The sequence below is a fragment of the Bufo bufo genome, chromosome 8 (genome assembly GCF_905171765.1).
Source record: "Bufo bufo chromosome 8, aBufBuf1.1, whole genome shotgun sequence".
NCBI lineage: Eukaryota > Metazoa > Chordata > Amphibia > Anura > Bufonidae > Bufo > Bufo bufo.
The window spans coordinates 4428893-4548810 of NC_053396.1; the positions used below are offsets into that span (position 1 = coordinate 4428893).

General features: G+C 46.6%; 1 protein-coding gene and 2 long non-coding RNA genes across 3 annotated transcripts; 1 reads left to right on the plus strand and 2 right to left on the minus strand.

Annotated features, from left to right (window-relative positions):
- Positions 1-1664: 1664 nt before the first annotated feature.
- ASS1 (argininosuccinate synthase 1) lies at positions 1665-80216 on the plus strand. Its single transcript, XM_040404863.1, has 16 exons — positions 1665-1714; positions 30189-30253; positions 30659-30774; positions 32766-32834; positions 35375-35563; positions 41337-41393; positions 42508-42582; positions 49703-49773; positions 50470-50500; positions 55775-55865; positions 58695-58779; positions 59941-60005; positions 70772-70903; positions 74186-74342; positions 76781-76846; positions 79887-80216. The coding sequence occupies exons 3-16, from the start codon at positions 30667-30669 to the stop codon at positions 79930-79932; spliced, it is 1242 nt and encodes a 413-aa protein (XP_040260797.1). The 5' UTR covers positions 1665-1714; positions 30189-30253; positions 30659-30666; the 3' UTR covers positions 79933-80216.
- LOC120977098 lies at positions 51788-52825 on the minus strand. Its single transcript, XR_005773821.1, has 2 exons — positions 51900-52825; positions 51788-51819 (listed from the first exon to the last, which is right to left on the minus strand). It is a non-coding gene; the product is annotated as an uncharacterized LOC120977098 (long non-coding RNA).
- Positions 61552-62623, minus strand: LOC120977099. The gene is made up of 2 exons (XR_005773822.1): positions 62383-62623; positions 61552-62266 (listed from the first exon to the last, which is right to left on the minus strand). It is a non-coding gene; the product is annotated as an uncharacterized LOC120977099 (long non-coding RNA).
- Positions 80217-119918: the final 39702 nt, after the last annotated feature.

Here is a 119918-nt window from a genome sequence, read left to right on the forward strand (position 1 = left end):
TATGGGGGATCTGTGGATGGCACTGTTATAGGGGATCTGTGGATGACACTGTTATAGGGGATCTGTGGATGACACACTGTTATTTCCGGGGATCTGTGGATGACACTGTTATAGGGGATCTGTGGATGACACACTGTTATTACCGGGGATCTGTGGATGACACTGTTATGGGGGATCTGTGGATGACACTGTTATGGGGGATCTGTGGATGACACTGTTATGGGGGATCTGTAATGACACTGTTATGGGGGATCTGTGGATGACACTGTTATGGGGGATCTGTGGATGACACACTGTTATGGGGGATCTGTGGATGACACACTGTTATGGGGGATCTGTGGATGACACTGTTATAGGGGATCTGTGGATGACACTGTTATGGGGATCTGTGGATGACACTGTTATAGGGGCAAACTGAAAAGAATGGCGTGGCATTAAACAAGCAGGAAATGCTCAAACCCACATGCAGTTGTGCATATATATAGGGGAGCAAATCCTGCACTTGTGGCCCGTTGCTAATGACGATCCCCAGCAAAAATGCATACAGTGGAGGATGCCCGCAGCGAACCACAAGTACCACAATAGACATCCTACACAAGATAGCAATTATGTGGATGTGATAATATAACAATATAACAAAATAATAGCAAAGACAAGTGCACTCTGCAGTCTTACTAAACCCTCAAACTGATGTTAAAATTGAGAGATTAGCCAACATATCCTACGGTGTAGGACATGTCTGAGTCAGAGCACCGCGCCTGCTTTCCATCTACAGGCTACATTTAGGTGCACCTGTGAGGCCTGGGCCATATCAGCCAGTCTTGGGTGGGACTCGCAGACTCCTCCCCCCTCCCATTGCTAGCATGGTTACATGCTGGAGGTAACTGGTGAGTTGTTTGTGAGTCGGCCTCGTGCTCCTGTAATTTGCCCACTGGCTCCTGGTATTGCCCATACGGCACAGGTGGGTGAGTGTTAGGTCCCCGAGCTACTTGAGAAACCTTGGCGCGGTGCTCGGGCTCAGACATGTCCCACTGTTATAGGGGATCTGTGGATGACACGCTGTTATGGGGGATCTGTGGAGGACACGCTGTTATGGGGGATCTGTGGATGACACGCTGTTATGGGGGATCTGTGGATGACACGCTGTTATGGGGATCTGTGGATGACACGCTGTTATGGGGGATCTGTGGATGACACGCTGTTATGGGGGATCTGTGGATGACACGCTGTTATGGGGGATCTGTGGAGGACACGCTGTTATGGGGGATCTGTGGAGGACACGCTGTTATGGGGGATCTGTGGATGACACGCTGTTATGGGGGATCTGTGGATGACACGCTGTTATGGGGGATCTGTGGATGACACGCTGTTATGGGGGATCTGTGGATGACACGCTGTTATGGGGGATCTGTGGATGACACGCTGTTATGGGGGATCTGTGGATGACACGCTGTTATGGGGGATCTGTGGATGACACGCTGTTATGGCGGATCTGTGGATGATGAATGATACCAGGCAGCATGGGGTTTATATAATGGGGACTATTTCTAACACTGTCAGGGGTTGGAGCAGCAGAGTTTTGCCCCTCAATCGGATAACAGAGAGAACAGGTAGAGGGGCAGGTACTGGGCAGATGATGTCACAGCCCCGCCCCTCCCCTGCTATGTAAGGATCTGGAGGAGGCAGCAGCACAGGATCCAGCAGAAGCAGCTCTGTGAGTACCATGCACCCTGTCTGCTGCCTCCTCTATGGCCTCCTCTGCTCCTGCCTGATGCCTCTGCTCCTGCCTGATGCCCCTGCCTCCTCTGCTCCTGCCTGATGCCTCTGCTCCTTCCTGATGCCTCTGCTCCTACCTCTTCTTCTGTCTCCTCTGCTCCTGCCTGATGCCCCTGCCTCCTCTGCTCCTGCCTGATGCCCCTGCCTCCTCTGCTCCTGCCTGATGCCCCTGCCTCCTCTGCTCCTTCCTGATGCCCCTGCCTCCTCTGCTCCTACCTCTTCTTCTGCCTCCCCTGCTCCTTCCTGATGCCCCTGCTCCTTTCTGATGCCCCTGCTCCTTCCTGAAGCCCCTGCTCCTTCCTGATGCCCCTGCCTCCTCTGCTCCTTCCTGATGGCCCTGCCTCCTCTGCTACTGCCTGATGCCTCTGCCTCCTCTGCTCCTTTCTGATGCCCTGCCTGATGCCCCTGCCTCCTATGCCCCTGCCTCCTCTGCTCCTTTCTGATGCCCTGCCTGATGCCCCTGCCTCCTATGCCCCTGCCTCCTCTGCTCCTGCCCCTTCTTCCTGTCTAGTAATAGCCTGAGCTACTGTCATGCAGGGGTAAGCAGGCAGGGAGTGGGGGCCACTATTCAGAGCCTCAGCTCCTATCTGTTTGCTTCAGGCTTTGGTGTAGCTGTGTGGCTCTCCAGCATCAGTTATAGAACTACGACTCCTTTTATGTCTTAGGCATGTTTCTGTATCTTGTAGATATCACACAGAACTCCAGGCGGCTCAGGAGTCTAGTATTAGATAAATGGACACTAATAGAAAGCATTGTGGGAAGTCAAGGAATTGTTATATATGCAATTGTCCTATATTGTATTAAGCAACTGTTCACACTAAAAAGTTATCATCTGTATTGTGTATGTGTCGCTGCAGAAGTTGTGTTAAAGGTTATTATAGCTCCTAGTTATTCTGTCTGGTTACAAGGGAATACTGGATAACAGCTGTAATATAGGAACACAGTATACACTGAGCTCCCTCTAGTGGTGGCTGTATAATCTGTATGTAGTGAGCTCCCTCTAGTGGTGGCTGTATACTCTGTATGTAGTGAGCTCCCTCTAGTGGTGGCTGTATAATCTGTATGTAGTGAGCTCCCTCTAGTGGTGGCTGTATAATCTGTATGTAGTGAGCTCCCTCTAGTGGTGGCTGTATAATCTGTATGTAGTGAGCTCCCTCTAGTGGTGGCTGTATAATCTGTATGTAGTAAGCTCCCTCTAGTGGTAGCTGTATAATCTGTATGTAGTGAACTCCCTCTAGTGGTGGCTGTATAATCTGTATGTAGTGAGCTCCCTCTAGTGGTGACTGTATAATCTGTATGTAGAGAGCTCCCTCTAGCGGTGACTGTATAATCTGTATGTAGAGAGCTCCCTCTAGCGGTGACTGTATAATCTGTATGTAGTGAGCTCCCTCTAGTGGTGGCTGTATAATCTGTATGTAGTGAGCTCCCTCTAGTGGTGGCTGTATACTCTGTATGTAGTGAGCTCCCTCTAGTGGTGGCTGTATAATCTGTATGTAGTGAGCTCCCTCTAGTGGTGACTGTATATATCCGTATGCAGTAATCTCCTGAGCTCCCTCTAGTGGTGACTGTATAATCTGTATGTAGAGAGCTCCCTCTAGCGGTGACTGTATAATCTGTATGTAGTGAGCTCCCTCTAGTGGTGGCTGTATAATCTGTATGTAGTGAGCTCCCTCTAGTGGTGGCTGTATACTCTGTATGTAGTGAGCTCCCTCTAGTGGTGGCTGTATAATCTGTATGTAGTGAGCTCCCTCTAGTGGTGACTGTATATATCCGTATGCAGTAATCTCCTGAGCTCCCTCTAGTGGTGACTGTATAATCTGTATGTAGTGAGCTCCCTCTAGTGGTGGCTGTATATATCTGTATGCAGTAATCTCCTTAGCTCCCTCTAGTGGTGGCTGTATATATCTGTATGTAGTAATCTCCTGAGCTCCCTCTAGTGGTGGCTGTATATATCTGTATGTAGTAATCTCCTGAGCTCCCTCTAGTGGTGGCTGTATATATCTGTATGTAGTGATCTCCTGAGCTCCCTCTAGTGGTGGCTGTATATATCTGTATACAGTAATCTCCTGAGCTCCCTCTAGTGTTGGCTGTATATATCTGTATGTAGTAATCTCCTGAGCTCCCTCTAGTGGTGACTGTATATATCTGTATGTAGTAATCTCCTGAGCTCCCTCTAGTGGTGGCTGTATATATCTGTATGCAGTAATCTCCTGAGCTCCCTCTAGTGGTGGCTGTATATATCTGTATGTAGTAATCTCCTGAGCTCCCTCTAGTGTTGGCTGTATATATCTGTATGTAGTAATCTCCTGAGCTCCCTCTAGTGGTGACTGTATATATCTGTATGTAGTAATCTCCTGAGCTCCCTCTAGTGGTGGCTGTATATATCTGTATGCAGTAATCTCCTGAGCTCCCTCTAGTGGTGGCTGTATATATCTGTATGTAGTAATCTCCTGAGCTCCCTCTAGTGGTGGCTGTATATATCTGTATGCAGTAATCTCCTGAGCTCCCTCTAGTGGTGGCTGTATATATCTGTATGTAGTAATCTCCTGAGCTCCCTCTAGTGGTGGCTGTATATATCTGTCTATTTTTGTGCAGTACAACATGTGACTCCTGTATGGGGCACTCACTATCAGTACAGCAGTGCAGTGTGTAATATATAAATTTATATTAGTCATTATGTAAACCTGTTTGTTCCAGGCCTCCTTCTAACACCCCTAGTAGTCCTTCAATCGCCCTCTTCCTTAACGCTGCTTCTTAGTTATAATTCCTTCTTGGAGATCTTGGTGACAACGATAGAAGGCTTTATATTTACTTTGTATTTTTTTTATTTTGGAGGAACCTGTCCATTTAGGATTAGTGCACTCGGGGGATGCATGTGATTCATAAGATCTAATGTTCTGCTAATAAAGGGGTGCTCTGACTTCAGCCAATCACATTTATCCTCTAGATGCAGTTAGTACCAGGCACTTACTAATGTATTGTGACTGCCTCCTTTGCTGCGTCGTTCATTTTTCCATCACATTATACACGGCTTGCTTTTTCCTATAGTGTACAAGCGCGACCACTGCTGCTGGATTGCAGGGTGGTCGTAATCTTGGATATGAGCAGTGTATAATGTGATGGAAAAATGAACCCAGCCAGCAAAGGAGGCAATATGGAGACTCACAATACATTAATAAGTGCCGGGCATTAACTGCTTCTACATGATAAATGCCGCTTGCTGAAGTGAGAGGGGCCCCTTTAATTCCAGACAAGTTGTTTTGTGTCTTGCACTTTCACATTCAACACTAATGATTGCTGACAAGTGCACACACCCTGCGCTCACAGGCAGTCTTCCCTCTAAGCCGTGGGGTCTGCTTAGAGGTGGGCGATAGGACAATCAAACAAGAGATCATCGCCGACATGTTGGCCAAACACTAAATCTAGCATACTAGTTACTCTGCTTACCATGGGAAGTAAAACTGTTTATTTTTCTCATGTCATAAAATGTCAATCATCTGCCAATTTCCTTTTGGAAGTATATCATGTAGGCAACACCATACAACCAAGATATAGCATCTGAAAAGAACATGCTTGCAACTCAGCCAATCCTATTAACTTCTTCCCTTCAACCTTGGAGAAGTAAACCTAGTGGAAGACAAGAGGTACATATGTGATGCAAACTAGTGGAGTCGAACAATACAGTAAAGCTCTGACTGTACTTACCAATACATGTGAAGTAACAAACTGTTCAAACATCGCAACGTCTATCTTTTGCTGTGACCCATTTGGAAAAGACTTTGTCTAGGTGAAGCCTTTGTCCAGAATTCAGGAAGAACTTGATCCTCATGAGAATTTCCCAGAGTGGCACTTCCAAACGATTGCGACTTTTTGTCTTGATCATATTCATTAGAGTGAATTTTACAGAGGCGTAGCTAACGGCTCATGGGCCCTGGTGCAAGAGTTCACCTTGGGCCCCCCTTCCCTCAGTGCTTTGTGTGTCTTCTTATGTAGCACAATGGTCTTTGGGCCCCTCAGGCTCCTGGGCCCGGTAGTGACTGCTACCTCTGCACCCCCTATAGCTACGCCCATGGAGTGAAACCACGTTCACAGTCACAACTGGAGGCAAGGAAAGCTCCACCGATATCTGCTAGGGCTGCAACATCTTTAAATTGCACAAGATCTTGAAAGGACTGAATCAAGCCACATTTTGTTTTCTTGGCTATAACAACTCTTAAATCCTGGTATTGTTCTGTTACTGTCGTCACTAGATCTTGGTCATCATCTTTGTATGGCAAACAATCTCCAGAGTATCTTGAAACAAGTGTTGCAATTTCCTGACAACCTTTTTGATAATGTAATGTACCACTGAATGTAGACCTATCGAAAATTCTCCACTCCATCTGCTTATTTTCTAGAAAACTACATTCCAAATGTAGACATAAGCGCTCCACAAACCTAATAATCGGAGCCATATTGACTTCATTATCTTCCATTATTTTACACACTTGCTCACTCCAATGTCTCACCCAAGAACTGTGAACGTAGCATCGAGAGTAGTAAGATAGTAACTCTGCTAGCTGGCTGACAACGTCGGGGAAAAAACATACAGAGCAGCAGAAAACTGTGGGTCCAACATATTCTTCTGACAGTATTTAGCAATTGGATCGTTGTGTTTCTCTACTTGTTTGTTGCAATACGCAAGTAACACTTCAAGATTTCTCATTACTGCCCGTAATGTGTCATGGGACTGGTGCAAGGATTGGTGCAAGGATTTTTGCCACCCTAGGCAAAAGCTAATTTTGCCGCCCCTTGACTCCGCCCATTGACCCGCCCCTTTTTTTGTCACCCACCTATTTATACAGACTTTACCCTTCATTGTGGTAAGGTCATGTTTTCCCACAGATCCCCACGAGTGTCACCCACCACAGATCCCCACAAGTGTCACCCACCACAGATCCCCCACGAGTGTCACCCACCACAGATCCCCCACGAGTGTCACCCACCACAGATCCCCCACGAGTGTCACCCACCACAGATCCCCCACGAGTGTCACCCACCACAGATCCCCCACGAGTGTCACCCACCACAGATCCCCCACGAGTGTCACCCACCACAGATCCCCTCCCCGGCCCGCGCCGCCACCTCCTAGCTAATTTATTCAGTTCACTTGCCTCTGTGTAATCTCGCACTGGCAGAGGCATCATCGAACGAGGTGCGCTGGAAGACGGCGCATGTGCACTTTGCTCAACGATGCCTCTGCCTGTGCGAGATTACACAGAGGCAAGTGAACTGAATAAATTAGCTAGGAGGTGGCGGCGCGGGCCGGCGCCTCCAGCAAGAGTGCGCTCTACGCGGTGGCGTACCCTGCTTATGGGTGGCGCCGGCCCTGTGTCTAGATAACCAATGAACTTCACATTCCAGAACTTCTGAGTTCTTTTAACTCTTTCTTGACAGATGACCTACTAAACATAGTATAAACTGTTCTAAGAAACATCTCAATCTCGCCCATAAGTGACACTTTCTTACATGCATCCTCAATTCCTAAATCCTCTCGATGAGCTACACAATGTTGTTCAAGCAAATGAGGGATGTCGTTACGAAGTCGAGCAGCAACACCATTTTGCTTTCCAAGCATAACAGAGGCTCCGATGTGAACATCACCATTTTCTGCAAATCCAAGTGACTATCAGAATAAAACTGCTTAATGGCATCTGTCACTGAACTGCTATCGCAGCTGGTTCATTTTGTAATGCCGGAAAAATTGTGTTAAAAGGACATTTTGCCCTCATCAACTACAAGTGTGTGAAAAGTGGCCCTGCGTAATTCAGCCATCATTTCAGCTTGAACTGTCTCATTAATACAGTCTACAAATTCAAATGCATAGTTTTTCGCACGCCAGGACTGTGGAATTGCTGGATACTTTGCCACGTGATCATGTATGTCTTGGACAGAATGCATCCATATTAATAGCCAATAAAACATTATCAATCAATATTTTTATTTGTTTGCGACTGACAGCTTTGCGAAGTGCTATTTCTGCATTTTTTGGGTCTTTCCTCTGCAGTTTGAGCCAACATCTGTAATAAACCTCCCGAATTCTGTCGTCTAAGTTTTGCAACTGCCTCAACGTGGATTTTCTGCTTTATATGCCTCTTCAAGTAATCGAGCTTCCAACTGTCCTCCCACCGTTTTCCTGCAGTAAAGTCACCATTTATACCTGCTTTCAAGCACATATTGCAAATAACCGCATTTTTGCTGTCCCGAAATGGAATAACTTCACCTAATTTCACCTTCTGTTTTACGGCAGTTTGGCATTTCAGTTTCTATGACCTCACATGGCCATTCTTTTTTAAAATGACTGCTGGACTTTTTTTGCAGTTAAAGCCCTAGATTGAGGGGGTGTATTGACTAAAGATTATTATTTTCCCTTTTTTTTTTTTTTTTTTTTTGGTCTGCAGTGTGGAATTTCAATCTGTATCACCAAATATCATCTATATGGAAGGCGGGGGCTTGAGAAAGATGTATATCTGTTCTACAATCTGGAGATGTATATTTAGGACCAAGGGTAGGATCCTACAAGATCTCTCAAAGGGTGGGATTCATCATCAAAGGCAGTTTTTCTTCAGTAAGAGCAGCTCTGTAGTATCGAGCTCCCTCTACTACAATGTTGATGGTATATTTGCTTAGTTGCTCAATGTGCAGCCGATCTATTATAAATCTAGCCAGTGTGTGATATGGTGTAATGTATCAGGCAGTCCTACAGTGATCGCACTTGTGCTTCTTACCAGGCTCCTGGTGGGCAGTGCTTAGCGGTCAGTCTAGCATGCATGTGATGTGTCCTGGATGTTTGAATACTGCTTGGGAAATTTCAGGTTCGTATGCAGGACATCTGGCGTTGCTGTACTTTCATCCATACAGAATATAATCCAGTGGTCTGAATAAAAACAAATACCGTTGCAACGTGCCAGTCCGCAGGGGTAGAACACGTGAGGTTCACGGTGGGCCGGAATGTACACACAGTTCATCGGTTACTCACGGTTTAGCAGACGCCTCCCTGGGCCGGCGGTCCAGTGAAGGGGAGAACAGCACTGGATTCTCGGGGGCACACTCTGTTACAGGGGACACCGGCCAGGTGGTGATCGAGGTGCCCTTGATGGTGGATGGGTGCTGAGTGCTTGTGCGGCTGGGCCCCTGGTTTAAGTAATGTCGTGACGCCAGCACCTTGGTGGTGAAAAATGTTGAGAGTCGTAGTGATGTGGAGTTAGAAGAATGAGGCAGGTTTAAATCCAGCGGTGACCTTTACTATAACCAGGCTCTCGAGAACAGTTTACATCCATATAATAAAACGGTCTCTGATACACATGCAGGTTGGATGTGAGGAATCCCAGTAACAGGCGGTGCTGGTGATACTGTGTCAGGCTAGGGCGGTAAGTTATGGACTCGCTGATATTCAGCTCCTTAATCTGGTTCTGTTTCTCCAACTCTTTAATGGTGAGGCTGCCGGAAGCGAGTAAGTCCTTCACCTTGAATCCAAAGGTCCTTGAAGCCTGAATAAATGGCTGTTGTCCTTTGTGTTTATCTCCACTCCGTTTCTCTTAAATTGCCTTGCATCTAACACGTCCTCAGCTGCGCTCTCACTCCTTCACTCCCCAACTAGACCTGAACTGCACTATTTATACTGTGGTGCTACCCCCATCTAGTGGTGGATCTATGTAGTGCACCTGACAGCCTGGTAAAAAGGAATATCACAGGATGACACAATACAGCATGATATTACAGATGATAACAAAAAGCTTTTGCAGTTCCCGCATAACCTAGTGGGACGCTGCATACCCCCTTTGTTTATTTGTGTCGACCTCGACACCTTCTGGATGAAGTCTCCTGAAAGATACAAAAGGGGCAAGCATGCAAACAAGCATACAGGTATAAATAACGAATAACATAAAAATGCACATTATGAAAATACACTTTAGTATAATCTTGGTGACAAGGGGCAGTCGTTCTCTTCCAACACTGGTGAACTGGGGCGCTGACCTGGCACAGTGAATAATGAAAACCAGGATAGTCCATAATAAAATCAACAATAATCCTTACAGGAGGCTCACAGGGCAGGAGTCCGTTCCCTGAGCAAAATGTCAATAGAGGAAAACAACGGAGGCTCAGGTACGTTAAAGTCTATCTCCGGGCACAGGGCTTAAACGTTGCAACAAACAAGTAGAAGCAGTTTGTAGAGAGTCCTTTGGGTAAGGCAAAACAATCAAAGTAATAAGTCTCTCACCCGGCTCTGTGGCTTCAAATTGTAGGAAAGGGTACTACTGTGGAACAGGCAGGGCTGGAAGTCGTCTTCTCGGCCTCGGCTGCAGAAAGTCTCTGTAACGAGCAGGCGGTTGGTTGTCCCTTTAGTAGTCCGGTCGGATTTCCAAAGTGGTAGTGACTCCATAGACGTTGGTTCAAGAGGATTTCCGAGGATCCTTCATGAGGTAGTTCTTCTGGCTGGGGGGGATCTGTATTCACCTTTGCGGGTACAGGAATGTTAAGCCACGGCATAAGGAACCACTGTAGAGGATCTGATTCCAGTAACAACTTCTCAATGGCCTGCATTGGTCCTTCTGGTTCAGCTGGTTTTTCAGGCACTTGCACTGTGGATGGAGTTTCCTCTTGAACAGCTCTTTTTTTAGACACAACTTGCGACAGTTGCGATGCACTATTTGTGGTGCTCCGTTTTCCTTAGTGATTTCATATACATCATTCTCACCATTAGGAATAGCTGTGATGAGGTAGGGTTCTCTTTCCCATTTACTATCCAGCTTACTAGTGCGATGGTTATTTCTCAGCCACATATGGTTACCAATTTCTAAAGGTTCTGCTTTAGCAGACTGGTTATAGTCGTTCTGGTGTTTGTTGCGTGCATTTGCCATGCAGAGTTGGACAATCTCCTGGGCATCGGCTAGGCATTTCTGATGTTCACTCACCCAATCAGTTTAGGGTAGAGGATTAATTGAATCTGGAACTTGCACATCCAGGGTGTGATCTGCAGGCAACTTTCCTTGGTGGCCAAACATAAGATAATATGGAGTATATCCAGTAGAACAATGGATGGAATTGTTGTAAGTATACATCAATTGAGGTAGTAAAGTTGGCCACTCGGTTCTCTCAGCAGGTGGTACAGCCCTCAACATTTCAATTACGGTTTGATTCATTTTTTCACAAAGTCCGTTACCTTGAGGATGATAATCTGTTGTTCTTATCTTCTGACAATTGTGAAGTGAACACAGTTCATGGAACAATTGGGAATCGAAAGCGGATCCTTGATCCGTAAGAATCTTTTCAGGCCATCCATAGGGCAACAGGAAGTTTTTCCAGAAAACATTGGCGGTGGTTTTGGCCATCAAGTCTTTAACGGGTACGGCTACTACAAATTTGGTGTAGTGATCAATTATTGTCATGGCGTAGGTAAACCCTGAGCGACTTGGTTCTAACTTCACATGGTCAATGGCCACGATTTCTAGAGGAGTTTTGCTCACGATGGAATGTAATGGCGCTCTTTGGTCATGTCTTTCATTTCTTCCAGTGGCACAAGTAGAACATTCTCAACACCAACTCTCTATCTCCCCTCATTCCAATCCAATAAAATCTGCGGCAGATAGTAGCCTCAGTTTTTTTTTTTGTACCCCAAAGTGTCCTTTGTTACATTTCGAGAACGATTCTGGCATCTCGGCGTGGTATTAGGATTTGGTACAGCTGATCATTGGTAATTGGATCTAGAGTTCTTCTTAACATCAAGCCCTTTTGCATAAAAAGTTGTTTTCAATGTCTCCATAGTTTGAGTAACTCTGGATCTGCATTTCTCCGGCGGATTCGTTCCGGGGTTCTTCCATTGGTGAAGAAGTCTTGAAGTTCACCTAAGACTCTGCTTTCTGATTGCAACTTGATCCAACCTTCTTTTTCAACTTGGGATTTTGGATCTGTCTGGTGTTGGAATTGGAAAACTTCTTTACCTTTTTGGTAGTGATGACCTCTTGGGCAAAATGTCGGTAAAAAGCAGGCATCTCCACTTCTTCCCATACATCTATCTGTTCAGTAGGATCTTCTTTGATAGGCAGGCGAGATTTTCATTTGACTTGCCTGTTCTGTACTTGACAGTGAAGTCATAGTTGGCAAGACGTGAGGCCCATCTTTGTTCTAAGGCTCCTAACTTGGCTGTGTTACGGTGCGCCAGTGGGTTGTTATCAGTATAGGCCACAAATGGGGTTGCTGCGAGATAGTCTTTACATTTTTCAGTGACGGCCCAGACAAGTGCTAGGAACTCTAACTTGAAGGAACTGTAACTCTGGTCATTTTTCTCAGCACCTCTAAGAGATCTGCTAGCATAAGCAATTACTCTTTCTTTACCTTCTTGCACTTGAGACAGGACATCTCCCAGGCCTCTCTGACTGGCAGCAGTGTAGAGATGGAAGGGCTGTTGATAATCTGGATCGCCCAAGAAAGGTGGTTCTGTCAACTTCTTCTTCACGAGTTGGAAAGCGATTTCCCTTTCTTCATTCCATTCAAACGATATCTGGGACTTCTGGTACTTTTTAGGATGTCCTCTCAAGAGCTCTTGTATCGGTTCAGCAATCTGAGCGAAGTGAGTGATGAAACATCGGTAGTATCCTGCAAAACTAAAAACTTCTCACCTCTTTTACTGTAGTAGGAGTAGGCAAATTCCGGACTGCCGCTATCTTTTCAGGATCTGGCTTGACACCTTCAGAACCGACATGTCCCAGGTACTTAACTTCTGACTTTAATAGATAGCACTTAGATGGTTTGATCTTGAGTCCATGCTTGATGAGGACTTGGAAGACTTCTGCAAGATGTTTCAAGTGGTCCTCATAGGATTTTGAATAGATGATTACGTCATCCAGGTATAGAAGGACAGTTTCAAAGTTTTTGTGGTCTTAGCATCTCTCCATTAGTCTTTGGAAAGTTCCAGGGGCATTGCAAAGTCCAAAGGGCATGTAGTTAAATTCAAATAGGCCCATAGGGGTAGTAAATGCTGTTTTTTCACTGTCTTCAGGGGCCATGGGTACCTGCCAGTACCCACTGGTAGAGAAGTAAGCTGAGGATCCTAATGCTGTCAGGGACTCCTAGATTCTAGGTAAAGGATAGGCATCCTTGTGGGTGATTTGGTTAAGTTTTCTGTAGTCCACGCAGAATCGCATGTTACCATCTTTCTTTCGGACAAGGACTAAAGGTGCAGCCCATGGACTATGGCTGTCTTGGATGATGTTTGAATCTTTCATTTCTTGGATCATCTGCTTCACGGATTGGTACATTGTTGGTGGTATAGGCCGGTACCTTTCCTTGATTGGAGGATGTGAACCGGTAGAGATGGTGTCCTTGATTACACTGACTTCACCATAATCCGTAGGGTGTTTACTGAAGGCATGATGATGGTCTTGCACAACTTTTAAGACTCCTTCCTTTTGGTCCTCAGGGGTAGAGATATCCCTCACATTGAGTTCTTTCCACCATAATGTATCTGAAGGGTATTTTTGTGGATTTAGCTTCTGGGCAGATTGTTCAGTGATAGCTGCAGGCCTGCTAATAACATCTTGGAAAGTGACTTGTAGTCAGTGGCGTCTCTAGCTTTCAATTTTTTTTGGGGGGGGGGCACACTGGGGGCCAGGACTAAAGTAGGGGGAGCAGCTATAACAACGATACATTTACACAAGTACGCTTATAAATGCTGCGATACTTTACCCAATACCTAAAACCGCAACAGGGAAGAAAAGTCCTGCTGTCTGTGGTTTAAAAAAAATATATAAAATCACTCAGATTTCAACATGTCCTAGTTGACTGTGGATGAATTTTTTTTTTTTTTAGGGAGGGGGATCTGTGGATGACACTGCTATGGGGGGGATCTGTGGATGACACATACCGTATATAGCATCTTATGCTATATGTGTCATCCACAGATCCCCCCCCATGACAGTGTCATCCCCATTTCCCCCTCCCTATAACAGTGTCATCCACAGATCCCCCTCCCTATAACAGTGTCATCCACAGATCCCCCTCCCTATAACAGTGTCATCCACAGATCCCCCTCCCTATAACAGTGTCATCCCCATTTCCCCCTCCATAACAGTGTCATCCACAGATCCCCCTCCCCGCCGCTCACAGGGGTGTACATTTGACATTTCTAAACTGTAATCCATATCCTGCAGTAACTTTAACTTTAAATCAGGATTAAGCGGCCGCACATCTCTACTAGTACCTTAACCTTCGGCTAGCTTCAGTAACAGGGCCAGGCTACAGCCTAACGGTCCTGCCTGTTAGTTGTTACCAAGCGAGCGCTGATTTCTGCAGGTCAGAGGATACGGATTACAGTTTAGAAGAAATGTACACTCCTGTGAGCGGTCCAGACCAGTGGTGGATCCAGAGCCTGGTCTCGGGAGGGGCACTTCCAGATTAGTTTCTGTCCGCCACCACAACACAAGGATGCTTATAGAACAGACTCCACAGTGTAGAGGTATACTGTATATTGTGGGGCACAGTGTAGCGGTATACTGTATATTGTGTGGCGGTATATTGTGTGGCACAGTGTAGAGGTATACTGTATATTGTGTGGCATAGTGTAGAGGTATACTGTATATTGTGTGGTACAGTGTAGAGGTATACTGTATATTGTGGGGCACAGTGTAGCGGTATATTGTGTGGCACAGTGGAGGTATACTGTATATTGTGTGGCACAGTGTAGAGGTATACTGTATATTGTGGGGCACAGTGTAGCGGTATACTGTATATTGTGTGGCGGTATATTGTGTGGCACAGTGTAGAGGTATACTGTATATTGTGTGGCATAGTGTAGAGGTATATTGTGTGGTACAGTGTAGAGGTATACTGTATATTGTGTGGCACAGTGTAGAGGTATACTGTATATTGTGTGGCACAGTGTAGAGGTATACTGTATATTGTGTGGCATAGTGTAGAGGTATATTGTGTGGTACAGTGTAGAGGTATACTGTATATTGTGTGGCACAGTGTAGAGGTATACTGTATATTGTGGGGCACAGTGTAGCGGTATATTGTGTGGCACAGTGTAGAGGTATACTGTATATTGTGTGGCACAGTGTAGAGGTATACTGTATATTGTGTGGCACAGTGTAGAGGTATACTGTATATTGTGTGGCACAGTGTAGCGGTATATTGTGTGGCACAGTGTAGAGGTATACTGTATATTGTGTGGCGGTATACTGTATATTGTGGGGCACAGTGTAGAGGTATACTGTATATTGTGGGGCACAGTGTAGCGGTATACTGTATATTGTGTGGCGGTATACTGTATATTGTGTGGCGGTATACTGTATATTGTGTGGCGGTATATTGTGTGGCACAGTGTGGAGGTATACTGTATATTGTGTGGCACAGTGTGGAGGTATACTGTATATTGTGTGGCACAGTGTGGAGGTATATTGTGTGGCACAGTGTAGAGGTATACTGTATATTGTGGGGCACAGTGTAGAGGTATACTGTATATTGTGGGGCACAGTGTGGCGGTATACTGTATATTGTGTGGCGGTATACTGTATATTGTGTGGCGGTATACTGTATATTGTGTGGCGGTATATTGTGTGGCACAGTGTGGAGGTATACTGTATATTGTGTGGCACAGTGTGGAGGTATACTGTATATTGTGTGGCACAGTGTGGAGGTATACTGTATATTGTGTGGCACAGTGTAGAGGTATACTGTATATTGTGTGGCGGTATACTGTATATTGTGTGGCGGTATACTGTATATTGTGTGGCGGTATATTGTGTGGCACAGTGTGGAGGTATACTGTATATTGTGTGGCACAGTGTGGAGGTATACTGTATATTGTGTGGAGGTATACTGTATATTGTGTGGAGGTATACTGTATATTGTGTGGAGGTATACTGTATATTGTGTGGCACAGTGTAGAGGTATACTGTATATTGTGTGGCGGTATACTGTATATTGTGTGGCGGTATACTGTATATTGTGTGGCGGTATATTGTGTGGCACAGTGTGGAGGTATACTGTATATAGTGTGGCACAGTGTAGAGGTATACTGTATATTGTGGGGCACAGTGTAGAGGTATATTGTGGGGCACAGTGTGGCGGTATACTGTATATTGTGTGGCGGTATATTGTGTGGCACAGTGTGGAGGTATACTGTATATTGTGTGGCACAGTGTGGAGGTATACTGTATATTGTGTGGCGGTATACTGTATATTGTGTGGCGGTATATTGTGTGGCACAGTGTGGAGGTATACTGTATATAGTGTGGCACAGTGTAGAGGTATACTGTATATTGTGGGGCACAGTGTAGAGGTATACTGTATATTGTGGGGCACAGTGTGGCGGTATACTGTATATTGTGTGGCGGTATATTGTGTGGCACAGTGTGGAGGTATACTGTATATTGTGTGGCACAGTGTGGAGGTATACTGTATATTGTGTGGCACAGTGTGGAGGTATACTGTATATTGTGTGGCACAGTGTAGAGGTATATTGTGTGGCGGTATACTGTATATTGTGTGGCGGTATACTGTATATTGTGTGGCGGTATATTGTGTGGCACAGTGTGGAGGTATACTGTATATTGTGTGGCACAGTGTGGAGGTATACTGTATATTGTGTGGCACAGTGTAGAGGTATACTGTATATTGTGTGGCGGTATACTGTATATTGTGTGGCGGTATATTGTGTGGCGGTATACTGTATATTGTGTGGCACAGTGTAGAGGTATACTGTATATTGTGTGGCACAGTGTAGCGGTATACTGTATTGTGTGGCACAGTGTAGCGGTATACTGTATTGTGTGGCACAGTGTAGCGGTATACTGTATATTGTGTGGCCCAGTGTAGAGGTATACTGTATATTGTGTGGCACAGTGTAGAGGTATACTGTATATTGTGTGGCGGTATACTGTATATAGTGTGGCACAGTGTAGAGGTATACTGTATATTGTGGGGCACAGTGTAGAGGTATACTGTATATTGTGGGGCACAGTGTGGCGGTATACTGTATATTGTGTGGCGGTATACTGTATGGCGGTATATTGTGTGGCACAGTGTGGAGGTATACTGTATATTGTGTGGCACAGTGTGGAGGTATACTGTATATTGTGTGGCACAGTGTGGAGGTATACTGTATATTGTGTGGCACAGTGTAGAGGTATACTGTATATTGTGTGGCGGTATACTGTATATTGTGTGGCGGTATACTGTATATTGTGTGGCGGTATACTGTATATTGTGTGGCGGTATATTGTGTGGCACAGTGTGGAGGTATACTGTATATTGTGTGGCACAGTGTAGAGGTATATTGTGTGGCGGTATACTGTATATTGTGTGGCGGTATACTGTATATTGTGTGGCGGTATATTGTGTGGCACAGTGTGGAGGTATACTGTATATTGTGTGGCACAGTGTGGAGGTATACTGTATATTGTGTGGCACAGTGTGGAGGTATACTGTATATTGTGGGGCACAGTGTGGCGGTATACTGTATATTGTGTGGCGGTATACTGTATATTGTGTGGCGGTATACTGTATATTGTGTGGCGGTATATTGTGTGGCACAGTGTGGAGGTATACTGTATATTGTGTGGCACAGTGTGGAGGTATACTGTATATTGTGTGGCACAGTGTGGAGGTATACTGTGTATTGTGTGGCACAGTGTGGAGGTATATTGTGTGGCACAGTGTAGAGGTATACTGTATATTGTGTGGCGGTATACTGTATATTGTGTGGCGGTATACTGTATATTGTGTGGCGGTATACTGTATATTGTGTGGCACAGTGTGGAGGTATACTGTATATAGTGTGGCACAGTGTAGAGGTATACTGTATATTGTGGGGCACAGTGTAGAGGTATATTGTGGGGCACAGTGTGGCGGTATACTGTATATTGTGTGGCGGTATACTGTATATTGTGTGGCGGTATATTGTGTGGCACAGTGTGGAGGTATACTGTATATTGTGTGGCACAGTGTGGAGGTATACTGTATATTGTGTGGCACAGTGTAGAGGTATACTGTATATTGTGTGGCGGTATACTGTATATTGTGTGGCGGTATACTGTATATTGTGGGCCACAGTGTAGAGGTATACTGTATATTGTGTGGCACCGTGTAGCGGTATACTGTATATTGTGTGGCACCGTGTAGCGGTATACTGTATTGTGTGGCACAGTGTAGCGGTATACTGTATATTGTGTGGCCCAGTGTAGAGGTATACTGTATATTGTGTGGCACAGTGTAGCGGTATACTGTATATTGTGTGGCACAGTGTAGCGGTATATTGTGGGGCACAGTGTAGAGGTATACTGTATATTGTGTGGCGGTATACTGTATATTGTGTGGCGGTATACTGTATATAGTGTGGCACAGTGTAGAGGTATACTGTATATTGTGGGGCACAGTGTAGAGGTATACTGTATATTGTGGGGCACAGTGTGGCGGTATACTGTATATTGTGTGGCGGTATACTGTATATTGTGTGGCGGTATACTGTATATTGTGTGGCACAGTGTGGAGGTATACTGTATATTGTGGGGCACAGTGTAGAGGTATACTGTATATTGTGGGGCACAGTGTAGCGGTATACTGTATATTGTGTGGCGGTATACTGTATATTGTGTGGCGGTATATTGTGTGGCGGTATACTGTATATTGTGGGGCACAGTGTAGAGGTATATTGTGTGGCCCAGTGTAGAGGTATATTGTGTGGCGGTATACTGTATATTGTGGGGCACAGTGTAGAGGTATACTGTATATTGTGTGGCGGTATACTGTATATTGTGTGGCGGTATATTGTGTGGCGGTATACTGTATATTGTGGGGCACAGTGTAGAGGTATACTGTATATTGTGTGGCGGTATACTGTACAGTGTAGAGGTATAATACGTATGAAGCAGGTGAGGCTAGGCGGCACTGCCTTTACCGAAATAGCCTTAAGTGATAGGAAACCGCTACTGTGGTTGACGCTCCGTAGCGTGGTGCTCAGCGAAGTAGAGGTTAGATAAATGATTCATAATCTGGAGAGAAGTAATAAAGAAGATCGCGACACTCACCGGAGGAGATACGATGTTGCTACTTTATTCAAATGCTTCATGAGAAGTAGTGCATATGGAATCCAGGGGCGGACACACTGTGGCAAGCGGCAACGGCCGTTTCGCGCGGAGGATCACGCTTCTTCTGGCCGCTATGCACGTCATTGCGCAGACCTGCGCTTTATAGGGGCGGACTCAGAGCGGCCGGCACCATCAGCCACAGCTGTGCGCCCATGGATCTATGACGTGAATTAAAAACATGGGACCAGCATGGACAGGTACAAACAGGGGGAAGGTATTCATGAAATCCATTTCGTATAGCGATGCCTATTAAGTATAGGCGCACAGTGGCAAACTCATGTACATATAGCAAAAAGGACCAATTGTAGCAGTGCACATTCCTATGCAATTATTAATGCCGCAATCTATCAAGGGATTACATAGGAGACAAGTTCATACATAGTGTGAGTGAGGGAAACTAGGTGTAACTATTCGTCCCCTAAGATGAATGCATCCCGTTTACAAAAACACGGACATGTCATTTTTATCATTTAACCCTGCCGCTCCCATCGCTCCAGTTTGCATAATCCACCTTGCCTCCCTCTGCAGGAGTAGGCAGTGCCGATCACCCCCCCCCTGGGGATAGGTCGGACATGTTCCACCCCCGCAAAGGATAGACAACACGGATAAGCATCGTGGGCGGTGCGGATATGGTCAATAAGACGTGGGCTGCCTCTCCCCGACTGTATAGAACCGACATGTTCACGGATGCGTTCAAATAGGGGGCGAATCGTTTTACCTATGTAAAGGCGTTTACAAGGGCAAAAGACCACATACACCACATGAGATGTGCGACAGTTGATAAAATCACGTACAACGTGTTTTATTCCCCCAATCCGTAAATCCTTACTACAGACATTGAGTGCGCAGAACGAGCAATGGCCACATTTGTAATTCCCTCTGGGTTTCTTAAGCCAGGTCTGGTCTGGGGGCGTATTCAATACGCTTCGGACCAGCTTATCCTTAATTGTAGGGCACCTTCTAAATGTGACCAGAGGTCGTTCATTGGCAAGGCTGCTGAGAGAGGGGTCCCCCTTCAATAAGTCCCAATTTTGGTTGATGGTCTGCCTAATTATATCTGCGGCAGGACTGTATTGAAAGGAAAAAGCGAAGCGCAAGGGTGTGGCATCCTTTTTTTCTCTCCATGAGCAAAGCATTACGGTCCAGTTTTGAAGCCCTATGTAGGGCCGCTGAGACACTTCTCGATGGATAACCCCTATCCAGAAGCCTATCACCAAGTTCCCTGGCCTGTCTGTGGAAACCCGCATCGGTATCATTTATCCTACGTAAACGGACAAACAGCCCGTTTGACCGATGGCGGGTGAAAACTGGTCTGGTGGAGGAGCGAGCTGGTCGCCGTGGGCTTACGATAGCCACTAGTGTGCACAACTCCCTCTTTCACAGTAACATGCACGTCCAGAAAATCAAGAGATCCACCACCAAAGTTGATGGTGAACTTCATATTCATCCGGTTACGTGCATTGAGGTGATCGAACGCGTTACAGGACGCCTCGCTCCCCGACCAGACCAGAAAAACGTCGTCCACATATCTTAAAAACAAGTGAATATGCCGTAGGAAGGGGTTATCCACCGAGAAGATATCTCTTCAAATACCGCCAGGTACAGGTTAGCAAATGTGCACGAGACAGGTGTGCCCGTTGCGGTACCACGGACCATGAAACTGAAAAACATCATTAGTAAGGACAAAGTCTAATGCTTCATGGATGAAGTTTTTGAGCGCCACATCCTTGTCGCTTCTGTTAAGGACTTGGCTAATTGCCCAAAGTCATAAATCATGGGGGATTCTAGTGTATAAGCTTTCGACGTCCAAGGACACCAGGTTAAACCCGCTCTGCCACTCAAGGGACCTGAGTGCCCGGAGAAAGTCACCTGTGTCCTTTAGGTACGTCGGGTGTAGAGGTATATTGTGTGGCACAGTGTAGCGGTATATTGTGTGGCACAGTGTAGCGGTATACTGTATATTGTGGGGCACAGTGTAGCGGTATACTGTATATTGTGGGGCACAGTGTAGCGGTATACTGTATATTGTGGGGCACAGTGTAGCGGTATACTGTATATTGTGGGGCACAGTGTAGCGGTATACTGTATATTGTGGGGCACAGTGTAGCGGTATACTGTATATTGTGGGGCACAGTGTAGCGGTATACTGTATATTGTGGGGCACAGTGTAGCGGTATATTGTGGGGCACAGTGTTTGCTATATGTGCATAACATAAACATATTTCACATGAAAACTTAGTTACTTGGCTTGACCCTTGGGGATCTCTGACACCACTTCCACACTTTGGAAGTGGTGCCAGTAATAAGCCCCCCCATCACGTGCCAGTAATAAGAGCCCCACAATAAGCCAGTAATGAGCCCCCCCATCACGTGCCAGTAATAAGCCCCCCCATCACGTGCCAGTAATAAGAGCCCCACAATAAGCCAGTAATGAGCCCCCCCATCACGTGCCAGTAATGAGCCCCCCATCACGTGCCAGTAATGAGCCCCCCCATCACGTGCCAGTAATGAGCCCCCCCCATCACGTGCCAGTAATGAGCCCCCCCATCACGTGCCAGTAATGAGCCCCCCCCATCACGTGCCAGTAATGAGCCCCCCCATCACGTGCCAGTAATGAGCCCCCCCATCACGTGCCAGTAATGAGCCCCCCCATCACGTGCCAGTAATGAGCCCCCCCATCACGTGCCAGTAATGAGCCCCCCCATCACGTGCCAGTAATGAGCCCCCCCATCACGTGCCAGTAATGAGCCCCCCCATCACGTGCCAGTAATGAGCCCCCCCATCACGTGCCAGTAATGAGCCCCCCCATCACGTGCCAGTAATGAGCCCCCCCATCACGTGCCAGTAATGAGCCCCCCCATCACGTGCCAGTAATGAGCCCCCCCCCATCACGTGCCAGTAATGAGCCCCCCCCCATCACGTGCCAGTAATGAGCCCCCCCCCATCACGTGCCAGTAATGAGCCCCCCCCCATCACGTGCCAGTAATGAGCCCCCCCCCACCACGTGCCAGTAATGAGCCCCCCCCCATCACGTGCCAGTAATGAGCCCCCCCCCCATCACGTGCCAGTAATGAGCCCCCCCCCATCACGTGCCAGTAATGAGCCCCCCCCCATCACGTGCCAGTAATGAGCCCCCCCCCATCACGTGCCAGTAATGAGCCCCCCCCCATCACGTGCCAGTAATGAGCCCCCCCCCATCACGTGCCAGTAATGAGCCCCCCCCCATCACGTGCCAGTAATGAGCCCCCCCCCATCACGTGCCAGTAATGAGCCCCCCCCCATCACGTGCCAGTAATGAGCCCCCCCCCATCACGTGCCAGTAATGAGCCCCCCCCCATCACGTGCCAGTAATGAGCCCCCCCCCATCACGTGCCAGTAATGAGCCCCCCCCCATCACGTGCCAGTAATGAGCCCCCCCCCATCACGTGCCAGTAATGAGCCCCCCCCCATCACGTGCCAGTAATGAGCCCCCCCCCATCACGTGCCAGTAATGAGCCCCCCCCCATCACGTGCCAGTAATGAGCCCCCCCCCACCACGTGCCAGTAATGAGCCCCCCCCCATCACGTGCCAGTAATGAGCCCCCCCCCATCACGTGCCAGTAATGAGCCCCCCCCCCATCACGTGCCAGTAATGAGCCCCCCCCCATCACGTGCCAGTAATGAGCCCCCCCCCATCACGTGCCAGTAATGAGCCCCCCCCCATCACGTGCCAGTAATGAGCCCCCCCCCCCCACGTGCCAGTAATGAGCCCCCCCCCCCATCACGTGCCAGTAATGAGCCCCCCCCCCATCACGTGCCAGTAATGAGCCCCCCCCCCATCACGTGCCAGTAATGAGCCCCCCCCCATCACGTGCCAGTAATGAGCCCCCCCCCATCACGTGCCAGTAATGAGCCCCCCCCCATCACGTGCCAGTAATGAGCCCCCCCCCATCACGTGCCAGTAATGAGCCCCCCCCCATCACGTGCCAGTAATGAGCCCCCCCCCATCACGTGCCAGTAATGAGCCCCCCCCCCATCACGTGCCAGTAATGAGCCCCCCCCCATCACGTGCCAGTAATGAGCCCCCCCCCATCACGTGCCAGTAATGAGCCCCCCCCCATCACGTGCCAGTAATGCGCCCCCCCCCACCCCGTGCCAGTAATGAGCCCCCCCCACCCCGTGCCAGTAATGAGCCCCCCCCCCATCACGTGCCAGTAATGAGCCCCCCCCATCACGTGCCAGTAATGAGCCCCCCCCCATCACGTGCCAGTAATGAGCCCCCCCCCATCACGTGCCAGTAATGAGCCCCCCCCCATCACGTGCCAGTAATGAGCCCCCCCCATCACGTGCCAGTAAAACTATTGTAAAATAATAATATAAACACTTATACTTACCTCTGTCAGTGATGCGATGCAGGCCTCTACCGGCCTGTGTCCCGTGCTGTATGGCTCAGGCGGCGCGATGACGTCATCGCGCCGACTGCGCTGGCCTCTGATAGGCTGCCGGCCTAGTGCCTGTAGCCTATCAGAGGAAGGGGAAGGGACACGCCTCTCCCTCCCCTGCCGCAGCACAGCACAGGCAGATTACTATGGAGATGAGCGCAATGGAAGCGCTCGTCTCCCTGTGCCCGACTGCAGCGGCTCAGTTGGGGGGGCACAGCGTGATGCCACTGGTAGTAGTTGAGCCACAGGGTAATGCTTGGTCAAAGTTATACTGTGATCGCTTAAATTCAGAAGACAAATAGGCCCTCTGCCTTGAGATACAGTCACTAGGCTCCTCGCAGCTCGGACTAAAGGATGGTCTTCTAGAGTGATGGGTTCTACCAGGGCCTGGTAGTCTTGGCCTTGGATCCCAAGAGCAGCTCGGCACCAAAGGAGTGTTTCAGTATTTGGTTTAAGGATTACTGGTTGTTACCTCGGATGTGGGCACAGCAAATCTCTCCTTTCTCATTGACAAATTTCTGTTGCGCACTTAACACACGGATAGTCTGTTGTATCGCCTTTTTGGAGGCAGGTGCGGCGGTAGGCATAGATTCGTGCAACGCTTCAAGCATTTCAACATAACAATTCCTAAGGACGTTCATGCCTAGGACTACCGGAGGGTTGTTGTCCTCCCTGACCTGTACAACAATGATACCTTGTTGGGGTAATGTAGTTCCTCCTACTAGGAGAGTTGGCTCCCAGTAACCATGCACTGGCACGGGTTTGCCGTTGCTGGCTATAAGACTCAGCCAGGATTCTGGTGGTTGTCTCAACTGGTTCTGATCCCAGTATCTTTTAAATGCCGACTGTTGAATAGTTGTGACTTGAGAACCGGTGTCTAATAAAGCAACAAAGAGAACCCCATTTATTAGAAGAACCACTTCTGCACGAGATCCTACATATCTAGGCATCCAGAGGGGGTCTTTTGGACCTACTGGTTCAACTCCCGAGGGATGGTCCTCGACCTCGAGGGTTGACCTTTTAACTGCCAGCACATCATTTCGGTATGGCCTATCTTGTGACAGTATGTGTAAGTGGGTCGTCTCCGAGCACTGGAGCGGTCAGGAGGACGTCCTCCCGAATTTCTGGGATATGTCTCTTTATAATCCGGAGGGAAGAGTCTCCTGGATACCAGCGTCTCATCCTCCAGCAGCAAGGGCTTTTCCCACTCTTCTAGTTTTTTGCACACTTTCTCCAGACTTTTGGTCAGAAAGTTGACTTGCGCTGTCAAGGCGGCAACTGCATCAGGAGCCGGGGCTGGAGTTGCTTGACTGGCTATGGAACAACATTTTGGAGATACAACTGGCGTATCCATAGGTATTTCGCCAGGCCTAGTAGGCTTTGATGGTGTGTTTGTCCCCACAATACTGATGGCTAACTCTTTGAAGTCTAGGAAAGTGGAACTTGGATGCTAAACCGCTAACATCATTAAATGACTTTTTAAGGCTTCTGTGCTAACACCTTCAATAAATTGCTCTCGCGTATCTTTGGGCGTGCGTACGCACGTCACGCTCTCCTCTTGCGCGCAGCTCCTCCTTCCAGTGTGTCTGACTGACAGAAGAGGCGGCACACAATTGTGCATACAGGGCCGGCCATCCCGGATTACTACGATGAAGGTATAGTGGGCCGTTTTGCAGAGTTATGGCGCCAAAAATCAGAGGGCGGCCATTTTAGGTTCAAGGTTGACGTCAATTCAATCGCAGCAAGATTTTCTCAATTTTAACTGTGTGATTTCAAGCAGTTTAAACAGTTCTTTAGCCCAATAAAAACAGTCAAACAATTGGGGCTCATTCACATAAGGCACAGAGGATATTGATCCTGTTCGTGACGCCAGTTATGTAACGTGCCAGTCCGCAGGGGTAGAACACGTGAGGTGCACGGTGGGCCGGAATGTACACACAGTTCATCGGTTACTCACGGTTTAGCAGACGCCTCCCTGGGCCGGCGGTCCAGTGAAGGGGAGAACAGCACTGGATTCTCGGGGGCACACTCTGTTACAGGGGACACCGGCCAGGTGGTGATCGAGGTGCCCTTGATGGTGGATGGGTGCTGAGTGCTTGTGCGGCTGGGCCCCTGGTTTAAGTAATGTCGTGACGCCAGCACCTTGGTGGTGAAAAATGTTGAGAGTCGTAGTGATGTGGAGATAGAAGAATGAGGCAGGTTTAAATCCAACGGTGACCTTTACTATAACCAGGCTCTTGAGAGCAGTTTACATCCAGCAATAAAACGGTCTCTGATACAGATGCAGGTTGGATGTGAGGAATCCCAGTAACAGGCGGTGCTGGTGATACTGTGTCAGGCTAGGGCGGTAAGTTATGGACTCGCTGATATCCAGTTCCTTATTCTGGTTCTGTTTGATGGTGAGGCTGCCCGAAGCGAGTAAGTCGTTCACCTTGAATCCAAAGGCCCTTGAAGCCTGAATAAATGGCTGTTGTCCTTTTGGGTTTATCTCCACTCCGTTTCTCTTGAATTGCCTTGCATCTAACACGTCCTCAGCTTCGCTCTCACTCCTTCACTCCCCAACTAGACCTGAACTGCACTATTTATACTGTGGTGCTACCCCCATCTAGTGGTGGATGTATGCAGTGCACCGGACAGCCTGGTAAAAAGGAATATCACAGGATGACACAATACAGCATGATATTACAGATGATAACAAAAAGCTTTTGCAGTTCCCACATAAGCCAGTGGGACGCTGCACAGTTTCCTTAGAGGTAATGTGATTTGGAATATTCAATTTTTTGCTCAGTTCCAGTCTATATAGCAATATACACAAAAAAACTAACATTTTGGTGTTTACGCCTCTCCTTTCTAATATGCTAATTTCCAAATTCCACTGTCACTCCATACCACAACAATGAACATGATTTGAATAGAAGAGCCACTTACCTGCACTAGTACTGTGATATCTTCAATTTGATGTTCATGCAGGAAGCTCTATTTTGGAAGGACCTTTAAAAAAAGAGAATGTAAGAATAAATCTACCAGGTTATGAGCAGCACAGTATCCCAACAGTGACCCCTCAGAACTTACCTTTGTAGCACTCTCTTACCTCTGCCCCAGGCGCTTCCATCCGGCCTGGTGGGAACGGAAGTGGAGAACGAACAACTGCAAAAGGGGACGGACGGTGTGACAGAACCGCGCACAAAATGTCTCCTGCGGAGGGAAGGAAGACCTTGCTAAGTGCTGCTAACCCAACACTGGCTAGGACGTCTGACGATTGACGACTAACTTATACATCTTCTTGTATATAGTGATAAGGGCCATGCTGGTATAACCTGGGCATCTCCTGTATATAATTATATATGTACAGCTGGTATAACCTGGGTATCTCCTGTATATAATTATATATGTACAGTACAGACCAAAAGTTTGGACACACCTTCTCATTCAAAGAGTTATTATTATTTTCATGACTATGAAGGCATCAAAACTATGAATTAAGACAAGTGGAATTATATACATAACAAACAAGTGTGAAACAACTGAAAATATGTCATATTCTAGGTTCTTCAAAGTAGCCACCTTTTTGCTTTGATTACTGCTTTGCACACTCTTGGCATTCTCTTGATGAGCTTCAAGAGGTAGCCCCCTGAAATGGTCTTCCAACAGTCTTAAAGGAGTTCCCAGAGATGCTTAGCACTTGTTGGCCCTTTTGCCTTCACTCTGCCGTCCAGCTCACCCCAAACCATCTCCATTGGGTTCAGGTCCGGTGACTGTGGAGGCCAGGTCATCTGGCGCAGCACCCCATCACTCTCCTTCATGGTCAAATAGCCCTTACTTTCAAAGTTTTCCCAATTTTTCGGCTGACTGACTGACCTTCATTTCTTAAAGTAATGATGGCCACTCGTTTTTCTTTACTTAGCTGCTTTTTTCTTGCCATAATACAAATTCTAACAGTTTATTCAGTAGGACTATCAGCTGTGTATCCACCTGACTTCTCCTCAACGCAACTGATGGTCCCAACCCCATTTATAAGGCATGAAATCCCACTTATTAAACCTGACAGGGCACACCTGTGAAGTGAAGACCATTTCAGGGGACTACGTCTTGAAGCTCATCAAGAGAATGCCAAGAGTGTGCAAAGCAGTAATCAAAGCAAAAGGTGGCTACTTTGAAGAACCTAGAATATGACATATTTTCAGTTGTTTCACACTTGTTTGTTATGTATATAATTCCACATGTGTTAATTCATAGTTTTGATGCCTTCAGTGTGAATCTACAATTTTCATAGTCATGAAAATAAAAAACTCTTTGAATGAGAAGGTGTGTCCAAACTTTTGGTCTGTACTGTACAGCTGGTATAAGTTATACATCTTCTTGTATACAGTGATACGGACCATGCTGCTATAACCTGGGTATCTCCTGCATATAATTATATATGTACAGCTGGTATAACCTGGGCATCTCCTGTATATAGTTATATATGTTTCCCCCCCATTTTCCTTGGCTGAGAACAGCAACATTGCCAATGAAAAACCTGAAGGGAGAGCTCTTCCAGAGAGACTCACTCACTCTCGCCTCTAAGATGGCGCCGCCAACCAGCATTCCCTTCAGGTTTGCATTGGCGAGTCTGCTGTGATAAAACCTCCCATAGAGCACATGCTGTGTTCATGGCTTTCCTAGGTAACGCTCCTCCTGCTGTCCACATGCAGGACTTATCACTATCGGGCTCGGCCGGAGAGACTCGCTTCCCTCACTCTAAGCTATAGGATTAAAAATAACTAAGATTGTTTTGTGTTCTCCAGTGATGCCCACCACTGACAGTCTGGTGCCACTCTTGTCCCCGCTGTTCTCCACTTCTTGTCACGAGTTGAAATACCAGTAGAGACCAGTTCGGCAGTCACCAATCTCAGTGACCGTTTCCTGGGATTTTACTCATTGTTATCTAATTGTAGCCAGTAAGAGAGATTAACTCACTCTTGCCTGAGCCTCTGGCCTGGCTCTAAGATGGCGCCGCCGCCACTACCGCGCCCTGCTGCGCAGTCCTACTCTTCCTGCAAAAAGAAGGAGGAGGCAGCAGTAGCGCGGCAATATGTGGCAGGCGGCGCACCGCTGCGCTTAGCCGCAAAGGATTACGAGGAGGACGTCGGCGTGAGAGGCGCGCTGTGGCTGAGCGGGGATTATAAAGTTGTGAGCGGGGCCACAATAATTGCTGAGTGGCTGCCCACCCGCGCAGCTTAGAGGGAACACTGCTCACAGGATTACACCTTTATACAAGCACAGACACAGCCCAAGGCAGACAAATCCCTCTCCTAATGTGAAGAATCCAGTGTAGCCTCGTCTCTCTAATAAGAGGTGACACATACGATCTGTGCAGACTATACACATGACTGAACCCGTATACTGGCCGTCCTGACACCACAAATCTACCTCGTCTGGATATCACAGGGCAGAGTCAGATGTGAAAAGTACAAAGACAATTCTATATAATTATAATACTGCTCCTATGTACAAGAATATAACTACTATAATACTGCTCCTATGTACAAGAATATAACTACTATAATACTGCTCCTATGTACAAGAATATAACTACTATAATACTGCTCCTATGTACAAGAATATAACTACTATAATACTGCTCCTATGTACAAGAATATAACTACTATAATACTGCCTCCTATGTACAAGAATATAACTACTATAATACTGCCTCCTATGTACAAGAATATAACTACTATAATACTGCCTCCTATGTACAAGAATATAACTACTATAATACTGCCTCCTATGTACAAGAATATAACTACTATAATACTGCCTCCTATGTACAAGAATATAACTACTATAATACTGCTCCTATGTACAAGAATATAACTACTATAATACTGCTCCTATGTACTAGAATATAACTACTATAATACTGCTCCCATGTACTAGAATATAACTACTATAATACTGCCTCCTATGTACAAGAATATAACTACTATAATACTGCTTCCTATGTACAAGAATATAACTACTATAATACTGCCTCCTATGTACAAGAATATAACTACTATAATACTGCCTCCTATGTACTAGAATATAACTACTATAATACTGCTCCCATGTACAAGAATATAACTACTATAATACTGCTCCTATGTACTAGAATATAACTACTATAATACTGCCTCCTATGTACTAGAATATAACTACTATAATACTGCTCCCATGTACAAGAATATAACTACTATAATACTGCTCCTATGTACTAGAATATAACTACTATAATACTGCCTCCTATGTACAAGAATATAACTACTATAATACTGCTTCCTATGTACAAGAATATAACTACTATAATACTGCTCCTATGTACAAGAATATAACTACTATAATACTGCCCCTATGTACAGGAATATAACTACTATAATACTGCCTCCTATGTAGAAGAATACGTGCTGTTTCGGTCAGAGCTGTAGTTTCAGGCATATGATCACTGGACTGTATGGCTGTACCTGTGTGGCCCCTTGCGTCCTGTGGATCGGGGGTCCTGGGGCTTCATTTAGTATGATAGTGTAGCATTGTGGCGTCTCTTCTCTCTCCGGTTTTCTTTCTGATGTATCATCTGGTAATATTATTAGTCATTGTTGCCATTTCTGGTGAATGTTTCGGAAGCTCCGCCCCCTGCACTGTTCATTATAAAGTGTCACATGATTAGAGCTTTTCTTCCTCCAAACCATGTGATTTGTGCTTTTGGCGAGTTTTTTTAGAAACCCCTTTGGCGGCCATCTCACAACAGATAAAACTGAGGAACTGCTATGAAACCGCCGCTGATCTCCTCACCGCCACCTGGTCCTGGAGAGCAGCGGTGACAGCCATGTTTCTCTGTTCACAGGTGGTCAGGATATCTGTCCGGGATCAGCGACAGACACTGAATCATCTCCCATCATAACGACCTAGGTAAATGAAGGCGGTGGAGCACCAGAGGATCCTGCGGGGCCCGGGCTCTGACACCATAGGGGCCCCAGAGGTCCAGGAGAACAATATCACTTGGAGTCAATAACTTGCAACCAGAGTCTTTCTTTGAATCAAAATCTTTATTATTGATGATATGGGGGTTGGGCCCCTAAAATAATTCCCTCTGGTAATCTGATGGGCCCAAAGAACCCCAGTCGGACAATAGAGGGATAGATATGAGATACAGTTTCATGCTATATACTCAGTGTTGGGGTAACCGGGGGGTGTGGACGGGTCTTGTTTCCCCCCCTCCCCTGCTGTGATTTCTCTCTGGTCTGTGCAGCCAGCGCCCCCTTGTGTCCACATTTTCATAAACCATCACATTAGTTTTTCCTTCTGTCTCTGCAGCAGGCGACATGTCCCAAACGAAAGACACGGTGGTCCTGGCATACAGCGGGGGTCTCGACACCTCCTGCATCCTGCTGTGGCTGAAGGAGAAGGGCTATGACGTCATTGCTTACCTGGTGAGCTGTGCTCCATGTTGTGATGTCACCTGACCGCCCTCCTGCATATCTCCATGGTCCCAACGTGGAAGGGGCTATCCTAATTGGGGACATGCTCGTGACAATTTGGCTTGCCACATTCCAAAAACAAAGGGGACTTGACTCTTTTCAGAGCCCCCAAGTCCTCCTTTTGGCAATAGTATGAAGGTGGACTTCCCCTTTAAATCTGGTTATCATATGTAGAACCTTAGGGGTGCTCCCCCCAGCAGCACTGTGTGGGGGAGGGACCGTGACTACTGCAGGGTTCCACAATATGGTGCTGGGAGCGGCTGTCATTTTGTGGTGGGCGGGGGAGGGGTGGCTGTACAATCGGGAAGCTGAGTCATTTCTCCAAAGCAGGGAGTGGCAGATGCCAGGGAGGGGCAGATTCATTTTCTTCAGGATGTCTCTGTGCCCGGATGCGCTGAAAAAACACGAAGCAGAGTTAACGACATGGGGCCTCCGGCTGCAGCTTTCGGGCCCCTGATGTGATCCCTAGACTGTCCTGCAACTTTCTAATCTTACTTTGAGATTCAATTCCTAACAATTTTTAAGATCTCTGTTTGCTGTCACTGAACAAAAACCTTCTTCTTCTTCTTCTTCCCAAAAATCAATCCTGAGCCAATACTTCTCACATCTGAGGTTTCGTTACAATCGAGTCTAGACAATCCTCTGTGATGTAAACACACCCACAGGACAAATCTCTAACTTGTTACAATGTATCGAGTCTACTGAAGTTTTAATGGATTAGATGAAACTGTAACAAATCCTCAGCCATCAGAAGTCTGTAAATTTTGTTGGTCTCTGAAAGTAAATAAGAGTTCTCTTTTAGTGATGGTCAGTTCGCAGTGTTCGCCAACAAACACAGGTAAGCCCTTGTCTGTACCTGTGCGCGAGCCGGTCGGAAATCAAATGCAGTCACCGGGAGCAGGCAGCTCCGAGGGGGTCTTCATCGGGCTGTTCTCGGAACTGCCTGCTCCCGGTGACCACATTTGATTTCAGACCGCCACAGGTAAGGGCTTAGGCTACTTTCACACTAGCGTTCGGGTGTCCGCTCGTGCGCACCGTTTGAAGGGGCTCACGAGCGGCCCCGAACGCATCCGTCTGGGCCCCAATGCATTCTCAGTGGAGGCGAATCCACTGAGAATGCATCCGCCTGCCAGCGTTCAGCCTCCGCTCCGCTCAGTGAGCGGACACCTGAACGCTGCTTGCAGCGTTCGGGTGTCCGCCTGGCCGTGCGGAGGCAAACTGATCCGTCCAGACTTATAATGTAAGTCAATGGGGACTGATCCGTTTGAAGATGACACAGTATGGCTCAAACTTCAAGCGGATCCGTTCCCCATTGACTTTCAATGTAAAGTCTGAACGGATCCGCTCAGACAACTTCACACTTAGAAAATTTTCTAAGTTTTAATGCAGACGCATCCGTTCTGAACGGATGCGAACGTCTGCATTATCGGAGCGGATCCGTCTGATGAAACATCAGACGGATCCGCTCCGAACGCTAGTGTGAAAGTAGCCTTACCTGTGCATCGCCGGACGGGTGAGTCAAGATGGCAGCCCGCATGCGTTTGTTGGCGAACACTGCGAACTGACCATCACTGTTCTCTTTGACAGCAAGCAGAGATCATGAAAACAAAAAGGAATAGAAACCCAAAGTCTATTACAAAGTCCTTTAATCCTGCATCGATAGGACCCTACAGGTGTCTTATGTGTGGTCACCGAGCTTTCACCGGTCCCTGAATGGCTGCAGTGATTCACCATCTGCTCATATAGTGAACTGTGTGGTCAGACACCAGGAAAGCTGGGTGACCTGTATTATCCCCTTTATGAAGGAGTTTGCAGTTTATTTTTGGGGACACAGCATAACATGGGGAGGGGGATCTGGACCCCAATAATTAAAAAAAAAATAAAGGTTACATGTGGTTCTGGACGTCCAATATGATCATTTATAATTCTCCACTCCTATATAGGCAAACATTGGGCAGAATGAAGACTTCGAGGAGGCGCGGAAGAAAGCGATAAACCTGGGAGCAAAGAAGGTAACAGCAAGATGATTACTTATTGTCCTACAGTCATCCTCTCTCCTGAAATGGCTGATAACAGGGGTCAATAGACTGTATTCTCCTGTCCTACAGTCATCCTCTCCCCTGAAATGGCTGATAACAGGGGGCAATAGATTGTATTCTCCTGTCCTACAGTCATCCTCTCCCCTGAAATGTCTGATAACAGGGAGCAATAGACTGTATTCTCCTGTCCTACAGTCATCCTCTCCCCTGACATGGCTGATAACAGGAGGCAATAGACTGTATTCTCCTGTCCTACAGTCATCCTCTCCCCTGAAATGTCTGATAACAGGGAGCAATAGACTGTATTCTCCTGTCCTACAGTCATCCTCTCCCCTGAAATGGCTGATAACAGGGAGCAATAGACTGTATTCTCCTGTCCTACAGTCATCCTCTCCCCTGAAATGGCTGATAACAGGGGGCAATAGACTGTATTCTCCTGTCCTACAGTCATCCTCTCCCCTGAAATGGCTGATAACAGGGAGCAATAGACTGTATTCTCCTGTCCTACAGTCATCCTCTCCCCTGAAATGGCTGATAACAGGAGGCAATAGACTGTATTCTCCTGTCCTACAGTCATCCTCTCCCCTGAAATGGCTGATAACAGGGAGCAATAGACTGTATTCTCCTGTCCTACAGTCATCCTCTCCCCTGAAATGACTGATAACAGAGGGCAATAGACTGTATTCTCCTGTCCTACAGTCATCCTCTCCCCTGAAATGGCTGATAACAGGAGGCAATAGACTGTATTCTCCTGTCCTACAGTCATCCTCTCCCCTGAAATGGCTGATAACAGGGAGCAATAGACTGTATTCTCCTGTCCTACAGTCATCCTCTCCCCTGAAATGGCTGATAACAGGGAGCAATAGACTGTATTCTCCTGTCCTACAGTCATCCTCTCCCCTGAAATGGCTGATAACAGGGGGCAATAGACTGTATTCTCCTGTCCTACAGTCATCCTCTCCCCTGAAATGGCTGATAACAGGGGGCAATAGACTGTATTCTCCTGTCCTACAGTCATCCTCTCCCCTGAAATGGCTGATAACAGGGGGCAATAGACTGTATTCTCCTGTCCTACAGTCATCCTCTCCACTGAAATGGCTGATAACAGGGGGCAATAGACTGTATTCTCCTGTCCTACAGTCGTCCTCTCTCCTGAAATGGCTGATAACAGGGGGCAATAGACTGTATTCTCCTGTCCTACAGTCATCCTCTCCCCTGAAATGGCTGATAACAGGGAGCAATAGACTGTATTCTCCTGTCCTACAGTCATCCTCCCCCCTGAAATGGCTGATAACAGGGGTCAATAGACTGTATTCTCCTGTCCTACAGTCATCCTCTCCCCTGAAATGGCTGATAACAGGGGACAATAGACTGTATTCTCCTGTCCTACAGTCATCCTCTCCCCTGAAATGGCTGATAACAGGGGTCAATAGATTGTATTCTCCTGTCCTACAGTCATCCTCTCCTCTGAAATGGCTGATAACAGGGGGCAATAGACTGTATTCTCCTGTCCTACAGTCATCCTCTCCTCTGAAATGGCTGATAACAGGGGGCAATAGATTGTATTCTCCTGTCCTACAGTCATCCTCTCCCCTGAAATGGCTGATAACAGGGGGCAATAGACTGTATTCTCCTGTCCTACAGTCATCCTCTCCTCTGAAATGGCTGATAACAGGGGGCAATAGACTGTATTCTCCTGTCCTACAGTCATCCTCTCCCCTGAAATGGCTGATAACAGGGGGCAATAGACTGTATTCTCCTGTCCTACAGTCATCCTCTCCCCTGAAATGGCTGATAACAGGGAGCAATAGACTGTATTCTCCTGTCCTACAGTCATCCTCTCCCCTGAAATGGCTGATAACTGGGAGCAATAGAGTTATAGGTTACTGTTCCCTTAAAGGGAACCCGTCATCAACTTTATGCTGATCTCACTGAGGGCAGCATAAAATAGTGACAGAAATGCTGATTTCAGCGCTGTGTCACTCTGAGCTAAAAGTGGTTACCGAGAACCAGTATGATAATCCTTGCAGCCCAGGTCTGGAAAAAGAGTCCCATCTACCTGAGAAGAGTCCTGGATATTATAATCTCCTGCTCTCCGTCCATCTGCTGATGATTGGCAGTTCTCTCCTAGAGAGAGAGAGAGAGAGAAAACTAGGTAGGAGACTGTCAGTCATCAGCAGGAGATCATGAATAACCAGGACTCTTCTCAGGAGGCCGTGACTCTTTTCTAGGCCCAGTCTACAATGATTGTGATGTTGGTTTTCGGCAGTCACTTACTTTTAATTCTTAAATGACAGACCGCTGAAATCATCTCACCTGTCTCTACTGTATTCTGGCGTTGGTATGGGCAGCATAAAGTTGATGACAGGTTCCATTTAAGAATTCGTAGTTTCTCTGTGTCCCTTCCGTTGTCTGCCGTGTATCTGGGGTGTTTCCTCTAGACCCGCCCCGTTATTCTTACTGTGGCCCCCCGTGGTAGAGGACTTTGGAGATGTGACCACTCTTTCCTTTAGGTCTTCATTGAGGACGTACGGAAGGAGTTTGTGGAAGATTTCATCTGGCCGGCTGTCCAGGCCAACGCCATCTACGAGGATCGCTACCTGCTGGGCACCTCGCTGGCTCGTCCTTGTATAGCCAAGAAACAAGTTGAGATCGCCAAAAGAGAGGGCGCCAAGTACGTCTCCCACGGGGCTACCGGGAAGGTGAGTGTCCTTTTAATGTTCAGATCTGGGGGGCTTATAAGTGTAAATCCCCCCCCCCCGCCCTCCCATTCTGTGCCCTTTCCCTATAACTGCCCTTCCTGAAGGATTCTGCTTCTTCGATAAGAAAGGAAACACCGTGAGATCAGGATGGAAATGAAAGAGTAAAGCAAACATGACCCAAAACGCGTGATGTAAAAGCAATAAAAAAAAATGCGCAGAAATCTCAGCAACTGTTTATAAAGCACAGCGATCCGCCCTGCACCCGCCATCCGTACCAACAATGAAGGGAGAAATCCCAACATAAAGTCCAGGAGCAGGAACCTCATTCTACATTGTAATGTCTACGAATGGCCACCAGATGGTGATGCAGGCCAACATTTGGTTTCTGAAGAGACCCAGTGGACTATCTACATAGAGAGACGTGTGTCTCAGGACATGCTGGGAGTTGTAGCTCCTCAAGCACAGGTTGCAAGTTATACAGCTAGTTATATATAAATGTACATATACAGTAGCATGCAAGAGTTTGTGCACTCCTGGTCACAATTCCTGTCACTGTGAATAGTTAAGAAAGTTGAAGATGACATGATCTCCAAAAGGCATAAAGTTACAGCTGACACATTCTCTTTGTATTTTAAGCAAAAACTATTTTTTATTTTCATCTTTCAAGTTTTCAGAATAACAAAAAAGTAAAAGGGCCCCAAGCAAAACTTTAGGCCCCCTTTGGCAAGTTTCACAGCTTGTACATGCTTTATATAGCAGCCAAGAGTCTTTCAGTTCTTGTTTGAGGGATTTTCGTCCATTCCTCCTTGTAGGCGTCTTCCAGTTCTGTGAGATTCCTGGGCCGTCTTGCATGCTCTGCTCTTTTGAGGTCTATCCACAGATTTTCAGAGATCAGGGGACTGTGAGGACCATGGTAAAAGCTTCAGCAGATCAGGGGACTTTGAGGACCATGGTAAAACCTTCAGCAGATCAGGGGACTGTGAGGGCCATGGTAAAACCTTCAGCAGATCAGGGGACTGTGAGGGCCATGGTAAAACCTTCAGCAGATCAGGGGACTGTGAGGGCCATGGTAAAACCTTCAGCAGATCAGGGGACTGTGAGGGCCATGGTAAAACCTTCAGCAGATCAGGGGACTGTGAGGGCCATGGTAAAACCTTCAGCAGATCAGGGGACTGTGAGGGCCATGGTAAAACCTTCAGCAGATCAGGGGACTGTGAGGGCCATGGTAAATCCTTCAGCAGATCAGGGGACTGTGAGGGCCATGGTAAAACCTTCAGCAGATCAGGGGACTGTGAGGGCCATGGTAAAACCTTCAGCAGATCAGGGGACTGTGAGGGCCATGGTAAAACCTTCAGCAGATCAGGGGACTGTGAGGGCCATGGTAAAACCTTCAGCAGATCAGGGGACTGTGAGGGCCATGGTAAAACCTTCAGCAGATCAGGGGACTGTGAGGGCCATGGTAAAACCTTCAGCAGATCAGGGGACTGTGAGGGCCATGGTAAAACCTTCAGCAGATCAGGGGACTGTGAGGGCCATGGTAAATCCTTCAGCAGATCAGGGGACTGTAAGGGCCATGGTGAAACCTTCAGCAGATCAGGGGACTGTGAGGGCCATGGTGAAACCTTCAGCAGATCAGGGGACTGTGAGGGCCATGGTGAAACCTTCAGCAGATCAAAGGACAGTGAGGGCCATGGTAAAACCTTCACCTTGCACCTTTTGAGATCTATTGTGTGTTTAGGATCATTATCCATTTGTAAAAGCCATCCTCTTCAGTTTCAGATTTTACAGTTGGTCTTATGTTTGCTTCCAGAATTTTCTGGAATTTCATTGAATCCATTCATCCCTCTACCCATGAAATGTTCTCCATGCTATTTGCTGCAACACAACCCCAAAGCAGGATTGTTCCGCCCCTATGATTAATGGTTGGAGAGGTGTTCTTCTCATGAAATTCTGAGCCCCTTTTTCTCCAAACATACCTTTTGCTCATTGTGGCCAAATAGTTTTGTTTTATACTCATCGGTCCACAGGACTTGTTTTCAAAATTTATCAGGCTCGTGTAGATGTTCTTCTACAAACTTCTGACGTTGAATTTTGTGGTGAGGACTCAGGAGAGGTTTTTTTTCTGATGACTCTTCCATGAAGGCCAAATTTGTGAAGGTGTCGCTGAACAGTAGAACAATGTTCCACAACTCCATAGTCTGCTAAATCTTCCTAAAGGTCTTTTGCAGTCAAGCTGGGTTTCTGATTTGCCTTTGTAGCAATCCTATGAGCAGCTGTCTCTGAAATTTTTCTTGGTCTTCCACGCCTTCTCTTGACCTCCACTTGTTAACTGCCATTTCTTAATTGCATTTCAAACTGAGAAAGTGGCAACCTGAAACAAAAGATGCAGGCTGAAGTTTTTACTATGGCTCTCACTGTCCCCTGATCTGAACTTCAGTGAAAATCTGTGGAAGAAGTCTGCAAGGAAGAATGGAGGAAAATCCCTCAAACAACAAGTGAAAGACTCCTGGCTGACTAGAAAAAGCATTTACAAGCTGTGATACTTGCCAGAGGGGGTGCTACTTGGTACTAACCATGCAGGGTGCCCAAGGTTTTTTAATTTTTAAAATGTAAATAATTTAAAGTAAAAATATAGTTTTTCCTTAAAATACAAAGTGAATCTGTCATCTTTAAAGGGGTTTCCCGCCATTTTTATATTGATGACCTATCCTTTGGATAGGTCAACAGTATCTGATTGGTGGGGGTCCGACACCCGGGACCCCCACCGATCAGCCCTAACTGCAGCCATCTCTCTGCTTTTCTTAGACCAGTGACGTTGTAGTATATGGGCTGAGTGCGATACTAAGCACGACCACTATACAATGTGTGGCGCTGTGCTTGGTGAGCGGGGAGAAGGACCTGGGTGAAGTTGGCACCCCATGTTCTTAAATGTCAAAAAGAAATACACCATTCGTTTGTGCTGCAAAAATGAACGTTTGCGCCGCTTTGGTTTCCGTGATATTGCGCGCTTGATTTTCTGAAACCCCGCCCACTTTCCACCCCATGTTTTTACATTTCAAAAAGAAATGCACCATTCCTTTGTGCTGGTTTGTGCCACAAAAATGAACGTTTGCGCCGCTTTGGTTTCCGAGATATTGCGCGCTTGATTTTCTGAAACCCCGCCCACTTTCCACCCCATGTTTTTAACCCTGACCCTAGACCCCCCCCAGGTGTGCTGCAGCTTGCCCCCTCCCTCCCCACAACTTTTTTTTGGGCGCAAGCATTTTATTTTTTTGCGTACGCTGACTGTGGCCGGCACTCTTAGCGTCCGGCCACTGTTAGCGCATCGCACACCCCACCGCGGATCAACTTCGGACGGTTAATCAGCGAGTTAGAATTTTTTTTAAAATTGTTTTTCACATTTTTTGGCCATTTATTTTATTTATTTATTTTTGTCTGTTTTAGGGTAAGTTCGCGAACACCCGTCCCCCCCCCCCCCCACACACACTCTCACACCAAATAAAGTTTATCACGCACACACACACTCCCCTACGGCCCGCCGGATGTTCTCGGCCGAGGAGGCATATACCCAGCTTGCCTCTGAGTCCGAGAGCCCCAGTGAGGACGAGGATGACCCCACTTTTCTTTTGTCATCCACGTCCTCATCATCTAGTGAGGAGGATGAGCCCCCAAGGCGGCGGTGACAGGGGACCGCCATGCTAGGGACCCTGTGGCCCACACTAGTACGAGCAGCTCTGGGGCTCATACTAGTTTTCCGGCCCACCGGAGCCCCCTACCGGTGACCTTGTCTGGTATACCCCAGAGCGTTTTGAGCCCGTGATTCCTGATTTTGTAGGCCGACCAGGAATCCTTCCACAGTGGGCTTCACTGAATACGACTACTTTTAGTCTTTTTTTTCAGTGACCACTTTGTGAATCTGATGGTGGAGCAGACGAACCTGTACGCCCAACAGTTCATTGCACAGCACCCGGGCTCCATTTTGGCTAGGCCCGGTGGCTGGACTCCGGTCTGTGCAGCCGAGATGAGGACGTTTTGGGGCCTCGTGCTGCACATGGGCCTAGTCAAGAAACCTAGTGTCAGGCATTACTGGAGTGGGGACGTCCTCTACCAGACCCACTGCTGGATAAGGGTTACCACCTGTACGTGGATAACTTTTATACTAGTATCCCCTTGTTCCAGTCTCTCGCCGCCAGATCCACGTCCGCTTGTGGGACTGTGCGGAAAAATCAACGCAGCCTCCCTACCCACCCGCTCCAGGTACCTATCCCCAGGGGTGCGACCCGTGCCCTTACCAGTGGAAACCTGTTGCTGGTCAGATATAGGAGGGATGTCCTTGTACTGTCCACAATTCACGGTAACGGCATCACCCCTGTCCCTGTGCGAGGTACCGTGACAACAATCCTCAAGCCCGATTGCAGGCGGAGCAAGCCGAGAACATCCGGCGGGCCATAGGGGAGTGTGTGTGTGCGTGATAAACTTTATTTGGCGTGCGTGTGTGTGGGGGCACGGGTGTTCGCGAACTTACCCTAAAACGGACAAAAAAATAATAATAAATAAATAAAAAAAAGGCCAAAAAATTTGAGGGGGGGGGGTCTAGGGTCAGGGTTAAAAACATGGGGTGGAAAGTGGACGGGGTTTCAGAAAATCGAGCGCGCAATATCTCGGAAACCAAAACGGCGCAAACGTTCATTTTTGCGGCACAAACGAATGGTGTATTTCTTTTTGACATTTAGGAACATGTGGTGCCAACTTCACCCAGGTGGGAGAAGGCCAAGACACTCACAGGAACGCCAGTGCCTTCTCAAACAGCTGATTGTCAGGGGTCCCAGCTGTTGGACCCCCACTGATCAGATACTGGTGACCAGTATAAAAATCATGAAAAACCCTTTTTAACTTTATGCTTCAACTTTCTTAACTGTTCACAGTAACAGTAATTGTGACCAGGGGCCTAAACGTCTGCATGCCGCTGTATGTACCCTCATACAGGGTCGATGGTTTTCAGCACTGCTAGGCGGACAGTTCCCAAACCACCCAGGGCAAAGTACCATACACAGGGGAACTGCACGAACAACAACTCCCAAAAAGGACTATATGCTCCTCACTGCCTCCCTGCATTCTGTCTATGGGTGGGCAGATGAGCCGACCTCGCTGCTCCCTACAGCTCAGTCCCTCCTACATCTACATGGAATTAATGAGTGCAATGACCAGACTGTGTTATATCAAGATGTGGCCACAAGAGGGAGACACAGATCACTCCCCAGACCATCCTCAAGAAATGTCATGTAAGGGGTTAACCCCTCTCCCGAAATAATCCATAGATCCCTCATCATCCTCTGTATCCGTTCCTGCACTGAAATCATATAGGAACATTTTGTAAACCAATGTAGCAGAGCTAAATTTCTTAATGTGTTTCTATGTGTTAATGTAGTAGATGTCACCTGCAGTCCTATGTAACACCACAGATAACACAGTGATAGCTCTCTGAGTACAGATAATGTAGTAGATGTCACCTGCAGTCCTATGTAACACCACAGATAACACAGTGATAGCTCTCTGAGTGCAGGTAATGTAGTAGATGTCCCCTGCAGTCCTATGTAACACCACAGATAACACAGTGATAACTCTCTGAGTACAGATAATGTAGTAGATGTCACCTGCAGTCCTATGTAACACCACAGATAACCTCTTGATATCACTTTGGGTGGTGCCACGTGACAGACTCGGCTCTGCTGCCTTAGTACAGTGATCGCTCACCACTTGCTCTCTCTTTCAGGGTAATGATCAGATCCGCTTTGAACTGACCTGTTATTCTCTGTATCCGGAGGTGAAGGTAAATCTCATGTTCTCTGCATCCACCTGTGACCAATGGAAAACCTTCTCATGGGGGCGTTAATACTACTGCAAATGTACTATTATACCTCTCCACTCAGTGCTGTATACATATACAGTACAGACCAAAAGTTTGGACACACCTCCTCATTCAAAGAGTTTTCTTTATTTTCATGACTATTAAGGCATCAAAACTATGAATTAACACATGTGGAATTATATACATAACAAACAAGTGTGAAACAACTGAAAATATGTCATATTCTAGGTTCTTCAAAGTAGCCACCTTTTGCTTTGATTACTGCTTTGCACACTCTTGGCATTCTCTTGATGAGCTCCAAGAGGTAGTCCCCTGAAATGGTCTTCCAACAGTCTTGAAGGAGTTCCCAGAGATGCTTAGCACTTGTTGGCCCTTTTGCCTTCACTCTGCGGTCCAGCTCACCCCAAACATCTCGATTGGGTTCAGGTCCGGTGACTGTGGAGGCCAGGTCATCTGGCGCAGCGCCCCATCACTCTCCTTCATGGTCAAATAGCCCTTACTTTCAAAGATTTCCCAATTTTTCGGCTGACTGACTGACCTTCATTCCTTAAAGTAATGATGGCCACTCGTTTTTCTTTACTTAGCTGCTTTTTTCTTGCCATAATACAAATTCTAACAGTCTATTCAGTAGGACTATCAGCTGTGTATCCACCTGACTTCTCCTCAACGCCACTGATGGTCCCAACCCCATTTATAAGGCAAGAAATCCCACTTATTAAACCTGACAGGGCACACCTGTGAAGTGAAGACCATTTCAGGGGACTACCTCTTGGAGCTCATCAAGAGAATGCCAAGAGTGTGCAAAGCAGTAATTAAAGCAAAAGGTGGCTACTTTGAAGAACCTAGAATATGACATATTTTCAGTTGTTTCACACTTGTTTGTTATGTATATAATTCCACATGTGTTAATCCATAGTTTTGATGCCTTCATAGTCATAAAAATAAAGAAAACTTTGAATGAGAAGGTGTGTCCAAACTTTTGGTCTGTACTGTACATGTATCCGTGCACCCCAAATACAATGCATAGAGTAGAACCGGGTGACATTAGTTACTGACATTTTCCTTCTCTCTGCAGATCATCGCTCCATGGAGGATGCCGGAATTTTACAACCGTTTCAGGGGACGCACTGACCTAATGGACTATGCCAAGGTACAAAACCTATATAATATAATATAATATGTTCATGTCAATAGGAGCAGTATTATAGTAGTTATATTCTTGTACATAGGAGCAGTATTATAGTAGTTATATTCTTGTACATAGGAGGCAGTATTATAGTAGTTATATTCTTGTACATAGGAGGCAGTATTATAGTAGTTATATTCTTGTACATAGGAGCAGTATTATAGTAGTTATATTCTTGTACATAGGAGGCAGTATTATAGTAGTTATATTCTTGTACATAGGAGCAGTATTATAGTAGTTATATTCTTGTACATAGGAGCAGTATTATAGTAGTTATATTCTTGTACGTAGGAGGCAGTATTATAGTAGTTATATTCTTGTACATAGGAGCAGTATTATAGTAGTTATATTCTTGTACATAGGAGCAGTATTATAGTAGTTATATTCTTGTACATAGGAGCGGTATTATAGTAGTTATATTCTTGTACATAGGAGGCAGTATTATAGTAGTTATATTCTTGTACATAGGTGCAGTATTATAGTAGTTATATTCGTGTACATAGGAGCAGTATTATAGTAGTTATATTCTTGTACATAGGAGCAGTATTATAGTAGTTATATTCTTGTACATAGGAGGCAGTATTATAGTAGTTATACTCTTGTACATGGGAGCAGTATTATAGTAGTTATATTCTTGTACATAGGAGCAGTATTATAGTAGTTATATTCTTGTACATAGGAGCAGTATTATAGTAGTTATATTCTTGTACATAGGGGGCAGTATTATAGCAGTTATATTCTTGTACATATGAGCAGTATTATAGTAGTTATATTCTTGTACATAGGAGGCAGTATTATAGTAGTTATATTCTTGTACATAGGAGCAGTATTATAGTAGTTATAGTCTTGTACATAGGAGCAGTATTATAGTAGTTATATTCCTGTACATAGGAGCAGTATTATAGTAGTTATATCCTTGTACATAGGAGCAGTATTATAGTAGTTATATCCTTGTACATAGGAGCAGTATTATAGTAGTTATATTCCTGTACATAGGAGCAGTATTATAGTAGTTATATTCCTGTACATAGGAGCAGTATTATAGTAGTTATATCCTTGTACATAGCAGTATTATAGTAGTTATATCCTTGTACATAGGAGCAGTATTATAGCAGTTATATTCTTGTACATAGGAGCAGTATTATAGTAGTTATATTCCTGTACATAGGAGCAGTATTATAGCAGTTATATTCTTGTACATAGGAGCAGTATTATAGTAGTTATATTCTTGTACATAGGAGCAGTATTATAGTAGTTATATTCCTGTACATAGGAGGCAGTATTATAGTAGTTATATCCTTGTACATAGGAGCAGTATTATAGTAGTTATATCCTTGTACATAGGAGCAGTATTATAGTAGTTATATTCCTGTACATAGGAGCAGTATTATAGTAGTTATATTCTTGTACATAGGAGCAGTATTATAGTAGTTATATTCTTGTACATAGGAGCAGTATTATAGTAGTTATATTCTTGTACATAGGAGCAGTATTATAGTAGTTATATTCTTGTACATAGGAGCAGTATTATAGTAGTTATATTCTTGTACATAGGAGCAGTATTATAGTAGTTATATTCTTGTACATAGGAGGCAGTATTATAGTAGTTATATTCTTGTACATAGGAGGCAGTATTATAGTAGTTATATTCCTGTACATAGGAGCGGTATTATAGTAGTTATATTCTTGTACATAGGAGCAGTATTATAGTAGTTATATTCTTGTACATAGGAGCAGTATTATAGTAGTACATTTTCTGATAGGAGGGAGACTCCTATACATTTCCCAGGCCATATAACTCAATGAGACAGATAATTCGCTGGTTCTGGAGGACTTATTGCCTGTGATGAATTCAATATTCCTTATTAGTCAGGATTGCAGTTGTCACTGATTCTTCTCCTCTCCTCTGGTCCCAGTCCTGTGATCAGTGACTTTGCTTCTACATAGAAGGGGGTAATTATCTCTTACACCGGTCCTGGGTGCAGGTTGTGTCTGTGTGTGGGATTGTGATGAGCAGGGGTCGGGTGTGACAGATTTGCCCCCTGGCACAGCCCGAGCTGCTGATTATTACCCATTCAGAATAAACAAAGAGCGTCATTAATTGACTAACAAGCTCTTGAAAATGAATGAGATGCTGGGAGCAGTGGAGCCGCTGGAGCGCGACGCTTCTCCCGATGTTACAAGGACAGTACAATGTGCTGCTCTGTCCCATCTGGGGCCCATACTGCCGGCCCAGCTGTGACGCAGGGAGCACGGTCCAGAACATCCCCTGTGATACAATACATTCATGCCTATGACTGCCTCTGTTCCTGGGAAAGCTGTGTGTGCAGCCATGCCGATTATAGGAATAGAATTATTCTCTGCCACCACAAGAGCTTACAATCTAATAGCTCTGTGTTACACACCAGAGAGTCAGTATTATACAAAATCAGATCGATTAAGTGAAATTGTCTAATACTTTCAAACTTGAGTTTTACTTTGTGTATTTTGCTACAAGCCCTAGGACTTGGCAGTATTATATGGGCACTATAAGGCAGGGTTGGGTATTGTATTGCGGTATTATTGGAGTGTATGACTATTAGGCAGTGTATGGTATTGTTTTATCCTGAGTATCATTTGGAACTCTATGGAAACCTTCTTTGGGGACTGTGGCAGTATTAGTTGGGGACTGAATGGCAATGTTGTTTTGGCATGTAGTACAGTGACACTATACTAATGCTTTATTTGGACTCTGTATGGCGGTATCATTCAGTCACTACATGGCAGCATGATTTGGGCACTGCAGAGCAGTATTAGTCCGGAGTATTATTTGGGTATTGCACTGGTGGTATTATTTCACAAAGTAAAGAAGCATTATTTGGGCACTGTATGGCAGTATTAATTGGAGCACTGAATGCCAGTGTTCTTTTAATACTGTATAATGGTATAGTTTAGGCACCATGTGACAATATCATTTAGGTTTTGCAATGTGGTACTCTGACACTGTATATAGCCGTAACTTGAGAACACCATGGCGGTATTATTTCACACTGTATATAGCCGTCACTTGAGAACACCATGGCGGTATTATTTCACACTGTGCATAGGCATAACTTTGAGCTTAGTATGGCAGTATTATTTTTACTCTGTATATAGGCAAACTTGGGCACTGTATGGTGGTATTTTACGGGGTATATAGGAATAACTTGGGCACTGTATGGTGGTATTTTACGGGGTATATAGGAATAACTTGGGCACTGTATGGTGGTATTTTGCGGGGTATATAGGAATAACTTGGGCATATTATGGAGCTTTCTTTCCCGCTGTGTAGATCTATAACTTGGGCACAGCTTGGCGGTATCACTTGGCCGTTGCATGCTGCTGGTTTCGGTGCTGTATGGACTTTTTGAAGGCTCCATCATTGTAGATGTAGTTTTCCTTACTTCAAAAAATATATGGGCCCCAGACAATGCCCTGTCTAGGGGCCCACACATGGTTTGATTTGGCCCCGGGGCGATCTCCAGACAATAGTTGTATTGGAATTTCTCATGTGAGGTAAAGGCATCTCTCCTTCGTGTCCTCCATCGCCCCGAGCCGCCTCTTATCAGACATCTGAAGGAGCTGTGTCAGTGAGATCGCTATCAGGGAGACCCTCACTCCCTCTCCCACCTGTGCCCCCCTATAATGGTGGCATTCAGACCCTGGGGCAGCGGATGGATAAGTTAAAGCCTGGCTACTGATTAACTGTCCACGCTCACACCGACATGGGGCCGTCACTGCATTCTGAGGGGCTTCATTCACTGCAGGGACAATTCATTCCAGGACCATGAAAGCAGACAAATTGGAGTATTGTTAGTGCAGGTTATAAAAACCTCAGAGGACAAAGAGAGCAAAGGAAATAATGTTACAGGGTATCGCAAGGTATCCGAGCACTGGACATTGGGTTAGAGTATACCAAAGGGTATCCGAGCACTGGACATAAGGATACATTATATTACAGGGTATCTAAGCACTCGACGTAGGGATACGTTATATTACAGGGTATCCGAGCACTGGACATAGGGATACATTATATTACAGGGTATCCGAGCACTGGACATAGGGATGCATTATATTACAGGGTATCTAAGCACTCAAAGTAGGGATATATTATATTACAAGGTATCCGAGCACTGGACATAGGGATACATTATATTACAGGGTATCTAAGCACTCAAAGTAGGGATATATTATATTACAAGGTATCCGAGCACTGGACATAGGGATACATTATATTACAGGGTATCTAAGCACTGGACATAGGGATACATTATTTTACAGGGTATCTAAGCACTCGACGTAGGGATACATTATATTACAAGGTATCTAAGCACTGGACATAGGGATACATTATATCTCAGGGTATCCGAGCACTGGACATAGGGATGCATTATATCTCAGGGTATCCGAGCACTGGACATAGGGATACGTTATATTACAGGGTATCTAAGCACTCGACGTAGGGATACATTATATTACAAGGTATCTAAGCACTGGACATAGGGATATGTTATATTACAGGGTATCCGAGCACTGGACATAGGGATGCATTATATCACAGGGTATCCGAGCACTGGACATAGGGATACCTTATATTACAGGGTATCCGAGCACTGGACATAGGGATACATTATATTACAGGGTATCCGAGCACTGGACATAGGGATACATTATATTACAGGGTATCCGAGCACTGGACATAGGGATACATTATATTACAGGGTATCCGAGCACTGGACATAGGGATACATTATATTACAGGGTATCCGAGCACTGGACATAGGGATACATTATATTACAGGGTATCCGAGCACTGGACATAGGGATACATTATATCACAGGGTATCCGAGCACTGGACATAGGGATACCTTATATTACAGGGTATCCGAGCACTGGACATAGGGATACATTATATTACAGGGTATCCGAGCACTGGACATAGGGATACATTATATTACAGGGTATCCGAGCACTGGACATAGGGATACATTATATTACAGGGTATCCGAGCACTGGACATAGGGATACATTATATTACAGGGTATCCGAGCACTGGACATAGGGATACATTATATTACAGGGTATCCGAGCACTGGACATAGGGATACATTATATTACAGGGTATCCGAGCACTGGACATAGGGATACATTATATCACAGGGTATCCGAGCACTGGACATAGGGATACCTTATATTACAGGGTATCCGAGCACTGGACATAGGGATACATTATATTACAGGGTATCCGAGCACTGGACATAGGGATACATTATATTACAGGGTATCCGAGCACTGGACATAGGGATACATTATATTACAGGGTATCCGAGCACTGGACATAGGGATACATTATATTACAGGGTATCCGAGCACTGGACATAGGGATACATTATATTACAGGGTATCCGAGCACTGGACATAGGGATACATTATATTACAGGGTATCCGAGCACTGGACATAGGGATACATTATATTACAGGGTATCCGAGCACTGGACATAGGGATACGTGATACTGCAGGGCATTATAGTGAACAATATTCACCATCCATATACAGTCAGCAGTTGTTGTGGCTCGGTGGTTAAGAGCACCAATGACTTCCAGGTACTTGGCTGAAGGAAGGGGACGTGATGCGCCGTTTGCACGGTTTCCCTGGGGTTCGGTGACCCCGCTCGCCCTTGTTTTTCCTGTATTGTGGGTGTGTTTTTTTACCCACTGAGCCCCGGGAGACACACAGACAGCGTCTTGCTGCGATGTGCAGACAATGGCGTGTCCCGCAGCTCAGACATCATTATTATGTCAGGTACTCTGCATACAGTATGAACAGGGGCCGATGTGGGTGGCATGGCCTCTGACGGTGGGCAGGGGCTCGGCGGCTTCATTGTTGTGTTTATCATGGGTGCATTGCTTACCCTTCATCGCCTAGCCCAATCAGGGGGACGCATCCGCAGAGAGCCTGCTGACCACCTAAGGGGGTCCACCTAGGTCCCAGTTGGGAACCTCTTCTTCCCGTGATGGGTTTGTTAACATATTAGGGTCCCCACTGAGACGGAAGCGGCTCTGAGTTATTCGGAGTAGTTGGTCTTCACAGAGAAAATGGAGATTTTTCATGTTTTTTATTCTTGGAAGGGAGGAATACATTTTCTTGGTGATTCCGTGAAGTGTGAGGGTTTTGCGCAAGGGGCCCGGCTGGTGTTTAGAATGCATAGAATCTGTCTGCTCACTCGCTCGGACATGAAGTGCGTCCCCTCGCTGGAGCTGCCGCGCTTTATCTGCTTACATTTGCTGTGCATTCTGGAAATGCAAAAAGTGTAAAATCCAAACTCATGCATTCTGATGAGCGCCGGGCCCTTGGCTCCAAACCTCTACCCCTAGGGGGTGGGTAAGGGCAGACATCAGCACCCCTCCTTCCAATACTGTGGTGCCCATAAGGATTTGTGGGTTCATAGATGCTTTCATGTCGCGCTGCTCCTCCAGGGGCCCCACGGCCATCTTTGAGGGACATGCCTGTATGTCCTAACCCTATGGGACCTGTCACACACACATGCTCATCATACGCTGCCCCCAAACCCATTGAGCTCATTATAAGGCCGTCCCTGTTATAAATCACTCAGCTTACTTATAAACCAGAGGACAATGGCCGCCGCCACACAGCGTGGAGGATGACTGATTGACTTGGGAAGCGACAATTCACTTTATAGATTTGTTTCCTGAAAACTTCAGCCTCAGGACGATCAGGGGCGTAGCCCGGGCCTCAATAGACCTGGACCTGCACAATAAACTGCATTCGGGCTCCTGCATATGGCGTATGGCCACCCAGGGCCCCTCCTCCATTGGTATAATGGGCCATAGTGGAGGCTGATGGGGTGCTGGGTAGCGCCTGGATGTACCCACACCGCTAAATCTTTTTATAATATGTTATTTCTAGGCTGAGATATTACTGTGTAAAGTTACAGGCCTGAGGCTGCACTACTGATACCAGAGAGAAAATCCCATAACTGGCCACATCACTGTGCACATAGAGCCGAGGAAACGATTAATATGTAATACATCTCCTCCTTCCAGAAACATGGGATCCCCGTACCGGTCACCCCAAAGAGCCCCTGGAGTATGGATGAGAACATCATGCATATAAGGTAACAGAGGCCTGACACTCGGGGTACAGGATAATGACACTCGGGGTACAGGATAATGACACTCGGGGTACAGGATAATGACACTCGGGGTACAGGATAATGACACTCGGGGTACAGGATAATGACACTCGGGGTACAGGATAATGACACTCGGGGTACAGGATAATGACACTCGGGGTACAGGATAATGACACTCGGGGTACAGGATAATGACACTCGGGGTACAGGATAATGACACTCGGGGTACAGGATAATGACACTCGGGGTACAGGATAATGACACTCGGGGTACAGGATAATGACAGGCTGACACTCGGGGTACAGGATAATGACAGGCTGACACTCGGGGTACAGGATAATGACAGGCTGACACTCGGGGTACAGGATAATGACAGGCTGACACTCGGGGTACAAGATAATGACAGGCTGACACTCGGGGTACAGGATAATGACAGGCTGACACTCGGGGTACAGGATAGTGACGCTGACACTCGGGGTACAGGATAATGACAGGCTGACACTCGGGGTACAGGATAATGACAGGCTGACACTCGGGGTACAGGATAATGACACTCGGGGTACAGGATAATGACGCTGACACTCGGGGTACAGGATAGTGACGCTGACACTCGGGGTACAGGATAATGACATTTGGGGTGAAACGCAGATAATACATTTGCTCTGTATCTCGTTGCAGCTATGAAGCGGGGATCCTGGAGAACCCTAAGGTGAGTGATGAAGATGGTGTCATGCCGGCAGCCATAAGGTGTGAGGACTGGTATAGTGGCTGTGTCCCCTCCGTCTGGTACACAGCTGTGGTCACCTGACATGAGGGGATGTTACCGGTCTCATGTACAGTGGGGGTGATGGAGAAGACCACCTGTTTTCTGTCCCGGAGAGCTTACAATCTAGCCTGATCCCCTGACTGATGCGGTCTTTACCCTCCTGTCTGTCGTGGAGTTGCTGCAGGTAAACAATCTGTCAGCACTGCTTACACCATCATTCAGGATGAGCGTGCACCAGGGGGTGAGCGCCGCTGCTCCACTGCTCCGCAGCCCGAGGGGAACGTCCACTTTGTTCCAATATTTAGGTTAACATTCAGTCTTTGATCAGTTTCTCACCTCAGTGCTCGCAGGAATCCGGTAAATCTGCGGAGACATTTACAGTTCAATCAGTTGTGGGAACGCAAGATGACGGATAATCGAGCACAGAGGGCGAGAAATCTAAGGGTCACCCAAACCAAAAGACATCTATCCTCTATCTATCTGTGTAATATCTATCCTATATCTATCTTATATCTATCTGTGTAATATCTATCATCTATCTATCTCGTATCTATCTGTGTAATATCTATCTATCATCTATCTATCTTATATCTATCTATCTGTCTATTTTATATCTATCTATCTATCTATTTCTCTATCTCGTATCTTTCTATCTATTTATCTATCTATCTCGTATCTATCTATTTCTCTATCTATCTCGTATCTATCTATTTCTCTATCTCGTATCTATCTATTTCTCTATCTCGTATCTTTCTATCTATTTCTCTATCTATCTATCTCGTATCTATCTATTTCTCTATCTATCTCGTATCTATCCATCTGTGTCTCTTTCCGCTCTACCCCCTTTCTTTTTTCTCTTTTCTCGTACCTCATCTTCTCAAACCAACTGCAGGGGTTTATAAAAAGCAGATGGTTGGGCCATTTTCTGCCTCCTTGAGACCTGATTGAGGGGCAATGAGGCATTCTAATGTTAGAAAGATAGAAATTTACTTGCTTTAACTTCATATGGCGCTTTGAAAGAGTTCATTCAGACTCGGACACAACAACATCAACTGGGTGAATAAAGCATTGACGGCACAAGCATCCTTACACCAGCCTTCACTTCACGCCCCATTTCCTCCTAATCTCCCCTCGCTGCCCTCGCGCTCCCTCTCCTCTCCCCGCTCCTCTTTCTTACATTTCACTTTTATGAGAGGGTTTTTTATTTTTAGATACAGTCTTTATTTTTTATTATTTGCTTCTCTGTATTTTGCTTCACTTCCCTGCTTTCCTCCATGACAAGTCTGGATATGGGGGAGGGGGGGGGGGGGGGGCTCAGACCTCGGCCACTTGTCATATGAACTGAGAGTGGGAACAGGAGTATCCGCACCATACCGACAACTCGGACACCATTTTATTTGCTTTGTGATTATTTGATTTAATAGGGTTGTCAAGAAAATGGACACAAAGAGAATTAGATTTCCAGGGTTTAGTAAAAAGTCTTGGAGTCTTGGAATTTCACCTCTCAACTTTCACTTGGCTTGAACCCCTTCTGTTAGCCTGAACCTCCTCACTTGGCTTAAACCCCCTCTCTTAGCCCCAACCCCTTCACTTGGCTTGAACCCCCTCTCTTAGCCCGAACTCCTTCACTTGGCTTGAACCCCCTCTCTTAGCCCGAACTCCTTCACTTGGCTTGAACCCCCTCTCTTAGCCCGAACTCCTTCACTTGGCTTGAACCCCCTCTCTTACCCCGAACTCCTTCACTTGGCTTGAACCCCCTCTCTTACCCCGAACCCCTTCACTTGGCTTGAACCCCCTCTCTTACCCCGAACCCCTTCACTTGGCTTGAACCCCCTCTTACCCCGAACCCCTTCACTTGGCTTGAACCCACTCTCTTAGCCCGAACCCCTTCACTTGGCTTGAACCCCCTCTTTTAGCCTGAACCCCTTCACTTGGTTTGAACCCCTTCTCTTAGCCCAAATCCCTTCACTTGGCTTGAACTGCTTCACTTTGCTTGAACCCCCACACTTATTCTGAATCCATTCACTTGGCTTGAACCCCCTCTCTTAGCCCAAATCTCCTTACTTGGCCTGATACCCTTCTTTTGGTATGAACCTCTTCTTTTAGCCCAAACCTTCTCACTTGGCTCGAACCCCTTCGGCTAGGGCGTTGCTAGGGTCTGAAAACATCCGGGGCACAAGCCCACTGTGTTGAAATTGCACATTAAAGGCATGCTTAAAGGGGTGTTCTGGTTTACGCAAATGAAGTGCAGACATTATATAATGCAACATTCGGTAACTTTCCAATATCTGTTATGTTTCATTTCCTCACCACTGCAGAAATCTTTGCTTGGGCCCTTTAATATTGATGAGAGTGGACCCTGGGCAACCCCACAGATCATCCCCCTACCCCCCTTGTACTTGTTCCGCTGATCCTCTACTTGCGGGCTGCGCGGGCATGAGTTCAGTCACTTCGGTGCGCAATCCCATCCTGCGGCGTGTGATCCTGCGAGACCCGTGACCTCCTGCGATCTCCCGCGATGGGTCTCGTGGGATCATGCGCCGCAGGACGGGATTGCGCACCAAAGTGACTGAACTCATGCCCGCGCAGCCCGCAAGTAGAGGATCAGCGGAACAAGTACAAGGGGGGTAGGGGGATGATCTGTGGGGTTGCCTAGGTCCAATCAATATTAAAGGGCCCTGGAATATCCAAATAAATAAAAAATGCTACTAGCATAACATTCGGGGCACTGGACAAAACCTCCGGGGCTCAAGCCGTGAATGTTTTGACCTAACGACGCCCCTGTTTAGCCCAAATCCCTTCACCTGCCTTGAACCCCTTCACTTTGCTTAAACCTCATCACTTATTCCGAATCCGTTCACTTGGCTTGAACCCCCTCACTTGGTCTGAGCCCCTTCTTTTGACATGAACCTCTTCTCTTAGCCCGAGCCCCTTCTTTTCCCAAAACCCCTCAGTTGCCCTGAACTCCTCTTGGCGTGAAGCCCCTCAGTTGTCCTGAACCTCTTCTCTTGGCATGAAGCCCCTCAGTTGTCCTGAACCTCTTCTCTTGGCGTGAAGCCCCTCAGTTGTCCTGAACTCCTCTTGGCGTGAAGCCCCTCAGTTGTCCTGAACTCCTCTTGGCGTGAAGCCCCTCAGTTGTCCTGAACTCCTCTTGGCGTGAAGCCCCTCAGTTGCCCTGAACTCCTCTTGGCGTAAAGCCCCTCAGTTGTCCTGAACCTCTTCTCTTGGCGTAAAGCCCCTCAGTTGTCCTGAACCTCTTCTCTTGGCATGAAGCCCCTCAGTTGTCCTGAACCTCTTCTCTTGGCATGAAGCCCTTCAGTTGTCCTGAACCTCTTCTCTTAGCATGAAGCCCCTCAGTTGTCCTGAACTCCTCTTGGCGTGAAGCCCCTCAGTTGTCCTGAACTCCTCTTGGCGTGAAGCCCCTCAGTTGTCCTGAACTCCTCTTGGCGTGAAGCCCCTCAGTTGCCCTGAACTCCTCTTGGCGTAAAGCCCCTCAGTTGTCCTGAACCTCTTCTCTTGGCGTAAAGCCCCTCAGTTGTCCTGAACCTCTTCTCTTGGCATGAAGCCCCTCAGTTGTCCTGAACCTCTTCTCTTGGCATGAAGCCCTTCAGTTGTCCTGAACCTCTTCTCTTAGCATGAAGCCCCTCAGTTGTCCTGAACTCCTCTTGGCATGAAGCCCCTCAGTTGTCCTGAACTCCTTCTCTTGGCTTGAACCCCCTCACTAGGCCTTAGCCCCCCTTTCCAGCCTGAGCCTATGTGGAATATCAGAGGCTGCTGGGCAAATGGAAACCTGTATTTTTTTTTCCGAGATCCTTCCTATTCCAAACTACAGTCGGACACAATTTTACATTCCCCGCACCCCAGGCCCCCAGCGTTCCCCTGTCTCGGCCCCATTCCTGGCAGGGAATGCTGCTCCAGCGGTTTTTGTAGGTGTCTGTGTGTTTTTTCCCGAGCATGGAGCGCAGGGTGCCGGGTGATTGACAGGCATTACCACGCCCACAAGTCAGCAACCGCGAGCAATCAAATGGGCCACAGTAGATTTTAGCCGCTAACCCAGAAAGGGCGTGAATGAGGAGCGCGGAGAGAAGGCGCCTTCTTATTGTGACTCTGCCAAGCCTGGCATTAGGCTGATATGTTTTTAGATGAGTTTCTGCTTTGTTCCTCTCCGCTCCCCCTGATGTATTAACCTCGGGGACACGGTGCGAGCGCGTTCCTGCAGAGCACCTGCTGGGGTCACCCGCTCTGATTTCATTCTCTAGTTTTGCAGAATAAACGGCTGTGATATAGACGGCGCTCTGTCTTCAGGCAGAAAGACTTCAATCTGGCGGCTTCTGATCGTGCGTCGGGTACAGGCGCTCGGCCTACGTGCCATTATAGGACGCTGCTGTCAGCAGTTATTAGATGGGTATTATAATGGGGGGGGGGGGGTACAAAATGGCCTCCACTGTGTGGCTATAACTTGTACCGGATGCTTCCCCTGCCGTAATGGATGCAGCGAATGCCCTGCACCAATATGGATGCCATGCTGACACACTCACTCGCCAGGTTACATTTCTGTTAAAGTCGTTACTAGGGATGAGCGAATCGACTTCAGATGTTTCATGTTTTGCAGGAGCTCCATACAATATTAGAATGTATTGGCTCCGATGAGCCGAAGTTATTGCTTCGCGAAGTCTCGCGAGACTTCGGGTAATTTCATAAATTAATTTGTACTGTAAAAAAAAAACTTTCCCGAATTCGGGTTCGGGTCCAAGGTAATATTCTCATATCTTACACTAGTAATATGGACACTGGTGTGGACATGGAAGTGGCCAATCAGATGGCAGCTTTCATTGTTTTCACGCAGGTTTGAAAATGAAAGAAACAACCTGATTGGTTGATTGAGGGCCTCACTTAGAACAGATAAGGTCAGTGTTGCCCATGGCCAGGGTTGGGCCCACCAGAGGAAATGACTGTGAGGGCCCACCCTCTGTGCATACAGGACCTCAGGGGCCCAGTTTTATTAGGGGTCCAATATTGTCAGAGCGTCCAGTAGGCCAGTCTGACCCTGCCCATGGCAACCAATGAGATTTTTGCTCTCATTCAAATGCAAGAGTTGCCTAACCAATCAGCTTTCGTGTTTCTGTTGCAGGTTAGAGGATGGAGCGTTCTGATTGGTTGCTGTGATCGTGTCCGCCATACTGCCACCTTATAACTTCCCATGTTATTTTCCTGCAGAACCACGCTCCTGATGAGCTTTATGTGAAAACGAAAGACCCCCGCACCTCCCCGAACACCCCTGACATCTTGGAAATTGAGTTTAAGAAAGGTGAGTCTGTGGCTGGAATCGCACAAGGGCCCTGGCTCCTGAGGGGGCCCCAAAGACTTAGGCCTCTTTCACACGAACGATACGGATTCTCTCTTGATCTGTTCAGAAAAAAAACGGATGGTTTTGCACAGAAGTTCAATCAGTTTTTTCCGCGTGGGTGCAATCAGTTTTTGATGCGTTTTTTATGCGCATGAAAAAAAATCAAGAATTGCAAACGACATCTCCATCCAGATGCCATCCGGTTTTCTCTGAAGCCCCATTCTCTTCTATGGGACCGCAGAATATAGGACCTGCTGCGATGTTTCCTGAACGCAGAAATGATGCGTGAAAAATGAACAGGTCAGAATTCAGTGCGGCTGCAATGCGTTCACGTCACGCGCCGTGCCCGGACGGAAATCTCGCTTGTGTGAAAGAGGATTAATAGATCAATGTATATAATCGTAGTAGGCGGGGGCCCTTTTAAAGATTCCACATTAGGGTCCAGGTGAAGTTGTGTTTTTGGCCTTTATAAATAAAGTTGTTTGAAACAAGAATGTGACATCCAGCTACATAGTGCGGCCGGAGAACCTTCGTTATTACATGCCGCACTGTAATTCGGGGCACGTGAGCCCCCTGCCGGGACCACCCGCTGACATAAGCCCCACCCATACACATACTTACCATACGCAGTCAGTAAATTAGGGACCAATAGGCCTCGCCTCTGAGCTTGCATAAGCCCACCCGTTTTCGGCCCGAGAAAGTCTCTGTAAATTTGGGCTATCTCTGAAAATTAGGGACAGTCTCTGCAAATTTGGGACTGTTGACAGCTATTCATGCTAGGCCACAAAGGGGGTGGGGTTACTGAAAATGGCCCTTCCCACGAGGTTCGGGGGCCTTCCTGGGCGGGGCTTAAATGTCCCAATTTTGGCCATGCTAATATGTTATAACTAGTGTAATTACATGGCAAACAGTACGCTGGATCCATGGAACGTTCCGGAGATGGGGACGAATATGTGATATTATCTGCAAGCGTGGGCTGGGCTTATCATAAATGATTGCACATGCAATACTAATACTAAAAATATATACTATAATACCGTAATGGTATAAATACTGACACATAGATAATATAATCATAACAGAATATGCTGTAAAATATTGGATATAAATATAATAATAATGCTGGAATTAATAATAACATTAATATAAAAATTTAAATAAATCAAAGCTTTTACTTCTTATAATGATCCAATAGAAAGAATTATATTGTAATAAAACCCTATAATAATGAATACAATAGTACAGAATATTTTTTTTAATTATAGAATTAGTAATAAATATTGAATAGAAATAATAATAAATTATATTTTTTAATCTTTTATTTTCCGGTCTTTTCCCGCCCGCCACCTGACATTCACCCGCACTATAACACGTGCTCCATGATATGAAGACCATTTTTTCATCCCCCCCCCCTCGAAACCATTATTCTTACTGGAAAAACGCAGTCCTAAATAAATGCAGAATTCAGTACGGACTGAGCAGAGCTGACGCGGCGGAGCCCGTGCGATGGTACCGGCGTCTGGCAGCTGCTCGGAGCCTGCGCCGTCGCGACACCTCCAGCGACTCCTTTACACATGGCCTTATAGTAACTTCTGCTATTGTCCCGGCGAGAAATTAAAGTCCCATCGTGCTCCAGACGGGACAATGGCGGCTCCATTCACCTCCCGCTCCATCAGATTATCTATTTGAAGTTCTAATCTAATTATTGACTATTTGAAAACTATAAGCCGCGGCGCAGGACGGGCGGACTACAGACGGTAGAAAAAAAAAAGAAAAAAAAAAAAAAAGACCCTTGTTCGAAAGAAAAAAAAAAAAAACCCTTTAAATATAAATGGGATCTGCAGACTGATGAAGGCGGCTTAAAGTTCATTATTGCAAAGAATTACATTTAATAGCATCAGAGGTGATTGGCGTTGAATGGCGCAATCAATACTAATGGGGGCAACAGATGGAGAAAAGATTAAGCACAAAACTAGCCCCGGCTCCGCTTTGTGGCGAAACAAGCCCTTGTCAGATTCATGATACATTTATTGCTCATTTCACTTTGCAAAAAGAATAATGCGCCCTTTCTTTTCATAGTCTGTCCTCTCCCTCCCACCCGTAGCCCTTCCATCCGAAAATCCCCCCTCGCCCTCCCCGGGGCTCAGCCCGTACACCACACCCTTCCCTCTGCCTTTCTTGTGGAAGGTGTAATAATTAATTCATAGGGTCTCCCGATGGCTGCGAGGCTTTAACTTTTTTTTTTTTTTTACTGATTGCCCCCCCCCCCCCCCCCCTCCTTCTTTTAAGCGTTGACAGGTCTAGAACTTGGTTGGCGCTCACTGAAACAGACATTATGGGAGGGTCGGAAACCCACCAAGCAACTGGCCACCAGCTTTTCCCCCTCCTCTGTCCCCATTTGTCAGGCTCACATCTCTGAGTGGTGAGACAGAAGGTGCGGGGCCGTAAGACAATGGAGGACCGTGAAATGCAATTAAGAATGGGGCTGGTGGCAATTTCACAGTGTATGAAATGAAAGACAGGGTGACAGTAGAGACAGGCAGTGGGCCCAGGGGGGGCGCAGGGGGCTCATTTTATTGCACTTTCTATTTTACCCTAAATCTGTAACCCCCCTCCACCTTCTGGTTCTTAAGGAGTTATTTAGAGTTCATATCTGTCTCATCCATTAAACGCTGCTGTGTGCGGCACGGCCTCGTTGGTAAGCGCTCGGATCCCCTGAGGGGCTCATTCTCTGCCTGTAAATGCGGATACGAGCCTTGATTGTCTTTTTTTTTTTTTTCTTGATCACAGGTGTCCCCGTGCAAGTCACGAACCTTCAGGACGGAAAACAGCATCGCACCGCGCTGGAGCTCTTCTCCTATCTCAACGAAGTCGCGTAAGTTGGAGACACGTGTCGTGAGGCACGCCTGTTTGGAGGTCCCGGGACTAACATTAGGGAATGGCATTATCTGCTGTACCCTAATACACTAGTCAGGGTACCTCCAAACTGGGGATACCGTGTACAAGTCCCTACGGAGTGCACATATTTACCGCCATCATGTGGCGCACTTCAGTGGCTTCTACCTTAGAGCTTCTGCTCCACAAGACCAGGAAAGTGGAGGTGCCCCAAGGATGGCGCAGCACCATGGGGTCCAAGCATGACTGCCGCCATCCACTTTCCCAACTCCACATACACCACAACAGTATCAAACATGGAAGGGAAAGTGACTGCACCCCGAAAGTGACTGCACCCTAACTTCATACAGGGTCACGGTGCAAATAGGGAAAGCCATGACTTTTTGATCGGTTTTAGAATCCATTGATCTTCATGCCGCTCAGCAAGTTCACTTCACCTTAATGCAGAGTGGGTCTACCCCACCTCCTATGTCAAACTGGGGTGCCTTGGGCCCCCTGAGGGCCCATCTCCAGTTATACAGAACAAGGCTGTATCAATAAACCCTTCAGATCTGTTCATGTCGGCCCACGCCAGGGTCTCCGGGTCCTATGATCAGCCAGTGCCACCATGCCCCCTGACACCGAGTCCCTTCCATCCTGAAGAATGTGGCATGGTCAGCTGCACAGCATGATGGTCCAGAAGAACAGGCCCTGACCGGGCCCCCGCCCCTGCAAAATGACATCAGGCAATAAGTGCAATTAAACCAAGGCCTCTATGACCCTGCGGCCACCCTTTAACCTGCCAACCCTCAGTGCCACATTAAATTATCATATGGTGTTGCGGCTTCCATGTTTCCCCCCAGAAACAATGCGCTCCCGTCACAAAGCAGTCCTACCAGCTATAAAGAGAGGATATTATAATGCACTTATAGACTCGAGAGATGATGAAGAGCAGGCACAATAAACATCAACCTTGTAACCGCCTATTGTGACTCAAGAGCTTTCTCTTCATCAGTGGCTAGGTAGTGAGCGCCCCCTACTGGAGGACGCAGCGGCTGCGCAGATCTCAGGGGGGGGGGACCCCACTCCCTGTATGGGGGAGATTTGCAAGGTTAGATGGGTGAAATGTGCCCGACCACTGACGCTTTTTTCCTCTCCGCAGGGGCAAGCACGGCGTGGGGCGGATCGATATCGTGGAGAACCGATACATTGGGATGAAGTCACGGGGTAAGTGTCAGGGATTAGAGGAATCCTTCCACCGTGATTGGGTTTCCCATGCCATCATACTAACCTTCCGCATCAGGTAGGGTCAGTCATCCCACCAGCCATTCTTGGTGATGTGGCCCCCCATTAAAATGAATGGAAACTCTACGAGGTGGAGTCGTCGTTCCTAGATTTCTGGATGTTGTCATGTGGCGCCTCCCTATCAAAGTGCCGTTACCTAATGTACTAACCCATGCAAAGGCTAGAGGACAATACACACATTGCATACAGGGAAGAATCTGGGGTCCTCTATGGAGGTTTAGGTGACATCTTACAATGCTGACAATATGCTGCCACCTATGGAAGAGCAGCTCTGAAGCACAAGCTGCTTCTCTACAAATTGAAATACTTAGCGAAGAAGAACATTCATGAGCGCAGGACATCTACGGACACGTTCACATACAGCAGCAGGGATTTCCATAGAGGCCATGCATATTACTATCACAGCACCCCCTACTGCTCGGTGGAGCGACTGCAACAATAACCGTATGCATCTGCTACTAATAGATACAAACATATCACATGCATCCATCTAATCCTAGTTTTTTGCCAGGAGAGGGGTTAAAGCAGTATCCCATCTACATGCGTAAAGGGCTGTTCCCATCTTGTAAAGTGATGGTATATTGTTTGGCCCCCACCGATCCTGGGAATGAAGGGGCCACAGCGCTGATTTAGCTCTGCCTCCCGTCCTAAGATTTCCTTGCATGGGAGGTGTTAAGGGAACGCAATGCTACAGCAGTGCTGTGGCCCCTTCGTTCTACGGGCTGGTGGGGGTCCCAAAGGTTGGACCATCATCGGTTATATCCCAGCAATACGTCGGAAGTCGGAATACCTCTTTAAAAGGGTTGTCCAGGAACAGAAAAACATGGCTGCTTTCTTCCAGAAAAGGTGCTGGACCGGTCCATGGGTTGTGTTTGGTATTGCAACTGCAGTGAATGGAGCTGCGATACCACACGCAACCTGTGGTACCATCCTCTTTGGACTCCAGACTGATTTACGTTACCTGCACTGATGCACTGTAACAAACTATCAGCATAGAGGAGATATTTGGGCTGCTGATGTGCTTACAGAGGATTGTGTAGACTGGATACAATTGCAGCAAACTCTCAGCTACGAGAAGTAATAGCCTCTGGAAATAAAGAGCGTGTTCCCATTCACTGACAGGAAGCAGAGATCTTGACGACAGTACAGATTTATAGCCCAGAGTCTACTGGACAGATGACATAAGACTGCAGGCGTGTGCGCAGCGCTCTCCGTGCCCCTCACTACTACTCCCCTAACAATGGACTGCTCCCTCGGCAGCTGAAATTACAATAGATTTGATGCATATTATGTCTTTCACAACCTCATTATCAAATTATGTTTTTTGCACTGAAGGAGGCCTAATTAAGTCAAGTAAATTAAATCTGTGGGAGGGAAAAGTGCGGCACGTTCAGGCTTTTAATTCTGCCAAAAGAACAAAAGCTTGTGTTTTTTCATTTTCCTTTTTGTCTTTGTGGGTTTTTTCTTCTTTTTTTTTTAAACAGAAGCGACGATTTCATTCACCGCCTGAATGGAGAAAAGTTTCTAAAAAGTTTGTTTTGTATCTTGGCTAAGAAAGGGTCGTCGTCCTCGTAGCAGGGGGTCTGTGTAATTCCCTAGATTGGCACATTAACATCCAAAAATCAGTGGTCTTTTTGTTGTTGTTGTTGTTATATAGACGGGAAAGACTGAGGAGCTGTTCTGCATAGATGGATCGATGTAAATGGGCTGAATACACGGAATGGCAGTCCTGGGTTAACACTAACATGTTCCTGGTGGTCTAGGGTGGCTTAGGGGTGGATGACTATATTTCTGGTGGTCTAGGGTGGCTTAGGGGTGGATGATTATATTCCTGGTGGTGAAGGGTGACAAGGGTTGACTATTATATTCCTGGTGGTCTAGGGTGGCTTAGGGGTTGATGGTTATATTCCTGGTGGTTTAGGGTGGATGATTATATTCCTGGTGGTCTAGGGTGGCTTAGGGGTTGATGATTATATTCCTGGTGGTCTAGGGTGGCTTAGGGGTTGATGATTATATTCCTGGTGGTCTAGGGTGACAAGGGTTGACTATTATATTCCTGGTGGTCTAGGGTGGCTTAGGGGTTGATGGTTATATTCCTGGTGGTTTAGGGTGGCCTAATAGTTATGGTGATTTTCCAATATTCCTAGTAGTCTAGGGCAGTGAAAGGGTTAATGTTAATATCTCTGGTGGTCTTGGGTAGTGAAGTGATTAATTACAGTATTCTTCGTGGTCTTGCGCAGTGAAGGGGTTAGTGCCAATATCCCTGGTGATCTAGATCAGTGAAGTAATTTCAGTATACCTGGTGGTCTAGTACAGTCAGAGTTTAATTACTGTATCTCTGGTGGTCAAGGGTACTGAAGAAGTCAGTGTCAATGTACCTGGTGGTCTAGGGCAGTGAGAGGGTTAAAGTATTCCTGGCAGTCCACAGCAGTTAAGGGGTTGATGTAAGAAGACCTTGGGTCTAGAGCAGTTAAATGTACGATTCCTATGCAGGGCAATAGAAGAGATGAGAACCGGGGGAGACAGGAGGGGGCGTCTGTTGGCAGTGCACTTCCCTCTAGGATGGGGCAGAGCGATTCTGGAGCGTTCTTCCCCACCATTAAGGGGGAAGCTTAGGGAGTCTGCATGGGAGCACACCTCCCCTGTGCTGTGCAGCCCTGCAGCTTAGAGGGGACATTGGTCCCTGGTGGTCTTAGACCACCAGGAAGATTAAAATAAAGCACTTCATAAACTAAGGTAATAAAGAGGTTAATGGCACTGACCCTTGTGGTCTAGGGTCATGAAGGGGATACTGTTAACATTCACCAGTGGGTTAATTGAAAAGGTCCTGGTCTAGGGTAGTGAAGGGATTCATTATACTAACTGTGGCGGTCCAAGGCAGTGAAGGGGTTAATGGTGGACCAGGATGGTGAAGGAGTTAATTGTTAATACTTGTCTTCTATCAGCTGCTTAAAAGGGTTTCTGAGATTCAGATATTGATGACCTATCCCCATCAATATCAGATCTGTGGGGGTCTGACGCCTGGAAACCCCACTGATCAGCTGTCGGAAGAGGCCGCAACGCTCCGGGCAGCACTGGCCACCATGTTCATGGGTCACAGGGCCGAGGTGTAGCTAAGTCAAATGAATATCAAATGTAATACCAAGCACAACCACTATGCAATGGACGGCGCTGTGCTTGGTGAGCTGCGGGTATCAAACCCCTGCCGATAGGTCATCAATATCCGAATCTCAGAAAACCACCTAAATACGGCCAGACATCTTAGACTGTGTTATGGCCAACAGCTATTTCTCCCGACACGCCAGGATTGGCCGAGCATGCATGTATTCGCATGTAGAACGGAATAAGCCGCTGCTAGATCAGGACTAGGGTCGCCGGCTCACTGATGTTCTTCTCGTGTATGGCCAGCTAGTCCTGTCTGTGACGGGGCATGCCCACCATGAGAGCTCTGCCTGATCATTATGGGAGTGGATGAACCCACAGGGCCCCTCTCGGTTGGCCATCCTTGCAGTGTGGCGGCCATTTTTTTCCTGGTGCCGTTCCCTCGGCAGTATAATCAGTTTCACTCATCAGATACAGCGGGGAGCAACATGTTTATTCATCAAACGATAAAAATAATTCAGTGAAAAGCCGAGCGCCGAGCTTGTAACAATGCCAAAAATCTGTTAAATTACACCCCGTCCCGAAAATATGAAGATAATGAGAAGGAACTGCCGAGTAAAAGACGTGATTTACTGTATGACTTCACTATACTGCTGTATCTAATCCTATCCTGTGTGATACTGTCTGCTGAGCTGTGTATCTAATCCTATCCTGTGTGATACTGCCTGCTGAGCTGTGTATCTAATCCTATCCTGTGTGATACTGCCTGCTGAGCTGTGTATCTAATCCTATCCTGTGTGATACAGTCTGCTGAGCTGTGTATCTAATCCTACCCTGTGTGATACTGTCTGCTGAGCTGTGTATCTAATCCTATCCTGTGTGCCTGCTGAGCTGTGTATCTAATCCTATCCTGTGTGATACGGTCTGCTGAGCTGTGTATCTAATCCTATCCTGTGTGATACTGTCTGCTGAGCTGTGTATCTAATCCTATCCTGTGTGATACTGTCTGCTGAGCTGTGTATCTAATCCTATCCTGTGTGATACTGTCTGCTGAGCTGTGTATCTAATCCTCTCCTGTGTGATACTGTCTGCTGAGCTGTGTATCTAATCCTATCCTGTGTGATACAGCCTGCTGAGCTGTGTATCTAATCCTGTCCTGTGTGATACTGCCTGCTGAGCTGTGTATCTAATCCTATCCTGTGTGATACTGTCTGCTGAGCTGTGTATCTAATCCTATCCTGTGTGATACAGTCTGCTGAGCTGTGTATCTAATCCTATCCTGTGTGATACTGTCTGCTGAGCTGTGTATCTAATCCTATCCTGTGTGATACGATCTGCTGAGCTGTGTATCTAATCCTACCCTGTGTGATACTGTCTGCTGAGCTGTGTATCTAATCCTATCCTGTGTGATACTGTCTGCTGAGCTGTGTATCTAATCCTATCCTGTGTGCCTGCTGAGCTGTGTATCTAATCCTATCCTGTGTGATACGGTCTGCTGAGCTGTGTATCTAATCCTGTCCTGTGTGATACTGTCTGCTGAGCCTTGTATCTAATCCTATCCTGTGTGATACTCCCTGCTGAGCTGTGTATCTAATCCTGTCCTGTGTGATACTGCCTGCTGAGCTGTGTATCTAATCCTATCCTGTGTGATACTGTCTGCTGAGCTGTGTATCTAATCCTATCCTGTGTGATACTGTCTGCTGAGCTGTGTATCTAATCCTATCCTGTGTGATACTGTCTGCTGAGCTGTGTATCTAATCCTATCCTGTGTGATACTGTCTGCTGAGCTGTGTATCTAATCCTATCCTGTGTGATACTGCCTGCTGAGCTGTGTATCTAATCCTATCCTGTGTGATACTGCCTGCTGAGCTGTGTATCTAATCCTATCCTGTGTGATACTGTCTGCTGTATCTAATCCTATCCTATATGATACTGTCTGCTGAGCTGTGTATCTAATCCTATCCTGTGTGATACTGCCTGCTGAGCTGTGTATCTAATCCTACCCTGTGTGATACTGTCTGCTGAGCTGTGTATCTAATCCTATCCTGTGTGATACTGTCTGCTGAGCTGTGTATCTAATCCTATCCTGTGTGCCTGCTGAGCTGTGTATCTAATCCTATCCTGTGTGCCTGCTGAGCTGTGTATCTAATCCTATCCTGTGTGATACGGTCTGCTGAGCTGTGTATCTAATCCTATCCTGTGTGATACTGTCTGCTGAGCCTTGTATCTAATCCTATCCTGTGTGATACTGTCTGCTGAGCCTTGTATCTAATCCTATCCTGTGTGATACTGTCTGCTGAGCTGTGTATCTAATCCTATCCTGTGTGATACTGTCTGCTGAGCTGTGTATCTAATCCTATCCTGTGTGATACTGCCTGCTGAGCTGTGTATCTAATCCTGTCCTGTGTGATACTGCCTGCTGAGCTGTGTATCTAATCCTATCCTGTGTGATACTGTCTGCTGAGCTGTGTATCTAATCCTATCCTGTATGATACTGTCTGCTGAGCCTTGTATCTAATCCTATCCTGTGTGATACTGTCTGCTGAGCTGTGTATCTAATCCTATCCTGTGTGATACTGTCTGCTGAGCTGTGTATCTAATCCTATCCTGTGTGATACTGCCTGCTGAGCTGTGTATCTAATCCTGTCCTGTGTGATACTGCCTGCTGAGCTGTGTATCTAATCCTATCCTGTGTGATACTGTCTGCTGAGCTGTGTATCTAATCCTATCCTGTGTGATACTGTCTGCTGAGCTGTGTATCTAATCCTATCCTGTGTGATACTGCCTGCTGAGCTGTGTATCTAATCCTATCCTGTGTGATACTGCCTGCTGAGCTGTGTATCTAATCCTATCCTGTGTGATGCAGTAATGCTCGTGTTTGCGGTCATCACGTCTGTGTACATATATGTGAACATGTTTGTATGTTGCAGGGATCTGGGATGGCGTGTAGCAGGCAGTGTATTATACTGACGCCATCCTTTCATGGCGGCCTGGCGGGAGGCATCGCTTCCAGTGCTGTCAGGGTATTCGGCGCACTTTCTCTTAGCTGCTGACAGCTGTCACAGCAGAGAAAATATGAAAACAAGAACCCCCACCATCCGCTGTACAACTCTGCCAAACAGGCCGCAGTGTACGCCCGCACTCGGGAGGCTTATCCTGTGCACACCTGACAAGGCTCGTCTGAGGGCCAAGTAAGGAATATAGGGCCACACAAGATCCACCTAGAGAAATGGCCAGATAGATGTCTCAGCAGCACATGATGGGGGGTGTAGTGCTTTAGGCTTCTCTGAGACAGTATCACAGTTTTAGATACAGCAGCTCAGCAGACGGTATCATATCCTATACATCTCCTTCCCCCCGGTGGGTTCCTATACATCTCCTTCCCCCCGGTGGGTTCCTATACATCTCCTTCCCCCCGGTGGGTTCCTGTACATCTCCTTCCCCCTGGTAGGTTCCTGTACATCTCCTTCCCCCCGGTGGGTTCCTGTACATCTCCTTCCCCCCGGTGGGTTCCTATACATCTCCTTCCCCCCGGTGGGTTCCTGTACATCTCCTTCCCCCTGGTAGGTTCCTGTACATCTCCTTCCCCCCGGTGGGTTCCTGTACATCTCCTTCCCCCCGGTGGGTTCCTATACATCTCCTTCCCCCCGGTGGGTTCCTGTACATCTCCTTCCCCCCGGTGGGTTCCTATACATCTCCTTCCCCCCGGTGGGTTCCTTTTACATCTCCTTCCCCCCGGTAGGTTCCTGTACATCTCCTTCCCCCCGGTGGGTTCCTATACATCTCCTTCCCCCCGGTGGGTTCCTATACATCTCCTTCCCCCCGGTGGGTTCCTGTACATCTCCTTCCCCCTGGTAGGTTCCTGTACATCTCCTTCCCCCCGGTGGGTTCCTGTACATCTCCTTCCCCCCGGTGGGTTCCTATACATCTCCTTCCCCCCGGTGGGTTCCTGTACATCTCCTTCCCCCCGGTGGGTTCCTATACATCTCCTTCCCCCCGGTGGGTTCCTGTACATCTCCTTCCCCCCGGTGGGTTCCTTTTACATCTCCTTCCCCCCGGTAGGTTCCTGTACATCTCCTTCCCCCCGGTGGGTTCCTATACATCTCCTTCCCCCCGGTGGGTTCCTATACATCTCCTTCCCCCCGGTGGGTTCCTGTACATCTCCTTCCCCCCGGTGGGTTCCTGTACATCTCCTTCCCCCCGGTGGGTTCCTATACATCTCCTTCCCCCTGGTGGGTTCCTATGCATTTCCTTCCCCCCCGGTGGGTTCCTATACATCTCCTTCCCCCTGGTGGGTTCCTATGCATTTCCTTCCCCCCCCCCGGTGGGTTCCTATACATTTCCTTCCCCCCCCCCCCGGTGGGTTCCTATACATCTCCTTTCCCCCCCGGTGGGTTCCTATGCATCTCTTTCGCCCGTGTAGGTTCCTATACATCTCCTTCCCCCTAGTGAGTTCTTATACATCTCCTTCCTCCTGGTGGGTTCCTATACATCTCCTTCCCCCCCGGTGGGTTCCTGTACATCTCCTTCCCCCCGGTGGGTTCCTATACATCTCCTTCCCCCCGGTGGGTTCCTGTACATCTCCTTCCCCCCGGTGGGTTCCTATACATCTCCTTCCCCCCGGTGGGTTCCTGTACATCTCCTTCCCCCCGGTGGGTTCCTTTTACATCTCCTTCCCCCCGGTAGGTTCCTGTACATCTCCTTCCCCCCGGTGGGTTCCTATACATCTCCTTCCCCCCGGTGGGTTCCTATACATCTCCTTCCCCCCGGTGGGTTCCTGTACATCTCCTTCCCCCCGGTGGGTTCCTATACATCTCCTTCCCCCTGGTGGGTTCCTATGCATTTCCTTCCCCCCCGGTGGGTTCCTATACATCTCCTTCCCCCTGGTGGGTTCCTATGCATTTCCTCCCCCCCCCCCCCCCGGTGGGTTCCTATACATTTCCTTCCCCCCCCCCCGGTGGGTTCCTATACATCTCCTTTCCCCCCCGGTGGGTTCCTATGCATCTCTTTCGCCCGTGTAGGTTCCTATACATCTCCTTCCCCCTAGTGAGTTCTTATACATCTCCTTCCTCCTGGTGGGTTCCTATACATCTCCTTCCCCCCCGGTGGGTTCCTGTACATCTCCTTTCCCCCCCGGTGGGTTCCTATACATCTCCTTTCTCCCCCGGTGGGTTCCTATACATCTCCTTCCCCCTGGTGGGTTCCTGTACATCTCCTTTCCCCCCGGTGGGTTCCTATACATCTCTTTCCCCCCCGGTGGGTTCCTATACATCTCCTTCCCCCTGGTGGGTTCCTGTACATCTCCTTTCCCCCCCGGTGGGTTCCTATACATCTCTTTCCCCCCCGGTGGGTTCCTATACATCTCCTTTCCCCCCGGTGGGTTCCTATAAATCTCCTTCCCCCTGGTGGGTTCCTGTACATCTCTTTCCCCCCCGGTGGGTTCCTATACATCTCTTTCCCCCCCGGTGGGTTCCTATACATCTCCTTTCCCCCCCGGTGGGTTCCTATACATCTCCTTTCCCCCCCGGTGGGTTCCTATACATCTCCTTCCCCCTTGTAGGTTCCTGTACATCTCCTTCCCCCTGGTGGGTTCCTGTACATCTCCTTTCCCCCCGGTGGGTTCCTGTACATCTCCTTTCCCCCCGTGGGTTCCTATACATCTCCTTCTCCCCGGTCCGGACCTGTCATCTCCAGTCTCCATTTCCTGCAGTTAATTTTACCATTGACTTTCGTGGACTCTGAAGGGAGTAATTTTGGAGACGCTGGAGATGGGAAGGCTTTAACCCACTCACCCCGGCAGATTATTTTGCGCCTGGTTTAGCACAATATCTCTCCTGACAACTCCCGTCCTTAATAAGCTTTCAAGATGTCAGCTAGGTCAGCAGCAAACGGAGATCTCAGCTGGATGGACGGGGTGCAGGCGATTTACTGACGTCTCACTGCCACCACGTGGTCTGTGACATGGACACTGTCCTACCGACACCCGACTAGGTAGTCATCACGTCAAGTGGTTCGGATAATGAGGGCATTATTTTATAGAAAATACCCCGACAACTAAAATCTCACTTTTAGGGAGGAGATCTTGTTTAAAAATGTGTGTAATGTTAATTCAAAGAGAATCCTTTCCTGGTTTCTATTGTACCTGTTTCTGGGAAAGCTGGATGATCATCAAGGTTAGAAAAACATGGCGGCTTTCTTCCCCTAGCTGCCCCACAACTCTCCATGGGGTTGAGCTGCAGTACCGCGCACAACCTGTGGACAGCCGTAGCACTGCTTAATGTGAGTGTACAGTGGTGGTCTGCAACCCGTGCATAACTACCACTCTGCCATGCATGCTGGGAGTTGTAGTTTTGCAAATGGAAAATCCTGGGTTACAGATCAGTGTCAATGTACATCTAGGAACAGTTGCCTGGGAAAGTTGGATGTCAACTCCTGAAGGCTGCTGGGGCATGCTGGGGGTTGTAGTTTTTCAACAACTGAAAAATTCCAGGTTAGAAATGCCAGTATCAATGTAAATCGAGAAATGGCTGCCATTCAGGTGCCTGGGAAAGCGGGGCATGCTGGGAGTTGTAGTTTAGCAACAGCTCGAGAAACCGTAGGCATGGAACGCCTGCTTTCCCAGAATATGTACTTAACCCCTTAGTGACCACGCACATTTTTATTTTTTTTAATGCATTCCAAGAGCTATAACTTTTTTTTGTTTTTTCATCAATGTACTTGTAGGAGGTCTTATTTTTTTTGCGGGACAAGTTCTAGTTTTTAATGCACCATTTTGGGTACATGCTAAAACCCCCTATGGGTGTATTAGTGGTCACCAAGGGGTTAAAGGGGAAATGTCCCTGCTTTCCTACGTTCGCAGGCCCGGCGTTGGCTCGGTGCTCAGAACCCACCAAGTTAGAGGCTTCGTGTCCAACATAGTTTAACATTGTTCTGACAGGCGGAGAATTAACCTGTCACTCCGCTCGGCTGCCTCCCAAAGCTGGCGGACACTTATCTAAATGAGCAGTTATCCTCGGGAGAGAGATACTTTCAGCTCCGTCGCCTGGCGTAGCGCTCTCCATCACGACGTGAGCCCGCGAGCCTCCCAATCAGGGCCGTTTTAAATAGTATTATTTCCTAAGCGCTTATGCTTGGCCGAAAGTGAGAGTGAAGTAGAAGCATAAAGGGAGGGGAGGCGAGGAGGGGGGTCTATAGAGAACCGTTATTTCAGGCCCTTCTCCTCCATGCCTCCTCTCCTTCTCCTTGGCTTTAATTACAGCCTTCCTGCGGGAGTCCGGTGGGCTCGAGACGGTGAAGCGATCAGTTCTTGAAACCTGTCATTTCAGCCTCTTCAAAAAAGAGGAATCTACACATTTTCACCACAAGGTGCGGAGTGGTCTGTCTTTGCCCCCAGCGGGGTAGTAATGACACACACACTTTGCAGCAAGCTGAGAGTGAATGAAGTCCGTCTGCAGTTCTACTGTCACGGGCCTCATTAATGGTGTCATTTTACAGCAATTTGGGCTTCACGTATCCTTGTCTTTTTCTCTTTTCTTTCTCCCTTCCCCCCCCCCGCCTGGGAAAAAAACCCAAAAAACTATGGTTAGGTATCTACGAGACGCCGGCTGGAACCATCCTGCACCACGCACATTTGGACATCGAGACGTTCACCATGGACCGAGAGGTGCGGAGGATCAAGCAGGAGCTGTCACTGAGGTTCTCCGAGCAGGTCTACAATGGTAGGTGACCCGCGCGTCTCCAGGGTTTCCCGTGTCACTGGCTTGTCAACAGAGTGACATCATCTTATAAAGACGCCGCTTGTCATGTCTGCGTAGAGCAGAAATGACGTCTCTGAGGCTTAAAGGCGCATTCCAAAATAAACCTCCATTGAAACATCTACTGGGTCCCACATTCTGCAATGATTGATATCATAATATATCTTTATAACGGTCAGAGGTCCATTTGATTGACATAGAGCTTCAAATCCTCTGCATTACGTTAGATGAAAAAATCCTGGTTCCTGCAGTCACCACTAGGGGAAGCTCACTGCAGACAGATTTATTATTGAGTTCAATGTACAAACAGTATACAGTTAGCTCCCTCTAGTGGTGGTTGTATAATCTGTATGTAGTGAGCTCCCTCTAGTGGTGGCTGTATAATCTGTATGTAGTGAGCTCCCTCTAGTGGTGACTGTATAATCTGTATGTAGTGAGCTCCCTCTAGTGGTGGCTGTATAATCTGTATGTAGTGAGCTCCCTCTAGTGGTGGCTGTATAATCTGTATGTAGTGAGCTCCCTCTAGTGGTGGCTGTATAATCTGTATACAGTGAGCTCCCTCTAGTGGTGGCTGTATAATCTGTATGTAGTGAGCTCCCTCTAGTGATGGCTGTATAATCTGTATGTAGTGAGCTCCCTCTAGTGGTGGCTGTATAATCTGTATGTAGTGAGCTCCCTCTAGTGGTGGCTGTATAATCTGTATGTAGTGAGCTCCCTCTAGTGGTGGCTATATAATCTGTACACAGTGAGCTCCCTCTAGTGGTGGCTGTATAATCTGTATGTAGTGAGCTCCCTCTAGTGGTGGCTGTATAATCTGTATGTAGTGAGCTCTATCTAGTGGTGGCTGTATAATCTGTATGTAGTGAGCTCCCTCTAGTGGTGGTTGTATAATCTGTATGTAGTGAGCTCCCTCTAGTGGTGGCTTCATTATCTGTATGTAGTGAGCTCCCTCTAGTGGTGGCTGTATAATCTGTATGTAGTGAGCTCTATCTAGTGGTGGCTGTATAATCTGTACGTAGTGAGCTCCCTCTAGTGGTGGCTTCATTATCTGTATGTAGTGAGCTCCCTCTAGTGGTGGCTGTATAATCTGTACGTAGTGAGCTCCCTCTAGTGGTGGCTGTATAATCTGTATGTAGTGAGCTCCCTCTAGTGATGGCTGTATAATCTGTATGTAGTGAGCTCCCTCTAGTGGTGGCTGTATTATCTGTATGTAGTGAGCTCATTCTGTATACAGTGAGCTCCCCCTGGTGGTGGCACACAGCATTTTATCATCTAACGCTATGTTTATGGATGGAATTTGGAGCTCTGTGTCAGAGAAACTGAGCTCTAACCATCATAAAGATATATTAAATAAGGACTTCCCTTTTGTCTGACAAGTTCAACAACTTTTAAATGTATAAAATGTTTAAGATCTCTGGCCTACCTGAGCTTTTGTATCAGTGTAGGCAGTTTTTGGTAAGCTAAATATAACCACAGTCCAAATCTCTCCCCAGCCTTCCAAAAAGGACACTCTACTGGCCCTTTCTTCAAGACCTGCCCCCTTTAGGTCACATGACTTTCATAACAAAAAACAAAACAAACAGCGCCCGATCTCCTTCCTTATCAGAGGATATTGAAAAGAAAGGATTTTCCATCTTAGAACGGCTTCTTCTGCTTTTCTCCTCAGTGATGTAACTATTCTGCTTGCTCTGAGGTTGCTATGGCAGCATCCATTAGAGGACTTCCTGTCATATGACCTGCACTTTTATGAATGTGCTGTTAGGAGTGGAGGTCACATGACAGGAAGCCCATGCTAAGTTAGTCTATTTATGCCACCAGGGCAACGCCAGAGCAAGCGCGATAGTCTGCAGTAATGAAGAGACAGGGAGAAAAAGAAAAAGACAAGGTGATTTTTGCATGTTTATTTGCCATCTATGAACTGTTTTAGTACAGAAGGGGCAGATTTAGGCAGTAGGAAGGCTCTTCCCCAGACCATACGCACCTCCTCTGTTATCATTAGTTCTATGCAGCCTTTTCCCAACCAATATGTCTGCCATTACTGCTCCCTCAGGGGTCATTACCCATCTTTCCCTGACTCCCTGAGTGAGAAGTCAGTCTGGTTCTACAATTATACACGGGGAATGGACGGGGAAGCTCTAGAACGTCAGTAAAGCTGGGTGACAACTCTTGTGGGGCCTTGAATGTCTGCCATTCTGGTTGTCAGCCAGCTAATAGAAGGGGAAGTGCTCTTCAGGGACTTTTTCTTTTGCCGTGTTACATAAAGCTTCTTTTCTGTCTGCGTCCAGTTAATTGATCAGGTCGCATAGCCCTGGGGAGCGGCCGCGATGCTGGAGACTTAGGGACAGATGTGCTCTGGTATTCCTTTCCCGGGAGGAAAGTGGAAGTCCTTTCTTCTGACTGTGACTAATGTTACCTTAGGAGAATGCTGTGGAAGGTGAGCTCACCTGAGCCGGCTCCCAGCGAGCACCCGTCCATATGGCCCCTGATTCCTGACCCTGATAAGGCGCGAGGTCAGGCCGCAGCCTGGCGTCTTTCATCCAGGGCCCTAGCTCAGCTCTGCTTTTCTAGGATTACAATCCCCATGTTTCAAGTCACCGCCGCCCTTATTCCCGCGGTTCACGGACGGCGGTAATTGGAGCGCAGGGTGCAACCATTTCCAGAAAATAACCCCGATTTCACATTGAAGAAAATGGAGGCTAAAAGTGAAATGACGCGCCGGCTGCTCCCAGGGAAAGCGATATTGTGACACAATCCGCTAACATTCACTAATACGGTTTGGAAGGAAAATGATCGCGGACGTTTTTTTCCCCCCTCGTCTTCATATTGTAAACTCTGCAGTGTCAGAGGCATAGGAAGGATATCAGGGTCACCTATTATGTGCTACAAAATACCGCCAGATATTCACAAAATTATATTCTGTATCACAAAACAGAATTTCAACAGCACAAAAGTGCAAATTTGTTACAACCCGTGTCACGGAATGATACTTTGTATCTATTTCCATGGAATAATTAGGCAGAATTCATCCAATTCTTGTACAGAGATCCTACGCTGCCCTGTAGAAACTCCAATAATCTGGCATGTCCTGCCCAGCTAGCGAGTCTTCCGGTTCGGTGCCAGACTGATGGAATTTTCCAGACACAGTTCTAGGTGCACATTATCATCTATAGATTATCTCAACCACATAGGTAAATACCCGGGGGTCCCGGAGTTGCGCTCTCATCGGTTCTCCGATCTCATCCGCAGGTTACTGGTACAGCCCTGAGTGCGATTTTGTCCGTTCCTGTATCTCCAAGTCCCAGGAGCTGGTGGAAGGCAAGGTGCAGGTGTCTGTGCTGAAGGGGCAGGTCTACATGCTGGGCCGAGAGTCGCCCCAGTCTCTGTATAACGAGGAGTTGGTCAGGTAAGATGCAATCACTTTCTGCGCAGCGTAAGGGTCTATTCACACGCAGTAGATGTGTTGAAGAAATTTATGTAGTGAGCTCCCTCTAGTGGTGGCTGCATCCATCTGAATGGGATTCCTTTGGTGGCAAGCAGATGGCTTACTGGAAGCCCCATGAAGATGAATGGGACAGTCGTAAAAATTCACCCGTAGCGGCATCTCCTGTCACATTAAGGGGGTTGTCTGGTTTCAGTGGTGCACCTGACAAAGCTAGCGATTGGCTGCAGCGGTCACGTGATGTCACCGCTGCAGCCTTGCCTGGAGAACTGGGGCAGTGGCCTATTCTTCATTTCAGGCACATCCCCGGGATTGTCCAGTGTCCTTCTCAAACCAGAAAACCCCATAAATAGCTGGAAGATGCAAGAAGAAACAGGCTTGTAACATCCCATCATCAGCTCTCTTGGTTCATTTTTCTCCTGTCACCTCTCCTCTTGATAATGGCAATGAGAGGCGGGGCCAGACTACACAGCGCCTATCTGTGTAGTCTGGACCCGCCCCCTCACAGCTGTTTTTCGTCATCAGCTCTCTTGGTTCATTTTTCTCCTGCCGCCTCTCCTCTTGATAATGGCAAAGAGAGGCGGCGCCAGACTATACAGCGCCTACCTGTGTAGTCTGGTCCCACCCCCTCACAGCTGTTTTTTGGCATCAGCTCTCTCGGTTCATTTTTCTCCTGCCGTCTCTCCTCTTGATAATGGCAATGAGAGGCGGGGCCAGACTACAAAGCGCCTATCTGTGTAGTCTGGACCCGCCCCCTCACAGCTGTTTTTTGTCATCAGCTCTCTTGCTTTATTTTTCTCCTGCCACCTCTCCTCTTGATAATGGCAATGAGAGGCGGGGCCAGACTACAAAGCGCCTATCTGTGTAGTCTGGACCCGCCCCCTCACAGCTGTTTTTCTGCAGTTGACCACTCACACTACTGTGCAGCAAGCAACTTAGGGGATGGGGCTGCAGGAGGCAAATGAGGCACCAAAGCTAATCTGTTAAATGATTAAAGGCAGTTTTAAAGTGAACCTGCACCTTAACACAAAAATAAGGTGTCTACACTGGTTAGTATGAGACTATGTAAGAAGTGTATGTTTATAGTGGGTGTTATAATATCCTCCGCCTTTCAGGAGCGGGATTGGACGGTGCCATCATCTTGTATGGTTTTTAGCTACCGAGTCGGCCATGATGATTTAGTCTTACCTACCCCTGCCCCAGGATTTCCCACGATCTGTGGACGGGCCTACAGCAGATATCCCACCTCTGTTTATTTTACCTGAGCTGAGGGCTCTCCAATTATCTCCACCGCCTACTTACCTTGGTGCCCCCCCCCTCCTTCCCTTCCACCCCCTCCTGTCCGTTTCCAAATTATCGGCTTCTCAATCCACATCCATCCCCTCTCATTATGTCACTCTCGCTCTTGGGGAGATGAGATGAATAAAGTGAAAAGAGTGGGGGGAAAAAAAAAAAAAAAACAACAACAAGCCGCTAAAGCGAGCGCGATCACAGAGACGGCTTTTATACTCGCCGCGTCTCCAACCATTTGCCTTTCTTCTTCTTGACTTTTGCATCTTTGCTTTGAAAGCTTTTGAATGACAGCGTAACGGGAAGCGGGGGGAACGAGCATGCTGCTACAACCAGCGCCGGGTGGAAATGCCTCCGCTCAGTGGGTATAAAGTAATGTAATTATAGAGCAGGTCAGAGTCACTTCAATGAGCAAAAATAAAAGGCGCCGCTTTTCTTCTGTGTCTCTTTCCTTCATACTTTACTTTCACGTCAAGGGAGGTAAAATCATTCTCCAGGCTTTTTTTTTTTTTTTTTTTGGTGGTAATTTCTATGGTGAAAGGGTTTGGGGTAGGCGCTGGAGCTGGCGCGGCATGCCGGCGGTTTCGGTTTACAATTCCTATGTTTCAGTCTCTCCCTTTATTGTAAGTGTGATACTAATGGCGACCAGGAAACGAGATGGGAAAAAAGGGGGAGGGGGGGTTCTTAAAGAGCCGCCCCCTTAACTAGAACAATTGCTATTCTGTATACATGGCTGCCATTGTCACCCAGCTTTCCCAGTGATCCCCCCCCCTATGGATATCTGCCATTCCGGATTATGAGAAAGTCAGAGCTGTCATCGGGATCCGACTGGTTGTAAGTTAATTCTTCTCGACCAGTATGGCTGCCATTACCCATCTGGCCACTCACCATGACCCCCCTGCCCAGTTATATAGTTCTATACCCCCAGATCCCACAGTGACAGATCTGCCATTCGGGGGCACGGTAAAGCTGAATGTCAACCAGTATGGCCACCCAGCTTTCCCAGACCTCTGAATGGCAGGTATTACATCTGCACTGCCTGGGGTTTGGAAAAGCTGGGTGACACCCCCTGCTCCAGCGGTTTCATGTGTTCCTCTTCTTCCCCCCCACAGCATGGACAAGCAGGGAGATTACGAGCCATGCGATGCCTCTGGATTCATCAGGATTAATGCCGTCAGGTGAGGTTTATTCTGGTTTGCGGTACAGTACATTACATATAACGTTTTGCAGCAGAGCAGTAAAGTAAAAACGTGTGCCCTGTTTAGTTGCTATGGGCAACACTGACAAAGTAAAGGAGACCACGCGTGTGCAGACTGGAGTAGTCATCCACAGTGACCAATCAGATTCCAAATTTTATTTCATCCATATTTGCTAATACTTTTCCCCAAACCCCTCCCCCTTTGGTGTATGCTCCGCCCCTTTTCATGATGTGCCACGCCCTTTCAGGGCGGCTTTCTGGAAGCATGCAGCCATCCATGCGCTGTGCCAGAGGTTCGTCAACTCCTCCAGGATGGCGTTATCTCATTGGTTGCTATGGGCAACAACTCCAGCCACTAATTCCCACCCGCCATGCTGACGCTTTCCAACAAATCACCGGACCGCCTTTATCTGACCTTGTCACCCTTAGCGACCAATCGGAGCACGGCTTTCACTTCCCAGCCTCTGGATAAAATGAAAGCTGCCTTGTGATTGGTTGCTATGGGGGACGAGGCCTGTTAGACCAACACGGTTATTTTTTGTCCGGCCGTCAGCCGCCATTTGTGCAGGATCAAGCATGCCGCAGATGCAAACGTACCCTTAAAGGGGTCCTCTCACTTCAGCAAATGGCATTTATCATGTTGATGCAGTTAATAGAAGCCACTTACTAATGTATTGTGATTCTCCATATTGCCTCCTTTGCTGGAATGATTCATTTTTCCATCACATTATACACGGCATGTTTCCATGGTTACGACCACCTTGTAAACCAGCATCGGTGGTCGTGCTTCCACACTGTAGTAAAAAGCACCGACCTATGTGCACTCCCACGTTCCTGGCCACCGGAGAGGCTGGCACTTAGTCCTATATTGTGCAAGCAGGACCACCAAGAATGGATTACAGGGTGATCGTAACCATGGAAACGAGCCGTGTATAATGTGATACAAAAAGAATGGGGTTTAGTAAATAGGGGGCCCAGATATCATCATGGCAGATGCACTGATGCAGGGGTTTGCCACCTCTAAGCATGGGAGGTTCTGAGCATGGGAGGGTCCTGGTCTGATCTGAGCATGGGGGGGAGGGGAGATCCTGATCTTAGCATGGGGGTCATATCTGAGCAATGGGGAGAGTCCTGGTCTGGGCAATGGGGAGAGTCCTGGTCTGGGCAATGGGGTCTGATCTGAGCATGGGGGGGGGCGAGATCTGAAAAGGTGGGAGATCTGAGCATAGGAGGTTCTGATCTGAGCATGGGCAGAGTCCTGGTCTGATCTGAGCATGTGGGGGGGTCCTGATCTGAGCAATGGGGGTCTGATCTGAGCATGGTGGTTTGATCTGAGCATGGGGGGGCAGATCTGAGCATGGGGGGATCTGAGCATTGGGGGGGGATTTGAGCATGGGGGTTCAGATTTGAGCATGGGGGGCATATCTGATCATGGGGGTCTTGTTTGAGCATGGGAGGTCAGATCTGAGAAGGGCGAGATCTGAGCATGGGAGGGATTTGAGCATGGGGGTTCAGATTTGAGCATGGGGGTTCAGGTCTGAGCATGGGGGTTCAGGTCTGAGCATGGGTTGGTCAGGTCTGAGCATGGGTTGGTCAGGTCTGAGCATGGGTTGGTCAGGTCTGAGCATGGGTTGGTCAGGTCTGAGCATGGGTTGGTCAGGTCTGAGCATGGGTTGGTCAGGTCTGAGCATGGGTTGGTCAGGTCTGAGCATGGGTTGGTCAGGTCTGAGCATGGGTTGGTCAGGTCTGAGCATGGGTTGGTCAGGTCTGAGCATGGGTTGGTCAGGTCTGAGCATGGGTTGGTCAGGTCTGAGCATGGGTTGGTCAGGTCTGAGCATGGGTTGGTCAGGTCTGAGCATGGGTTGGTCAGGTCTGAGCATGGGTTGGTCAGGTCTGAGCATGGGTTGGTCAGGTCTGAGCATGGGTTGGTCAGGTCTGAGCATGGGTTGGTCAGGTCTGAGCATGGGTTGGTCAGGTCTGAGCATGGGTTGGTCAGGTCTGAGCATGGGTTGGTCAGGTCTGAGCATGGGTTGGTCAGGTCTGAGCATGGGTTGGTCAGGTCTGAGCATGGGTTGGTCAGGTCTGAGCATGGGTTGGTCAGGTCTGAGCATGGGGGGGGGGGGGGGGGTCCTGATCTGAGCATGGGCAGAGTCCTAGTCTGATCTGAGCATGGGGGGGGGGGTCCTGATCTGAGCAATGGGGGTCTTGTCTGAGCATTGGGGGTTCAGATTTGAGCATGGGGGTTCAGATTTGAGCATGGGGGGTCAGATTTGAGCATGGGTTGGTCAGGTCTGAGCATGGGGGGAGATCTGAGCATGGGGGGGGGGGGGGGGGAGATCTGAGCACTGAGGGTCTGACACTGGGAGTCTGATTTGTGTTGTCTGATCCGAGCATTGGGGTCTTATTTTAGGTCAGATGAGGATTGAGGATCTGATTTAGGAATCTGATCTGAGGTCTGATGACAAATTATATTTTTTCTCTTATTTTTTTTGTTAAAACCTAGGTGCATCTTGTAGGGCGAAAAATACGGTGACTTGTGTGTAAATGTATAGCTTGTGGCCCCTGGTAGTGTCTGTAAGGTTGTGGCTCTTTGTGTCTGTAAGGTTGGCCACCCCTGCACTGATGTATATAGATGTTCCCGGGGCTTGATGTAGAGCCCATACATACAGAACCTGCACATGAAGGGGTGGTTACGTGGTTGGTGGCTCCACCTGGTGACCGCGCTGATAGGGTTAACCCTCCGTCAGGGTCTCCGCAGCATTTACATAAAAAGCCTTCTCTCCATTAATTGGCTTTCTTCAAGGCTCTGAGCGGCTGGTGATCGGCCTTCGCCTTCCCGTCTTCCAAGGCGTTTCGGAATAATAATACCCCCCCATCTGTAATAACGCGCTCCCTCGACTTATTAACAAATACAATTGACCTTGTGCCTCATTTGCATTGACTTATATGAATGCCTCGACCTTTCGCTAATTGACTCCTCCTCTCCCCCTCCTTTGTTTTCTCCTCTGTGGTTTTCACAGGTTAAAAGAATATCACCGATTGGGGAAGAAGGTCACAGCAAAATGAGAAGAAGAAAAAAAAAAGCGAACAAAGCCGCGGCGAAGGAAGAGGAGTGCGGCGGCCGCGAGCTTCTTGTTCCCAGCCCGTTTCTACTTCCCCGCAGTCACTGATTGGTCGCAGAGATCAATGAAAATGTTTTGTGCAGTAAATCGCAGGTTAGACAAGTCCGACTTCTGTAAGAAGAGCAATTACTGGAGGTTGCGTGGGGTGTAAGGGGTTAACAGCGCAGATATTAAAAGGAAATCATTTCTGGAGAGTCAATTAAAAATAAATAAAAGCCGTGAATTCAGTGTGATTGTGCATGGCGGCGACGTCGGCGGTTACTGGCGGGTAAAGGGCTGTTCAGGGGATCGGAGCTGAAAACCGGATTGTTGTGTTAATAGAGTAAATGAAAGAAGAGATGTCAAAGGGACGGACGGATAGAAAGACGGAAAGCAGATAGATATGAGATACATAGATGGATATAAGATAGATAGATAGATAGAAAGACAGAAAGCAGATAGATAGAAAGACAGAAAGCAGACAGATAGATAGATAGATAGATATTGGATGGATATAAGACGATAGATAGATATGAGATACATAGATGGATATAAGATAGATAGATGGATGGATAGAAAGACGGAAAGCAGACAGATAGATAGATAGATAGATAGATATTGGATAGAAAGACGGAAAGCAGATAGATAGATATTGGATAGAAAGACAGAAAGCAGACAGATAGATAGATAGATATTGGATGGATATAAGACGATAGATAGATATGAGATACATAGATGGATATAAGATAGATAGATGGATGGATAGAAAGACGGAAAGCAGACAGATAGATAGATAGATAGATAGATATTGGATAGAAAGACGGAAAGCAGATAGATAGATATTGGATAGAAAGACGGAAAGCAGACAGATAGATAGATATTGGATGGATAGATAGATAGATATTGGATAAAAAGACAGAAAGCAGATAGATATAAGACAATAGATAGACAGATAGATATAAGACAATAGATAGATAGATGATGATATGAGATACACATAGACAGATATGAGACATAGACAGATATGAGACAGATGATAGATATGAGATACATAGATACTGTAGATAGATGTGTCCAAATCCCTTAATAAATGTGGTCTGTGGATTCATATATATGTGGGGGGGGGGGGGGGGTGCACGGAATTATCAGAGGACACAAGGAAACACTGACACCAAAAAGATGAGAAATCATTGTGAAACAATAAAAAAAAATAATCATTTTGAAGGCTATAGAGATTCTACTCATTCTGTTGGTCTTTATTACACATGTTCCACAGTCTTTGTTCCGCAGCCTTCGCCGTCAGAGCGTCTGTGACCATTTCCTTCTGCTTTACAGTGAAGTCCGTCAGGGAGCTGCTCTGACGGCTCCATCTGCCGCTCTGAACTCCTGACCGCTCCCTACAGCTCAAGTCTTATCAGACCGTGGTGAGTGTTCAGGAGCCGTCAGAGCAGCTCCCTGACGGACTCACAAAGCAAAGGCTGTAGAGCTAAAACTGTTGAAAATCTTTAATAAAAACCAATTGAAAAAATGATTTTTAGCCCAAAATGAGTAGAATGCGATCAGACGACTGCCTCCAAAGGTGAAATTGGCCTTTACGGCTTGATCCATTTTAACAGGGATTATAACGCCCATCTGTGGAGCTGCGTCCATGACATTCCCTAAGGCCTCATGCACACGACCGTGACGTTTTTTGCGGTCCGCAAACAACGGAAGGTGCCCGTGTTGCCTTCCGCAATTTGCGGAGCGGAACAGGCGCCGGCAATATAAATGCCTATTCTTGTCCGCAAAGCGCGGACAAGAATAGGACATGTTATATTTTTTTTTAGCGGGGCCGCGGAACGGAGCCACGGATGCGGCCCCATTGAAATGAATGGGTCCGCATCCGAGCCGCCAAAACAGCAGCTTGGATGCGGACCCAAACAATGGTCGTGTGCATGAGGCCTTACTCCGACGTCCGATCTCCTGAGAAATCTGATAATCCGACACCTGGGAGTGGCCGAAAATCCTGCACATCTGATCATACGGGATTAAAGGGATATTTCCCCCATAATACACTGTGTACACATTCCTTACATACTGCCTCATAGGGGGAAAATGAGGAAAAAAGTAAATCTGAAATCATCCCTTAAAGGGCAAGAGTCCTAGTTGCAGGAAGCAATGATCCTTCAGAACTGGATGTTTCCAGGCATTAGTACTAGTCAGTGCACTCGTACAGACTGACATGCAGAGCGCCGCACTGACCTTTTCACGCGTCGTCACCCCCCCCCCCCCCCCCACCGCCTCCTGACAGCTCCCACAGGCCGTGTCATCAGGAATGCATTATAGCCTAAGGACCCCTTTAAGGCTCTGTGGTTATCAAGTATTCCTCGCCTAATAGGAAGCTCTGCAACTTTCTAATAGACGTGGTGTTTCAATTCCATTTTCAAGATCTCTGCTTGCTGTTGGTGAATGGAACCTTTCTCCTTTACATCTAAAGATCGAATACTGCTTACAGAGGAGGGTTAGTTAGAGTGCATCTAGGCCAGGGATCAGCAACTACAACTCTCATCATGCAAACATGCTCGGCTGTTCTTCTACCTCCCATAGAGCTGAATGAAGCATTCTGGGAGTTGTAGTTCCTGGAGTGCCGGAGGTTGCTGATCCCTGATCTAGGCCATGCTCTGTGAAGTGAACACCGCAGCAGTGCCAATCCCTCTCCTGTTTGTTACAATGTGTCGGCACAGATGACGTGTTTAGTCAGGATATCATTGTAACAAGCTCTCAGAAGTGTTAGGTCAGGACTGGATTCTCGGATGTTACGTCGGTGGACGTCTCCGCTCTCTTGCGACGAGAGGCAGCGAGCAGGAGCGGCGGCTGCATTTGTCATTTTCTTGGTTATCACCCACAAGTTGTCCCATTATGTGCCCTGTGCAGAGCGGGTCAGGGCCCCCTGCTGGCGCACATCTCGCCTCCCGGCGCGGCGGATTCCCAGGCTGATCTGTAAGCCTGTCAGGCCTCGTGAGATGACCTCGATCAATATCTCATCTCGGGGCCTCTCCTAGCGGAAGTGATAGTCTATTGCCCGGCTCTAATGGATCCTCTCTACTGGAAGAGGCTAATCTCCCTCAGCTGCTCCGTCACCGCAGGTGTCCTGGATCTGCGCAAGGTGCCACCGTCCTCACCGGGGCCGCCGGGGGAGAGAATAGGACATGAGCGGCCGCCCGGCGACAGCGGACCCAGCCGACCAGATAACACCTTTTTAATGGCTCCTTTATAGGTTAACCCTGCGGCTGCTGGGCAGAAAACAATCTATACACAATATGTATCTATACGTGAACGACTCCGGGAACAGTATACCATGTAATAGTACAGAGTGCGCTGCTGAGCTGTGTATCTAAGCCTGGCATGTGTGATACAGTCCTATGGGCATCTGTATCTCATCCTATTAACTGCAAGAATATTTTCTAGATCTAATCCAAATATGTGTGATACAATCTGCATAAGTGCTGTATCTAAGCTTATCATATGTGGTACTGCCCGAAGAGCCGATGTATCTACCCTGATTACCTGTGATACTATCTGCTCAGCTGGTGTATCTAAGCTTCCATGTGTGATACTTTATGCTCAGCTATGTTTCTACTCCTATGATCTGCGATGCTGTATCTAAGCCTATCCTGTATGATACTGTGTGCTGAGCTGTGTATCTAATCCTATCCTGTGTGATACTGCCTGCTGAGCTGTGTATCTAATCCTATCCTGTGTGATACTGTCTGCTGAGCTGTGTATCTAATCCCATCATGTGTGATACTGTCTGCTGAGCGGTGTATCTAATCCTATCCTGTGTGATACTGTCTGCTGAGCTGTGTATCTAATCCTATCCTGTGTGATACTGTCTGCTGAGCTGTGTATCTAATCCTATCCTGTGTGATACTGTCTGCTGAGCTGTGTATCTAATCCTATCCTGTGTGATACTGTCTGCTGAGCTGTGTATCTAATCCTATCCTGTGTGATACTGTCTGCTGAGCTGTGTATCTAATCCTATCCTGTGTGATGCTGTGTATCTAATCCTCTCCTGTGTGATACTGTCTGCTGAGCTGTGTATCTAATCCTATCCTGTGTGATACTGTCTGCTGAGCTGTGTATCTAATCCTATCCTGTGTGATACAGCCTGCTGAGCTGTGTATCTAATCCTATCCTGTGTGATACGGTCTGCTGAGCTGTGTATCTAATCCTATCCTGTGTGATACTGCCTGCTGAGCTGTGTATCTAATCCTATCCTGTGTGATACTGTCTGCTGAGCTGTGTATCTAATCCCATCATGTGTGATACTGTCTGCTGAGCGGTGTATCTAATCCTATCCTGTGTGATACTGTCTGCTGAGCTGTGTATCTAATCCTATCCTGTGTGATACTGTCTGCTGAGCTGTGTATCTAATCCTATCCTGTGTGATACTGTCTGCTGAGCTGTGTATCTAATCCTATCCTGTGTGATACTGTCTGCTGAGCTGTGTATCTAATCCTATTCTGTGTGATACTGTCTGCTGAGCTGTGTATCTAATCCTATCCTGTGTGATACTGTCTGCTGAGCTGTGTATCTAATCCTATCCTGTGTGATACTGTCTGCTGAGCTGTGTATCTAATCCTATCCTGGGTGATACTGTCTGCTGAGCTGTGTATCTAATCCTATCCTGTGTGATGCTGTGTATCTAATCCTCTCCTGTGTGATACTGTCTGCTGAGCTGTGTATCTAATCCTATCCTGTGTGATACTGCCTGCTGAGCTGTGTATCTAATTCTACCCTGTGTGATACTGCCTGCTGAGCTGTGTATCTAATCCTATCCTGTGTGATACTGTCTGCTGAGCTGTGTATCTAATCCTATCCTGTGTGATACAGCCTGCTGAGCTGTGTATCTAATCCTATCCTGTGTGATACGGTCTGCTGAGCTGTGTATCTAATCCTATCCTGTGTGATACGGTCTGCTGAGCTGTGTATCTAATCCTATCCTGTGTGATACTGCCTGCTGAGCTGTGTATCTAATCCTACCCTGTGTGATACTGTCTGCTGTATCTAATCCTATCCTGTGTGATACAGCCTGCTTAGCCTCTTATCTCATCTGGTCGGCTGTGGTACTGCCACTATCTGGCCAGTGCAGAAGTTTGGGCGCCCCGCCCCTGTGGCGCCCCGCTGCGCTCTGTAGATGAGTCTAACAAGGTGTCTTTGTGTGGGCTGCGGTGCGGCCGGCTCCGTCTTCTTCTCAGGCCCCGTTACAGTCCCCTGAAAGGCCACATTATGTGCATGCCTCGGGGACAGGCATCTGGAGGGGGGTGCTCCTTTTTTAAGTGAGACTTTGCAGGGTAAATACACACACACCAGTCCACACATCACAAGGCGGCCGCCCCAGGGGACAGCATTCATACATACAGTGTACAAAGATGACAAGGACTTCATAGAAGGAGCAGGGGCCGCCACGTCCATCTGGACCCTGAGTGCGAGGGGCTTAGAAAACACTCTGACAGTTCCCAGCCCCTCTCACCTGCCCTACTGACCCAGGGGCAAGTGGCGGGGAGGGAGAAGGGGCCGCTGCTGAGAAGCATTACACAGGTAACGTTTTGTACCTTGTATATAGGGGAGGGGGGGGGCACAGGTAGGAGCGGAGGTCACGACCACTGACCCCAGACCTTATCACTGCTGCTAATTCATGTCCAGGGAAACCTCATCCTGCAGCAGCAACACTGACCATACATGAAGGGCCACTAACCTGCCACATAGGGGCCAAAGACTAGGCTGCCATTTATATGGTGCCAATTATATATAGCCCCCTGCACCCCGGACTGAACCCCAACTCAGCTGAGCAGCTGCAAAGACATAGGGGGAATTATATGTACATACACAGTGCGTGCAGAACTTATCATCCTGTATTAAGCCTCATTCACACCTCAGTGTTTCACGGACAGCACGCGTCCCCATTCATTGTAATGTGTGTATTCACACATCAGTGTTTTAGCACGGTCCGTGGATTAGTGTTTTTAGCACAGATGCATGCTCTATTTTGTCCATGTTCACAGATCCATCACACCCATTATAGACTATGGGTCCGTGAAAACCACAAATGCCATCCATGTTTCATGGATCATTAAGAAGAGATTCTTTGAAAATTATTTTTTAGCTGTTCAGTGTCAGTGAAACACGGATGCAACACGTACAGCAAAAAACGGACACATGGACCCTTCACGGATTTGAGCACGGACATGGACGTGTGAATGAGGCTTTATACTCCAGAGCTGCACTCACTATTCTGCTGGTGCAGTTACTGTGTACATACATTACTTATCCTGTGTTACATCCTGTATTATACTCCAGAGCTGCACTCACTATTCTGCTGGTGCAGTCACTGTGTACATACATTACTTATCCTGTACTGATCCTGAGTTACATCCTGTATTATACTCCAGAGCTGCACTCACTATTCTGCTGGTGCAGTCACTGTGTACAGACATTACTTATCCTGTACTGATCCTGAGTTACATCCTGTATTATACTCCAGAGCTGCACTCACTATTCTGCTGGTGCAGTCACTGTGTACATACATTACTTATCCTGTACTGATCCTGAGTTGCATCCTGTATTATACTCCAGAGCTGTACTCACTATTCTGCTGGTGCAGTCACTGTGTACATACATTACTTATCCTGTACTGATCCTGAGTTACATCCTGTATTATACTCCAGAGCTGCGCTCACTATTCTGCTGGTGCAGTCACTGTGTACATACATTACTTATCCTGTACTGATCCTGAGTTACATCCTGTATTATACTCCAGAGCTGCACTCACTATTCTGCTGGTGCAGTCACTGTGTACATACATTACTTATCCTGTACTGATCCTGAGTTACATCCTGTATTATACTCCAGAGCTGCACTCACTATTCTGCTGGTGCAGACACTATGTACATACATTACTTATCCTGTACTGATCCTGAGTTACATCCTGTATTATACTCCAGAGCTGCACTCACTATTCTGCTGGTGCAGTCACTGTGTACATACATTACTTATCCTGTACTGATCCTGAGTTACATCCTGTATTATACTCCAGAGCTGCACTCACTATTCTGCTGGTGCAGTCACTGTGTACATAAATTACTTATCCTGTACTGATCCTGAGTTACATCCTGTATTATACTCCAGAGCTGCACTCACTATTCTGCTGGTGCAGTCACTGTGTACATACATTACTTATCCTGTACTGATCCTGAGTTACAGCCTGTATTATACTCCAGAGCTGCACTCACTATTCTGCTGGTGCAGTCACTGTGTACATACATTACTTATCCTGTACTGATCCTGAGTTGCATCCTGTATTATACTCCAGAGCTGCACTCACTATTCTGCTGGTGCAGTCACTGTGTACATACATTACTTATCCTGTACTGATCCTGAGTTGCATCCTGTATTATACTCCAGAGCTGTACTCACTATTCTGCTGGTGCAGTCACTGTGTACATACATTACTTATCCTGTACTGATCCTGAGTTACATCCTGTATTATACTCCAGAGCTGCGCTCACTATTCTGCTGGTGCAGTCACTGTGTACATACATTACTTATCCTGTACTGATCCTGAGTTACATCCTGTATTATACTCCAGAGCTGCGCTCACTATTCTGCTGGTGCAGTCACTGTGTACATACATTACTTATCCTGTACTGATCCTGAGTTACAGCCTGTATTATACTCCAGAGCTGCACTCACTATTCTGCTGGTGCAGTCACTGTGTACATACATTACTTATCCTGTACTGATCCTGAGTTACATCCTGTATTATACTCCAGAGCTGCACTCACTATTCTGCTGGTGCAGTCACTATGTACATACATTACATTACTTATCCTGTACTGATCCTGAGTTACATCCTGTATTATACTCCAGAGCTGCACTCACTATTCTGCTGGTGCAGTCACTGTGTACATACATTACTTATCCTGTACTGATCCTGAGTTACATCCTGTATTATACTCCAGAGCTGCACTCACTATTCTGCTGGTGCAGTCACTATGTACATACATTACATTACTTATCCTGTTCTGATCCTGAGTTACATCCTGTATTATACTCCAGAGCTGCACTCACTATTCTGCTGGTGAAGTCACTGTGTACATACATTACTTATCCTGTACTGATCCTGAGTTACATCCTGTATTATACTCCAGAGCTGCACTCACTATTCTGCTGGTGCAGTCACTGTGTACATACATTACTTATCCTGTACTGATCCTGAGTTACATCCTGTATTAGACTCCAGAGCTGCACTCACTATTCTGCTGGTGCAGTCACTGTGTACATACATTACTTATCCTGTACTGATCCTGAGTTACATCCTGTATTATACTCCAGAGCTGCACTCACTATTCTGCTGGTGCAGACACTATGTACATACATTACTTATCCTGTACTGATCCTGAGTTACATCCTGTATTATACTCCAGAGCTGCGCTCACTATTCTGCTGGTGCAGTCACTGTGTACATACATTACTTATCCTGTACTGATCCTGAGTTACATCCTGTATTATACTCCAGAGCTGCGCTCACTATTCTGCTGGTGCAGTCACTGTGTACATACATTACTTATCCTGTACTGATCCTGAGTTACATCCTGTATTATACTCCAGAGCTGCGCTCACTATTCTGCTGGTGCAGTCACTGTGTACATACATTACTTATCCTGTACTGATCCTGAGTTACAGCCTGTATTATACTCCAGAGCTGCACTCACTATTCTGCTGGTGCAGTCACTGTGTACATACATTACTTATCCTGTACTGATCCTGAGTTACATCCTGTATTATACTCCAGAGCTGCACTCACTATTCTGCTGGTGCAGTCACTGTGTACATAAATTACTTATCCTGTACTGATCCTGAGTTACATCCTGTATTATACTCCAGAGCTGCACTCACTATTCTGCTGGTGCAGTCACTGTGTACATACATTACTTATCCTGTACTGATCCTGAGTTACAGCCTGTATTATACTCCAGAGCTGCACTCACTATTCTGCTGGTGCAGTCACTGTGTACATACATTACTTATCCTGTACTGATCCTGAGTTGCATCCTGTATTATACTCCAGAGCTGCACTCACTATTCTGCTGGTGCAGTCACTGTGTACATACATTACTTATCCTGTACTGATCCTGAGTTGCATCCTGTATTATACTCCAGAGCTGTACTCACTATTCTGCTGGTGCAGTCACTGTGTACATACATTACTTATCCTGTACTGATCCTGAGTTACATCCTGTATTATACTCCAGAGCTGCGCTCACTATTCTGCTGGTGCAGTCACTGTGTACATACATTACTTATCCTGTACTGATCCTGAGTTACATCCTGTATTATACTCCAGAGCTGCGCTCACTATTCTGCTGGTGCAGTCACTGTGTACATACATTACTTATCCTGTACTGATCCTGAGTTACAGCCTGTATTATACTCCAGAGCTGCACTCACTATTCTGCTGGTGCAGTCACTGTGTACATACATTACTTATCCTGTACTGATCCTGAGTTACATCCTGTATTATACTCCAGAGCTGCACTCACTATTCTGCTGGTGCAATCACTATGTACATACATTACATTACTTATCCTGTACTGATCCTGAGTTACATCCTGTATTATACTCCAGAGCTGCACTCACTATTCTGCTGGTGCAGTCACTGTGTACATACATTACTTATCCTGTACTGATCCTGAGTTACATCCTGTATTATACTCCAGAGCTGCACTCACTATTCTGCTGGTGCAGTCACTATGTACATACATTACATTACTTATCCTGTTCTGATCCTGAGTTACATCCTGTATTATACTCCAGAGCTGCACTCACTATTCTGCTGGTGAAGTCACTGTGTACATACATTACTTATCCTGTACTGATCCTGAGTTACATCCTGTATTATACTCCAGAGCTGCACTCACTATTCTGCTGGTGCAGTCACTGTGTACATACATTACTTATCCTGTACTGATCCTGAGTTACATCCTGTATTATACTCCAGAGCTGCACTCACTATTCTGCTGGTGCAGTCACTGTGTACATACATTACTTATCCTGTACTGATCCTGAGTTACATCCTGTATTATACTCCAGAGCTGCACTCACTATTCTGCTGGTGCAGTCACTGTGTACATACATTGCTTATCCTGTACTGATCCTGAGTTACATCCTGTATTATACTCCAGAGCTGCGCTCACTATTCTGCTGGTGCAGTCACTGTGTACACACATTACTTATGCATAGCCTTGCTGACGGTTTCCACTATCAATCAGCAGTAGTAAGATATTGTCACTCTTTTGTGTTGTATCTGCTTCTTGTAAAGCTGGGTGAATCTCGCATGACCGCCATCACACCCCACATGCTATATGCCCTGGTCACCCAGCTTTCCGAGAACCCGATCTCCTGAACTGTGGAGCAGATCTGCAGCGGTCGCTCAGGGCCCCTCTGCCATTAATGCAGTCGTCTGGTGAATTCTTAACCAGCAGAACTTGTGCTCTTCTGAGCCCTGAGCGCGGTTAACACGGGCGCGCCTTCATTGTGTCACATGACATTGAGCCCCTGCGCTGCTGGACATAACACAGATTTAGTGTCACACAGGAGGCATGTTGGGGGTCACAGGGTCACCCATCCCTCCATTGATCTGTTTTTACCGCCCTCTTCATAGGCTTTTTGCCCCCCAGGCCCGGGTCCCCTGGAGCCATATCACAGTACACTGCGGAGCGCCCTGCACTGGAGGATGCCCAGATGTGAGGCCAAACCTCTGACCTGTAGCAGTCTCCCGGCACATCGATCGCTCCATAAGGCACAGGGGAGGCCGCAGCTCGCACGTCTGAGGGTCCGGAACTATTGATTCGACCTCTGACGTTACTCTACTGTTTATACTGCTTTACATCTTCATCCTCATGTTTGCAAATATCATCAACCGGGGGAAAACAATCTATTGCTTCCAACATAGCCAAAACGGATCCATCATGAACTCCATTGAAAGTTCACGTTTTCTATTGTGGCAGATTGTGGTAGTGAAAACGGATCCGTCCCCTTTGACTTACATTGGGGGTCATGCTGGATCCATCTTGCTCCGCATCCCAGGACGGAAAGCAAACTACATGTTGCAGTTTGTTCTCTGGTATGAGAACGCAACTAAACGGAACGTAATGCATTTTGGAGCTCTCCGTTCTGTTCAGTTGAGTTTCGTCCCCATTGACAATGAATAGGGACAAAACTGAAGTGTTTTCTTCCGGTATTGATCCCCTATGACAGATATCAATACTGGAAAACTAAAACGCTAGTGTGAAAGTATCCTTATTAGCCATGTCAGGCCGGTGAGAGGATGACTGTAGGACAGGAGAATACAATCTATTGCCCCCCTGTTATCAGCCATTTCAGGGGAGAGGATGACTGTAGGACAGGAGAATACAGTCTATTGCCCCCCTGTTATCAGCCATTTCAGAGGGAGGATGACTGTAGGACAGGAGAATACAGTCTATTGCCCCCTGTTATCAGCCATTTCAGGGGAGAGGATGACTGTAGGACAGGAGAATACAGTCTATTGCCCCCTGTTATCAGCCATTTCAGGGGGAGGATGACTGTAGGACAGGAGAATACAATCTATTGCCCCCCTGTTATCAGCCATTTCAGGGGAGAGGATGACTGTAGGACAGGAGAATACAGTCTATTGCCCCCCTGTTATCAGCCATTTCAGAGGGAGGATGACTGTAGGACAGGAGAATACAGTCTATTGCCCCCTGTTATCAGCCATTTCAGGGGAGAGGATGACTGTAGGATAGGAGAATACAGTCTATTGTCCCCTGTTATCAGCCATTTCAGGGGGAGGATGACTGTAGGACAGGAGAATACAGTCTATTGCCCCCTGTTATCAGCCATTTCAGGGGAGAGGATGACTGTAGGACAGGAGAATACAGTCTATTGCTCCCTGTTATCAGCCATTTCAGGGGAGAGGATGACTGTAGGACAGGAGAATACAGTCTATTGCTCCCTGTTATCAGCCATTTCAGGGGAGAGGATGACTGTAGGACAGGAGAATACAGTCTATTGCTCCCTGTTATCAGCCATGTCAGGGGAGAGGATGACTGTAGGACAGGAGAATACAGTCTATTGCCCCCTGTTATCAGCCATTTCAGGGGAGAGGATGACTGTAGGACAGGAGAATACAGTCTATTGCCCCCTGTTATCAGCCATTTCAGGAGAGAGGATGACTGTAGGACAGGAGAATACAGTCTATTGCCTCCTGTTATCAGCCATTTCAGGGGAGAGGATGACTGTAGGACAGGAGAATACAGTCTATTGCCCCCTGTTATCAGCCATTTCAGGGGAGAGGATGACTGTAGGACAGGAGAATACAGTCTATTGCCCCCTGTTATCAGCTATTTCAGGGGAGAGGATGACTGTAGGACAGGAGAATACAGTCTATTGTCCCCTGTTATCTGCCATTTCAGGGGGGAGGATGACTGTAGGACAGGAGAATACAGTCTATTGCCCCCTGTTATCAGCCATTTCAGAGGAGAGGATGACTGTAGGACAGGAGAATACAGTCTATTGCTCCCTGTTATCAGCCATTTCAGGGGAGAGGATGACTGTAGGACAGGAGAATACAGTCTATTGCCCCCTGTTATCAGACATTTCAGGGGAGAGGATGACTGTAGGACAGGAGAATACAGTCTATTGCCCCCTGTTATCAGCCATTTCAGAGGAGAGGATGACTGTAGGACAGGAGAATACAGTCTATTGCTCCCTGTTATCAGCCATTTCAGGGGAGAGGATGACTGTAGGACAGGAGAATACAGTCTATTGCCCCCTGTTATCAGCCATGTCAGGGGAGAGGATGACTGTAGGACAGGAGAATACAGTCTATTGCCCCCTGTTATCAGCCATTTCAGGGGAGAGGATGACTGTAGGACAGGAGAATACAGTCTATTGTCCCCTGTTATCAGCCATATCAGGGGAGAGGATGACTGTAGGACAGGAGAATACAGTCTATTGCTCCCTGTTATCAGCCATTTCAGGGGAGAGGATGACTGTAGGACAGGAGAATACAGTCTATTGCCCCCTGTTATCAGCCATGTCAGGGGAGAGGATGACTGTAGGACAGGAGAATACAGTCTATTGCCCCCTGTTATCAGCCATTTCAGGGGAGAGGATGACTGTAGGACAGGAGAATACAGTCTATTGTCCCCTGTTATCAGCCATATCAGGGGAGAGGATGACTGTAGGACAGGAGAATACAGTCTATTGCCCCTGTTATCAGCCATTTCAGGGGAGAGGATGACTGTAGGACAGGAGAATACAGTCTATTGCCCCCTGTTATCAGCCATTTCAGGGGAGAGGATGACTGTAGGACAGGAGAATAAAGTCTATTGCCCCCTGTTATCAGCCATTTCAGGGGAGAGGATGACTGTAGGACAGGAGAATACAGTCTATTGCCCCCTGTTATCAGCCATTTCAGGGGAGAGGATGACTGTAGGACAGGAGAATACAGTCTATTGCCCCCTGTTATCAGCCATTTCAGGGGAGAGGATGACTGTAGGACAGGAGAATACAGTCTATTGCCCCCTGTTATCAGCCATTTCAGGGGAGAGGATGACTGTAGGACAGGAGAATACAGTCTATTGCCCCCTGTTATCAGCCATTTCAGGGGAGAGGATGACTGTAGGACAGGAGAATACAATCTATTGCTCCCTGTTATCAGACCATTTCAGGGGAGAGGATGACTGTAGGACAGGAGAATACAATCTATTGCCCCCTGTTATCAGCCATTTCAGGGGAGAGGATGACTGTAGGACAGGAGAATACAGTCTATTGCTCCCTGTTATCAGCCATTTCAGGGGAGAGGATGACTGTAGGACAGGAGAATACAGTCTATTGCCCCCTGTTATCAGCCATTTCAGGGGAGAGGATGACTGTAGGACAGGAGAATACAGTCTATTGCCCCCTGTTATCAGCCATTTCAGGAGAGAGGATGACTGTAGGACAGGAGAATACAGTCTATTGCTCCCAGTTATCAGCCATTTCAGGGGAGAGGATGACTGTAGGACAGGAGAATACAGTCTATTGCCCCCTGTTATCAGCGATTTCAGGGGAGAGGATGACGGTAGGACAGGAGAATACAGTCTATTGCCTCCTGTTATCAGCCATTTCAGGGGAGAGGATGACTGTAGGACAGGAGAATACAGTCTATTGCCCCCTGTTATCAGCCATTTCAGGGGAGAGGATGACTGTAGGACAGGAGAATACAGTCTATTGCCCCCTGTTATCAGCCATTTCAGGGGAGAGGATGACTGTAGGACAGGATAATACAGTCTTTTGCCCCCTGTTATCAGCCATTTCAGGGAGAGGATGACTGTAGGACAGGAGAATACAGTCTATTGCCCCCTGTTATCAGCCATTTCAGGGGAGAGGATGACTGTAGGACAGGATAATACAGTCTTTTGCCCCCTGTTATCAGCCATTTCAGGGGAGAGGATGACTGTAGGACAGGAGAATACAGTCTATTGCCCCCTGTTATCAGCCATTTCAGGGGAGAGGATGACTGTAGGACAGGAGAATACAGTCTATTGCTTCCTGTTATCAGCCATTTCAGAGGAGAGGATGACTGTAGGACAGGAGAATACAATCTATTGCCCCCTGTTATCAGCCATTTCAGGGGAGAGGATGACTGTAGGACAGGAGAATACAGTCTATTGCCCCCTGTTATCAGCCATTTCAGGGGAGAGGATGACTGTAGGACAGGAGAATACAGTCTATTGCCCCCTGTTATCAGCCATTTCAGGGGAGAGGATGACTGTAGGACCGGAGAATACTGTCTATTGCCCCCTGTTATCAGCCATTTCAGGGGAGAGGATGACTGTAGGACAGGAGAATACAGTCTATTGCTCCCTGTTATCAGCCATTTCAGGGGAGAGGATGACTGTAGGACAGGAGAATACAGTCTATTGCTCCCTGTTATCAGCCATTTCAGGGGAGAGGATGACTGTAGTACAGGAGAATACAGTCTATTGCCCCCTGTTATCAGCCATTTCAGGGGAGAGGATGACTGTAGGACAGGAGAATACAGTCTATTGCTCCCTGTTATCAGCCATTTCAGGGGAGAGGATGACTGTAGGACAGGAGAATACAGTCTATTGCCCCCTGTTATCAGCCATTTCAGGGGAGAGGATGACTGTAGGACAGGAGAATACAGTCTATTGCCCCCTGTTATCAGCCATTTCAGGGGAGATGATGACTGTAGGACAGGAGAATACAGTCTATTGCCCCCTGTTATCAGCCATTTCAGAGGAGGGGATGACTGTAGGATAGGAGAATACAGTCTATTGCTCCCTGTTATCAGCCATTTCAGGGGAGAGGATGACTGTAGGACAGGTGAATACAGTCTATTGCCCCCTGTTATCAGCCATTTCAGAGGACAGGATGACTGTAGGACAGGAGAATACAGTCTATTGCCCCCTGTTATCAGCCATTTCAGGGGAGAGGATGACTGTAGGACAGGAGAATACAGTCTATTGCCCTCTGTTATCAGCCATTTCAGAGGAGAGGATGACTGTAGGACAGGAGAATACAGTCTATTGCTCCCTGTTATCAGCCATTTCAGGGGAGAGGATGACTGTAGGACAGGAGAATACAGTCTATTGCTCCCTGTTATCAGCCATTTCAGGGGAGAGGATGACTGTAGGACAGGAGAATACAGTCTATTGCTCCCTGTTATCAGCCATTTCAGAGGAGAGGATGACTGTAGGACAGGAGAATACAATCTATTGCCCCCTGTTATCAGCCATTTCAGAGGAGAGGATGACTGTAGGACAGGAGAATACAATCTATTGCCCCCTGTTATCAGCCATTTCAGGGGAGAGGATGACTGTAGGACAGGAGAATACAGTCTATTGCTCCCTGTTATCAGCCATTTCAGAGGAGAGGATGACTGTAGGACAGGAGAATACAGTCTATTGCTCCCTGTTATCAGCCATTTCAGGGGAGAGGATGACTGTAGGACAGGAGAATACAGTCTATTGCTCCCTGTTATCAGCCATGCAATGTTATGAATATAAAGCTTAACAGGAACATTTTTGTATTATTACCTGTACAGACCTAAGACTTCTCACAGCTGAGGATTTGTTACAGTTCTAATCTAGTATAGAAAAGGTCCCTGTCAAATAAACAGCCTGGACTCCAGATCGATACATTTACCTGCACTGATACATTGTAACAAACAAGACAGGACACAGATGACAGCTAAAGACATCAGCATCACAAATCTCTCTTCTGTCCTTATACAGCTCGATATTTCAGTGTAGCTCTGACTTCAGCTTGTGAATAGACCCTTATACTCCAGTCCCACCCAGAGCTGTCCCACAATTCAGCAGTTTTTTTTTACATTCTGCAGATGGGCAGATATGTGACCAAACAGCCCAGAAATGTCCATGTAACTGTCCTCTGAGCTTGCTTTGGATGTGAATGGAGAAGAAAAGTCGCTGCAGCATTCTTTTCCCGCATTCATTATACAATCAGCTGATGTGATGGGGAAAGGTCGCACGTGCTCAGTTCTCGAGTTGTGGAACGTCTCCTTGATGGGCCTGGATCTGAGAGCTGCTCAGCGATGGTTTTAGCGCAGTGCTCAGATGGGGGGGAGGGGCTATAGCGTCTTCACTGTATTATGCCTTTAACAATATAATACTCTGCTAATTATTTGATGCCACTCTATTGGGGGCCCGGAGCGGCGTTCTTATTTAAAGCTGCCCGAGCTGAAATGGCCGGTCCCATCTGTTAACTCCAGCCCTTACTATGGCAGCCCATTATCCCATTGACGGAGTCGCTTTGAATCTTTTTATGCCTTTTATTCTTGATTCGCTTTTTACATTTTAAGCTTTTTTTATTTTTTATTTTTTTCACTTCCAAAAAGCGTTGGCGGCCGAGTTTAATAGAGTAACGTCAGATGTGTGCGAAGCGGACCAATAAACCTAATGCACTCGGCCTTTGTGTGTTAGCTCACTCACACAGACATTTTCCACTCAAAAAATCCACTTAAAACACATCAGCCACAATCCAACACAAAACAGCCACTTGTTAGCTAATTGTGCGCTTACCTGCAGGGGCCCCGCTTCCGGAAATACACGCTCACCTAAACAAACACACACTCACCACCGGGAGCGAGCGCCACAATACCCGGGAAGACACTGTAAGACGGACTGACTGACTATTTATCTCATATCTATCTATACTTGTATCTATCTATCTACAGTTGCAAGAAAAAGTATGTGAACCCTTTGGAATGATATGGATTTCTGCACAAATTGGTCATAAAATGTGATCTGATCTTCATCTAAGTCACAACAATAGACAATCACAGTCGGCTTAAACTAATAACACACAAAGAGTTAAATGTTGCCATGTTTTTATTGAACACACCATGTAAACATTCACAGTGCAGGTGGAAGAAGTATGTGAACCCCTAGACTAATGACATCTCCAAGAGCTAATTGGAGTGAGGTGTCAGCCAACTGGAGTCCAATCAATGAGATGAGATTGGAGGTGTTGGTTACAGCTGCCCTGCCCTATAGAAAACACACACCAGTTCTGGGTTTGCTTTTCACAAGAAGCATTGCCTGATGTGAATGATGCCTCACACAAAAGAGCTCTCAGAAGACCTACGATTAAGAATTGTTGACTTGCATAAAGCTGGAAAGGGTTATAAAAGTATCTCCAAAAGCCTTGCTGTTCATCAGCCCACGGTAAGACAAATTGTCTATAAATGGAGGACGTTCAGCACTGCTGCTACTCTCCCTAGGAGTGGCCGTCCTGTAAAGATGACTGCAAGAGCACAGCGCAGACTGCTCAATGAGGGGAAGAAGAACCCTAGAGTGTCAGCTAAAGACTTACAGAAGTCTCTGGCATATGCTAACATCCCTGTTAGCGAATCTACGATACGTAAAACACTAAACAAGAATGGATTTCATGGGAGGATACCACAGAGGAAGCCACTGCTGTCCAAAAAACATTGCTGCACGTTTATAGTTTGCACAAGAGCACCTGGATGTCCCACAGCAGTACTGGCAAAATATTCCGTGGACAGATGAAACCAAAGTGGAATTGTTTGGAGGAAACACACAACACTATATGTGGAGAAAAAAAGGCACAGCACACCAACCTCAAAACCTCATCCCAACTGTGAAGTATGGTGGTGGGGGCATCATGGTTTGGGGCTGCTTTGCTGCATCAGGGCCTGGACGGATTGATATCATCGAAGGAAAAATGAATTCCCAAGTTTATCAAGACATTTTGCAGGAGAACTTAAGGCCATCTGTCCACCAGCTGAAGCTCAACAGAAGATGGTTGTTGCAACAGGACAACGACCCAAAGCATAGAAGTAAATCAACAACAGAATGGCTTAAACAGAAGAAAATCCGCCTTCTGGAGTGGCCCAGTCAGAGTCCTGACCTCAACCCGATGGAGATGCTGTGGCATGACCTCAAGAAAGCGATTCACACCAGACATCCCAAGAATATTGCTGAACTGAAACAGTTCTGTAAAGAGGAATGGTGAAGAATTACTCCTGACCGTTGTGTCTGATCTGCAACTACAGGAAACGTTTGGTGGAAGTTATTGCTGCCAAAGGAGGTTCAACCAGATATTAAATCCAAGGGTTCACATACTTTCTCCACCTGCACTGTGAATGTTTACATGGTGTGTTCAATAAAAACATGGTGACATTTAACTCTTTGTGTGTTATTAGTTTAAGCCGACTGTGATTGTCTATTGTTGTGACTTAGATGAAGATCAGATCACATTTTATGACCAATTTGTGCAGAAATCCAGATCATTCCAAAGGGTTCACATACTTTTTCTTGCAACTGTATCTATCTATCTCATATCTATCTATCTATCTATTTATCTAGTCCATATCTAATTATCTATCTATCCATCTCATAGCTATCTATTTATCTATCTCATATCTATCTCATAGATAGATAGATAGATAGATAGATAGATAGATAGATAGATAGATAGATAGATAGATAGATAGATAGATATTAGATAGATATTAGATAGATAGGGTAAGATTCGATAGATATGAAGCCTGTATTACACAGGCCGATTGAGTTTCCCTCCCGGCAATCGCTTGCTAGTTAGCGGAGGAGACTGCTGCTATTACATGTAGCCTTCTCCTCATCAGTATAGGGAGGAATGATCGCTATGCCATCGCTCGTCCCCATACTGTCTAGTGGTCGGCAGATCGCTATTAGACGGCAGATCAGGAAGCGCTGATGTTTTAAATCAGAATTGTCTGATGAAGGTGCATTTGCTCATTTGTTCCGTTTAGCGACCCCGCAAAAAATATAGAGCATGTCCTATTCTTGTCCGCAATTGTAGACAAAACACATACGGCTGTCTGAATGAGCTCTTACACTGATGAAAAATCAGCCAGTGTAATACAGCCTTGAGATACATAGATAGATATGCAATATCTATCTATCTATATCTCTCATATCTATCGATCATAACCTTATCTATGTATCTCCTATCTTTCTGTCTGCTTGGGTCCAGCAGATTTGTGTTCTTCTCTCTTGTGGTTCCGGGGAGGGATGTGGGTGATGTATTTTGTGTACAGCGTTGCGGCATATGTTGCAGCCATATTCATACATATCTGGGTAGGCAGAGCTCTTCGGGTACCAGGTCCAGGATGTCTGCCCACAGCTCCGAGTTGGTTTTAGCGGGGTAAATAGTGCGCCATGAGCCCCTATGGCGGTCGGTGTAATTCTAGTTTCTGCAGGCTTCCTCTATGGTTGGCGCCTGCAGCACTGCAGCTTCAAATCATCAGGTGCCAAGCAGAAATCATGGGATTAGAGGTTTTGGGGTTGGACTGTCCCATCTGTCAAGGCGACAGGAATCTACACACCCCTCCACTGGTCGCCTCTACCCCCCTCCACGGGCAGAGCTGTCAGCGCACAGGGCTCGCTGCATTTCACTTCCATTATGGCACCGGAGCCGCAGCAAATAGCACCTGTCAGGGCTATCATCTACGTAGTAATTCACTGTACTTCACCCCCCCCCCCCCCCCCCCCAACAACATTCAAATAGCAGGTCTACCCACTGGGCCAATTTCGCCAGCTCCTTCCCTTGTGTGTTTTTTCCCCTCTCTTAAAGATACAGCACACATATTTATCCCCTGCAGCTTAATGCTTGTCTGACTGTAGCCAAGAACATTAGCCAAGTGGTTCCCCAGCCTCCCCCGAGAGACGATTTTCTCTCATTCTTCTCCTACCATTATTTCCTTCCTATATTTCATGCGCCACATTTACCCAATGAGTAGGCGCTATAATCACTGGCGTTCAGTCCGCCATTATTTTTAGGGTGCAGATAAAGCGGGTCACACGATGAAGTTCACTCATTAGGGTTCATTATTAGATAAACTGCCTGTCCAAAAACAAGTTGCCACCTGGATGTAACTAGGCAGATAGTTCTGAGCCTCCTATTGGATAATTACCGCATGGGCGATTATCTTTCAGCTGCAATACGTTATTTAACCCCGACTGGTGCAATGAGCTGCTTCTCATTTCTTACACAACCGTGTGGAAAGACAGATCTCGTGGTCGTGGAAAAGATGTTAGTCTGTCTGAGAAGGGTCAGATCAGTGGCATGCGTCAAGCAGAGAAGACATCTAAGGAGATTGCAGAAACTACTAAAATTGGGTTAAGAACTGTCCAACGCATTATTATAAACTGGAAGGACAGTGGGGACCCATCGTATTCGAGGAAGAAATGGGGCTGGGAAAAAATCCGGAATGATGGTGATCGGCGATCACTTAAATGTTTGGTGAAATCAAATCGAAGAAAAACAACAGTAGAACTCAGGGCTATGTTTAATAGTGAAAGTAATAGAACTCAGGGCTATGTTTAATAGTGAAAGTAATAGAACTCAGGGCTATGTTTGATAGTGAAAGTAATAGAACTCGGGGCTATGTTTAATAGTGAAAGTAATAGAACTCAGGGCTATGTTTGATAGTGAAAGTAATAGAACTCGGGGCTATGTTTGATAGTGAAAGTAATAGAACTCAGGGCTATGTTTGATACTGAAAGTAAGAGCATTTCCACACACACAATGCGAAGGGAACTCAAGGGATTGGACTGAACAGCTGTGTAGCCGTAAGAAAACCACTAATCAGTGAGGAAACCAGAAAAAAAGGCTTCAATTTGCTCGGGAGCATAAAGATTGGACTCTGGAGCGATGGAAGAAGGTGATGTGGTCTGATGAGTCCAGATTTACCCTGTTCCAGAGTGATGGGCGCCTCAGGGTAAGAAGAGAGGCAGATGAAGTGATGCCCCCATCATGCCCGGTGCCTCCTGTACCAGCCTGTGGGGGCAGTGCTATGATCTGGGGTCCTGCAGTTGGTCAGGTCTAGGTTCAGAATGAGGTCAGCAACCACCTGAACATACTGAAGGACAAGGGTATTCCATCAATGGACCTGGTCTTCCCTGATGGCACGGGCATATTCCAAGATGACAATGCCAGGATACATCGGGCTCAGATTAAAAAGAGTGGTTCAGGGAGCAGGAGACGTCATTGTCACACATGGATTGGCCACCACGGAGTCCAGACCTTAACCCCATGGAGAATCTTTGGGATGTGCTGGAGAAGGCTTTGCGCAGTGGTCAGACTCTACCATCATCAATGCAAGATCTTGGTGAAAAATTAATGCAACACTGGATGGAAATAAATCTTGTGACATTGCAGAAGCTTATCGGAACAACGCCACAGCGAATGAGTGCCGGAATCAAAGCTAAGGGCTTTTTTATTGGTGGCGACTTTTTTTTTGGGGACAGGCAGTGTATATTATCACTGACCCCACTGCAAAAGTAATCCCGCCCTTATGTTTACAAGGAGAACTATCAATGACTGCAATGCTTGTGTTCAGGCCTTGCTATCATGGTCAGGAGCCATGCTCTACTGCTGGTCGCACTGCAACCTCAGGTGTTGTGAAGCTGTGGCTCTGTTACTATGTTTCCTCTGACTGCACTGAGGCGGTAAATCCATTTCTACTAAATAGGACTGCATTTTATGCAGGATTAGTGGCCACTAGATGGCGCTGTATTTTTCTTCAAGAATTGGTCACTAGATGGCGCTGTATTTTTCTAGGAATAGAGTTAACTAGATGTTGGGTTACTAGTCAGTAGATGGCAATGTATTTTACTAGGACTAGCGGTAACTACATGTTGAGTTAGGCCTCTTTCACACGGGTGTTGTGGGAAAAGGTGCGGGTGCGTTGCGGGAACATGCACGATTTTTCCGCGCGAGTGCAAAACATTGTAATGCGTTTTGCACTCGCGTGAGAAAAATCGGCATGTTTGGTACCCAAACCTAAACTTCTTCACAGAAGTTCGGGCTTGGGATCGGTGTTCTGTAGATTGTATCATTTTCCCTTATAACATGGTTATAAGGGAAAATAATAGTATTCTGAATACAGAATGCATAGTACAATAGCGCTGGAGGGGTTAAAAAAATAATAATAATAATTTAAACTCACCTTAATCCACTTGATCGCGAAGCCGGCATCTCCTTCTGTCTTCTTTCTTTGCTGTGTGCAACAACAGGACCTGTGGTGACATCACTCCGGTCATCACATGATCCATCACATGATCTTTTACTATGGTGATGGACCATGTGATGGATCATGTGATGACCGGAGTGACGTCACCACAGGTCCTGTTCCTGCACACAGCAAAGAAAGAAGACAGAAGAGATGCCGGCTTCGCGATTAAGTGGATTAAGGTGAGTTAAATTTTGAAAAATTGTACTATGCATTCTGTATTGAGAATGCTATTATTTTCCCTTATAACCATGTTATAAGGGGAAATAATAATGATCGGGTCCCCATCTCGATCGTCTCCTAGCAACCTGTGCGTGAAAATCGCACCGGATCCGAACTTGCTTGCGGATGCTTACGATTTTCACACAACCCCATTCACTTCTATGGGGCCTGCGTTACATGAAAAACGCACAAAATAGAGCATGCTGCGATTTTCACGCAACGCACAAGTGATGCGTGAAAATCACCGCTCATGTGAACAGCCCCATAGAAATGAATGGGTCGGGATTCAGTGCGGGTGCAATCCGTTCACCTCACGCATCGCATCCGCGCGGAATACTCGCCCGTGTGAAAGGGGCCTTAGTGGTCACTAGGTGCTGCCTGTTTTTCCAGGATTACTGGTCAGTAGATGGCACTGTATTTTTCTTGATTTAGTGGTCACTTGATATATTTGTAAGATTAGTGACCACCAGATGGCTCTGTATTTTTCATTACTGTAGTGGTCACTAGATGGTACTGTAATTTATGTTCTGTTTTTTCTTGCACTAGATGGTAATGCATTTTCTTATGTGACCAGATCATCAATGTTGGCTTCCTTGTGGGTTTTTCTTCCTGCTCTCACCAGATCATCTATGTTGGTGTCCTCGAAGGTTTTCCTTCGCTCTCTCACCAGGTCATCCAGGTTGGCTTCCTTGTATTTTTTGATTCTTGCTCTCATCAGATCATTCATGTTGGTGTCCTTGTAGGTTTTGATTTTCGCTCTCACCAGATCATTCATGTTGGCGTCTTTGTAGGTTTTTATTCGCACTCTCACCAGATCATCCATGTTGGTGTCTTTGTAGGTTTTTCTTTCGGCTCTCACCAGATTATCCATGTTGGCGTCCTTGTAGGTTTTTCTTCGCTCTCTCACCATGTCATCCAGGTTTGCGTCTTTGTAGGTTTTGATTCTCGCCCTCACCAGATCATCCATGTTGCTGTCCTTAGGTTTTTCCTCCCGCTCTCACCAGGTCATCCATGTTGCCGTCCTTGTAGGTTTTTCCTCCTGCTATCACTAGATCATCCACATTGGTGTCCTTGTAGATTTCTCTTCCCGCTCTCACTAGATCATCCATGTTGGTGTTCTTGTAGGTTTTTCTTCCTGCTCTAACTAGATCATCCATGTTGGTGTTCTGGTAGGTTTTGATTCTCGTTCTTACCAGGTCATCCATGTTACCTTCCGTGTATGTTTTTCCACCTGCTCTCACCAGATCATCCATCATCCATGTAGGTGTCCTTGTAGGTTTTTCTTCTGGCTCTCACCAAATCATCCATATTGGTGTCCTTGTTGTTTTTTTTTTTGCACTCTCACCAGATCATCCATGTTGATGTCCTTGTAGGTTTTTCTTCCTCCTCTCTCTAGATCATCCAAGTTGGCATTTTTCTAGGTCCTGCTCTCACCAAATCGTTTATGTTGGTGTCCTTGTAGGTTTTGATTCTCGCTCTCACCAGATCATCCGTGTTGGTGTCCTTGTAGGTTTTTCTTCGCTCTCTCACCAGATCATCCAGATTGGCGTCTTTGTAGGTTTTGATTCTCACTCTCATCAGATTATCCATGTTGGAGTCCTTGTCGGTTTTTGTTTCCACTCTCACTAAATCATCCAGGTTGGGGTCCTTGTAGGTTTTTCCTCCTGCTCTCACCCAATCATTCATGTTGGTGTCCTTGCAGGATTTTCTTCCCGCTCTCAACAAATCATCTAGGTTGGCGTCTTTGTAGGTTTTGATTCTTGCCCTCACCAGATCATCTAGGTTGCTGTCCTTAGGTTTTTCCTCCCGCTCTCACCAGGTAATCCATGTTGCCGTCCTTGTAGGTTTTTTCCTCCCACTCTCACCAGACCATCAATGTTGGTGTCCTTGTAGATTTCTCTTCCCGCTCTCATTAGATCATCCATGTTGGCAACCTCGTAGGTTTTTCCTCCCACTCTCACCAGACCATCCACATTGGTGTCCTTGTAGGTTTCTCTTCCCACTCTCACCAGATCATACATGTTAGTGTCCATGTAGGTCTTTCTTCCCACTCTCACCAGATCATACATGTTAGTGTCCATGTAGGTCTTTCTTCCCACTCTCACCAGACCATCCACATTGGTGTCCTTGTAGGTTTCTCTTCCCACTCTCATCAGATGATCCATGTTGGTGTCCTTGTAAGTTTTTCTTCCCACTCTCACCAGATCATGTCACTTCATACATCTCGTTATCTCTTTAGACCCCAGAGAATAAGCTGCTGATAAAAGAGGGCAATTCCTTTCACTGCAGCTCAAAGAATCTTACCAAGTGGAACTTCCTCTTCTCACCCTGGTGCTCTCAGGAGATTACCATCTCTCACTCCAGGCTACAACCTGTCAGGAGGACACAGCCACAAGCTCAGCTGTATTATCACAGGTGGAAGAAGAAGAGACACATTCCACAAATCAATGGGATGCTGGAGAGAAGATACAAAGTAACAAACTGTAACAATCCGTATAACATAGGGAGCCAATGCCCCGCCCCCACTTAAACACCAGCTAATTAGTAAAATGTTAAAAATGAACACATTTTACAGTCTCTGTACAAAAGGATAGCGGGGAGTTACCTCTAAACGCCTTTTTCATGGTGACGTCTTGTAGTAGGAGGCCAGATTCCATCCCAGATGCAGCATTCATACTGCCATATTGGAAATCCTCTTGTAAATGTCCCTGTCAATAGACCCTTTCATTTTAGGTGATGCCGTCATGGGTAGAAGTTAAAGGACACATCTGACCCGCATAACGGTCTCACCATTAAAGTACCTTAATATGAGGCAAAATGGGCAATCACCCCCCCCCTCAACCATCAATTACTAACACACACAGCATTATCTGCTAATAACTTGGTGGGAAAAAAAAGTTAATTTTTTTTGGGGGGTGGGTATGAATTTGTTTTTTTTTACAAATTTTCTTAGCCCTATTGACTTGTTGTGATACATATCCATTTGTATTCCACATACTGGTATTTTATCATCACCATCCCTAAGTAGCCAACAGTTCAGGATTCTACAGGATTTTCTCTTTAATTTTTTATATATATATATATATTTATTTATTAATTTTTTTACAAAAATGTATAATTTGTATTTTTTGTAACATTTTATTTGATTTAAATATTTACGGTATATATTCCTTCTATTATTGATTTGTCATTTTTAGATTTACTTTCCAGAAAATGAATATTTATAGTTTATAAAATGTTTTTTTCTATGTATGCATATGAATATTTTTTTCTAATAATTTTTCTAATAATTTAAACAGTTTAAAAAAATGAATGAACATATATTTTCAATTTGTATCATTTATATTTTTTTTATGTATACATGTATATTGCACTTTTAGATTTTCTTTTATCAAATGTAAATATTTTTCTTAAAATAGTGAATATATATTAACATTTTCTAAGGGTATATATAAAATCTTTCTTTTTTTTGCTTCTTTAGCAAATTCAAATGTTGTTGTTTTTTTAATAATAAATATATATATATTTACATTGTTATGCACATATATAAAATCTTTTTACGTTTTGTGTTTTTAGATTTTTTATCAAATTTATTTATATATATTAAATTTTTTTGTATCTAAATAAAATATTTTTTTTTTCTATCCACTATCTACACCGTTTTTGCCCTTTTCCTATAAGCTGCTATTAGCGATAAGATTTTAGTGCTGAGAACACAAATAGCCGATACCACGATGTACGGAGAACCATCTGCTGAGCGCCAGCTCTGAAAGGAATTGAAAAGAAATCCTTAAGCAGCGACCCCCCCCCCCCCCCCCCAAGGCCTGCAATAATAATAAAAAATATACCAAATATCTCCAGTTGTCCAGACTGAGGGAGAAAACTACAGTCAAACAGCCATAATTTTCTCTGTGGGGTTTTTCAGTAATTGAACCATTATGATACAAATAAAACCTGCATCAGCGCGGAGGTAAAGGGAAGCAGGCGCGATCTAGATGCAGGGTTTACGGTATGTCATAGGCGCGCCGCTCACACCCCTCACTCAAATCACTTCATTTCTTATTTTCTGAAGTCGTTTGCGCTTTGTCAGCCGCCGGCTGCTGCACGCGCTAGAATAAAAAAATTGAAATAATAAAAAAAAAAATTAACATTTTTCATTTGTGGTGATTGTCGGCGGTTTAATTTTTTATGTTTCTTACATCGGAAATTTGTTTCTTCGTGTTTAAAGGACGCAATTTCCTGGCAATGAATTATCGTGTCTCGGTGACGCTCAGATTGAGATCCTGCAATTTCTGTCTCCAGTTAATGCTCCTTCCTGACTCGTTAACTCGTTAAAAATGGAGATGTCGCTTTCTGTGGAGGATGACAGGCGGCGATTATAAGAGGAGCAAGGACCCCAGGCCGACATGACAAATTATAAACGCCCAGTCGTCCAGCACCTGATTGTCCGGAACACTGTCATGTACCCAGGTGCAAAAGTAAAAGCGCCCCATTGGATTGGAAGCGGCTGCAATTCCCTCCCTGCAGTTTATTATGGCGGCAGGTGTAGGCGCCTCCTGTGCCGGGTCAAAGCCTAGTGCTCGGCCGCCCGCCGGGAGAACTGCTCAATATTACCGCTAATGTGTGCGAGGTGTTAATGCCGCCCTGCGCTGCCCTTTCGTGGAGTTCTCCCTAGAAGATCTGCTCTCAATCTTACCTGCATCCTGGTGTATCTAAAGTGTGATACTGTGCTGTATCTAAAGCTGGCCATACACATTAGACTTTCATCAGTGGAACCCACCGAGAACAGCAGATTTGGCTGATAGTCTAAGGTGTATGGGGAGCTCCCGACAAGATGTCGGAGGAGACGAGGATCAGGTGACATTAATATTTTCGCCCGATTCTTTTGTTCTTCTGAAAGCTAAGATGAACCAGAAGTGTCTGACAGCAGCTTTCTCACCTCTCCCATAGCATACGGCCGAGCCAAACATGTACGAGTCTGAGGAAGCCGGGGAAATCGGAAGAGATAGCGGTCAGCCAAGCTACTGAAGGTGTATGGGCAGCTTAAGGCTACTTTCACACTAGCGTTGTTTTAATCCGGCGTTCAATTCCAACACCGGAACTGCCCGCCGGATCCGGAAAAACGTGTAAAAATGGATTACATTTGAATCCTGATCAGGATTTTGATCACAATAAAAAAATGCATTGGAAAAAACGGATCTGCCATTTACGGACTTTAACTTTTTTTTCACATTTTTCGGGTTTAACATGCAAAAGCCGGATCCGGCGTTAATGCAAGTCAATGGGAAAAAGGCCGGATCCGGCGTTCAGTCAAAGTGTTCAGGATTTTTGGCCGGAGGTAAAAATACAACATGCTACGGTTTTCTGAAAAGCCTGATCAGTCAAAAAGACTGAACTGAAGACGTCCTGATGCAGCCTGAACAGATTACTCTCCATTCAGAATGCATTAGGATAAAACTGATCAGCTCTTTTCCGGATTTGAGCCCCTAGGACGGAACTCAGCGCCGGAAAAGAAAAACGCAAGTGTGAAAGTACCCTAAGGCTATCCTGTGTGATACTGTCTGCTGAGCTGTGTATCTAATCCTATCCTGTGTGATACTATCTGCTGAGCTTTGTATCTAATCCTATCCTGTGTGATACTGTCTGCTGAGCTGTGTATCCAATCCTGTCCTGTGTGATACTGTCTGCTGAGCTGTGTATCTAATCCTATCCTGTGTGATACTATCTGCTGAGCTGTGTATCTAATCCTATCCTGTGTGATACTGTCTGCTGAGCTGTGTATCTAATCCTATCCTGTGTGATACTGTCTGCTGAGCTGTGTATCCAATCCTGTCCTGTGTGATACTGTGTGCTGAGCTGTGTATCTAATCCTATCCTGTGTGATACAGTCTGCTGAGCTGTGTATCTAATCCTATCCTGTGTGATACAGTCTGCTGAGCTGTGTATCTAATCCTATCCTGTGTGATACAGTCTGCTGAGCTGTGTATCTAATCCTATCCTGTGTGATACTGTCTGCTGAGCCGTGTATCTAATCCTATCCTGTGTGATACTGTCTGCTGAGCCGTGTATCTAATCCTATCCTGTGTGATACTGTCTGCTGAGCCGTGTATCTAATCCTTTCCTGTGTGATACTGTCTGCTGAGCTGTGTATCTAATCCTATCCTGTGTGATACTGTCTGCTGAGCTGTGTATCTAATCCTTTCCTGTGTGATACTGTCTGCTGAGCTGTGTATCTAATCCTTTCCTGTGTGATACTGTCTGCTGAGCTGTGTATCTAATCCTATCCTGTGTGATACTGTCTGCTCAGCTGTGTATCTAATCCTATCCTGTGTGATACTGTCTGCTGAGCTGTGTATCTAATCCTATCCTGTGTGATACTGTCTGCTGAGCTGTGTATCTAATCCTATCCTGTGTGATACCGTCTGCTGAGCTGTGTATCTAATCCTATCCTGTGTGATACTGTCTGCTGAGCTGTGTATCTAATCCTATCCTGTGTGATACTGTCTGCTGAGCTGTGTATCTAATCCTTTCCTGTGTGATACTGTCTGCTGAGCTGTGTATCTAATCCTATCCTGTGTGATACTGTCTGCTCAGCTGTGTATCTAATCCTATCCTGTGTGATACTGTCTGCTGAGCTGTGTATCTAATCCTATCCTGTGTGATACTGTCTCCTGAGCTGTGTATCTAATCCTATCCTGTGTGATACTGCCTGCTGAGCTGTGTATCTAATCCTATCCTGTGTGATACTGTCTGCTGAGCTGTGTATCTAATCCTATCCTGTGTGATACTGTCTGCTGAGCTGTGTATCTAATCCTATCCTGTGTGATACTGCCTGCTGAGCTGTGTATCTAATCCTATCCTGTGTGATACTGCCTGCTGAGCTGTGTATCTAATCCTATCCTGTGTGATACTGTCTGCTGAGCTGTGTATCTAATCCTATCCTGTGTGATACAGTCTGCTGAGCTGTGCATCTAATCCTATCCTGTGTGATACTGTCTCCTGAGCTGTGTATCTAATCCTATCTTGTGTGGTACTATCTGCTGAGCTGTGTATCTAATCCTATCCTGTGTGATACTGTCTGCTGAGCTGTGTATCTACAGGGAGTGCAGAATTATTAGGCAAGTTGTATTTTCGAGGATTAATTTTATTATTGAACAACAACCATGTTCTCAATGAACCCAAAAAACTCATTAATATCAAAGCTGAATATTTTTGGAAGTAGTTTTTAGTTTGTTTTTAGTTTTAGCTATTTTAGGGGGATATCTGTGTGTGCAGGTGACTATTACTGTGCATAATTATTAGGCAACTTAACAAAAAACAAATATATACCCATTTCAATTATTTATTTTTACCAGTGAAACCAATATAACATCTCAACATTCACAAATATACATTTCTGACATTCAAAAACAAAACAAAAACAAATCAGTGACCAATATAGCCACCTTTCTTTGCGAGGACACTCAAAAGCCTGCCATCCATGGATTCTGTCAGTGTTTTGATCTGTTCACCATCAACATTGCGTGCAGCAGCAACCACAGCCTCCCAGACACTGTTCAGAGAGGTGTACTGTTTTCCCTCCTTGTAAATCTCACATTTGATGATGGACCACAGGTTCTCAATGGGGTTCAGATCAGGTGAACAAGGAGGCCATGTCATTAGATTTTCTTCTTTTATACCCTTTCTTGCCAGCACGCTGTGGAGTACTTGGACGCGTGTGATGGAGCATTGTCCTGAATGAAAATCATGTTTTTCTTGAAGGATGCAGACTTCTTCCTGTACCACTGCTTGAAGAAGGTGTCTTCCAGAAACTGACAGTAGGACTGGGAGTTGAGCTTGACTCCATCCTCAACCCGAAAAGGCCCCACAAGCTCATCTTTGATGATACCAGCCCAAACCAGTACTCCACCTCCACCTTGCTGGCGTCTGAGTCGGACTGGAGCTCTCTGCCCTTTACCAATCCAGCCACGGGCCCATCCATCTGGCCCATCAAGACTCACTCTCATTTCATCAGTCCATAAAACCTTAGAAAAATCAGTCTTGAGATATTTCTTGGCCCAGTCTTGACGTTTCAGCTTGTGTGTTTTGTTCAGTGGTCGTCTTTCAGCCTTTCTTACCTTGGCCATGTCTCTGAGTATTGCACACCTTGTGCTTTTGGGCACTCCAGTGATGTTGCAGCTCTGAAATATGGCCAAACTGGTGGCAAGTGGCATCTTGGCAGCTGCACGCTTGACTTTTCTCAGTTCATGGGCAGTTATTTTGCGCCTTGGTTTTTCCAAACGCTTCTTGCGACCCTGTTGACTATTTTGAATGAAACGCTTGATTGTTCGATGATCACGCTTCAGAAGCTTTGCAATTTTAAGAGTGCTGCATCCCTCTGCAAGATATCTCACTACTTTTGACTTTTCTGAGCCTGTCAAGTCCTTCTTTTGACCCATTTTTCCAAAGGAAAGGAAGTTGCCTAATAATTATGCACACCTAATATAGGGTGTTGATGTCATTAGACCACACCCCTTCTCATTACAGAGATGAACATCACCTAATATGCTTAATTGGTAGTAGGCTTTCGAGCCTATACAGCTTGGAGTAAGACAACATGCATAAAGAGGATGATGTGGTCAAAATACTCATTTGCCTAATAATTCTGCACGCAGTGTAAGCCTATCCTGTGTGATACTGTCTGCTGAGCTGTGTATCTAATCCTGTCCTGTGTGATACTGTCTGCTGAGCTGTGTATCTAATCCTATCCTGTGTGATACTGTCTGCTGAGCTGTGTATCTAATCCTATCCTGTGTGATACTGTCTGCTGAGCTGTGTATCTAATCCTGTCCTGTGTGATACTGTCTGCTGAGCTGTGTATCTAATCCTATCTTGTGTGATACTGTCTGCTGAACTGTGTATCTAATCCTGTCCTGTGTGATACTGTCTGCTGAACTGTTTATCTAATCCTGTCCTGTGTGATACTGTCTGCTGAGCCTTGTATCTAATCCCATCCTGTGTGATACTGCCTGCTGAGCTGTGTATCTAATCCTATCCTATGTGATACTGTCTGCTGAGCTGTGTATCTAATCCTATCCTGTGTGATACTGTCTGCTGAGCTGTGTATCTAATCCTATCCTGTGTGATACTGTCTGCTGAGCTGTGTATCTAATCCTATCCTGTGTGATACTGTCTGCTGTATCTAAACCCATCATGCATGCTGTGATGCTTCTGTAGGAGATGGAGCGTGGTGCCTGTGGATCGCTGGTATATGTCCATGCCATGGGTGTAAGGTGGACAGGTGTGTGGGGGGGGGGGGGGGGGGGGTCGGTGCGGGGGAGGGGGTGCATTGTCCCATAACTAACTGTCTCTCTTTACAAACTAATTACCAATCAATTAAAGGTTTCTTCCGCTTTAACATAAACAACTGAGGACAGGAATGTCCCCCAGGCCCTCGGCTGTTGTGGTGTTGTTCGTCAGGTCAGCTGTGTGAGGCTGTGATGATGGGGGTTGTCATACTGCACTCTCCTTGGTGTCATTGATCCTGTTCAGTGAGAGTTGTGATGCATCGGAGGAGGATTCCAGCACCACTACTCCCATCATGCTTTACCTCCTAAAGAACCCGGATATCAATGTGCAGAGGCTGAGACTGACCAGAAAAGCAGTGAAGACTTGTTTGATGGTGCAGGCGACAAACACAGCTTAATTATCAGAGACAAGGGGCCACAGCCGGGCCCCTAATCTAATACAAGTTAGCGAGACCAATTTAGAGTCCGTTTGGGTTACCTTGCAGCTTGATAATCATAAGGTAACTCGTGTAGGTGTGATATATAGACCACCCGGCCAAGTCAAAGAATTAGATGATCTACTAGTTGAGGAAAAAGCTAAAATGACCTTGAAGGGGGAAGTTATCATTATGGGAGACTTCAATCTTCCTGATATAAACTGGAAAACCAAAATAGCTCGTTCTGCCAGGAGTACAGATATTCTAAACTCCCTACTGGGATTATCTCTACAGCAAGTAGTGGAGGAGCCAACCCGGAGGGAGGCCATTGTAGATTTAGTATTCACAAATGGGAATTTGGTATCTGATATTACTGTAGGGGAAAGCTTGGGATCTAGTGATCACCAGTCAGTGTGGTTTACTATAAGTACAGTGACTGAGTCACACCACACAAAAACAAAAGTTTTAGATTTTAGAAAAACTGACTTTTTTAAAATTAGATTAGTGGTATACGAGTCCTTATCAGATTGGAACAGTTTCAATGGAGTCCAGGAGAAATGGGACGACTTAAAAGTGGCACTATTGAAGGCAACAGAAAATTGCATTAGGCTTGTCAGTAAAAGCAAAAAAAGGAAGAGACCACTGTGGTACTCAGCAGAAGTGGCCAAAATCATTAAAAACAAAAAGATAGCATTTAGTAATTATATAAAAAAACAAAAAACGAGGATGACAGGCAAATTTATAAGATTAAGCAGAGAGAGGCCAAACAAGTTATAAGAGCTTCTAAAGCACAGGCAGAAGAGAAATGAGCTCAGTCAGGGAAAAAGGCGATAAGACATTCTTCAGATACATAAATGAAAAAAGGAAACTAAAACGAGGAATTACCAAATTAAAAACAAAAGAAGGAAGGTATATGGAAGAAGATGAAGAACTAGCTGACTGCCTCAATGAATACATCTGTTCAGTCTTTACAAAGGAAAATGAAGGAAAAGGACCTCAGTTAGGAAAGAAGACTAATGAATCTTTTGATGCATGTGTTTTTACAGAGGAAGACGTTCTGAGTCAGCTGTCTAAAATTAATACAAATAAGTCCCAGGGGCCTGATGGGATACACCCAAAGCTATTAAAAGAGCTCAGCAGTGAACTAGCAAAACCATTAACAGATTTATTTAACCAATCACTGGTAACAGGAGTCGTCCCAGAAGATTGGAAATTAGCAAATGTTGTGCCGAATCACAAGAAAGGTAGTAGGGAGGAATCGGGCAACTATAGGCCAGTAAGCCTGACATCAATAGTGGGGGAATTAATGGAAACCATACTTAAGGAGAGGATTGTGGAACATCTAAAATCCCATGGATTGGAAGATGAAGAACAGCATGGGTTTACTTCAGGGAGATCATGTCAAACTAATCTTATTGATTTTTTTGATTGGGTGACTAAAATAATAGATGGCGGAGGTGCAGTAGACATTGCTTATCTAGACTTTAGTAAGGCTTTTGATACTGTCCCACATAGAAGGCTTATCAATAAAGTGCAGTCTTTGGGCTTGGACTCCCATATTGTTGAATGGATTAGGCAGTGGCTGAGGGACAGACAGCAGAGGGTTGTAGTCAATGGAGTATATTCAGACCAAGGTCTTGTTACCAGTGGGGTACCTCAGGGATCTGTTCTGGGACCCATATTGTTTAATATCTTTATCAGTGAAATTGCAGACGGCCTCGATGGTAAGGTGGGTCTTTTTGCTGATGACACCAAGATTTGTAACAGGGTTGATGTTCCTGGAGGGATACACCAAATGGAAAAGGGTTTAGGAAAACTAGAGGAATGGTCAAAAATCTGGCAACTAAAATGTAATGTTGATAAGTGCAAGATAATGCACCTGGGGCGTAAAAACCCAAGAGCAGAATATACAATCAGTGATACAGTCCTAACCTCAGTATCTGAGGAAAGGGATTTAGGGGTCATTATTTCAGAAGACTTAAAGGTAGGCAGACCATGTCATAGAGCAGCAGGAGATGCTAGCAGAATGCTGGGGTGTATAGGGAGAGGCATTACCAGTAGACAGAGGGGGGCGCTCATGCCGCTCTACAGAGCACTAGTGAGACCTCATCTGGAGTATTGTGCTCAGTACTGGAGACCATATCTCCAGAAGGATACTGATACTGTGGAGAGAGTTCAGAGAAGAGCTACTAAACTGGTACATGGATTGCAGGATAAAACTTACCAGGAAAGATTAAAGGACCTTAAAGGGAGTCTGTCATCAAAGTTTCACCTTTTTAACCCTTCCCATAGCTTTCTAGCAGCCTTACAGTTAATAAAAACGTTACCTTTATGAGCAATCCTGGACTTATAAAACCGGCAAAAAACAACTTAGTAGCATATGCAAATGAGGGCTCGCAAGTGCCCAGGGGCGGCGTTACCCTTGTAGGTGCCCAGCTAGCTCAGCCTTATTGTCGCTTCCCCCCGCCCATTCTTTCCCTTTGACCGCCCATCTACTTACTTCTTGTTTCGCCGAGATCCCGCGCCTGCGCACTCAGTCCGTCGGCCGGCGCATGCGCACTGCGATGCCCATTTCTTGTACGGCATCACAGTAATTAATGCGCATGTGCCGGCTTTATAAGTCCAGGATTGCTCATAAAGGTAACGTTTTTATTAACTGTAAGGCTGCTAGAAAGCTATGGGAAGGGTTAAAAAGGTGAAACTTTGATGACAGACTCCCTTTAACATGTAGAGCTTGGAAGAAAGACGAGACCGAGGGGAGATGAGAGAAACTGCTAAATACATAAAGGGAATCAACAAGGGAAAAGAGGAGATTTACAAGAAGAAAAACTGCTACAAGAGGACATAGTGTTAAATTAGAGGGGCAAAGGGTTAACAGTAATATCAGGAAGTATTACTTTACTGAGAGAGTAGTGGATGCATGGAATAGCCTTCCTGCAGAAGTGGTAGCTGCAAATACAGTGAAGGAGTTTAAGCATGCATGGGATAGGCATAAGGCCATCCTTCATATAAGATAGGGCCGGGGCTATCCATAGTACTCAGTATATTGGGCAGACTAGATGGGCCAAATGGTTCTTATCTGCCGACACATTCTATGTTTCTATATGTTTTTATAGCTGCGGGCCACAGCCACCTCTGTCTTGGAACTGCTGCACTATAATTGGTCAGTGCATCTATAGATCCGAGCACACCATCAGAGCTTCAGACTGACGGTGACAGCTATGCAGTGTGATGTCATCATATTACATCATCAGGGATGGCGGCTAGCAAGGCATGCTGACAGTTGTAGTTTGCAGACAGATGCCTGTCATGATTACAAAACCGCTATAAAATACGCTGCAGTTGCCCCTAGCAACCGATCTTATCAATTCTTCCATTTTACTAGTGCAACCAACCAGATTTCAGGCAGGATCGGCAGCTGGAGGCAATGGCTTCATGGTGTCATTCTTCATTCTGATGGCCTCTACTGTGCCGTCATATGCCTCCAATTTCTGTGGTGTCCTATATGTCAGATACCATAAATATGGTGGCAGGGTCCATCTATCGCCAGTAGACACTGAGCCTATATGGCGGCACATGGAGGCTGTAGCAGAAGGACATGGACTTGATGACGTCATCAAGTCCCCCTCTGGATCATGATGTATGGTTTTATATACTGCGCTGGTAACCTCACACCCACCAGTACCTCATGTCCTCGCTGCATCTGCGTCAGGTACCAGGTTCCTCCAAAACATGGCGCATATCGGGTAAAGTGTGGCCCCAGTGTACAAGGTCCCCGCAGGGCCCGGAGCACTCCCCTCACCTACAAAGGAACAGAGAAGATGTAAGCATATTACAATAATGGCGGCCGGGCGACAGATCAGCGGAAAAAACGAATGAGGATGTAAAAGCCATAACTTGCAGCGCAGTCAGTAGGGGGCGCTGTGCGGGCAGAATCGGTACCGTATGAGGATGTAGTATCATACACGGTAGTAGTTATTTACTGCGAGATATCAGTCCGACATAAGGATCATATAACATTTGATTTTCCCTCTCGGCTGACATTATTATCCTGTGTGTGGACACCTACAGACGTGTAATAAGTACCGCCAGTCGTTCACTTATCGCCCCCCTACAGTAATGGAGCAGACAAGGGTGGCGTCTGGTTTCTGGGATCACAGGGTTACAGTGGGTGCTTGGTTTGCCCTATCCTCTTAGACCCACCCACAACTTTTTGCCACACCCATTACTGATGATGTCACCATGCTGTGGTGACATCATCACATCCATAATTTACCCTGGGAGAGAAACAAAATTAATTCGGACCCCCCCTGCCAGCTGGTAGTGAACCTCCCCACCAAAAATGAAACGGTATTGGTATCTGATATGGAAGCCCCTCCAATACACACTAAAAATGGCGGCATAGCCACCTGAAACAGTGCAGTCCGCCAGCATCGTGCTAAAGAGTATGGAGACGTCATCACAGATTTAGATCCATACCCGACCACAGGCAAAACGATAGCCGCCCCCAGACACGCAAGATATTAATAGCTTTCTGTATTTTTATGTTTTTGAAAATAATATTTTTGAAGAAGTCGCAGCCAGAGAGGAAAGGGCATAAAAATAAATCCAGAACCTGCTCCTGACATACGGTCAAAGGTCTTCGTGTCCCACAGAGATGTAAAGATCATCAGATGACTGGTTGCTAGCAGCAACTACTGCATTTCATGTCTAACCCTGAGCAACCAATCATATTACAGTTCACATTTTTACTGGACAGCCTGGAAAATGAAAGGAGGAATTTGATTGGTTGCTAGTGATCAGCAGCCCCATATCTTGGCAACACTACTATAGTGAAAGCAGCGAGCTGATTGGTTGCTAAGGGCAACTGCCTTTAGGTAAAGTTGAGGCCTAGTGACCACTGCTACCACTAATAAGACATTACAGATGATTTAACCCTGTGTTGTCCCGGCAGCGGACGCGTGTCCTCCCTCACCCACGGTGCCCGCTCCTCCCACCCTCGCTCTGCGATCTTGGCAGACTTTCATGGCACCTTTCCATGAATCATCTTCCTCATCGCTCTGCCAGCGTTCTGTAATTGATGTCGTATTAAGTTTACTTATCGCAGAGCTCATTTCTCCCACTTCTTGTGGCGGTAACATTCAGCTGAGTAATCGGCGGCAGACGTGTAAATCCGCTTCACAAGATGTCTGAACAGCTGGAAATCCTGACTGAACCGCGCCCAACTGCCACCACGTGGAAAACCATGTACAGTGGCAATTCAAAAGTCTGCGAACCCCTGGTCACAATTCCAGGGACTGTGAACAGTTAAAAGATAAAATGATCTCTAAAAGACAAAGTCACAGATGACGCATTCCATTTTTAAGCAAATACTAGTACCTAGTAGCGCCCCCTTTGGCAAGTATCGCGGCATTCAGTTGTTGTTTGGGGGCTTTTCCTCCATTCTTCCTTGTGCACGTCTTCCAGTTCTGTGAGACTCCTGGGCCGTCTTGCATGCTCTGCTCTTTTGAGGTCTATCCACAGATTTTTGCTGATATTCAGATCAGTGGACTGTGAGGGCAATTTTTAAAACCTTCAGCAGATCAGGGGACTGTGAGGGCCATGGTGAAACCTTCAGCAGATCAAGGGACTGTGAGGGCCATGGTGAAACCTTCAGCTGATCAGGGGACAGTGAGGGCCATAGTAAAACCTTCAGCAGATCAGGGGACTGTGAAGGCCATTGTAAAACCTTCAGCTGATCAGGGGACAGTGAGGGCCATGGTAAAACCTTCAGCACTGTGAAGGCCATGGTAAAAGCTTCAGCAGATCAGGAGACTGTGAGGGCCATGGTAAAACCTTCAGCAGATCAGGGGACTGTGAGGGTCATGGTGAAACCTTCAGCAGACCAGGGGACAGTGAGGGCCATGGTAAAACCTTCAGCAGATCAGGGGACTGTGAGGCCATGGTGAAACCTTCAGCAGACCATGGGACAGTGAGGGCCATGGTAAAACCTTCAGCTGATCAGGGGACAGTGAGGGCCATGGTAAAACCTTCAGCAGATCAGGGGACTGTGAGGGCCATGGTAAAACCTTCAGCAGATCAGGGGACTGTGAGGGCCATGGTAAAACCTTCAGCAGATCAGAGGACAGTGAGGGCCATGGTAAAACCTTCAGCAGATCAGGGGACTGTGAGGGCCATGGTAAAACCTTCAGCAGATCAGGGGACTGTGAGGCCATGGTGAAACCTTCAGCAGACCATGGGACAGTGAGGGCCATGGTAAAACCTTCAGCTGATCAGGGGACAGTGAGGGCCATGGTAAAACCTTCAGCAGATCAGGGGACTGTGAGGGCCATGGTAAAACCTTCAGCTGATCAGGGGATAGTGAGGGCCATGGTAAAACCTTCAGCAGATCAGGGGACTGTGAGGGCCATGGTAAAACCTTCAGCAGACCATGGGACAGTGAGGACCATGTTAAAACCTTCAGCATGGGGACTGTGAGGACCATGTTAAAACCTTCAGCATGGGGACTGTGAGGGCCATGGTAAAACCTTCAGCAGATCAGAGGACAGTGAGGGCCATGGTAAAACCTTCAGCAGATCAGGGGACTGTGAGGGCCATGGTAAAACCTTCAGCAGATCAGGGGACTGTGAGGGCCGTGGTCAGGTCTGGCGTCAGCAACCGGCATACCCGGGGCCCACTGCTCCTGGGTGGCCCCACTGAGCACTTCCATTAATGACACTGTTGTCATGTCACTTACGCAGTACCCCTCTGGTGAGGCCGACTGCTGCAGAGCTTCAGACATGCCCCCTCTACACAAGAGTGCTGCCTGAGGAGAGAGACCGCAGGGCTGGAGCAGAAGTGTGAACACTGCACTGTGACTGTCTCTTCTCTGTGGGACAGGAGGGTGGGCAGGCTGAACTCTTCGAGTTGCTGCTGGAAGTTGCTTCGTACTATTTGGTTGTTTTACTGCCCCATTAAGCAGTTTGCCTCCATGACACCTGCCGCCCCCCCCCCCCCCCCCATATCCTGTTCTATCTCATTTTCATGGAGCCCCTGCTGTCTCCTTTACTCCCTCATGTATCCAGAGCTCCTGTTCCACCCTCCTATTGCTGCCCTGCACAGACCTCCTGCCCCTACTTCTTGTATGAATCCCCCTCAGAGCCCCTTCCACCTACTTGCTGTACCCCTCCTGTTCACCCAGGGGCCGGGCCCCTGTCTCACTCCTCTGCCTCTCATTATGGTAGCATCTGAACCACATTCACCATAAGGACCTTCTAACATCACAGGGTCATGTGACTGTGCCCCCCACCCCATACTATGCCCCTTTATACCCTGCATTGTGCCCTCTTATCACCCCCTGTACAGTGCCCCTAGTCATTCCCTGTACTGTGCCCCCCTTATACCCTTTTATCCGGTC

Bases quoted from the DNA above. Each gene is read 5' to 3' on its own strand.
- ASS1 (XM_040404863.1), top strand. From the start codon at position 30,667: ATGTCCCAAACGAAAGACACGGTGGTCCTGGCATACAGCGGGGGTCTC. The intron at 55,866-58,694 runs GTGAGTCTGTGG...TCTTGATCACAG, and splicing joins GGAAATTGAGTTTAAGAAAG to GTGTCCCCGTGCAAGTCACG. The intron at 60,006-70,771 runs GTAAGTGTCAGG...AACTATGGTTAG, and splicing joins CATTGGGATGAAGTCACGGG to GTATCTACGAGACGCCGGCT.